Below are 144,179 nucleotides of genomic sequence, written 5' to 3' on the forward strand. Positions count from 1 at the left end.
GCATGTACACTCATGGTCATAGAGTAAGGATAATGCTGATATACGGTGAAACAACGCTCAGGTGGGCGGTTTGCGGGTTTAACGGGGGTAGGACGTCAAATGGGCCGACTTGGAGCAGGAGAGGCACCACAGGACATTTTAATTTCCACTGTCTATACTTTCACAAGTAAATTTATAAAACTGTGTCAGCATGACGAGGATGGATTCAGGATTCACACTTGTAGCAGCGGAAGTTAAAAAACATAACATAATATTTTTTTACATGTGAAATTTCATTATTTTTTCACTTACTATTGGCTGCATTTGTTGCTATAGGTACACTTTTCTTTATAAGTAAGAGACTGTTCTATGAATTTTGCACAGCATACAAACCATACTTGCAGGTGTTTCAAACTCTAGAATCTATTTAATTTATGAAAAAATGAATGAGCTGTTACGTTTTAAACTTTATGTTTAGAAAAAAATCAAATTTGGTAGATAATTATCTCAATTTTTACCACAGTTTTTAATAGATTTGGAAAATTCTAGAGTTTCATACACCTGTAAGTATGGTTTGAATGCTGAGCAAAATTCATCAAGGAATCTCTCTTACTTGTGAAGAAAATGTACCTATAGCAACAAATGCAGCCAACAGTAAGTGAAAAAATGATGAAATTTCATATCTAAAAAAATTATTTTCTTATGTTTTTGCACTTCCACTGGTGTGAGTGTGAATCCTGAATCCTTCCTGGTCATGCTGACAAAGTTGTATGAATTTATTTGTAAAAGTATAGACAGTAGAAAATAAAATGTTCTATGGTGCCTCTCGTGCTCCAGGTCGGCCCTTTTGACGTCCTAGCCCCCCTGAATCACCTCGGGGCATGACCATGCATTGCATTTGACCTGTGGTCCTCGCACGGTGGCGCTGGCAGCAGTCCACATACGCAGAGGTGTGGTGGTGCACGTCAGAGTACGGTGCAGCGAAAAAGTGTGCAGACGTTTTAACATGTGCTAATGGTGACTGTGTGTTGAAAATGGCTCAAAGAACACACATGGATGACGTTATGAGGGGTAGAATACTAGGGCGACTTTAGGTTGGTCAAAAACAACAGCTCGTAGCACGGGACCTCCGTGTGCCACAAAGTGTGATCTCAAAATTATGGCAACGATATCAGCAGATAGGAAACGTGTCCAGGCGCTACAGTACGGGACGTCCACAGTGTACAACACCGATATCTGACCATCAGTGCCCGCAGACCTCCACGTAGTACTGCAGGAAGCCTTGCTCGGAACCTTACCACAGCCACTGCAAGAGCTGTCTCCAGACACACAGTCAACAGACGACTGAACAGACATGGTTTATTCGCCTGGAGACCTGCAAGGTGCATTCCACTGACCCTTGGTCACAGGAGAGCCCGTGCAACCTGGTGTCAAAAACATAGTACGTGGTCATTGGAACAGTCATCCCGGGTTACCAGATTTATTTATTTATTTAGCGTATGGCTATACATGCAACATTAATACATCAAGTGTTAGACATTAAAATCTTATAACAATCATGAATACAATTTATGTTTATATTCGTCAGTTAAAAGGTTATATCGAGGTTTGAGATCCATTCTAGCGCCGATGGGGATGCCTCCAGGAAGTCGGACCAGTTCCCTGCATATGCTCGCTAGGAGCATTCACCATGGATGTGTTGGATCGTCTGTCTAGGGGCACCGCAGTCGCATTCTGGTGACATCGCTCTTCCCCATTTGTGTAGTGAATCCAGACACCTGCCATGTCCAGTACGTATTCGATTTAATGCGGACCATGTTTTTCGTGTTAGTTCCATTCCAGAGATGTTGCAATTATAGCTCTCAAACCAGGTCTGTAGTTGGTCATTAGTCTTTTGGTTCCAATCTAGTCTCCATTGTTTCATGTGGTCATAGTTATTGTTTTGAAGCTGCTCAGCTGTGCGTATGGGTGGATTTCTTGGTTTCCATCGAGTGTGTCGCAGTTGTGAGAATTCTTCTTTAACTACCAATTAAAGAAGAATTCTCACAACTGCGACACACTCGATTTAAATCAAGAAAGCCACCCATACGCACAGCTGAGCAGCTTCAAGATAATAACTATGACCACATGAAACAATGGAGACTAGATTGGAACCAAAAGACTAATGACCAACTACAGACCTGGTTTGAGAGCTATAATTGCAACATCTCTGGAATGGAACTAACACGGAAAACATGGTCCGCATTAAATCGAATACGTACTGGACATGGCAGGTTATGTTCACGGACGACTCCAGGAATAATCTGAACAGTGATTCTTGCCGGGTTTTCATTTGGCGTGAACCAGGAACCAGATACCAACCCCTTAATGTCCTTGAAAGAGACTTGTATGGAGGTCGTGGCTTCATGGTGTGGAGTGGCACTATGATTGGTGCACGTACACCCCTGCATCTCTTTGACAGAGGAAATGTAACAGGTCAGGTGTATCAGGAAATCATTTTGCACCAGTATGTCCGCCTTTTCAGGGGTGCAGTGGGTCCCACCGTCCTCCTGGTGGATGACAACTCACGGGCCCACCGAGTTACCACCGTGGAGCAGTACCTTGAAACAGAAGATATCAGGCGAATGGAGTGGCCTGCCTGTTCTCCAGATGTAAACACCTTCGAGCACGTCTGGGATGCTCTCGTTCGACGTATCGCTGCACGTCTTCAAACCCCTAGAACACTTCAGGAGCTTCGACAGGCACAGGTGCAAGAATGGGAGAATATATCCCAGCAGCTGCTCGACCACCTGATCCAGACTATGCCAAACCGTTGTGCGGCCTGTGTACTCGTGCATGGTGATCATTTCCCATACTTACGTCGGGGTACATGCTGCGGAAACAGTGGCGTTTTGTAGCATATGTGTTTCGGGACGGTTTTCTCAGTTTATCACCAATACCGTGGACTTACTGATCTGCGTCGTGTGAGTTCCCTATGTGCCTATGCACTTAGCGCTAGTTTTGTGCAGCGCCATGTTGTGTGGCACCACATTCTGCAATTATCCTTAATTTATGAGCATGAGTGTGCATGCGCCAAGAGCAAGCGATCAATACTTATCTTCCCTTGGGCAGCAGGTCAGCTGACATAGTTCACTTAGTAGTGCAGTTAGACTGTGCTGAAAACGTCAGGTAGTAAATTGCGTTTGCCGGAAGACAGGCACAGAGAAAAAATAAATAACACACATAGGTGCGTACATATTAAGGGACCAATGATATTACTTGCACTTATACAGCTAACACACTGTTTAGTTGCACAGTTACACGAATGAGAATTTTATGTTCTTTTAGAGAAAATTGAAAATGAATGTCAGACCATCAATGGAATCTGTGTTTTCTTCTAAAACAAAAATGGTTCAAATGGCTCTGAGCACTATGGCACTTAACTTCTGAGGTCATCAGTCCCCTAGAACTTAAACCTAACTAACCTAAGGACATGACACACATCCATGCCCGAGGCAGGATTCGAACCTGCGACCGTAGCGGTCACGCGATTCCAAACTGAAGCGCCTAGAATCGCACGGCCACACTGGCCGGCATTTCTTCTGAATTCCATCAGGTACTTTCACCATTGAGCTAATACGCATGAAGTCCCCTTAGTTGTTTCTGTCCCTATCTTCAGGCTGATCTCAGGAACAACCGTAAAGATTTTGGTACGGTTTTCACCAACAGATAGAATGTTACACAAGGAAGATTTCTGTATATAATTTACTACTTTTACACGGCCGTGTATTGCGTGGCTGAGTCTGATTACATAGGAGTGAAAGGAAAGTGAAAGCACACGTTTGTATCGGAATTGGATATACATCCTACCGTCTTTTCCCCTCATATCTGTCCATCTAAACTTCCCCCACCCTTTCTCCGTCCCCATCAACTCCTCTCCGTCTCTCTGTCCACCTCCTCCTGCTTCCTCTCTCTTTCCATCTCCTTCTGCCCCTACTTTCTGTCCATCTCCTCGTTTCCACTCTGTACATCTATGTCCTCCCACCATCTGTACCATCCCCTTTTCCTATCCCCTGTCTGACCTTGTGCCATGCTTAATGTTACTGCAGATTCAGATTCTGTGGTAGTATTCAAATCATAAGGCGATAGGCCAGAAATATGACTTTCGTGTTTGCTATATAAATCATAGTTGAGGAAGGAATAACAAACAGCACATTTTTGTGTAAACAATTTGAATTCACTTCGCCAGTCAGTTACAACAGAATACCGGTACTTTGTTGTTTAAAGAACAAAAAGTCTATGACCATTTAAATGTTTAGTGAAGTTTCATTAAAATATGAAGTAAATCGGTTCAGAACTATTCGAAATTATTGCTAAGGCTGTCCAAGGTAACCACAGTTCCACTTTATATATTATATTTATATATTATATATTACATTTATTAAAAATATATAGCCTACTCTCCATTTCAGTGTACATTAGAGTATCATGCAAAATTCGTATTTACATATACAGGGAGAATCGTCTAAAACTTGTGCTGCTGATGTGCTGTTTTCACAGAATTGATTAGTAGTCAGGGGTTCGTATTGTTAGCCAATCAACAGATTCTGATAATACTTAGAAAATGTATTTTAGTGCAAACATGCACTATTACACAGAACAATGCCTATTGGCATTAACACATTAAAATTAGGATAAATTAGAACCTATGTGGTGTTGGTTCCAGGAAACTGGTTGCGAGACGTTTACGAGATATCATATTTTGAAATGTTTCCACATTGACACTTGTTGGTGTCCTTCAACCTGCGTAGTTGGTAGGTACGACGTTTTATATTTTCTCACGTGATGCTTATTTGTTACTTGCGTGCACTGCGACTTTCTAGTTAGTTTGTGTGTGGCATTCCAATCAGTATGAGGTGAGTGCACGATGTAACTTTTCAATGCAAAAAAGCAGATAGGCTCATAGTGTATGGAGAGTGTACAATGAATTCTTGTACGGTGTATGCGACAAGTTATCCCAACAGACGTCAACCATCTCGGCAAGTATGTATCAGTCTCTGCAACCAGTTACGTGAAATTGGTAGTGTAACACCTAGAAAACATAACGGAAAGAAACAAGTGACGGCAGAACAGGAGAAATTAATGTTCTTTCTGCTGTTGCAGTTAGTTCGCACGTTCGTTCATGCGTAATCGTACAAGGAAGTAGCACGAGTTAGCCAAGTGCGTTACACATTCTCCATCGACGTAGGTTATACTCGTATCACACCTTTCTCCATCAAGAGCTGCATAGAGACGATTATGAGGAAATGGGCATTAGGATACTCCAGATGTATCGTGTATCTTGTTTAGTGATGAAGCCACTTTACCAATCATGGCCAAGTAAGATGTCGAAACATGCGCTACTGGCCTGTTGACAATCCCCCTTGGCTTTGTAAGGTGCAACGTCAACGTCCATGGGGAGTAAACGCGTGGTGTGGGATAGTGAACCACCAGTTCATAGGCCTGTTTTTCACAGACAGAACGCTGAATGTGCCCACGTATCGCGGCCTCCTAAGACACCATCTTTCACGGATGACAGAAGAAGTTCCTCTGCAGATGGGGAGGAACTTATGGTACCAAGATGATGGCTGTCCAACCCATAGTGCGGGTATTACTGCAGCAATTATTTCTAAATCGATAGACTGGAGGCAGGAGACCTGTACGTTGTCATCCCTTTCCACAGCTTTGATGTCTGTCGGCCATTTTGGGGTGTAAGATGAAAGACGTCATCTACAAGAACATACCAACTACAGCAGGTGATATTGCAACGACGTATTACTGCACCATGTTTGGACATCTCCACTGAACTCTTTGCACGTATGCAGCTGTAGTTCCATTTTGAACACAACCTGTGATGAGAGTCTGTGTATGTACTTGTGTTGTTAAGTGTGAGCTGCAACAGGTATTGTACACATGACTAGTAGAACAATGCAGCATCTCCCCACATTGCAGGTTACCTACTTCAGGTCAAATACACATTTAGGGGCTAACCTATCGTTTTATTTTCATTGACAGCTTCTTAACCTATCGTTCTGCTAAAGGATTATGACCCACTATGGATAATCCGTCCTTTTGCGCGACATGTCCTTAACCTACTGTTCGGATACATGGTTTTCCATGCCACCCCAACCCCTGCCATCTTCGCGGAAACAGCGCACCACTTCTGATATAAAATTAATTTTCTAACTATTTAAATTGATAAAAAAAAATTGGTGATCCACGCACAGCTCGTGTTCATACCATTTATTGTTTGTCATCTTCTATTACCGTAGTGCCGCATCGTTTTCTTATTCCATTTGTTGGCATCCTAACTTCCTGCCTTACTTGCCCGTGAGTGGCAGCAGCAGCACGTATCGATAAGCGCACTGTCGTACCATCTCTGGAGCGACCAATACTATTTCCGGGTCGTCGTGTGTCCTGAGGTCAGTTGGAGACGCACCAGAAGTGCAGTCGCGATGGAGCAGCAGTCGTGGACGGACAATCAGTCCTGTTGGTCGGTTGGTCGGTTGGCGTGGAGCAGCAAGCAAGCCCCCACCGCGTGGAGTTGGGCTGGAGCCGCTGGCGGCCTGCACGCGCGGTTGAAGTGTGAGGTGCTGCTTGCGAGTGCTATCAAGTTCGTCGCCAATTTATCTTGACTCCTCACTTAACTTACCATCGAGCCTCAACTGTTTGCACTTCTTCGCTTGATCCTGGATGTCACTTTTGGGACATTTCCACGAGCAATAACGTGTGTGTATTTAAGTCGGCTAAGTTTTCAGCCGTCTTCCTGTGAAATTTAATTTATTCCCTGTTATTGAAGTTCGCCAGCGGTATCTTCTACCTTGTGGCCGTTGACGTTCCGGTTACCTCCCCTGGTCGTTAACGTAATTTTAGGCAGTGTATTTTCCTCGTCACATTGTTGCTGTCCAACGCGGCGTGTAGTTCGACAGCTGAGGTGTTGTTGGTCGTTGTGGGCGCCAGCAGTCTGCGTGTTGTTGTATTGAAATCTTGTGGTCGTTTTGCTGGTTGCTTGGAGCGGAATTGATTTGGTTGATTGGTCGGTCGGCTGTCTGTCGGTTGGGTTGCCTCCAGGTTAAGAAGTCGTTGGACAGGCTGCCTGCCTCCCCTAAACGGGCGTTAGTGTAACAATCACATGCTGACCCTTGGAAACTTCTGAGTGGCGTTCCTTGTGTGTTATGTAGTAATTTCCCTGATTGGGTTTTAGTTATTTGGATGATATGTGGCTTTTGGCCGAGTATTAATATCTCTTAAATTAATGTCAACGTCTTACCCTTAAGGCTTGAAATTGTTATACCTTACTTTATATGAAATGTTTTAAGATACGGCCTTCTGCCCTTTAAATTGAAACTCTTCTTTCTAGGGCTTAAGCCTTTAAATTATTTGTTGATGAGCGGCCTTCAGCTGAGTTTTAATATCTCTTAAATTAATGTTCTTCTCTTGTCCTTATGAAAAATATCGTTATCCTTTGTATGGGGCCTGCAGCCCAATTTGCATGAAATGTTTCAAGATAAGGCCTTCTGCCTATTGGTTGAAACTCCCCTTATTGCTTCATAAGCGACCTCCGGCCTAGTTGTATTAAAATTAAATTGCTAAGGCCTTCACTCGATTAGATTGAAGATTAACAAAATATTCTTGGGTGAAACCTCCAGAAGAACCTTGTATTTCAATTTTGCTTAAGCCTTGTTTCTTGGATTTTGAATGTGGCCTTCAGCCGATCTAAAGTTAATCAAAGGAGATCGACTAAAGTTTTGAGTGTTTTGCATTTTTGTTGTAATATTGTGTGTTAATAAATAAAGTTTGAGTGCAACTGACAGGAACTCGTTTTGATCCCTTTCCACAACCTGATCCGCTCTGTCCTGCTGCTCCAGGAATTTCAATTGGCTAATAGCTCAATTCTGCCACTTTCAGTATTAAGGGCTGCTTCGAGTTATTTGACCCTAAAGCAGTTGACCCTAAATAACGAAAACTGTGGGGTCATCCACATGAGTGCTAAAAGGAACTCGTTAAACTTGTGTTACACGATAAGGCAATCTAATCTAAAAGCCGTAAATTCAACGAAATACCTGGGTATTACAATTACGAACAACTTAAATGGGAAGGAACACGTAGAAAATGTTCTGCGGAAGGCTAATCAAATACTGCGTTTTATTGGCAGGACACTTAGAAAATGTAATAGACCTACTAAGGAGACTGCCTACACTACGCTTGTCCGTCCTCTTTTAGATCCTTACCAGATATGACTGACGGAGTACATCGAGAAAGTTCAAAGAAAGGCAGCACGTTTTGTTCAAATGGCTCTGAGCACTATGGGACTTAACATCTGTGGTCATCAGTCCCCCTAGAACTCAGAACTACTTAAACCTAACCAACCTAAGGGCATCACATACATCCATGCCCGAGGCAGGATTCGAACCTGCGACCGTAGCAGTCGCGCGATTCCTGACTGAGCGTCTAGAACCGCTGGACCACCGCGGCCGGCTGTTTTGTATTATTGCTAAATATGGGAGAGAGTGTCACAGAAATGGTACAGGATTTGGGCTGGAAATCATAAACGCGTTTATCGTCGAGACAGAATCTTCTCATGAAATTCCAATCATCAACATTCTCCTCCGAATGAGAAAATATTTTGTTGACACCGACCTACATAGGGAGGAACGATCACCGCAATAAAATAAGGGAAATCAGAGCTCGTAAGGAAAGATATATGTGCTCCTTCTTTCCCCCGCAATACGAGATTGGTATAATAGAGGATTGTGAAGGTGGTTCAATGTACCTTCTGCCAGGCACTTGAATGTGATTTGCAGAGTATCCATGTAGATGCATATGCTTTCTCCTTTACAGATGAACCCCACTTTCCTAAAAATTTTCCAGTAAACTTCCCAATTACAATACTTACATGCTCATTCCATTTCAAATCGCTTAGCAGCGTTATGCCTAGATATTTAATCGACATGACTGTGTTAAGCAGCACACTGCTAATGCTGTAGTCTAACATGATGGGTTTATTTATCCTGATCATTTGCATTGACTTACCTGTTTCTACGTTTAGAGGTGGCTGTCATTCATCACACCAACTCTAATTCTTGTCTTAGTCATATTTAATGCTCCAACGACAACACGTTCCTGAACACCACAGTATCATCAGCAAAGAGTCACAGACTGCTGCCCACCCTGTCCGCCAAATGATTTATGCATAAAGAAAATATCAGCGGTCCTATCACATTTCCCTGGGGGACTCCTGACGATACCCTGGTCTCTGATGAACGCCAGACGTCGAGGACAACAACGTACTGGGTTCTGTTACATAAGAAATCTTCGAGCCACTCACATACTAGGTAACTCATTCCGTACGCTTGTACCTTCGTTAACGGTAAACACTGCGGCATCGTGTCAAATGCTTTACGAAATCTTGGGGTATGGAATCCACCTGTTGCCATTCATCCATGGTTCGCAGGATCTTATGTGAGAAAAGGTCAAGCTGAGTTTCATACGAGCGACACTTTCTAAAACCGTGCTGATTTGTGCACAGAAGCCCATTTCTTATCAAGGACATATATTGTATTCAAACTGAGAATATGTTCAAGAATTCTGCAACAAACCGATGTTAAAAATGGGTGTGTAATTTTGCGTGTCCGTTCTTTTATCCTTCTCATATGCAGGACTCACTTGTGCTTTTTCTCGATGGCTTGGGACTTTTCACTGGGCAGGAGTTTCAGATTAACCAAGCTAAGTAAGCGGCCATTGGTGCAGAGTCCTCCTTGTAAAGCCGAATTGTGATTCCATCAGGATCTGGCAACTAATTTAGCTGTTTCTCTCCATCAGCGATGCTTAATACGAGAGTTTGTGTGATGGTCAAACGACAGTATATTTGTACGATTCTTCAGCGTGAACGGTTTCTTAAAGGCGAAGTTTAAAACTTCCGCTTAACCTTTGCTGTTACCTCTGCCACCCCAGATTGGTCAACAAGTGACAGGATACAAGTCTTAGACCCACTCAGCGATTCTACCTAAGAACAGACCACGACAGCACAGGCAGATATAATCCGCTGTCCGTTAGGCAGGAAGATACTCAATAGCACTTCATGAAGAGGCTGAAATAAATTCAGGTGTATGTGTACTACTTTCATCCGGCAGACCAAGTTGAGAGAAGAACTGTGTTGGATAGTATGATGAACTATAGCAACCAGCTGCCTTATTTCTCTTATGAAAACTTGTATTCTGGTAACCTGGTAACATTATTTAATATTGTGTAACTGGAGAAAAATATATGCTCTGTCAGGAGAATTACTGAAAATCAGTCTGATAGTTCATTGCGTTACATTATTTTGCTCCATGAGTATCTTTGTGGTTAGTTATTTACAATTTCTCTTAACTAATGATATCATACTACATATACAGTAATTACGCCACCATTACAATTACAGCATACTTAGAGAATAGAATCAATTACCTGTATTGTGTAGCTGAGTACCACTATGGTGAATGAGGTCATAATTTGATATCTTGCATGTGCGACTTCTAACACAGATGTATAGTTCAAGTGGCGCAAGTTAATATTGACCATCTCTTCATACGTCAACCAATCCATTATACTCCGTACCATTGTAAACGTACAACTAACACAGCCGCAAGCTATCCCAGACGGAAGCCAGCAGTGCTGAATGCAAGCATAAGAGCGAACGGTAATGTCTGCACATCTATTTTAAACGGCATGTGCGGTCGGTGGATGGAACAAAAGCTATTGCAAACAAGACACACAGTGCATATCGTCGACATTTGCACTGTTGCGTACATATTGTCGTTGTAATATGGGTAGAAAGATAAATGTGGGTACAAAACCAAAAGAAATTTTATTTGTCTGTAACAAGCCTACAGTTTCCGAGCGGTTACCACATCCACAAATGACTGCTTGAAACAAGAAGCATTAATAATTCATTGTAAACATTCTTTTGTAATTAAGCACAAGAGTTACGAATATCTTTGAAATATGTCACTACCTATTAAAAGAACTGTTGCTGCTCAGAGTTGTGTAACGAAAAATTATTTATTTTTGTTGACTAATTCCCTTGTTATTATGGTCATATTCTAATGAAACGCGTTAACGTTAGAATCCATGGGACGCAATGATGTGCCTTGGAGAATGCTTCTTGTGACAGCATGGGCTGTCTCGCCATTAGGCTGGTGCTGGGTTATTGCATTAGCCTCGTGGACATTGTAGAAGACAGAATGAAATTTTCACTCTGCAGCGGGGTGTGCGCTGATATGAAACTTCCTGGCAGATTAAAACTGTGTGCCGGACCGAGACTCAAACTCGGGAACTTTGCCTTTCGCGAGCACGTGCTCTACCGACTCAGCTACTCAAGCACAACTCACGACCCGTCCTCACTGTTGTACGTCCACCAGTACCTCGTCTCCAACCTTCCAAACTTTACAGAAGCTCTCCTGCATACCTTGCAGAACTAGCACTCCTGAAAGAAACGATATTGCGGAGACATGGCTTAGCCACAGGCTGGGGGATGTTTCCAGAGTGAAATTTTCACTCTTCTGCGGAGTGTGCGCTGTAAGGTATGCAGGACAGCTTCTGCGAAGTTTGGAAGGTAGAAGACGAGGTACTGGCGAAATTAAAGCTGTGAGGACGGGTCGAGAGTCGTGCTTGGGTAGCTCAGTTGGTAGAGCACTTGCTCGCGAAAGGCAAAGATCCCGAGTTTGAGTCTCGGTCCGGCACACAGTTTTAATCTGCCATGAAGTTTCATATCAGCGCACACCCCGCTGCAGAGTGAAAATTTCATCTTGGAAACATCCCCCCAGGCTGTGGCTAAGCCATGTCTCCGCAATATCCTTTCTTCCAGGAGTGCTAGTTCTGCAAGGCATGCAAGAGAGCTTCTGTAAAGTTTGGAAGGCACGAGACGAGGTACTGGCGGAATTAAAGCTTTGAAGACGGGTCGTGAGTCGTGCTTGGGTAGCTCAGTTGCCCGCTAAAGGCAAAGGTCCTGAGTTCGAGTCTCGGTCCGGCACACAGTTTTAATTTGACAGGAAGTTGCGTTGTCGAAGACATTGTGCGAGTGTACATCTATGATACTGGCGCGGCTATGGGCACCGCATGGAACCTATCATGGGAATCTAGTAATCTGTAACCGATACACCTCTGCCCATTTACCGTAAACCTCGCACCATCACATTGGCGATGCAACACAGAAATTGCACAGCGATTGCATATTACAGGTTCCATGCCGACTTCTCTCCATGAGACTAAGGCCTCCCTCAGCAGTTGTCTCGCCATTAGGCAGGTGCTGGGCTATTGCATACGCTTCTAGGACTATGCCCGAGTCAATCTGGTCGTGTAAATCTGTGATTCTGGCACCGCTATGGTCATCATACATCACTGCCCGCTTACTGTAACCCTCACACCCTCTCACTGACCATGCGACACAGATATTGCTTCGAGATTCCGTACTACAGGCTACACTGCTGGTTTCTCTCCAAGAGACTAACGGCGCCCTCAAGTGTTGTCTCGGCATTATCCTGGTACTGGGCTACTGCATAAGCCTCGAGGACACTGTCAGACCCATTCTGCTAGAGTACATTGTGATGTTACAAAATAAAAGTGATGTTGTTATTCAATGGATAGTTGGAAATTGAGATTTAGCTTACTGTTTTATCAACCACAATTGGCGTAAGAATCGTGGATTGACCATTGTCATAAAATATTGCATTATGAGATGTGAATAGTTTTTACTTGCAGTTTCGCGTGGCTTGAGGCAGTCACAACTAGCGTGCTATTGATTAAGAAATCGCATTATCGTCTTTCTAATTACTTCATGATCGTAGATACGATCATACCCGGTTGTGAAGTTATTGTTATGACAAAACAATTTCCTAAGGGACCAGAAAGTTCTTAAGGGCGCAAAAACAACTGTAACATCACACAAAAGGGAAATTCAATATTAAAGCTGATGCAAGAAGACGATAAAACAGTTTTCTTTTTATCAATGTAACTCGCACATTGGACTGCTGATCTCCGTGTCTGTAATCTTATCAAAATGCATAATTAAAATGAAAATAATACTGAGGAGATGATAGGAATGAGCACTGCTAAATGATTCAGTATTCCCAGAACAAATATTTATTATAAACTAAAACATATATCGTACCTTAAGCTTAGTACTACAACGACGGTAGATTTTTATGTCCGTATCATGTCCACTGAGCGCTCTTTTATATGGCCATTGTCTTCTTTGAGTCGCTCGTGCGTCGTTACGGTAAGTTATAACAGTTCTTTACACTTCACTCAAACTTAGACATCACACGTTTTTATACATTTAGTAAAAAATTAGATCAGACTGCCACAAATCTGCGTCCGTCTTACTTGAGAAAAACAGTACAAGTCTTTTTAGCGCTCAAGGCTTCATTTGTTCTCCAGCGAACAAAATAGTGAAGGATCGCACATCTATCCGTATTTCTGTTTATATTGCCGCCCAAAGACGACGAATTACGTTATTTAGAAAATTCCACCGTCGCCATGAGACGCCTCATTATGCATTAATCATTATTTACAAACAAGTATCAGCCTTCTGGCTGAAAGTATTAACTACTCGTATTTGCTGTTTTAATGTAGTCAAAAATAGCGAATATCACAACATCTGCGACACTGTCGCGGCTACAGTCACGACATGGATCATCCCTTGGGAGTCCAGTAGCTTGTAACCGATGCACCGCTGCCGTTTAGTGTAACCCTCGCACCCTTACTTTGAGGATGCGACACAGAAGTTACTTCCCGACTGCATACTACATGCTGCCTTGCGACTTCCCTCCAAGAGACTAATGCCGAACTCAGGAGCTGTGTCGCCTTTAGGTGCGTGCTGGGCAAATGGGTAAGTGTGCAGGATATTGTGAGAGTCACTCTGCTAGTGTACATCTACGATACCGATGCGGCAATGGTCACCACATGGAGCCTATTCTGGGAGTCCACTAGCTTGTATCCGATGCACCACTGCCAATTCACTGTAACCCTCGCAGCCTCACATTAACGATGCGGCACCGAAATCGCCCCACTGCCCATTTACTGTTCTCCTTGCACCATCAAACTGATGATGCTACCCTGAAATTCCTTTGCGCTTGCATACTACAGGCTCCATGATGACTTCTTTCCATTAGTCGGGTGCAGCGATACTGCATAAGCCTCGAGGCGGTTGCCCGAGTCATTCTTGTAGTGTATTTTCGTTAACTATTCCCCTAGATATTTGGGTCATACTCTAATGAGATGCGTTGAGGTCTACATTGAAATCCATGGGGCGCAATGATGTGCCTTGGAGAATGCTTCTTGTGACAGTGTGTGTTACACTGATACTAAAACTACACTTAAAACTTGCGTATGTATTATCACTTAATATTTGTATTTGTTGTTTTGTAACATTCTATGATTCATGGAAAAGCAGTCAGGTTCCACTCTCTGATATAGCGAGTAGTTCCCAACGGCAATCCAAAACAAAAAAGATATATTTTAAGATCGGTTGGCGACAGTACAAGAGATGCAAAAATATTATTGATGCGTACTGCTGGTGGCATTAACACATGAAAACGTGTAAGTGAAGCCTCAGTTATTTAGTGAATGTTATCTGAAAATGATAGTGGCATTAATTATGGCGCTGATGTTAAAAGTCAAAGACAAGCGAAGCATATTTTTAATCTACAAGCTGCGTCAAGAAGACGAAATCCATGGTAAACTGGGTAAATTTAGTTCTGTATTTCGTTGAACAAACCAAAGTGAAATAGTTAGCATGATCAGAGGAAATTTAAAGTGAAATACAGACGAAAATAAGACATTAAATACTGTATTTGGAAGCTTTTGGAAGACGTGCAATTAATGAACAAATGGATATGTTTTGGTACAGTACACAACGACGTTTATGGAACTGACGGTACAGTGCCAGATTTTTTTCCTTCATTGATATTGGTTACATTTTACTCTATTAGATCTCATTTCGCATTTCCGCACACGGTTTTTATCCTAATGTAGAAATTAAATTTTTCCGTACAGTATCCAATTAATCAGTTACCTATTCGCCACATTTTCAACTGGCTTGAGTTTTTATTCTCTGCCTCTACCCGCGGGAGGGCGCTTCAGTGAAATTTGATTTTGTGAAGTTTTTAAAATCAATGGACCTTTTCCAATCGCTTTCATTCTCTGGCGCTTCTGACGGAAGGTGTTTCAGAGGGAAGGTGTTTCAGAAATACATCTCGGATACAATCGATTTGCACTTTAACCAATGTCCTTAGAAAAACTGGTTGTCTTAACAGTACAAACGTCTCAAAAATGACATCGACAGGAAGTCCAAAATGGCTAAGCAGGGATGGCTAGAGGACAAATGTAAGCATGTAGAGGTTTATCTCATTAGAGGTAAGATAGATACTGCCTACAGGAAAATTAAAGAGACCTTCGGAGAGAAGAGAACCACTTGTATGGATATCAAGAGCTCAGATGGAAACCCAGTTCTAAGCAAAGAAGGGAAATCAGAAAGGTGGAAGGAGTATATAGAGGGTCTATACAAGGGCGATGTTCTTGAGGACAATATTATGGAAATGGAAGAGGATGTAAATGAAGATGAAATGGGAGATATGATACTGTGTGAAGAGTTTGACAGAGCATTGAAAGACCTGAGTCGCAACAAAGCTCCGGGAGTAGACAACATTCCATTAGAACTACTGACAGCATTGGGAGAGCCAGTCCTGACAAAACTCTGCCATCTGGTGAGCAAGATGTATGAGACAGGCGAAATACCCCCAGACTTCAAGAATAATATAATAATTCCATTCCCAAAGAAAGCAGGTGTTGACAGATGTGAAAATTACCGAACAATCAGTTTAATAAATCACGGCTGCAAAATACTAACACGAATTCTTTACAGACGAATGGAAAAACTAGTAGAAGCCGACCTCGGGGAAGACCAGTTTGGATTCCGTAGAAATATTGGAACACATGAGGTAACACTGGCCCTACGACTTATCTTAGAAGCTAGATTAAGGAAAGGCAAACCTACGTTCCTAGCATTTGTAGACTGAGAGAAAGCTTTGACAATGTTGACCGGAATACTATCTTTCAAATTCTGAAGGTGGCAGGGGTAAAATACAGGGAGCGAAAAGCTACTTACAATTTGTACAGAAACCAGATGGCAGTTATAAGAGTCGAGGGACATCAAAGGGAAGCAGTGGTTGGGAAGGGAGTGAGACAGGGTTTTAACCTCTCTCCGATGTTGTGAAATTTGTATAATGAGCAAGCAGTAAAGGAAACAAAAGAAAAATTCGGAGTAGGTATTAAAATCCATGGAGAAGAAATAATAACTTTAAAATTCGCCGATGACATTATAATTCTGCCAGAGACGGCAAAGGACTTGCAAGAGCAGTTGAACGGAATGGATAGTGTCTTGAAAGGAGGATATAAGATGAACATCAACAAAAGGAAAACAAGGATAATGGAATGCAGTCGAATTAAGTTGGGTGATGCTGAGGGAATTAGATTAGGAAATGAGGCACTTAAAGTAGTAAAGGAGCTCTGCTATTTGGGGAGCAAAATAACTGATGATGGTCGAAGTAGAGAGGATATAAAATGTAGACTGGCAATGCCAAGGAAAGCATTTCTGAAGAAGAGAAGTTTGTTAACATCGAGTATAGATTTAAGTGTCAGGAAGTGGTTTCTGTAAGTATTTGTGTGGCGTGTAGCCATGTATGGAAGTGAAACGTGGACGATAAATAGTTTGGACAAGAAGAGAATAGAAGCTTTCGAAATGTGGTGCTACAGAACAATGCTGAAGATTAGATGGTAGACCACATAACTAATGAGGGAGTATTGAATAGGATTGGGGAGAAGAGAAGTTTGTGGCACAAATTGGCTAGAAGAAGGGATCGGTTGGTAGGACACGTTCTGAGGCATCAAGGGATCACCAGTTTAGTATTGGAGGGCAGCGTGGAGGGTAAAAATCGTAGAGGGAGACCAAGAGATGAATACACTAAGCAGATTCAGAAGGATGTAGGTTGCAGTAGGTACTGGGTGATGAAGTTTGCACAGGATAGAGTAGCATGGAGAGCTGCATCAAACCAGTCTCAGGACTGAAGACCACAACAACAACGATAAACATTCTTGTTGAAAGAATTGGATTTTTCTTCCGATTATAAAAACACTTCATAAGAGGAAATGGTATCAAAGCCTTTAGATCATTCTACATAATTTTGTAAGGGAAAGGCTTCACGGCAACCTCTGCGTCTATATTACATAGTTCTCAAAAGACAATGTTGAGTTTAACATAATCACTTGTAGAACGCATCACTGAGTCTCTTTTACACAATTACTGGCTTGGCGAACGTGATATATTATAGAGAGAACTAATTACAAGCTTTACTCCGTCGATACTTATGAAATCAATTTCGGGAACACGAATTTAATTTTCTGTGTGTTCGGACAATGGCTCATAAAAACATATATAATGATTGAAGTTTTTTCGCAGGTGAGAGATAGAATACGCGAAGATGATTAATTTTAATAGGCATCACTGTAATTTTGAAAATAAAGACTATTATTTATGATGTTTATACTAGCAACATACTTTAATGAAATGGAAGAAACAATGAGATAATACGCAAAATTTTCTGTTAACATTAAATAACTTTTATGAAGTGTAATGGTGTACAAATAATTTTATAAATTTGTTTGTTCACAGAACTTATAGTTAATCAAAGTGAGATATAATTAATAAATCTGAGAACGCTTAGTGCTGTTTCTGTTCTATAGTTGTTGATATACATTTAACTAAAGATTATTCTCTTCAAACGTACAATAATCTGGCTTCTGGGACGGTAGTAACTTTATCAATTCATTGATTTTGGTCGAATTCCTGTGGCCGTTTGTTAACAAATCAGTTGTGACAATCTCGTTCGACTTTACACTGGGATGTAAGTACCATGGTAGCGTTATATGAGATGATGGGTATCACAGTACCACTTTCGTCTGTAGTTGATGTTCCCGTTAAACAACGAACATCATTCTGCCCTCTCTGTAACTGCAAACATCAGTAATAGCCACAGCTCGCAACGCTGTTTTCTAGGGCAGTTGCTACTGGGCCATTTTTTTACTCTATCTCCGTGCCACACCAATCACGTCTTGAATCTCACTGTGTTTCCTATCGGAATTCTCCATTTGTTTCGTTATTTAAATTTGCGAATATGGTCGGACTGACGAGGAGTTCTTTATAACTGATACGACAAGAGTTTTCTGAGATATCACCTATGTTGAGTGAGTATCGCTCATTCGGTGTCTTTCACTTAATGTAGGCTGAACTGCTTTAATGGTTGCGGCGGAGATAGGGGAGGCAGTACTCCACTGCTATTCAACAACTGCTGTTCAACAACGACCCTTTAATCAGAATTCACAAATTCCAAATATTTTACCGAATACAAGGTGCGTTCCACAAGAGTATAAACTGAAGTTTGCGACGTAAGTGTGCAGAACTGTTGCAATTATCCTTCGACACCTTTCAAATATCTGAGCGGTTTAGTTGTTTCCAAAGAAATTGGTAGTTCGTTTGTAACAGGGAAGAATTATAAACTGTAGGTAACAGAAGGGCTATTTCTTTCTGAAAAACTGTATGGAATCCAACAGGTCTCCCATTAGTTCTAGTGACTCTCCTTCTATAGAGCGGTAACAGTTGCTATAAAACGACTATAACAGTTACTGTTACTTATGTGTCGTGATTTATAGGAGGAGCTACAACGAAGTAGTCTTATGGACAGCTATGGAATACAGAGTTAAGTATACTATTTCTATCAATAACTCGGTTTTACTGTGACCAACAACCGTCTGAATAAAAGATTTTTATATCGTACGTTTTTATTAAGTTTTAGGTTCTTTTAAAAGTGGCCACATTATTTGTTTTTCATAGGCGTTAGTGCATTCCTCGTAGCAGTCGATGGCAATATTTTCAATTAATTTGCCTAATTCTTGTTCCCTTTATCTCACAGTTGCTCTATGAAAGTAAAAATAAGGACGCAACTCTGAAAGAAAGCTGCCCCTACACCAATTATTTCAAATATTCGTTATCATCCATCGGTACCCCATATTTACAATAAACTGTTAGTCATCAGGCTGCTTTGATCCCACATGTAACACAGATACAGGGTTCATCATAATTAATGGAGTAAACGCATACAGTTGAAAGTAAACGATACTAGAAGCAAAAAAGTCTCAGTAAACATAGGGTCAAAAGTGCGTACCTTAAGAGCTACGACAATTTTTCATCTTCGATACTGTGAAGCAAATCTCTTCTACTACAAGTTCTTTGATTTCCACATTTTAGGAAAAAGTGGTATGGTCCAAAACAAGAAAAAATGTACAGTAAACATGTGCTCTAAAATTCATACCTTAAGAGGTATGAGCACGAGATCATCTTCGCTATTTGGAAACACAACTCTTCGAAGGAACAATTGCTCATAACTTTTAAGGTATGCATTTTAGGGCAAATGCTTACAGGTCATTTTTTCTTGGTTTGGTCTATGCTACTACTTCCCAAAATGTGGAAAGCAAAGAGATTACAGAAGAAGAGATTTGCTTCACAGAATCGAAGATGAAAAATTGTCGTAGCTCTTTAAGTATGCATTTTCGACCCTCTGCTCACTGAGACTATTTTGCTTCTGGTATCGGGTCCTTTCAACTATATGCGTTTACGCCATTAATTATGATACACCTTGTATAAATAATACACTCTAAGATAAAAACAAAGATGCACCACGAAGGAATATTTCGAAAGGGATGAAAAGCGGTAAATGTCATGTACATGTCCTATAGTTTTAAAAAAATTGATTATTGATTCAATAGAAATAGTTTCAAAAGTTAATAACGCGTTCGTCCATCTCTGGCCCTTATGCAAGCAGTTATTCGGCTTAGAGTTTCTGAATGTCCTCCTAAAGGATATTGTTCCAAATTCTGTCCCATTGGCACATTACAGTGCCTAGCCCCGAGCCGGTTGGAGGCCCCTGCCCATAATACTCAAAATGTCCTCAATTGGGGAGCGATTCGGTGACCTTTCTGGGCAAGGTAGGGTTTGGCAAGTACGAAATGAAGAAGTAGAAACTGTCGCCATAGTCGGGTTGGCAACCCACCTCTGTTCGAGACGTCTGCGTACAAGTCTTCACTGGCCATTGGGACTTTGTTCGAAGTGGAACTCGTCATTGAAGACAGTTCTCTTCCAGTCAATGAAATTACAGGCCAAAGACTTGCTTGGATACCCTCAGGATAGCACTCGGATATCAACCTCACTGTCGCCCGCTATATGGCCCAACAACCAGGATTGATGGTCTGGAGTGGCATTCCTTTTCGTAGCAGGACCTGTTTGGTTCCCATCCACGCTACCCTTAAAGCACAACGGTACGTCAACGATGCTCTATGCCCTTCATGGCAAGCCAACCTGTGTCTACATTGCAGCAAGATAATGCCCTGCCGCATGTATTGACCCTGCCTCGGCCAGCAAGCTCGCTGGATCTCTCCCCAATTGAGGAAGTTTGGGGTTTTATGGGCAGCGTCCTCCAACCAGCTCGGGATGACAGAGGCATGGAAAAACATGAGAAAATTTGATGTGTGATACTGCTTACTACCTTATTGTTAAACTCATAGCAAATTAACAGTTATGTTGTTTGTGCTAGGATTGGTCAAATGTATCTGTTTTTATTACAGGAATAGCCGCAGTATAAAAATTGTCTGTTTAAATGGAAGTTACTGCTTTTGTAACAGACATTACTAGATACATTCAGTAGGAATTTTATGTCATTGATAACATATGGTTCAAATGTGAATGAGTCATTCTTTTAGGAGGTAGTTAGCCACTACAAACCTTTAAAGAAAGCTTTGCTTTACATATTCAATGTTCTAACTGCAGTATGTTTTCATAATGAAATATTTACTTCGTTGTATTGTTCCTGGCAGGTATGATTATAACGATTTGTTTTTATTTTGACGTGGTTATCCGTGTAAATAGCACTTACTCGTAACAAATTTGTATGAATTAAGATCTTTTTAATATGATGTTTTGTATATTTCTGTATTTGCACTGTGATAAGTTTTTAAAGGCTATTTACGTTGCAGACATATTTGCTAAAGTGTATTGATAATGAGGTTCTTACTTGTGTGGTTTATGATGTTATCTGTCTTGAAAAATACTTGTTACTTTGGCAGTGCGTGTTTTGTGTACATGATCTACAACCAAGTTGTGGATGGAGAGTTTATAATCTGTAATAAGTCAAAATACTAACACGAATTCCTTACAGACGAATGGAAAAACTGGTAGAAGCCCATGTCGGGGAAGATCAGTTTGGATTCCGTGGAAATGTTGGAACACGTGAGGCGATACTGACCCTACGGCTTATCTTAGAAAATCGATTAAGGAAAGGCAAAATTGCGTTTCTAGCGTTTGTAGACTTAGAGAAAGGTTTTGACAACGTTGACTGGAATACTCTCTTTCAAATTCTGAAGGTGGCAGGGGTAAAATACAGGGAGCGAAAGGCTATTTACAATTTGTACAGAAACCAGATTCCAGTTATAAGAGTCGAAGGGAATGAAAGGGAAGCAGTGGTTGGGAAGGGAGTGAGACAGGTTTGTAGCCTCTCCCCGATGTTATTCAATCTGTATATTGAGCAAGCAGTAAAGGAAACAAAAGAAAAATTCGGAGTAGGAATTAAAATCCATGGAGAAGAAATAATAACTTTCAGGTTCGCCGATGACATTATAAATCTGTCAGAGATAGCAAAGGACCTGGAAGAGCAGCTGAACGGAGTGGATAGTGTCTTGAAATGAGGATATAAGATGAACATGAACAAAAGCAAAACGAGGATAATGGAATGTCGTCGAATTAAGTCGGGTGATGCTGAGGCAATAAGATTAGGAAATGAGACACTTAAAGTAGTAAAGGAGTTCTTCTATTTGGGGAGCAAAAAAACTGATGATAGTCGAAGTAGAGAGGATATAAAATGTAGACTGGCAATGCCAAGGAAAGCATTTCTGAAGAAGAGAAGTTTGTTAACATCGAGTATAGATTTAAGTGTCAGGAAGTGGTTTCTGTAAGTATTTGTGTGGCGTGTAGCCATGTATGGAAGTGAAACGTGGACGATAAATAGTTTAGACAAGAAGAGAATAGAAGCTTTCGAAATGTGGAACTACAGAAGAATGCTGAAGATTAGATAGGTAGATCACATAACTAATGAGGAAGTATTGAATAGAATTGGAGAGAATAGAAATTTGTGGCACAACTTGACTGGAAGAAGGGATCGGTTGATAGGGCATATTCTGAGGCATCAATGGATGACCAATTTAGTATTGGAGGGCAGCGTGGAGGGTAAAAATAATAGAGGGAGACCAAGAGATGAATACACTAAACAGATTCAGAACGATGTAGGTTGCAGTAGGTACCGGGAGATGAAGAAGCTTGCACGGGATAGGGTAGCATAGAGAGCTGCATCAAACCAGTCTCAGGACTGAAGACCACAACAACAACAATAAGTGGATGAATGGATGAAATGGCTGATATAATGAAAAGAATAACTATAACATTCACAGAGTGGATGGATTTGTTCTCACTATGTGTGTAGCAGTTTGATGTGTAATGCAGCCCACAAATTAAGGATGTGTGACTCCCATACAGAGAGTGACAAGAGTGAATGCGCGTGTGAGATTAGATTGTAGTGCAATAATTGCATTTTTATGAGTAGATTTTGTGCACCAGTACTTCATATGACGGATGGAGTGAATGGAAGAATATATACAAGTCACTAATAAATAATAATAATGTAGGACTGCACTCCTTTGTTCCTATTTCAAACTAGGTAAAGTGGCAGATTCCACCCCACTGCAGCTGAAATTGGGAATTTCCAGGATCAGGGAAATATCATGGAAGGACTACGCCCTTTAACTAACATCATTTGTCCTTATACAACAACGTTTATTTTTTATATACATATGTTTTCTTATAGCAACAGGTCCCCTTTGAAAAACAGATAGAAAAATTAAACTAGCCATAACAGGCGTTCAAAATGGTGAATGAGACACCTATTAAATTACAAAATCTCAAAAGACCTCAACATTATTGGCCTCCTTTAAAAATTTTAAATTAAATAAATTTAAATAAAGCAGCCAATTAAAATAATTAAGACAGATGTAAATAAATTTCTTCAAGTGAATTAAGTCCAAGATATTAGTTGAAACCCCACATGATAAATTTTAACAAAGCTAAGATACGGAATACCCGAAAGATTTACACCAACAGAATTTACAATAAGACATAGAACAAGAAGAGAATATGTGTCAATGAGAAAATTTCCTGCGCAGAGCTGTTTAATCAAAGGCTTCTTGTCCGACAGCAGAACTCCTTTTATAGGGAAGTCGGATAACATAAGGTGCTAAACATGAGCACATACAGCCAGAACACGCAACTGCAAACAAATACCAAGCAGCTTGGAAATACTCGAGAGCCGTGCGTATGGCCGCAAGTAAGCTAGGCCGACGCGGCAAGAAGCCATCGGAATGGATCAGTCTCCCAATAATTTAGTAAATGCTGTTAACAAACAAGAAAAATAAGCGTCTAGTGGGATTATATTACAAGTGAAATTATAGTTTGACCATAATTACACTTATAGAGCGTTCCAGGGAACAAAAGAAAGGGTGCTGTAATATATTTCAGGAAGGAATGCAATAAACAACTCGCTGGAGTCTTACCATTAGCCGGAGTTCACAACATTTTTAAAAGGGCTGGATAACAGTATTACCAAAGAGCCCACCAGCGTCAAAAACATCGTAAAAACAAATATTAAAACTTAGAATAGATGGCTGTCTTGCATGAGAATTTCAAAGTAAACACAGTGTCTTAAGCCAGACAAGATTTAACCCTCTGTTACAGCTATGTGCGACAACTGGGCACATTATGTAGCCATAATAGCGCTAACCGTGGCAACTTTTTCGAGAGCGAACGCTGGCTAGCAGGTAAAGACAAGTTACTTCAAAATCACACAGAGCAGACAGGGCAAAACACTAGTCCTAGAATTTCAGGCATAAATAATTAGGCGTGCTTGAAGACTCGATGAACATACACACAAACATCTGCTCAATCAGCTTGCGGAGCAGGCGGTGCACAGAACTGATCAACTAGTTGCGGGCAAGATCAGCGAACCAGAACATTGCCTCCTGCCCAGACCAGGTGAACAAAAGTGAACGACGGCACGGAAAAGATGTCATGCCGATCCGCACCGCGTTTCCGTTGCTCCAAGCACTGCTGCTGTCCCCGGCTGTACCAAACTCTCTAGACGCGACTCTAGCGGCCGCTTTTGAAGGCTAGGGGTGGCAGTGATAAACACGCAATGGAGTAACCTGAGCCCACTGTTGAGACGCCAGCTAGAAGTCATAGATATTGGGAAGGGGAAATGAGCCGCCACGGCTAAACAGCCAAAAGTAAAATAATAGCACAGAAAAGATGCACTATGGCATCTTTCAATGAGACATCTTTTGACATACTTTTTGTCTGGAGGAGGTGATGATGAAAGGGTTCCCTCCACTTCCTGGCTGTGTCTTTTCATTAAAATCAGTGTGTACCTCTGCTTATCATTTAATTATCATCTCCTCTTATAGGCAAGGAGTGAGCAAGGCATTAATATAAAGCAAAAACAGACACAAGAGCTCAATAAACAAGAGCTCACTTTGCCTCGCTTCGAATTTTGATGCAGTTCACTCTTATACTACAGGCAGGGCTGGTTTAGGGCACAAATGACGTAAGCCACTGTTTCGGGGGCCAAGTTGAGAGAGTCGCCAGACTCAATACAATTGTCATATTGCTGTACAGGATGCATCAGTAATAGCAGCGGCCGCTTGGAGCGCCAAACTGGAGAAGGACATTAGGATGCCCCATTGGAAGATTTGGGTATTGTGCATCTCACAATTAGTAGCGAAAACTAAAATGCGGTTGGCAGTTCTGAGACGCATTTTCATCAAACCTACAGCCGGGCAACAGGTGAAATTGTAATGAGAATCGTTATTGATGATATGGAATCACGGCGAAAGGCAGTACAGTGCTCTATGTGATTTAATTCTTTTTATCAATACGGTGATGGACTCACTGTTTTGAGAATGTTTCTCATGCTCATGCAAATATACAGTGCATTGTGTCTGAGACTGGTAAGCAGGGAACGCTATGAAAAATGATATTAGCGGGTGATACTATTACATGATTCACGCTGCACATCGACAGAACACTGGGCGCAATGTGCGTGATCCTCCCATGGATATGAAAGTCCACATACTGAGAACGGTGATATACATAACTCTCCTTTCCAGTTTAATTTCGATGTGTGAGCTACTTTTCATAGACGGCTATAAATGATGTTAAACGAACCACACACGTCGTATACACTCTGTGTTTTTACCTCTTGATATTAAACTATCGTGCATTGATTTACTTCATTGGATGCAGCATAGTTACTGAGACGAATAACGAAGAGAAATTCTTTCCTTTATGAAGAGAAGATATTGTAAGACGTCAAACAATGAAGTTTTTTCGACAAACACGTATTCTGACGTCCCTTCTCACCGGCGTGGCTGAAAATTTTTGAACGAAATCAATAAAATTAGATGGAAAATGTTGTTACTGTGGTTCCCAATGACTGTCGATGTATTAGAGTGATATCGCTGATAGATTCATGAATTCCTTCAGTTATTATAGCTATGAAAATTTGTAGGACGGTATGTTTATGGTAGAACAACTATGAAAGAATACAAAGTTACTGAGATGAATCAAAAGTGATACGACGCCTTCGTCACACGTACTCGTATTTACGAAAAACTCCACGAAAGGTGGAATTCTTAGGCATGAAAGAATATTGACATACCTGTGTGTGTTTGTCTGTGCAGTGTTTCGTTTCTGGAGGAGTTTTAATGCGAAAAACTTAAGTTTTTAGAGTAAATGTATTAATTCTGTATCGGGGAAGGCGAAACTCAGCGCAGCAGACGAAATCGTCAGGAATATTCAGCACAGGGGAGGCGGATTGAGCGGCAAAACCAGTACCCAGGTTGCGGCCGCAACTCGGTCTCCCAGCCCGGGCAGCAGTATGGGGCGACAACAAAACCGCCCTGCTACGATCACGTTTGTGGCAGCCAGAGGTTTAAATTACTGCTAGTGCCCTCTACATTTGCCTCCTCCACCCTCCACACTATGATGCCGGTCAGTATGTGGGTGTAGCTAGTGGCGCTGAGAAACTTCAATTCGGAAGTCGAATTTGGTCGGCGGAACTGTTAAAAGTGCACTTTCTGCAAACGTCATACATCTACGTACGAGTTCTGTTCACAGCTGCTAAGCCCGCCAGACATCTAAGATTGTAAGTTATCCAGCAGGAGAAGAGTTCAGTCCATCGTACATACACTCCTGGAAATTGAAATAAGAACACCGTGAATTCATTGTCCCAGGAAGGGGAAACTTTATTGACACATTCCTGGGGTCAGATACATCACATGATCACACTGACAGAACCACAGGCACATAGACACAGGCAACAGAGCATGCACAATGTCGGCACTAGTACAGTGTATATCCACCTTTCGCAGCAATGCAGGCTGCTATTCTCCCATGGAGACGATCGTAGAGATGCTGGATGTAGTCCTGTGGAACGGCTTGCCATGCCATTTCCACCTGGCGCCTCAGTTGGACCAGCGTTCGTGCTGGACGTGCAGACCGCGTGAGACGACGCTTCATCCAGTCCCAAACATGCTCAATGGGGGACAGATCCGGAGATCTTGCTGGCCAGGGTAGTTGACTTACACCTTCTAGAGCACGTTGGGTGGCACGGGATACATGCGGACGTGCATTGTCCTGTTGGAACAGCAAGTTCCCTTGCCGGTCTAGGAATGGTAGAACGATGGGTTCGATGACGGTTTGGATGTACCGTGCACTATTCAGTGTCCCCTCGACGATCACCAGTGGTGTACGGCCAGTGTAGGAGATCGCTCCCCACACCATGATGGCGGGTGTTGGCCCTGTGTGCCTCGGTCGTATGCAGTCCTGATTGTGGCGCTCACCTGCACGGCGCCAAACACGCATACGACCATCATTGGCACCAAGGCAGAAGCGACTCTCATCGCTGAAGACGACACGTCTCCATTCGTCCCTCTATTCACGCCTGTCGCGACACCACTGGAGGCGGGCTGCACGATGTTGGGGCGTGAGCGGAAGACGGCCTAACGGTGTGCGGGACCGTAGCCCAGCTTCATGGAGACGGTTGCGAATGGTCCTCGCCGATACCCCAGGAGCAACAGTGTCCCTAATTTGCTGGGAAGTGGCGGTGCGGTCCCCTACGGCACTGCGTAGGATCCTACGGTCTTGGCGTGCATCCGTGCGTCGCTGCGGTCCGGTCCCAGGTCGACGGGCACGTGCACCTTTAGCCGACCACTGGCGACAACATCGATGTACTGTGGAGACCTCACGCCCCACGTGTTGAGCAATTCGGCGGTACGTCCACCCGGCCTCCCGCATGCCCACTATACGCCCTCGCTCAAAGTCCGTCAACTGCACATACGGTTCACGTCCACGCTGTCGCGGCATGCTACCAGTGTTAAAGACTGCGATGGAGCTCCGTATGCCACGGCAAACTGGCTGACACTGACGGCGGCGGTGCACAAATGCTGCGCAGCTAGCGCCATTCGACGGCCAACACCGCGGTTCCTGGTGTGTCCGCTGTGCCGTGCGTGTGATCATTGCTTGTACAGCCCTCTCGCAGTGTCCGGAGCAAGTATGGTGGGTCTGACACACCGGTGTCAATGTGTTCTTTTTTCCATTTCCAGGTGTGTACGAGTATGCATCTATTCGCTGATAGAATATACTCGTATCTGATCTGAAGCTCGGTGACTGGACATTGGCCGTTGGATATACAAGCGTACATAAACTCGGTTGGAACGCACATCGCAATGGAAATCAGTTAAATCGGAACGTGATGTATTTAGAATATGAAATAGAGTAATGCGCAAAAAGATGATGGCGCTGGAAATTCACTGTCACATGCAAGACGAGTCTTTGTATAACCACCTGCACAGTGTGGTCCATTGAAAGGCGGTTGACCATGCAGTGCAGCTATCCTAGATGTCAGCCAACTAGTCAAAACGTAACTTAGGTATCTGAATATACGAGTCGGTAAGGTGCATGCAAAGTAAATTCAAAATAACAAGTTTTTTATTTTAGATATAATTAGAAGAAAAAATGACATTACCGGTTACTGTGCAGCTCTGTGGTGAGTTACAGGAAGAGATAATGGAGGAAATTTGTTGGCAGATTCATAACGCTCTAACACAGTGAGCCATGTTATGAGGCCTAGCTCTACAAATTGGCGTATATTGTAATAGGGGTCTGCCCAGGATCGACGATGGTCGGTGGTGGTCAGCGCTGGTCGGGAGTGCACTCCGAATGAAGGATCGCAGAACGGTCGGTGTGATTGCTCCCAATCACTCCTCATAATGATTGAGTTCTCGAAGACTGTGGGCCGGTCTAAGTGCTGCTGAGGTGGGGAACACAGCACGGACTATGAGGGTAAGGCAAAAATTATCCGTAATGTAGCTGCACCTTTTATTGAGATTCAAATAGGATATGCCTCATCAACATAACTTTTCAGTAGAGTCCCCTTGCTTTTCAACGCACTTAGTCCGTCGTTGCACGAGCTCCCTGATGCCCTCAGGGAAGAAGTTTTTCGGCTGAGCAGCGAGCCACGCATGCACCGAGCCCTTCTCTTGTTGGTGCGAGGTGAATCGACGGTCCCTTAATGGCTCTTTGGGTCGGAGACGTATGTGGCAGTCGGAAGAGACAAGATCAGGACTATACGGAGGATCGGCCATTGCTTCAGACTTGAGTTCGCGGAGCGTTTCAGCACTGTGGATAGCGGTATGTGGACAGGCATTGCCGTGCAAGAACACACCTAGCGACAATAGTCGTCGGGGTTTTCTTCGAACTGCAGACTTTAGCCTACCAGTAAGCATCTCAGTGTAAATAACACTGGTTACTGTCTTATAAGTCTCCTTATAACGTTCCAGTACTGGGCGTTGTGCGTCCCAAGGACGGTAAGCATCGGTTTTTCCTGCGGGTGGTTAGGTTTCAAAGTTTTTCCTGCTTGGTGATTGTGGTTGTTTCCATTCCACACTTTGCTGTTTACTCTCCGGCTCGTAATGGTGGATCCATATTTAGTCACCAAGGACGATACTGTCTAAGAAGCCGTCACAGTCGGTCTCTGTGGCAGAGCTGTTCTAGGCGATTCAGTCCGGAACCGCGCTACTGCTATAGTCGCAGGTTCGAATCCTGCGTCGGGCATGGATGTGTGTCATGTCCTTAGGTTAGTTAGATTTAAGTAGAACTACTTAAATCTAACTAAGGGACTGATGACCTCAGATGTTAAGTCCCATAGTGCTTACAAGGGAACCTCCCCATCGCACCCCCTCAGATTTAGTTATAAGTTGGCACAGTGGATAGGCCTTGATAAACTGAACACAGATCAATTGAGAAAACAGGAAGAAGTTGTGTGGAACTGTGAAAAAATAAGCAAAATATACAAACTGAGTAGTCCATGGGCAATATAGGCAACATCATGCACAAGCTGAGCTCAGGAGCTCTGTGGTCCCGTGGTAGCGTGAGCAGCTGCAGAACGAGAGGTCCTTGGTTCAAGTGTCCCCTGGAGTGAAAATTTTACGTTATTTATTTTTGCATAGTTATTATCTGTCCGTTCGTTCATTGACGTCTCTGTTCACTGTAATAAGTTTAGTGGCTGTGTTTTGCGACCGCACCGGAAAACCGTGCGATTAGTAGACGAAAGGAAGTGCCTGTCCAATGGGAACCGAAAACATTTGATCGCAAGGTCATAAGTCAACCGATTCCTCCACAGGAAAACACATCTGATATATTCTATACGACACTGGTGACGCCATGTGCACCACATGACAGGAATATGTTGTCGACCCACCTAACTTGTACACTTGGCGATTCTTCTACCTTACCCAATTTAGGTTCTCTTGTGGATGTGATAATCACTCCCAAAAAAGTGTTGAATACATAAGAGTTTGTCACATAAACTGAAAATAAAAAATAATATTTTTCACTCAATAGAAGATTTGAACCAAGGACCTTTCGTTCCGCACCTGCTAACGTTACCACGAGAGCATGGTGCTTCTGCGAGCCTAATGTCCTTGATGTTGCATATGTTCCCATGAACTACTCAGTTTGTATATTTTCCTTATTTTTTCACAGTTCCACACAACTTCTTCCTGTTTTCTCAATTGATCTGTGTTCAGTTTTTCAAGGCCTATCCACTGTGCCAACTTATAACTAAATCTGAGGGGGTGCGATGGGGAGGTTCCCTTGTTAGAGCCATTTGAACCATTTGAAGCAGTCGCATTCGTGATCATAGCATCCAAATGTTTTTGCTGTATGTCCAAGAGCGTTTATTTATGCAACACTGAGTTCTTTCCGGACCCACACATTTTATGAAACCCAACTCTTTTGTGCATGATTGCGTTTTTCACAACCATCGCTAATTTGCAGTCGACGTGTCACTTCATCAATAATCACTCATGTGCCTACCAAAACCATGTCACCTCCACGCTCAAAGTTATCATTTGTGGCCGTGGGCTGTTGTCCAGTTTCTTCTCATGCGTAATGAATTTAGTAATACATTAGTTGACAATCCGTTGCGGCAAGAGGCTGTTTTCGGAATGTGTGGAAAGTATGTGATGGAGTGCGGCCCCCGTTACACCTTCCGACCACAAAAACTGGGTAACCGTTTATGGTTTTAATGTGCAACCAAAGGAAGGCAAATAGAGGAATTAGGATCAAACTTTCATAGTAGGCCACAACAACGTAGCAATGAAATAAACGAGGACAGAGATAGGTATGAACAATGCAAGAAGAGCTCTGCCAAAATTGACGATAATTTTTGACGTACCCTTGTATGTTTGGCACACGACTTGGAGAGGTAAAAATAATCCCGCCGTGGCTGCGGCTCTCGTCGTTCGTCGTCGGCAGCGACGAGGCGAGAGGAGTACCAGCAGTGGAAGTGTCCTGAATTCATGGCGATAACCAGCCGCGTTGTTATTGTTGTTAGCATTGTGCTGGCTTCCTACTCAGAACTGTTGTGGTCTTAGGTGGATTGCGCTGCTGCTAGTATAGGACACCTCCAGCTAGGCTGCAGTGTGGTAGGTGCGGACACAGCAGTAACATTACCCAGAATCATTGTTTTTATTTTCAGAGTAGTCCGCCGTTGATGGTGTCATCACTGTCACCCTACTACAGCCAGAACCACTGTTGCGTTCAAACAGATCTTCTTACTTAAGATGACTGACAGTGTTTGTGGCGTGAGTGTATCCTCTCACTTTCTATTCAGAAGTTTTCATCGAAAACACCGTACGTCGAATTACTCATATAGTAGAGTAAACAGGGCGTATCTCTTTTGTCATGAGTTTATTTTGTCATTTAATATTCTTCACTCATTAAATTATGTAGGTCTCTTCATCATTTGTACTGTATACGACGTCATTTCTTCTTTCCTGTGATGGTATACAGTGAAGTGAGAAAAGTCATGGGATGCCTCTTAATATAGTGTCGGTCTTTCCTTTTGCCTGGGGTAGTACGGAAAAAAAATAAAAAAATAAAAAAAAATAAAATAAAAAAGTGGCTCTGAGCACTATGGGACTTATTATCCGAGGTCATCAGTCACCTAGAACTTAGAACTACTTAAACCTAACTAACCTAAGGACATCACACACATCCATGCCCGAGGCAAGATTCGAACTTGCGACCATAGCAGCGGCGCGGTTCCCGAATCAAGCGCCTAGAACCGCTCGGACACCTCGGCCGATGGAAGTACAGCATCTCGATATGGCATGGACTCAACAACTCGTTGGAATACTCAGCAGAGCTATTGGGCCAGCCTGCCTGTATAGCCACAGATAATGCCTTCGTAACACCGCTATAGGATTTTGTGCAAGAACTGACGTCTCAGTTATGTTCCATAAATGTTCCACGAGATTCATGTTTGACGATGTGGGTGGCCAAATAATTTACTCTAACTATCCAAAATATTTTTCAAACCAATCTCGAACAGCTGTGACCCGGTGACATGGCTCATTCTCATCCATAAAAATGTCATAGTTTTATGGGAACATGAAACCCATGAAAGGCTCGAAATGGTCTCCAAATACAATAACATAATCATTTGCAGTAATTATTGATTGGTTTAGTTGCACCAGAGGACCAAATCATAGCGCATAAACACAGCACACGCCATTATGGAGCCACCATGATCTTGCGCAGAGACTTGTTGGCAACTTGGTTCCATGTGTCCGTGGGGTCTGCATCATGCTCGAACCCTATCATCAGCTATTACTAACTGAAATCGGCACTCGTCTGACTACGCTATGGTTTTCCTTTCGTCTAGGGTACAACAGATACGGTCAGGAGCACAAAACAGGCCGTTCACGTGATGTCGTACTGTTAGCAAATGCACTTCCGACGGTCTTCTGCTGCCATAGCGCACTGACGACAAATTTCATTGCACTGTCCTAGCGGACACGTTCGTCGTGCGTCCCACATCGATGTCTGCTGTTATTTCACTCAATGCCCATCAACAAAGGAGGCGGCTTACAAAACACTCGTTCGACCTGCACTTGAGTATTGCTCATCAGCGTGGGATCCGTACGAAGTCGGGTTGCAACAGGAGCTAGAGAAGATCCAAAGAAGAGCGTCGCGTTTCGTCACAGGTTTACTGGGTAAGCGTGATAGCGTTACGGAGATATTTAGCAAACTCAAGTGGCAGACTCTGCAAGAGAGGCGCTCTGCATCGCGGTGTAGCTTGCTGTCCAGGTTTCGAGAGGGTGTGTTTCTGGATGAGGTATCGAATACATTGCTTCCCCCTACTTATACCTCCCGAGGAGATCACGAATGTAAAATTAGAGAGATTCGAGCGCGCACGGAGGCTTTCCGGCAGTCGTTCTTCCCGCGAACCATACGTGACTGGAACAGGAAAGGGAGGTAATGCAGTGGCACGGAAAGTGCCCTCCGCCACACACCGTTGCGTGGCTTGCGGAGTATAAATGTAGATGTAGATGTAGAATGTTGCTCATCCACTACTCTCGGTCGTTAAGTGAAGACCGTTGATCACTGCGTCGTCCGTGGTAACCGGTAATGCACGTGATGCAGTATTTTCGGCACATTCTTAACACTGAGGATCTCCGAGTACTGAATTCCGTAACGACTTTCGAAATGGAGCGTCCCACGCGCCTAGCTCCAATTACCATTCCGCATTCAAAGTCTGTTAATTTCCGACGTGTGGCCAGAATCATGTCGGAAACCTTCTCGCATGAATCACCTGTGTACAAAGACAGTTCCGTCAATGCACTGCTCGTTTGTACCTCGTGTACGCGATAATACCGCCATTTGTAAAATAGCATATCGCTATTCCATGACTTACGTCACCTCAGAGTGGTTTTCACTTGTAAGTGTGAGAGTAAGCAGAAGAAAAGGCGAGAGAGAGGGAGAGAGAGAGAGAGAGAGAGAGAGAGAGAGAGAGAGAGAGAGAGAAAGAGGGAGAGACTGCTGTACCTAAGTAGCGAAACGGCCGCGGCCCGTCGCGCCTCGTCGCGATATTTCAGGATCATTTCGGCCACCGAACCTGCGAACACGGAACTTTACTTAGCTGGAAGGCCCGGCGAAGCGGCTAATGCCGGCTGCGATCGCTGGAGGAGTGCCGGAGCGCCACTTGGCGGTAATGCGATACGCATAGCGGCCGTGCAGGAAGCTGTGGAGGGCACTGTTCCAGCAATGGCTGGCACTTACCGGCTAAAGGGGCCGTAGACCTCGATCCAGCTGCCCTGTGTCACACGCTAATCCCCCAGTGTCCCTCAAGCAGCCGTTCCTCAAATAGCTTTACTGTTATGTAATCTCCGGAGGGACCCGTACACATCGACCGTCTAAAGGAAAGTGTTCCGCCAACTAACCAACTATTGCTTCATTGACGCCTTACGCCAATTCTGCACCTTGCCGTTTTTTATAACTGCATGTGGCGCGAGAAACTGTGAGACTTTGGGCGTAAACTCCTAACAAAATTTAAATCAAGATTATTAAGCAGTGTAACAAATCTGTGTGTTATACACGAGAAGGAACATTCAAGTAACAATTGAAAGAAAAACAGCCCTCGGTCACTATTTTTAACAAATTAACCTGGTTTCGGCACTGCTAGGAGTGTCTTCCTCAGAATTTAAAACAAAGACTGGTCTATATTCTATAACTTGGTCACAGATTGCCCGTTTTGCAACCTGTACCACGCAAGTCTCGAGCAGCCCTTAGTGGCTCGCCATCACAGTTTTCTTTATCTTAAACATCTTTGTGACTAATGCCCCTTTGGCATATTTATTATTTTATAAATGACATATAAGTACTGCCAGTCTTTCACGACGATTCCGTACTTTCTCATACGTTTTTAGTCATAATTCTGTGACCATGTTGTAGAATATAGACCATTCTTTGTTTTAAATTCTGAAGAAGACACTCCTAGCAGTGTCGAAACCAGGTTAATTTGTTAAAAATAGTGACCGAGGGCTGTTTTTCTTTCAGTTGTAGCTATTCACGGTCTCTGAACGTGCACCCATGTACAAGATTTTGACATTCAAGTAAACAGTGCTCAGATTGCAAAATAATATTAGAGACCTCTTAAAAATGCTTGATACGCCATGAAATAATTGCCCCACTGGAGTTAAACCTTCATCAAAATAACAAAGCCCTAACCTAAGACAATAGTACAAAATATAAATCACCTAGCCTCTCTGAGATAAAGAACCTTACCGAAACAACAAGATGTACATCAACAGGAGAACACTAGCATACCCAAAAATGTATCCAAACAATGGAGACACCTTAACTTACACTTGGCACATAAGACAAAGAGACAGACAGAATCAACAGTAAGATATTTACCATATGTGGAAACTGCAATATGTAAGACAAAGACAACCAAGAGCAAAAACTGACAAAATTCATCCTAACTGCAGTTCAATCAATTGGGACTCTCCTCCACGATTTCTGTGCCCAACAGCAACCTCGCTGTTTTCCACAAACGCAATGTCTTGGTGACATAAGTAGGACAGAAGCGGGTCAACCCTTCAATTGAGAATATAGCACCGGTTGCCATAAACACTCTATTTTATATGTCGTAGCAGTAAACACTCTACAGCAAACAATACCACGTTCCCAGCTCTGCCATGAGTCCTGGATGAGTGAAGACAAACAGCGTTCACTGCTGAGGGCTGAACGGTGCTCTGCGTCGACAGCAACAGTCATTTACGAATGTCAACCCTCAAAACTGTCTTATTGGTCCGCCAGTTTCTGCTTCGTCTCCAGGCCGCTGCTCCCGCGCTACTGCTTGTTGGAAGAGTTAGCTTTCCCTGGCCAATACCAACTGCTATCCTCGCTCCAGTAACGACTGACCATCGTGTCGTCCATTCCCACACAACTGCTATCACCTGCTATGCCCTGGACAAACAATGCCAGAAATATCAAGAAAAGCTATCAATGAACGATATTAGAACAGGCGCTGAACCAGAAATCTTGCCTATAACGGCACACAGAGGACCGACGCTGGCACCAAGTAGATCGATTCCATTCCGTTTGTCAGACTACCAGCCGCTCTGACCGTTTCTCTCATCGTGGTTGCGATATGATCCCTATGGTCACGAAAGCGTGTAAACTCAGAAGCGACAAGACGGTGCTGTCGAGCTATCTGGGCGTGGCGGCAATTTAACTGTGCCGTGAACTGCTAATCGACAGAATGCGTACTACGCACTGAGGTGACAAAAGTCATCGGATAGCACTCTGACGTCATACAAATGGCGGTAGTATCACGTACACAAGACATAAAGGGATAATGTACTAGCGGAGTTGTAATTTGTTCTCAGATGTTTCATGTGAACAGCTTTCCGACGTGATTATGGTCGCATAACGGGCATTAACAGGCTTTGAATGTCGAATGGTAGTTGGAGCTAGACGCTTGGGACATCCCATTTCGGAAATCGTTCGGGAATTCAATATTACTAGATCCACAGTGTCAAGAATACCACATTTCACACATTACCTCTAACCAAGGACAAATCATTGGCCGACGGCCTTCATTTAACGACCCAGAATAGTGGCCTTTGCGTAGAGTTACCAGTGCTGATAGACAAGCAACACTATGGAAATAACCGCAGAAACCGGTGTGGGACGTCCGACGAACATTTTGAACTTTCCCCTTTGAAAATTAAGAATGACTGTGCTGGTAAACTTCTACGTTATTTGATACTGAAACAGGTGAGTAAAACTCAGTGTACTCAGACAGTTTTCGCCTTACTTATTCTGATCATCACTAAACAGACACACAATATTTTTAGCGCAACGCAATCTGACTTTCAATAATCCCTACAAAGGAACGGCCCTGACTAACAATAACCTATACCTTTCATGAATCACTTACGTCACAAATATCTACGTTAGTCGAAATGCCAGCTAAATAAACGATTCTAAATACTGAAGGCACTAACTACTGATAGGCATATAGTTACCAAATGAAAGATTTTGGATTTTGATAGAGAACAAACAATGTATTTAACTTAATAACGGTCAATATATATATATATATATATATATATATATATATATATATAGTCAGTTCATGACATCCAGTCTTACAAATTTCCTTTTTCTGACGGACACACGTCCAGATCGTCCGCTCTCAAAACTCTGGAATCTCTCTTCCCCACATCCACGACTGCTGACGGCTCACCTCGAAAGCGCTGTTCACATCCGACTGTCCAGCACTAAACTAGCGAATATTCCAACAATGAGTCAAACCAGCCACAGTGCAGACAGCGATTTTCATACAGAGCACTACGTGGCGTTATCAACATAAAAACCTAAACAGCCTACTTACATAGCCTCCATGCTTCCCAGAAAAATTTTATAAATTGTTTTGGGCAGTGGCCAATACTTATTTGCTAATTTTTTCGCCAATAAATATATCAGATGCACACAATTATTGATATACCGTTGGACAATGCAAAAATTGTTCCCACAGTCCAGAAAGACAGTCCTGATCATTCATCATAGTAAGTATGATAGTTTTATGCACAAATCTTTGCAGTAAAAGAAAATGCACGCATAAGTAGTGGATTTCCACGCAGTCTTGCAGAAGTAGTGTTGTCCTTCCAACGGAAAGACACTGCTGACTCTTGACATGCAGACATGTAAGGGGCCACAACAGAGCAAACCCACAGCAGAGTCAGTCGAAGTTTTGAAGAATTTTGGTACGTAGGTCATCACAGAGCAGACCCACAGTATATCTTGTGGAGATGATGGTATTAGTGGGCCACCACAGGTCCAGACCAACTGTAGTCGTGGTAGAGATTATGGTATTGGTTGATCACCACAGGTGCAGGCCCACGGTAGTCCTTGTAGAGATAATGGTATTTGTGGGGCACCAAAGGTGCAGACCCACTGTAGTCCTTGTAGAGATGGCCAGCGGCCATCCATTGCGACTGTGCGGGTGCACCATCACCATCGAAGAGTCTTGTGGATAATATAGCAAGTCCATGAACAACCATTTGTGCACTCACAAAAATTTTTCTTATATGTCCTTATAACCAGCAATGCTGTAAACCAGTCCCTTGCTGAAATATCAACACACATGCGAGCACTGACAGTCCCTTGTTTTTAACTTCTCTCATATTGTGCATATACTATGACCAACAAAAGTGTGTGCAATGAAATGAAACCCTACTGTATACTTAATTTGAAAAATTGGTGTCTATACAATTACAAATTTGTAGCATAAGAATACAATTATAAAGGTACAGAAAACATCATTAAAGAACATAATAATACAGACAACATTTGTAGTAATAGAGGCTTTACGAAAGAATAGAAATAAACAGATACATCAGTGTTACAGGAATTATGACATAAGTAAATAAATAAAAGATGAGAATATCTTTCGAAACATTGACTTCACATATCAGCATTAAAAACAGAACAGAATAAATAATGCCTAAACATCTTTACAAAGTAAAGACCATATTATTTTTGCAAATTATGTTTGAGGATAATAGTATTCCTCATCAGAGTGAATGTTGCTTAGTGTTAGAAAATTCTACAACGTAACTCTTATCAGCTAAACACATAAAGACAGGAAGAACATAGACACACAAGGATACACATAAACATATAGCGGAATAACACGAAACGAAAGGACAGGGTTTGTTTTCAGTGTGACATTTGGTACGCAGTCCAATCCAAAACTTCATTCCACAGATCTTGCCTCTTATTTCAACATTTTTTTCCGCAAAAAGGTCCTATCTAAGCATGATTTCTTTATTTTCCATTCTCTTACCTCACCATTCATTTTTCTTTATCTTACCTCATAATTTGTTTCCAAGAAAATCCTACCTCAACCTGTTGTCCCTAAGCCCTATTTTTTGTTCATCTCCTCTTTCAAAATATTTATTCCTCATTGTACAATTCTCTTTGCCCAAACCTTTTTTTATAGCTTCCCAATGCATTTCTTTCCAGTTCCTCATTTTCTTATATAGCATACCCCCTCTTAAGCTAACTTAAATCTACTTAGCTCAGATACACATAGTAAGGGACGAGGCAATGCAGCAGCACAAACATTAACACAAACAAGAATGAGAAAAAATGCGAAGTGGAAAAGTAAGCAGCAATAAATATAAATTAGCAAAGCAAATGCAACATTACAACTCATATATGGCAATGTGCAGCAACAGGAAGAACAAATCAGTAGTAAAACTGGCTTAGCAGAGTAATACAAAGTGAAATTCAGTAGAACTATGCCTAGTAAACAGCAGCAGCAAATGCAATAATTTATACCCAAACACGACAAAGCTCAAGCAGAAAAAATATTACAGTAAAGATAGGAAATGTCTAATACCTATGTCACATTTTAACACTCGAGTGATGCATCACAATAACTTAGTCTACCAAATCTTTAAAACAATTATGTATGCAATTCCTGTGAAAGGAAATGTCTATTTACATCCTAAGGTCTATATCAGTTCTCCTGCCTGTACTTCTTTCTGTTTCTTAGTGCTCCCATTTTTTTTAAGAAAGTAGATCATAAAATTGTTGTTTAATAGATCTGTAGACAGAAAATATTTACGTTAGTACATCTATTAAATTTTATTTTAACCAATGCTGCAGTGCAGCTAGAAACTAGATATTAAACAAAATAGGCAAATATATGTAAAAACAAAGGATGAAACTTCATTAACTAGCCATATGGCATTTCATAAGGCAGTAAAAAGTCTCTCAACTAGAATGACAGTAGTCATAATCAGGTGTGTAGACATAAATATTTCTCATGATTTCATCAGGCATTCATCAGTAAATATCAGAAGGTACGAGCTCCAAACAGTAATCATATGTTTTCAAGTATGGGCATGTCGTATTTACGATGCCTCATACAAAGAAATGTCTATAGCGAGGTTAATGGCCTCTTTTTTCTACACCTGTGCCTCTGAAAGGCACACACTAGTAGTTTCTTTTTTCCAGGTGACTGTCCTGCAGCTGGGCGCCCACAGTGCACTACGTCAAGGTCACCTACCTTCTATACTGAAATATTTACGACAGCAGTTCCCACTACAGTGACAGTCTCATATAAAATTAAGAAAAATCACAGGTTGGAAATTTACGTTAGAAGTGTGTAGAAACAGAATCTCATAATTATATAATATTGTCCAAAATTTCTGTTAGCATAGTGGTACTCACACTCATGCATGCACACGCACTTCATAACTCTTGAAGTACGATTCTTGGTTTCCAACATCCTTTTTACAAACCAGAGACTCTAATGTCTACTCATTATTCATATACATATAAACACATAATCACATTTATTGATCATAAACATACCTCAACAGCATAATACACATCGTTGTCGTAATAATATCGTCATTCCACATCAATCAGATCTCAAAATACACTCCTGGAAATTGAAATAAGAACACCGTGAGTTCATTGTCCCAGGAGGGGGAAACTTTATTGACACATTCCTGGGGTCAGATACATCACATGATCACAATGACAGAACCACAGGCACATAGACACAGGCAACAGAGCATGCACAATGTCGGCACTAGTACAGTGTATATCCACCTTTTGCAGCAATGCAGGCTGCTATTCTCCCATGGAGACGATCGTAGAGATGCTGGATGTAGTCCTGTGGAATGGCTTGCCATGCCATTTCCACCTGGCGCCTCAGTTGGACCAGCGTTCGTGCTGGACGTGCAGACAGCGTTAGACGACGCTTCATCCAGTCCCAAACATGCTCAATGGGGGACAGATCCGGAGATCTTGCTGGCCATGGTAGTTGACTTACGCCTTCTAGAGCACGTTGGGTGGCACGGGATACATGCGGACGTGCATTGTCCTGTTGGAACAGCAAGTTCCCTTGCCGGTCTAGGAATGGTAGAACGATGGGTTCGATGACGGTTTGGATGTACCCTGCACTCTTCAGTGTCCCCTCGACGATCACCAGTGGTGTACGGCCAGTGTAGGAGATCGCTCTCAACACCATGATGCCGGGTGTTGGCCCTGTGTGCCTCGGTCGTATGCAGTCCTGATTGTGGCGCTCACCTGCACGGCGCCAAACACGCATACGACCATTATTGGCACCAAGGCAGAAGCGACTCTCATCGCTGAAGACGACACGTCTCCATTCGTCCCTCCATTCACGCGTGTCGCGACACCACTGGAGGCGGGCTGCACGATGTTGGGGCGTGAGCGGAAGACGGCCTAACGGTGTGCGGGACCGTAGCCCAGCTTCATGGAGACGGTTGCGAATGGTCCTCGCCGATACCCCAGGAGCAACAGTGTCCCTAATTTGCTGGGAAGTGGCGGTGCGGTCCCCTACGGCACTGCGTAGGATCCTACGGTCTTGGCGTGCATCCGTGCGTCGCTGCGGTCCGGTCCCAGGTCGACGGGCACGTGCACCTTCCGCCGACCACTGGCGACAACATCGATGTACTGTGGAGACCTCACGCCCCACGTGTTGAGCAATTCGGCGGTACGTCCACCCGGCTTCCCGCATGCCCACTATACGCCCTCGCTCAAAGTCCGTCAACTGCACATACGGTTCACGTCCACGCTGTCGCGGCATGCTACCAGTGTTAAAGACTGCGATGGAGCTCCGTATGCCACGGCAAACTGGCTGACACTGACGGCGGCGGTGCACAAATGCTGCGCAGCTAGCGCCATTCGACGGCCAACACCGCGGTTCCTGGTGTGTCCGCTGTGCCGTGCGTGTGATCATTGCTTGTACAGCCCTCTCGCAGTGTCCGGAGCAAGTATGGTGGGTCTGACACACCGGTGTCAATGTGTTCTTTTTTCCATTTCCAGGAGTGTAGTTGCAGCTTCTTTCAACAATTTCTAAACCGAAAAAAAACTTCTCTGCTCATTTTAATAGTGTCATGTACCTCAAATGTACTTCATAAATCATGATCCAATACCAAGTACATCATTCAAAGTTCTCATAGTATCTCAATGGTACTGAAATAATGTGAACAGTTCACAAAGTACAGAAAAAAAAATTCGTAAGTGTGAATTCAGTAACATAGTAAACAAAAAACTTTGTCTCTCTTAAACGATCAGATAGCTGTGTAATTCTGTGTTAGAGAAATATGGTATCGATGTGTAAAGTTGTATAAGCAAATACCATATTAGCTAGGGCTCCTTGCGCTTGCCACACTGTTAGTACACAAAGTAGGCGTGTACCCCCTGAGGATTAATGTAAATATACACTCAGGTGTTACAGATTACAGCAATGGAATGAAATGTCGACTGAAAACCTTTTTATCTTTTTAAGTCAAGAATCTTTCTAAAAATGTTCCAAGTACAAAAATTAATCACTAATGCGCTTTCTGTAGCGTTAAGCTGTGCATCTTGCTGTAATAATTTTTGTCATCACTTAACGGTAAAAATTTACCAAATTTCGTAATTATCGTTGTCCATAAACAACGTTCTGCAGAAGTCAATGTGCTTACCTCGTAATAAACAAAAGTGAAATGCTGTGCGTGAAAATATCGTAGTTATTACACTCATTGCCATGATCAAGAAAGTACTGTACTGTAATGTATTGTTGTGCTACAGAAAAGGCTGTCTCATTGTAGCTACACCGCGAAAGTCACTACCAAAACATGTTTTACTTTTACAAGAATGTAGAAGAACTATGCAGATGTAAAACAGATCCAGTGCAAAAGTAAATTGTGTCACTCATTAGTAGCGTCGTCATATAACCGTGTAGCTGTCAAATAAACTAACCAATGTGTCATCTGTTCCCTCTCAGAAAGTACTTTAAATCCGGAATTTATTTTCTAGCAGACCAAAATGTTGCATTAAAGTCTCATTAGCAGTATACGTTCCAAATACTCGTATGTAAGCCATATAATCGTTACGTAATCGTGCAACTAACAAGCAAGAATGTACACACAATAACACTGTGTCGTCTGTTCACTATAATAACCCACTCGTAATTACAGTCTAAATAAGTTCCCTAGGTTCTTGACTGGATAGTTAACTTCGAAACATTGTTGAATGTTAACAGTTTCTAAGTGTGACAAAGCGTACTGTTAACGTGAAGTGAAATCTTACGGCAACGACTAATTCAGAAAGAAAATTATCTCTCAATAAATGTTTTTACATTTGAAACGTGGTGTAATTCTTTACTCTTCCTAGTACACAGAATTTCTAATTCGACAAATTATCATGTGGTATATGTCGGATTCTGTGAGGTCCATTATAAATCAGAAGGAATTTATGACTCAAGTGTTTCTTCTTACGTGACAATGAATGAGCTTTAATGAGAACTTTGTGACCAATATATACACTCCTGGAAATGGAAAAAAGAACACATTGACACCGGTGTGTCAGACCCACACCCAGTGGTGGCCACTGCGAGAGGGCTGTACAAGCAATGATCACACGCACGGCACAGCGGACACACCAGGAACCGGTGTTGGCCGTCGAATGGCGCTAGCTGCGCAGCATTTGTGCACTGCCGCAGTCAGTGTCAGCCAGTTTGCCGTGGCATACGGAGCTCCATCGCAGTCTTTAACACTGGTAGCACGCCGCGACAGCGTTGACGTGAACCGTATGTGCAGTTGACGGACTTTGAGCAAGGGCGTATAGTGGGCATGCGGGAGGCCGGGTGGGCGTACCGCCGAATTGCTCAACACGTGGGGCGTGAGGTCTCCACAGTACATCGATGTTGTCGCCAGTGGTCGGCGGAAGCTGCACGTGCCCGTCGACCTGGGACCGGACCGCAGCGACGCACGGATGCACGCCAAGACCGTGGGATACTACGCAGTGCCGTAGGGGACCGCACAGCCACTTCCCAGCAAATTAGGGACACTGTTGCTCCTGGGGTATCGGCGAGGACCATTCGCAACCGTCTCCATGAAGCTGGGCTACGGTCCCGCACACCGTTAGGCCGTCTTCCGCTCACGCCCCAACATCGTGCAGCCCGCCTCCAGTGGTGTCGCGACACGCGTGAATGGTGGGACGAATGGAGACGTGTCGTCTTCAGCGATGAGAGTCGCTTCTGCCTTGGTGCCAATGATGGTCGTATGCGTGTTTGGCGCCGTGCAGGTGAGCGCCACAATCAGGACTGCATACGACCGAGGCACACAGGGCCAACACCCGGCATCATGGTGTGGGGAGCGATCTCCTACACTGGCCGTACACCGCTGGTGATCGTCGAGGGGACACTGAATAGTGCACGGTACATCCAAACCGTCGTCGAACCCATCATTCTACCATTCCTAGACCGGCAAGGGAACTTGCTGTTCCAACAGGACAATGCACGTCCGCATGTATCCCGTGCCACCCAACGTGCTCTAGAAGGTGTAAGTCAACTACCCTGGCCAGCAAGATCTCCCGATCTGTCCCCCATTGAGCATGTTTGGGACTGGATGAAGCGTCGTCTCACGCGGTCTGCACGTCCAGCACGAACGCTGGTCCAACTGAGGCGCCAGTTGGAAATGGCATGGCAAGCCGATCCACAGGACTACATCCAGCATCTCTACGATCGTCTCCATGGGAGAATAGCAGCCTGCATTGCTGCAAAAGGTGGATATACACTGTACTAGTGCCGACATTGTGCATGCTCTGTTGCCTGTGTCTATGTGCCTGTGGTTCTGTCAGTGTGATCATGTGATGTATCTGACCCCAGGAATGTGTCAATAAAGTTTCCCCTTCGTGGGACAATGAATTCACGGTGTTCTTATTTCAATTTCCAGGAGTGTAGTATCATTGCATTTGCTTTACCGCGTAATCTTCTCCTTTTGTCTGCAGCAGACTAATTCTTTAATAGCCAAATCAATTATGTCTTTGTGTCGAAGTTGACGTGTATTCGGAAAAGGTACAAGCTCTCTGATTCTGTTTGGTGGTTCATTCTCCAGTACAAGTATAGGTGGTAAAGCAATGGAGTCATGAGGCATATCATTCAGCTCGTTTTGGAATAAGTATAAATATCTGTCCCGATATTGATGCTTTCTGTGACAATAAAGTCGGCAAAGCTTATTGATTTCTTTCATTCATTTCTCCGTTCAGACGGGTTACAATGTGGTGAGTACAATTAAATAAAAACAAGTTCGATTTTACTATTCTGAAGCATGAGTGACCAAACAGCAGATCTGAATTACAGTCCGTTATCTGAAATGAATATAGCAGCGTGTCCAACTTCACGTAAGAAATATTTGACAAAGGCGTTGGATACAGACCGTAAAGTGGCTTTACGTAACGGTGTGAAAGAAACAAATTTTGAAGTAAGTTCAACCGTGACTAAAATGTACGAAAATCAATTCGATGTTCTGACAAGGGGTCCCAAGAGATCAACAGCAGCAAATTCTTTTAATATAGAAGGAATGATAGGAAACAACGGAGCTCGATGTGAGATAGTAGATGGTTTAGCGTTTAGACAAAGTTTACAAATAGACAAGACTCTCCAAATTCTCATTTCCATACTGTTAAAATAACAAATCATTCGAAAGTATGCTAACATTTTTGTGGACAAAATGTGCGTAGCTGAATTGAATGTACCAAATGAGCTTATTGACAAAATCGTCAGGAATGAAAAGTACCCTTGGATTGTCATTAACAGTGCAACGTTTGAGGAGTATGTTGTTTCCAACCAGATAATAATGCTGAATCTGTGTGTGTGTCTTTTCATGCCATTTACTTTTGATGTCTTTACAAATCGGATCCTTATCTTGTTCATAAGCAATGTCTTTTAAAGGTGTAGTGATGAAGTTTTCAAAGGCTGATTTCTGAATGTAAAGAATACTGAAATTTTTTTCGAGGTTAGCTTCTGCATTCCTTTCCTCAAGCCCAGTCAGTGCGCGTGACAGTGCGTCTGCAACAATGTTCTCCTTCCGGGAATATAGACTACAGTGAAGTGGAATTCTTGCAGAAACAATGCCCAACGTTTTAACCTGTCATAATTTAATTCTGAAGACATAAGAAATTGTAATGTACGATGATCACTATATACTTTTACGTGTTTACCAGAAAGAAAGAAATGGAATTTGTTAAATGCCCAAACGATAGCTAATGCTTCTAATTCAGTGACGGAGTTATTCTTCTCAGATTTTGTTAGCACGAAGTTAGCAAAAGCAATGTTTTATGAACAGTAGTGTAATTTTCTATGGTTTCTTGAAATAAGTGGGCACCTAGAGCGACTTTAGAGGAATCCGTGGTAAGGCAGAATTCTTGTGACAGATTTGGGTGAGCTAGGATTGGTGCATTAAGTAGCACTTCTTTCGGAGAATTGAATTCCAATTGTGCCTGTTCGTCCCAGTTCCTAATAGCATTTTTTACAGTGAGAGAATAAAGTCTTGGTGTAAATATGGTGTGACTAGACTTTGCATATTCAGACAACGACGGTAAACATTTACGAGACCCAGAAAACTGCGGAATTTTTTTTTGTGGATGCAACTGGAATGGCTCTGATTGCTTCTAGCTTTTCAGGATCCGGATGAATGCCTTCAGAAGAAATAATGCGTCCCAAAAACTTCACCTTTGTCCTACCGAATTCAAACTTTTCCAATTTAACTGTAATTCCAGATTCTTTAAAAATACGTAACACACTGTTGAGGATGCGATTATGTTGTTCTCATGAGGCTTTTGCTATTAGAATATCGTTCACATATAAGGTGATATGATGTGTCAAGAACTCCGGTAATATGGAATTTAGCCCAGGAATGAATGCTGCGAAGAAATGTTCAAACCAAAAGGAAGTTTCCCAAATTGCTAACAAACGCCGAAACAATGAAAAGCTGTGTATTTTCTACATGCTCGATGAAGTTCGATCTGATAAAAGCTGGATTTGAGATCGATAGGACAACGCTTTTACAGTATTAAAATTTTGATGAAGTTCTTCCAACATTTTCGGTCTGTCTGTTTCAGGAATGATGATAGTATTGATTTGTCTCTACATCTACATCTACATACATACTCCGCAATCCACCATACAGTGCGTGGCGGAAGGTACCTCGTACCACAACTGTCATCTTCTCTCCCTGTTCCACTCCCAAAATGAACGAGGGAAAAATGACTGCCTATATGCCTCTGTACGAGCCCTAATCTCTCTTATCTTTGTGGTCTTTCCGCGAAATATAAGTTGGCGGCAGTAAAATTATACTGCAGTCATCCTCAAATGCTGGTTCTCTAAATTTCCTCAGTAGCGATTCACGAAAAGAACGCCTCCTTTCCTCCAGAGATTCCCGCCCGAGTACCTGAAGCATTTCAGTAACACTCGCGTGATGATCAAACCTATCAGTAACAAATCTAGCAGCCCGGTTCTGAATTGTGTCTAAGTCCTCCCTTAATCCGACCTGATAGGGATCCCAAACGCTCTAGCAGTACTCAAGAATAGGTCGTATTAGTGTCTTATAGGCGGTCTCCTTTACAGATGAACCACATCTTCCCAAAATTCTACCAATAAACCGGAGACGACTATCCGCCTTCCCCACAACTGCCATTTCATGCTTGTCCCACTTCACATCGCTCTGCAATGTTACGAGCAAATATTTAATCGACGTGTCTGTGTCAAGCGCTACACTACTAATGGAGTATTCAAACATTACGGGATTCTTTTTCCTATTCATCTGCATTTATTTACATTTATCTATATTTAGAGTTAGCTGCCATTCTTTACACCAATCACAAATCCTGTCCAAGTCATCTTGTATCCTCCTACAGCCACTCAACGACGATACCTCCCGGACACCACAGCATCATCGGCAAACAGCCGCACATTGCTATCCACCCTATCCAAAAGATCATTTCTGTAGATAGAAAACAACTGCGGACCTACCACACTTCCCTGGGGCACTCCAGATGATACCCTCAGCTCCGATGAACACTCAGCGTCGAGGAAAACGTACTGGGTTCTATTAAGAAGTCTTCGAGCCACTCACATATTTGGGAACCAATCCCATATGCTCTTACCTTAGTTAGAAGTCTGCAGTGGGGCGCCGAGTCAAATGCTTTCCGGAAGCCAAGGAATATGGCATCCATCTGATACCCTTCACCCATGGTTCGCAAGATATCATGTGAAAAAAGGGTGAGTTGCGTATTGCAGGAGCGATGCTTTCTAAAGCCGTGCTGATGCATGGACAGCAACTTCTCTGTCTCAAGGAAATTCATTATATTCGAACTGAGAAAATGTTCGAGTACCCTGCAACAAACTGATGTTATGGATATTGGTGTGTAATTTTGAGGATCCGTCCTTCTAGCGTTCTTATATACAGGCGTCATCTGCGCTTTTTTCCAGTCGCTCGGGACTTTACGTTGGGCAAGAGCTTCGCGATAAATGCAAGCTTAGCAAGGAGCCAATGCAGAAGAGTACTCTCTTAAAACCGAATTGGAATCCCATCAGGACCTGGCGATTTATTTATTTGCAACCCATTCAGCTGCTTCACAATCCCAGGGGTGTCTATTACTATGTCCTCCATACGGGAATCTGTACGAGACTCAAATGGCGGTATGTTTATACGATCCTCCTGCCTGAAATATTTCTCAAATACTAAATTTAAAATTTCAACTTTCGTTTTGCTGTCTTCCATTGCCAGCTCAGACTGATCAGTGAGTGACTGAATGGAAGCCTTCGACCCGCTTACTGATTTTACGTAAGACCAGAATATTCTTGGGTTTTCAACAAGATCTCTTGCTAGGGTATGACGGTGGTAGTGGTTGTATGTTTCGCGCACCGCTCTTTTTACAGCAGCACGAATCTCTCTCCCCCCTCCCCCCCCATGAACTATGGACCTTGCTGTTGGTGGGGAGGCTCGCGTGCCTCAACGATACAGATAGCCGTACCGTAGGTGCAACCACAACGGAGGGGTATCTGTTGAGAGGCCAGACAAACGTGTGGTTCCTGAAGAGGGGCAGCAGTCTTTTCAGTAGTTGCAGGGGCAACAGTCTGGATGATTGACTGATCTGGCATTGTAACACTAACCAAAACGGCCTTGTTGTGCTGGTACTGCGAACGGCTGAAATCAAGGGGAAACTAAAGCCGTAATTTTTCCCGAGGGAATGCAGCTTTACTGTATGGTTAAATGATGATGGCGTCCTCTTGGGTAAAATATTCCGGAGGTAATATAGTCCCCCATTCGGATCTCCGGGCGGGGACTACTCAGGAGGACGTCGTTATCAGGAGAAAGAAAACTGGCATTCTACGGATCGGAGCGTGGAATGTCAGATCCCTTAATCGGGCAGGTAGGTTAGAAAATTTAAAAAGGGAAATGGATAGGTTAAAGTTAGATATAGTGGGAATTAGGGAAGTTTGGTGGCAGGAGGAACAAGACTTTTGCTCAGGTGAAACAGGGCTATAAATACAAAAGCAAATAGGGGTAATGCAGGAGTAGGTTTAATAATGAATAAAAAAAATAAGATTGCGGGTAAGCTACTACCAACAGCATAGCGAACGCATTATTGTGGCCAAGATAGACACGAAGTCCATGCCTACTACAGTAGTACAAATTTATATGCCAACTAGCTCTGCAGATGATGAAGAAATTGATGAAATGTATGATGAGATAAAAGAAATTATTCAGGTAGTGAAGGGAGACGAAAATTTAATAGTCATGGGTGACTGGAATTCGAGAGTAGGAAAAGGGAGAGAAGGAAACATAGTGGGTGAATATGGATTGGGGGAGAGAAATGAAAGAGGAAGCCGCCTGGTAGAATTTTGCACAGAGCATAACTTAATCATAGCTAACACTTGGTTCAAGAAGCATAAAAGAAGGTTGTATACATGGAAGAATCCTGGAGATACTAAAAGGTATCAGATAGATTATATAATGGTAAGACAGAGATTTAGGAACCAGGTTTTAAATTGTAGGACATTTCCAAGGACGGATGTGGACTCTGACCACAATCTATTGGTTACGAACTGTAGATTAAAGCTGAAGAAACTGCAAAAAGATGGGAACTTAAGGAGATTGGACCTGGATAAACTGAAAGAACCAGAGGTTGTACAGAGTTTCAGGGAGAGCATAAAGGAACAATCGACAGGAATGGGGGAAAGAAATACAGCACAAGACGAATGGGTAGATCTGAGGGATGAAATAGTGAAGGCAGCAGAGGATCAAGTAGGTAAAAAGACGAGGGCTAGTAGAAATCCTGGGGTAACAGAAGAAATATTGAATTTAATTGATGAAAGGAGAAAATATAAAAATGCAGTATATGAAGCAGGCAAATAGGAATACAAACGTCTCAAAAATGAGATCGACAGGAAGTGCAAAATGGCTAAGCAGGGATGGCTAGAGGACAAATGTAAGGATGTAGAGGCTTATCTCACTAGGGGTAAGATAGATACAGCCTACAGGAAAATTAAAGAGACCCTTGGAGAAAAGAGAGCCACTTGTATGAATATCAAGAGCTCAGATGAAAACCCAGTTCAAAGCAAAGAGGGGAAAGCAGAAACGTGGAAGGAGTATATAGAGGGTCTATACAAGGGCGATGTAATTGAGGACAATATTATGGAAATGGAAGAGGATGTAGATGAAGATGAAATGGGAGATACGATACTGCGTGAGGAGTTCGACAGAGCATTGAAAAACCTGAGTCGAAACTAGGCCCCGGGAGTAGACAACATTCCATTAGAACTACTGACGGCCTTGAGAGAGCCAGTCCTGACAAAACTCTACCATCTGGTGAGCAAGATGTACGAAGAAGGAAGATGAAGGAAAGGCAAACCTACGTTTCTAGCATTTGTAGACTTAGAAAAAGCTTTTGAGAACGTTGACTGGAATACTCTCTTTCAAATTCTGAAGCTGGCAGGGATAAAATACAGGGAGCGAAAGGCTATTTACAATTTGTACAGAAACAAGATGGCAGTTATAAGAGTCGAGGGGTATGAAAGGGAAGCAGTGGTTGGGAAGGGAGTAAGACGGGGTTGTAGCTTCTCCACGATGTTATTCAATCTGTGTGTTGAACAAGCAGTAATGGAGACAAAAGAAAAATTTTGAGTAGGTATTAAAATCCAGGGAGAAGAAATAAAAAAGTTGAGGTTCGCCGATGACATTGTAATTCTGTCAGAGACAGCAAAGGACTTGGAAGAGCAGTTGAACGGAATGGACAGTGTCTTGAAAGGAGCATATAAGATGAACATCAACAAATGCAAAACGAGGATAATGGAATGTAGTCGAATTAAGTCGGGCGATGGTGAGGGAATTAGACTAGGAAATGAGACACTTAAAGTAGTAAATGAGTTTTGCTATTTGGGGAGCAAAATTGCTGATGATGGTCGAAGTAGAGAGGATATAAAATGTAGACTGGCAATGCCAAGGAAAGCGTTTCTGAAGAAGAGAAATTTGTTAACATCGAGTACAGATTTAAGTGTCAGAAAGTCGTTTCTGAAAGTATTTGGATGGAATGTAGCTATGTATGGAAGTGAAACAAGGACAATAAATAGTTTGGACAAAAAGAGAATAGAACCTTTTGAAATGTGGTGCTACAGAAGAATGTTGAAGATTAGGTGGGTAGATCACGTAACTAATGAGGAGGTATTGAATAGGATTGGGGAGAAGAGAAGTTTGTGGCACAACTTGACTAGAAGAAGGGATCGGTTGGTAGGATATGTCCTGAGGCATCAAGGGATCACAAACTTAGCATTGGAGGGCAGTGTGGAGGGTAAAAATTGTAGAGGGATGCCAAGAGATGAATACACTAAGCAGATTCAGAAGGATGCAGGTTGTAGTAGGTACTGGGAGATGAAGGAGCTTGCACAGGATAGATTAGCCTGGAGAGCTGCAGGACTGAAGACCACAACAACAACACGAATCTGTACTAACTTTTGCCTGTCCTCATTCTCCCGATGTTTCTTGTACCGCGAGAGCAACTGTCTTTGCTTCCTGAGCATTCTCCGAATTGCGTTGTTAGACCACGGTGGGTCTTTTCCGTCCGTAACCCACTTTTTCGGCATATACTAGTCCAATGCGTGATCGAATCTAAGACAAGCCTGATCGATCCATTTTTCTTCTCAACAACATGTAATGGATTGTTGTATGAGTAACTGCAGGCCCAATAATTCACTCGTCAAGCATAGAGTGTATTTCTGTTCTAACACGGTCCTCATAATGTGCCGGAATTACGTATGGTCTAACACAAAATGTAGTATGCTGAAGAACGCGAAACTGGTATTGAAATCCCTTGATTGTTCCTGTTTTGTAAGTGAAAACTGTGGAATGTGCTTGTAAAATGTCAAAAAAGTCCTGCTATTAGTGTCATTGCAGTTCTCAATTGTTTGAATTTTATTCTGAAATAAGTCATTATTATCAAATACGTCGTCGATATCATCCCTATCAATACTTGCAGAGTGATTATAAGTGTCAAGTACCGTCAAAAGTTCCGAACTATTGTCTAACAAGAGGTAAAGCCGACTAATTTCCTCGTCATAGTTTGAGAGCTAACCTTCAAATTTCAAAGCTATTGACTTACCTTCTTTCTCTAAACTCATTTCAGCATAGTGAAAGCTTAAGATTGCTTTGTATTGATTCAGAAGGTCTACTCCCAATATAATTTCTGTCGACAATAATGGAACACTAAGAAAGTTCATAGAGCATCTGTGGCTTTGACAAGAGAATTCTAACTTAGTTTGCTGGATTACATCTACACTTTTTCCAAAAATTGCACCTTGAAATGTAATAATACGTAAAGGAAGGGTGGTGCAATTGTTCAATTTGTGACATTTGCTGAAAGCTGTTTCACTAATTACTGAAATGAGACTGCCAGACTCGAGTACTGCCGTAAATTTTACCTCATTTACTGTAATATGAATTACAGGATATGCAATATTGTTCTGTTTTACGTTGTGTTCCTTGAGTAAGGTGTCCCTAATATCCTCCATTTTTACGTAATTAATATCCATGACAGCTACATCGCCAGCTTCATAAGTACGTGTTGTGGTTGCCAACAGTGTCACTGTCTACTGTATCTTTGTTGTCATGCATCGTTATTGGGATTTGGAGATTACAATTTCAACTTCTCAAGAGGGCCCTGTCCTGTTTGAATCACGCCAATTTTGGTTAAATTCTGGTCTATTGTTAAGAGTTTATCGTCTGTCGTCATGTCGGTGATTTCTGTAATGTCTTTCTTGTCGGTCACGTGGTGGAGAATTTCTCCCTGAATCGTACCTGCGTTGTGGGCTGTTGCGTCTGAAGTTATTCTGTCTCCTTTGATAATAATTGTTCTGGTTCCCATATTGTCTATTTCTATGATTGTCTCTGTTATAGTCATTACCACAGAGAGGTGATCTTTCCCTGTAATTATTATTACTCTGCCAACGGTTGTCATACAAGTGGTGTCTGTTTGATCACGATTTGCGTTGTAAGAATAGCCTTGTCGTGTCGAGTTATTATTTCTTTCGTCACGGAATTGTGTCGGATGTGGCCTGTAATTACTGTGTTCCTGTTTTCGCATTCCGCGACTGTCAGTGTCAATTTCTAATTCTTGTAATAGTCCCTGAAAACCTACGATGTCGTCTTTGCAACGACCTACCAAAATAATATGACTGAAATGTTCAGGCAATTTGATTAAGCAAATGCGGACTCGTTCTGAGGGACTGTATGGATTTGACAGTTACTGATTCGTGTGCAACATGTCTTCAAAATATTCGACGAGACTGGAAAATTCAGATTGTACAAAGTGTTTCATCATTACAATGCTATGGTTTACTCGATCTTGAGTAGCTTGAGACCAATATGCTGAGAGGAAGGCATGATAAAATTCTCCTTCACTGTGGCAATTGCGAGTGATCGAACGCATTCTTAAAGCAGGTTTATTTTCCAAATAGCCACACATAAATTCCAATCTGTTCTCTAATGACCAGTTGGGAGGAAAACAATGAGAGAATTGATGAAGCTATGCTTTTGTGGATGAATGTCGTTGCCAGAATTCGTTTTGAATTTACGTGTGATAATGAACAGCTTACACTCAAAGTCATTATGACGGCAAATCGCATATCGGTTACGTCGTGTCGGTGGTTCCATCTCACAATTCGGTGCACCTTGCCAATTTATTTCAAAATTTCCAAAATGCCCTGTATTATTATTTTCTGACTTTTCCTTATTTCTGAATCCCTCTTCCCGTGTCGGAGCGCAAGCCTCCTCTGAAACACATAATACTTCTTGTGTTACTTGTGCCAACTGATCTTGTACTTCCCGGATATCTTTTTTGTGTTGCGTATTAATTTGATTCTGATTTTGTTCCAATTTTTTAATTTGTTCGTACTCTTCTGTGTCAGTAAAGACTACTGGTCGTGTGTCATTCAGATCATCATCTACCTTTGTGAACTGATTCGAAAGTTCGGAAGCTTTCTCCGATAATGATCTAATTTCCTCAGTGTGTTTTTCTGAACCAAGTTTCAGAGTGTCCATTTGTGTTGAAAGCGTATCTACCATGTCCTTTAAGTTTCCTTGAGTTTTTGCAAGTTACATAACCCAGTCGGTAGATGCAACTGAGTCAGTTTTAGCTTGCAAGGTGTAGTGATTTTCATGAACATTCCTTTGCAGTTGTTTTATGGCTGCTTCGTGATTCTGTAATTCATTTTCAGGCCTCGAAAAAATAGGTTGAAAATGCTCACAAATTTTGATTTTACGTCATTACAAACTTCTTGACATTTAAATTCGATTTTAAGTATCTCTGCAATTAAATCTTCACGTTTTTGTTTAAGCGTTTGTTCCATTGAGATTAACTTTTGAAGTTGTTGCTTGTTTGTCTCTGAATTTGTTCTATTGTGTCTAACTTTCGAAGGTGTAGTCCCATTTGTTGTATTAAGTGTAATAACAATGCACTGGTGTCTGAAACATGTTCCTGTATGGTTTTCGGCAGTGCATTTACACCGGCAACATTCGCATTTTCAAAAGCAGAAAATGTGCCTCGACTTTATTGAGTAAGGGGTTATGACGCAAAACCGGAATCTACAGTATTTACAAGATTGTGTCCTGTCATTTCGGATTCATGAGGAGAGCTATCGCCAACCGGTCGATCGACAATACTACCCAGTTCTCTAGCTGTTTCACTGTCTACACCATTATTTGTTGCCTGGTCCACTTCCCTGTGCACAGTTACCAAATTACTATTCTGAATATTTGTTAATTCATTACTCAGTGGCAGTAACACATAACTCTCGTCTTCACTGTCATTTCTCAATTTACTTTTCAGCCTAGTGTTACGTTTTTCACTCGCCATAATTGTAAAAATATTTCACACGATAATACAGAAAAGCACAATCTGCAGAGCAAAATGAAAACAAATGAAAATATCACTGCAAATAATAAACATTTAATTGCAAGTGCGGCTGCGAAATGCTAGGTGAAAATCTACATGCATGCCCCAAATGTTTTACGGTACAACAATGAAAAATTGCAACTACAAAGAAGATTCTCTCTACAATTACGCGCTAGCAATAAACAATAACTACACCCATTACACAAACTACAAGAAAAAATCAGAAGATTCAAGTGATGTATCCTCGGCTAAGGGTCGACATATGAAACCTCCCCTTTGAAAATTAAGAATGACTGTGCTGGTAAGATTCTACGTTATTTGATATTGAAACAGCTGAGTAAAAGTGAACGTAGTCAGACAGTTTTCTCCTTACTTATTCTGATCATCACTAAACTGGCTCACAATATTTTGGCGTAACGCAATCTGACTTTCAATAAGCCCTACAAAAGAATGGCCCTAACCATACCCTACACCTTTCATGTATCACTTACGTCAGAAAAATCTTCGTTACTCGAACTACTGGAATACAGCGAGCGCCAATACTGCCAGCTAAATAAAAGATTCTGACTACTGAATGCACTAACTACTGATCGGCATGTAGTTAGCAAATGAAAGATTTTGATAGAGAACAAACAATGCATTTGCCTTAATAAAGTTCAAAAGTCGTATCAGTTCAGGTCATCCAGTCTTACAAATTTCCTTTTTGTGACGGACACACACATCTATATCGTCCGCTCCCAAAACTCTGGCATCTCTCTCCCAACATCCACCACTGCTGGCGGCTCACCTCCAACGGCACCACACTACGAGCTGTTCACATCCAACTGCCCAACACTAAACCAGCGAATATTCCAACAATGAGTCCAATCAGCCACATACTGCACGTAGTGCAGTCAGCGATTTTCATACAGAGCACTACGTGACATCACCAACATAAAAACCTAAACAGCCAACTTCCAATATCCGTCAGGACAGTCCAGCGAAATTTGGTGATAATGGGTTCGGCAGCAGACGACCGATGTGAGGGCCTTTGCTGACAGCACGGCATCACTTGCAGCTCCTCTGCTGGGCACGTGACCACATAGTTTGGGCCCTAGACGACTGAAAAACTGAGGCCTTGGCAGATGAGTCCCGATTTCACTTGGTAAGGTCTGATGGTAGGGTTCGAGCGTGGTGCAGACACCAGAAAGCCATGGAACCAAGTTGTCAACAAGGCACTGTCGAAGCTTACAGTGATTCCATAATGGTGTGTACTGTGTTACATGGAATGGACTGGATACTTCGTCCTATTGAGCAGATCACTGACAGGAGATGCTTATATTCGGTTACTTGGTGACCATTTGTAAATATTCATGGAATTCATCTCATGGATGCAAGGGAGTAATGTTGCCGGGCCAAAATCTTCGCGATTGTTTTGAAAAACTTCCTGAACAGTCCGAGCGAATGATTTGGACCCGCAGATCGCCCGACACGAATACCGCCGAATTATGGGACATAATCGAAATGTCAGTTGGTGCAGAAAGTCCTTCACCGGTAGATCTTCGCAATTATGGACGGCTATAGTTTCAGCACGGTTCAGTATTTCTGCAGGAGGCTTCCAGCGACCTGTATCGTTCATACCACGCCGAGTTGCTGCAGTACTCCGGGCGATAGGAGGTCCGACACGATATTAGGGGGTATCTCATGGCTGTAAGGTGTACGTGACGTGCTGGATAACCCGTGATTCACAATGTGATTCCTGCCAGGCTTCTTTACATCCACTTCTATATTATAAAACAATCCCATAGATGATATCTTGGCTATTTAACGACAATATACCATGTCCTGGCTAGGCCAGCTAGGTATGCAGGAGAGCTTCTGTGAAGTTTGACAAACATGACGGATTTCACAAATCTTTTTTGCAATCACTTCGTTAGACTTACCACATTTTCCCAATAACCTACCAATGAATAAAAGTCCTTACTTGTGACTCAGGCTATGTGATCGTTACACTTTATACTGGCAAATCGTCACAGTCACTTTCCGTTTCCGACTTTCGTAAAGTGAGTAATGTTATAGCTCTGAGTATTTAAAGCAAGGACAGAGATAGAAAAAGAAGTGTCGGTTGTGATGGCATAGAGTTACTCACTTCTCGGTTGCTTAGCTAGCAAGAGCTTCATGGAAACAAGGGAATACACTACTTATGTGGATTCTGGCCAGTAACGAGGCAGCTGAACATTACAGGTTGTTTTCAAAATGACCAACGGCGAGTGCAGTACACGCTTCTAGTCTGGTATGAAAAGGCTGCTGCGCACGTGCTAGCAGTCCAGCAGAGCCGTCCAGGCAGGCTGCTGTAATACGTCGTTGCAAATCATCGGTGTGGCTGATATGTCCTTGTAGACAGCGTCTTTCAGCTTTCCCCACAGAAAAAAGTCTAGAGGCGTCTTACCTGAGGAACGGACCAGCGAAGGTACAGGTCCTCTGGGTCCAATCCAAGGATTTGGAAACAATTCGTGTAGACATGCTGTAGTACTTCGTGCACTATGGTCTGGACAGCCAGCATGTTGGTACCACCGGTACCACCTAGTTTTCGGATGAGCGGTTTGTAGCATCCGTGGAAGATGGTCTGATAGGTGGCTGTGATACCCGTACGCGTTGAATGTTCCATCTGTGAAAAACGATCCTATAAACTCATAGTTCACTGTCCCCTATCACATGTTGGACGCTGATGTTCCACCTGACGAAGCCATCGGTGACTATCAACATGTGGGGCGGCGGGTGGAATTATTGTTAATGTTGTATAATGTAGACTTGTAATGTAATGTAGAAACATTGCAGAAAAAATGCATTTCCTGGCCGATGCACCATTTGTGGGGCGGCTGGTGCAATTATATGTTGTTATATAAATGTTACTATTATTTATGCTGTCTTTTGCCGTTCTCAACACTGGCTCTCTAACTACAATATTGGCAACCAGAAAGTAATTAGCAACACGTGAAGCCTGTAATTAGAAATCCTAGTGCCCACTTTATCTGAGAAATACACTTATAGCTACAGCTTAAAGCTCTGAGGAATTAGGAGATTGTCTGCGATTCATAATCAAAACGTTCCTGTAAAAACGTTCGCTATACTCTGAAAGTCACAGATTAAAAAAAAAAAGAATCCACACAATCCAACTACCAGAGCAGTTCAGAGTTTAATGCGCTGATGCAACTATAACTGTCCAAATTAAATGTTGAAGTGAATGCTCGCCGTAATTCGATAATAATGTTCATCAAACGCCACGCTAAATAATGGTAGAATGTCTGTCCCGCGGCGGCACGCGAAAATACGACATACGCAAACTGAAGATAGATCATTAAAGTCATCCCAGCATTATCACTTCACTCGAAAATGATATCCCTACACAGGTGGTGTGCTATTCAGCGTCTGGAGAGAACTGGGGCCTTCTTCTCTCGCAGACGCAGACGCACATGACCGAGGACTGAATCCTCAGCTGGGGGCGAAGTTCTAGCGCTTTGTGCGCTTCACCTTCTTAGATGATGTGGTGAAAATGTGGGATGTCATGGTGGGTATTTTTGTTACTTGATTGATTTTTGTGCTGGTTCTTTTTTTATTTTTTTAATAATAAAAGAAAGATTAAAGGATAGTCAGAGGAACAGTAAGAGACGCTGAAAACTCTGTCTCTCGCGCAGCGTTCTTATATACACTCCTGGAAATTGAAATAAGAACACCGTGAAATCATTGTCCCAGGAAGGGGAAGCTTTATTGACACATTCCTGGGGTTAGATACATCACATGATCACACTGACAGAACCACAGGCACATAGACACAGGCAACAGAGCATGCACAATGTCGGCACTAGTACAGTGTATATCCACCTTTCGCAGCAATGCAGGCTGCTATTCTCCCATGGAGACGATCGTAGAGATGCTGGATGTAGTCCTGTGGAACGGCTTGCCATGCCATTTCCACCTGGCGCCTCAATTGGACCAGCGTTCGTGCTGGACGTGCAGACCGCGTGAGACGACGCTTCATCCAGTTCCAAACATGCTCAATGGGGGACAGATCCGGAGATCTTGCTGGCCAGGGTAGTTGACTTACACCTTCTAGAGCACGTTGGGTGGCACGGGATACATGCGGACGTGCATTGTCCTGTTGGAACAGCAAGTTCCCTTGCCGGTCTAAGATTGGTAGAACGATGGGTTCGATGACGGTTTGGATGTACCGTGCACTATTCAGTGTCCCCTCGACCATCACCAGTGGTGTACGGCCAGTGTAGGAGATCGCTCCCCACACCATGATGCCGGGTGTTGGCCCTGTGTGCCTCGGTCGTATGCAGTCCTGATTGTGGCGCTCACCTGCACGGCGCCAAACACTCATACGACCATCATTGGCACCAAGGCAGAAGCGACTCTCATCGCTGAAGACGACACGTCTCCATTCGTCCCTCCATTCACGCGTGTCGCGACACCACTGGAGGCGGGCTGCACGATGTTGGGGCGTGAGCGGAAGACGGCCTAACGGTGTGCAGGACCGTAGCCCAGCTTCATGGAGACGGTTGCGAATGGTCCTCGCCGATACCCCAGGAGCAACAGTGTCCCTAATTTGCTGGGAAGTGGCTGTGCGGTCCCCTACGGCACTGCGTAGGATCCTACGGTCTTGGCGTGCATCCGTGCGTCGCTGCGGTCCGGTCCCTGGTCGACGGGCACGTGCACCTTCCGCCGACCACTGGCGACAACATCGATGTACTGTGGAGACCTCACGCCCCACGTGATGAGCAATTCGGCGGTACGTCCACCCGGCCTCCCGCATGCCCACTAGACGCCCTCGCTCAAAGTCCGTCAACTGCACATACGGTTCACGTCCACGCTGTCGCGGCATGCTACCAGTGTTAAAGACTGCGATGGAGCTCCGTATGCCACGGCAAACTGGCTGACACTGACGGCGGCGGTGCACAAATGCTGCGCAGCTAGCGCCATTCGACGGCCAACACCGCAGTTCCTGGTGTGTCCGCTGTGCCGTGCGTGTGATCATTGCTTGTACAGCCCTCTCGCAGTGTCCGGAGCAAGTATGGTGGGTCTGACACACCGGTGTCAATGTGTTCTTTTTTCCATTTCCAGGAGTGTATAATGCCGCGGTGCAGACGGCTAAGGGAACGCCTGATCAATTCCGCTCTCCCGACTAGCCGCTTGACTAGTAATGCACCACTTTAACTTATTGAATAAATCATCGCTTCCTTTGCTGATGGCCGATAAAGCTCTCAATTTAAATGTGCAATCAGCACACAGGTAAGTAATCATAATAAAAGTCTGACGTGGCTAAGTTCAATATTTTGGGCGAGAGAATTAATTTAATTACACTACACGCAGTAGACGAGCTCTGAACTTGCCCTTTGGAGATACGCTGTCGCTACAGTTTTATAGTTATTCAATTGAAACTTCTCACATCTTTATGATTATAGCGGATCTCCCTTCTACTTAAATTTAAACATCCTAGCCTTATTTATTCGCCTACTTAACTATCTTGCTTCCTTAATTTTTAAGATAAAAACCAGAAAATCATGAATTTCCACTAAAATTTTAATTTGTGAGATCCAGAATACTGTTTCTACTAAATTATTATGAAAAAGGAATCCAAATATAAATTTTTAAGTCTCTAGTTCTTTTCTGTTACGCCAATGATTTTTACAGAAAAACGTCCAAATTTCGAAAATGGTTAAAGTTATTGAACTGACGTTCAACACATATTGATTTAGTATTACTCCTGACATGCTAGAAACGTTTCAGGTTATTTATTTGATTTTTAAAGTATTGCGCAACATTTATGACGTCAGAGCTAGTTACAGCGGACTAGGCTGGCACACAATGGAAAGACTGATGAGAATTTTACACGGCGTGAGTAGGCTGCTTCCCTACAAACAGACTGATAATCATGTTTCGACGATTTACCTAGCCATGACCGCTAAATGTGGCTTCATCACTAAAGAAGCTACAAGCTACATAACGAGCATCCTGTCTTAATTGCCATGTACAGAGATCAATATAATTTTTCCACACAGCTCTTGATGGAGAGTGATCTGATAGGGATGGAAACTATGTAGACGGAGAATGCCTGGGACACTTGCCTGCCTCACAACTTCTTTTTAACATTCCGCAGGAGCTAACGTGCGGAACAACTGCAGCAGCAACAAGAATATTACTCTCCAGGTGTTACACTACCGATTCCATGTAGTTTCTTGTTCTTTGTTTTCTGCCTTACGGCTGGTCTAGTCATGAGGAAAGCCTCGTCAGAGAGGTCCACCGCATGAGCGTCTAGGGAAGTGATTCCAGTGGTGGTTTCCCGTTGCCGTCCACTGATGATGATGAAATGATAATGAGAACAACACAGCACCCAGTCCCAGATTGGAGAAAATCTCCGTCCAGCCGGGAATCGAACCCGGGCCCCTTGGCGTGACAGACCATAGCGCTGACCACTCACTCATTTATCCATCGGGGCGGACCCATGTAGTTGGTTGAAGAGTTTGATAAATAATTTCTGGGATGGTTGACTTCTATCGCCAAGTATTGCCACATACACTGTACAAGAATGAACTGCATTGCCGCGTGGGATTAGCCGAGCGGTCTAGGGCGCTGCAGTTATGGACTGTGCGGCTGGTCCCGGTAGAGGTTCGAGTCCTCCCGCGGGCATGGGTGTGTGTGTTTGTCCTTAGGATAATTTAGGTTAAGTAATGTGTAAGCTTAGGGACTGATGGCCTTAGCAGGTAAGTCCCATAAGATTTCACACACACAGTAAATACACTGCATTCTTTCTACACTCTCCATACAACATCAGCATACCGCCTTTTCCTGCATTGGTAAACCCCATCGTCCAGTCACGACTAACTACTTAAACTGTCACATGCTAACTGACTAGAAAGTAGCAATACACTCAAGAAACACGCAAGGACACTGCGAGCAAAGATAAGAACATCGTACCTAGGTTCGACAGCAGCAAGTATCCACCGCACTGCAGTTCATTTCTTTCATTTCGAGATAGGGGCATCTATGACTCACTGAACAGCTTTTAGCCACCATCTCATAGCTGTGTCGAACAGAACCAAAATTGCAACACAAGGTTACCTCAGACTGAGATTGGTAACTGATATCAAACATGATATTAATGTACTAGCAGATAGGAACTTAGGTGGAGTCTGTTATGAAGTAATAACACTACACTAGATTGAGATGACACATCCTTGAAACTGAGACTTTATATGTTGTGGTTGGCAAGAGAGCCAACACCGTTTTACTAAAGGAGGCCGAAATGCACGCGTTATCTCACGCAGGCTGGTGTGAGGTCTGGAACATGACAAGGAAATTAGAATTTAGAAAAACGGACGTAGCTGGTGGAATACTTAACTTTAATCCATTAATGATGAACGTCGGTTTTGACGGTACATGTTTCACAATATCAATAGTAACTGGTAATGGCGCCTTGCTAGGTCGTAGCAAATGACGTAGCTGAAGGCTACGCTAAACTATCATCTCGGCAAATGAGAACGTAAGTAGGCAGTGAACTATCGCTAGCAAAGTCGGCTGTACAACTGGGGCGAGTGCTAGGAAGTCTCTCTAGACCTGCCGTGTGGCGGCGCTCGGTCTGCAATCATAGTGCCGACACGCAGGTCCGACGTATACTAACGGACCGCTGCCGATTTAAAGGCTACCACCTAGCAAGTGTGGTGTCTAGAGGTGACACCACATTATACATAATAGATATTACAAATTTTTTCTGTTCTTGGACTAATCAAAATTACAAACTATGTAACTCAAGCTATAGTTGGAATTGTTGCATGCGTCTAGTACACACATTACTTAACATTTTTATTACGATCAATCTAAATTTGTACTACACCGAACTATCAACGCACATCAGTAAAGCTATTCTGTTCGTTTACTCTGTGCATCACATTTAGATAAAGGTTTTTAGTTATCTGCCCGCATCTCTACGTACTGAGCTAACAGTTTACTGAGGATTATCTTCAGTACAGAACTGTCAATAGTATTTGTATCTTTTTCTATATATGTGCTTCATTGTGTGTATTGTCTTATCAGAATGATTGTGGATGTGTTTGTGCAGTGCATTGGCCACTTGCATCAGAGGATTTCATAGGTGTGATCATTCAGTTTTGTAAACTGCATATAGCTTCAATTTTATTTACTCGGCTAATGGTTCTTGGGGCATGTTTGGATACTGAGATATTACGTAGTCAAGGGAGTATGTACGTATATAGCGCAATCTGGCAGTCAGAAAAAAAATGGTTCAAATGGCTCTGAGCACTATGCGACTTAACTTCTGAGGTCATCAGTCGCCTAGAGCTTAGAACTAATTAAACCTAACTAACATAAGGACATCACACACATCCATGCCCGAGGCAGGATTCGAACCTGCGACCGTAGCGGTCGCTCGATTCCAGACTGTAGCGCCTAGAACCGCACGGCCACTCCGGCCGGACGGCACTCAGAAGTTTAACTACAGGTTAACTGCAATCGGATCTACTGTGCAGCATATCAACTATTTACCGGCTCCGCAAACCGTCTTAAAACTACCTTAACTCATATGTATATGCTGTCGTGGAACTGGAGTCAGCAGGTCAAGCAGATCGGACAGTGTCAACACATATAAAAAAGTCGGCTTGTTGAGCTTGTTTAAGAGTGATACTGCAATCTAAATTTCCATGGCCTCTGAAGTTGTTCGCATAAAAGGAGACGAAACGCTAGGCATGCTTTGGACCGCGATCTGTCGCCATAAGAAAATGAAGCACCAACGACGCAAATACCATGACGCAAATCCCATGAACGCCTGCACTGTGCAGTGTAATGATGCTAACTCCACGGTGAATCAGAATTTGCACAGGCCGAATTTGCACAGGCCTCTCTATCTTTCAGGTAATGAATACAACGTAAAAGAACGTTAAGATATAACTAGAAACGAGGTGCACACTGAAAGGTGGCTACACTGAGCCACTGCGCCAGAGATTGCGCCAAAGAGTATTATTAAGCCGCCTCCACAGTGCTTGTTAAGAGCTCGTAGTAGTCAGTGCTTGTTGAGAGCTCGTAGAAGTCAGTGCGTGGGCAGAGCTCGTAGAAGTCAGTGCTTGTTGAGAGCTCGTAGAAGTCAGTGCGTGGGCAGAGCTCGTAGAAGTCAGTACTTGTTGAGAGCTCGTAGAAGTCAGTGCTTGTTGAGAGCTCGTAGAAGTCAGTGCGTGGGCAGAGCTCGTAGAAGTCAGTGCCTGTTAAGAGCTCGTAGTAGTCAGTGCTTGTTAAGAGCTCGTAGAAGTCAGTGCGTGGGCAGAGCTCTTAGAAGTCAGTACTTGTTGAGAGCTCGTAGAAGTCAGTGCTTGTTGAGATCTCGTAGAAGTCAGTGCGTGGGCAGAGCTCGTAGAAGTCAGTACTTGTTGAGAGCTCGTAGGAGTCAGTGCTTGTTGAGATCTCGTAGAAGTCAGTGCGTGGGCAGAGCTCGTAGAAGTCAGTGCCTGTTATGAGCTCGTAGTAGTCAGTGCTTGTTGCGAGCTCGTAGAAGTCAGTGCGTGGGCAGAGCTCGTAGAAGTCAGTGCTTGTTGAGAGCTCGTAGAAGTCAGTGCGAGGGCAGAGCTCGTAGAAGTCAGTACTTGTTGAGAGCTCGTAGAAGTCAGTTCTTGTTGAGAGCTCGTAGAAGTCAGTGCGAGGGCAGAGCTCGTAGAAGTCAGTACTTGTGGAGAGCTCGTAGAAGTCAGTGCTTGTTGAGAGCTCGTAGAAGTCAGTGCGTGGGCAGAGCTCGTAGAAGTCAGTGCCTGTTAAGAGCTCGTAGTAGTCAGTGCTTGTTGAAAGCTCGTAGAAGTCAGTGGGTGGGCAGAGCTCGTAGAAGTCAGTGCTTGTTGAGTGCTCGTAGAAGTCAGTGCGAGGGCAGAGCTCGTAGAAGTCAGTGCTTGTTGAGAGCTCGTAGTAGTCAGTGCTTGTTGTGAGCTCGTAGAAGTCAGTGCGAGGGCAGAGCTCGTAGAAGTCAGTACTTGTGGAGAGCTCGTAGAAGTCAGTGCTTGTTGAGAGCTCGTAGAAGTCAGTGCGTGGGCAGAGCTCGTAGAAGTCAGTGCCTGTTAAGAGCTCGTAGTAGTCAGTGCTTGTTGAAAGCTCGTAGAAGTCAGTGGGTGGGCAGAGCTCGTAGAAGTCAGTGCTTGTTGAGTGCTCGTAGAAGTCAGTGCGAGGGCAGAGCTCGTAGAAGTCAGTGCTTGTTGAGAGCTCGTAGTAGTCAGTGCTTGTTGTGAGCTCGTAGAAGTCAGTGCGTGGGCAGAGCTCGTAGAAGTCAGTACTTGTTGAGAGCTCGTAGAAGTCAGTGCTTGTTGAGAGCTCGTAGAAGTCAGTGCGCGGGCAGAGCTCGTAGAAGTCAGTACTTGTTGAGAGCTCGTAGAAGTCAGTGCTTGTTGACAGCTCGTAGAAGTCAGTGCGTGGGCAGAGCTCGTAGAAGTCAGTACTTGTTGAGAGCTCGTAGAAGTCAGTGCTTGTTAAGAGCTCGTAGAAGTCAGTGCGTGGGCAGGGCTCGTAGAAGTCAGTGCCTGTTAAGAGCTCGTAGAAGTCAGTGCTTGTTGAGAGCTCGTAGAAGTCAGTGCGTGGGCAGAGCTCGTAGAAGTCAGTACTTGTTGAGAGCTCGTAGAAGTCAGTGCTTGTTGAGAGCTCGTAGAAGTCAGTGCGTGGGCAGAGCTCGTAGAAGTCAGTGCCTGTTAAGAGCTCGAAGTAGTCAGTGCTTGTTAAGAGCTCGTAGAAGTCAGCGCGTGGGCAGAGCTCGTAGAAGTCAGTGCTTGTTGAGAGCTCGTAGAAGTCAGTGCGTGGGCAGAGCTCGTAGAAGTCAGTGCCTGTTGTGAGCTCGTAGTAGTCAGTGCTTGTTGAGAGCTCGTAGAAGTCAGTGCGTGGGCAGAGCTCGTAGAAGTCAGTACTTGTTGAGAGCTCGTAGAAGCCAGTGCTTGTTGAGAGCACGTAGAAGTCAGTGCGTGGGCAGAGCTCGTAGAAGTCAGTACTTGTTGAGAGCTCGTAGAAGTCAGTACTTGTTGAGAGATCGTAGAAGTCAGTGCGTGGGCAGAGCTCGTAGAAGTCAGTGCCTGTTAAGAGCTCGTAGTAGTCAGTGCTTGTTGAGAGCTCGTAGAAGTCAGTGCGTGGGCAGAGCTCTTAGAAGTCAGTACTTGTTGAGAGCTCGTAGAAGTCAGTGCTTGTTGAGAGCTCGTAGAAGTCAGTGCGTGGGCAGAGCTCGTAGAAGTCAGTGCCTGTTAAGAGCTCGTAGTAGTCAGTGCTTGTTGAGAGCTCGTAGAAGTCAGTGCGTGGGCAGAGCTCGTAGAAGTCAGTGCTTGTTGAGAGCTCGTAGAAGTCAGTGCGTGGGCAGAGCTCGTAGAAGACAGTGCCTGTTAAGAGCTCGTAGCAGTCAGTGCTTGGAGAGAGCTAGTAGTAGTCAGTGCTAGGAGAGAACTCGTAGTAGTCAGTGCTAGGAGAGAACTTGTAGTAGTCAGTGCTTGTTGAGAGCTCGTAGTAGTCAGTGCCTGTTAAGAACTCGTAGCAGTCAGTGCTTGGAAGGAACTCGTGGCAGTCAGTGCGTGGGCAGAGCTCGTAGAAGACAGTTCGTGTTGAGATGTGTGAGTGGGCAAGGCTTGTCGAGATGTCGTAGTAAGGAGTGCTTGTTCCACGTTTTATCCAGATATTTGATGGGAGAGATAGCAGATGTTATTCTAATGAAGATATTGTAACGATCAGAGTGCTTTTCGTCAATATATGTGAAGGTAAAATATTGCGTGTTTCTTCAGTATTTCCATGTTTTAAATAATGCATCATGACAGGTTCAGTCAACAAAGCATCTGGCTTGTGTTCTTGTATTAGAGTGTAATTCTGGTTTTCTTGAGAAATTATGGTATTTTTATTTCCTTTAGTTACTTCTGTATAAATGGTATTTAAAATTTCTTGTCTTGTTAAAGAAGAACCGTGCCAGATGTGTACGTTGAGTCACACTCCCACACACAGAACAGTTACATTTGTGCTTGGGTTTTGTAGGTTTTATAGATGCTGGGGACTTAATTAATTAATTGTGTCAACGAAATATTTCATTTCATTCTTGTTGTTGTTTTTTGCAGTCAGATAGCGTAACAATACTAGTCAGGGCCAACCGTTTACGAAACAGCGTAATCGGACATTCAGCTACTAAAAGCAAACAAAATATTTTCAATCATATATTTAATTAAGCCTCCATGCACGTGGCGACCCTGCCAGGATCGTCCCTTGGAATCTTCTGATGTAAAAGTAGTAGATGGTAGTATTGTTGTAGTAATTTGTAGTTAGTAATTGTAGTCTATTTTGCATGTGTAGATTTGGTAATTGGCATTCTTGTAATGGTATTTTTCAAAATTTAATTTTTATTGCCTTGTATACGCGTTTGACAATGTAGTGCAATTATTTCAATTGTTCAATTGATCGTGTTTTTGGGAGACATTGCATGTAAATGGTATTGTTGGAGATAAAGAGTCATTGTGTGTAATTTTCGTACAGTGACGACTTTTTTTTATGTTTTGTAAATGATTACACGGTCGATGAAAAAGGCGAAAATGATGAATAGTGAGAATGATGAAATTGTTGACATGGCGAACTCGCCAACACAGGAGAACAGTGTGATGGATAATGAAGTGGAAAACAATGTAATAAGTCGGGAAAATAGTCCGGAACCATTTCAAAATTTTTCTCAATCAGAAAATTCACAGAATACGAGATTAACGATAGCAGATTCTGAAATGGTATCGAACACAGATAGCCTTACAGCTATGACGAAGGAAGCTGGTTTTGTGGGAAATGTTAGGGGTGAAAAGAATTTTGAAACAGTTACTATGGAGCAGTTGATGAGTGCTATAGTAAATATGGGAACAATGGAAACACGGTTAGACTCACTGGGATCACAAATGGGAACAATGGAAAAACGGTTAGACGCACTGGGATCACAAATGGGAACTTTGGAAACACGGTTAGATTCACGAATAGGGACATGTTTCAAAAATATGAAAGATGAATTAAAGAAAGAAATCAGAGAAGAAGTACAACCGATTTTGAATTCTCACAATAATAGATTAATTGCAGTAGAGATTAGACAAAGGGAACAGGATAGAGAACAGGAAGAAAGAGATCGCGTGATAGCACAGAAATTTTCAGAGTTAAATTTACAACGTGTAAAGGATAAGGAAGAAATATTTGAGAGAATCGAGGAATCCGTACCAAATGACAGATTAAATAACCTAACAAAACAATATGAACAGCTAGCTACCAAATGTGTCAATACTGAAACCCGAGTCACGACACTTACGGAAGACGTAAATAAACAGAAAGAACAATTAGGTGACTTATCGGAAAGAGTTGAGGAAATTTCAGATAAATTGACAAATCTTAGTTTACATGGGGACAGAGATTCGGATGATACAGCTCCATTACCATTTGCAGAAACCGAAGAGTATCAGAACATAAATAAACATGTTGAAAATCAGGGAAAATTTAATGAACGCGTGAAAAGGGAATTTGAGGCTTTAAAAAAGCAAGTCAAACAAATAGAAGGCGAAATTGTAGGAAAAGACAGTAGAAGAAACTTAGAATCACAGATAGCAGAGGGGTATGAAGAAAGTAATTTATTTCATTTACGAGAAGCAACAAGAGAGCGCCAGGCGCGCGAACTTGACAATAATCGACATTCGGACTGGGACAGACGCGGTAGGTCTTTGTCGCCAAAAGGCGAAAACTTTGACTATAAACACTTTTTGATTGTTCGGAAATTTAAGATCTTCCGCAATTCTAAGAATGACATACATCCATGTTCATGGTTAGATCAATTTATGTACGCACTTCCAACAAATTGGCCATTAAGTCACAAACTGGAAATTATGTGCGGCTATTAAAGTCCTCAGGGGATTCACTACTCTAAGTGAATATGTGCCGTAGCGAGCATAGGGCCCCGAGCTGTAGTGGTGCTATTTCTCTTTTAGTTTTCTATACCGCTGCCTACTCTTTTACTATTCTTTGCATCTGTCAAACCAACTCTTCGACTATCAATCTATCTAGTGAGTAAGTAGACAATAACTGGATATGACGATTTTACCCAAAAGAGATTTCGAAAATTACTGTTTGGACTTACTGTACCTTCAGAAGCATTCATTCGTAGCTTAAATGAAATTTTACCTGTTTATCTTCATGACAATATTACTTCATATGTTGACGATATTCTTATTGCTAAACGTTCTTGGAGTGAGCACAACAAAATTTTGGATTCATTATTACGTATTTTTGCAAGAGTTGGCATTACAGTGAACTTAGAAAAATCTGAATTTGGTCGTTCTCAGGTGAAATTTCTCGGTCACATTATTTCTACAGAAGGTATCCTCCTGATCCAGAAAAACTAGACGCTATTCGTAATTATGCTGTTCCTACTACAAAACGTGATGTTCGTAGTTTCCTTGGTGTCTGTAATTTTCTTTGACGCTTTGTTAAATTGGACGATTTGGCCACACCTCGTTTACGTGAACTATCTGGAAAGAAATCTAATTGGTGTTGGGATGAGGAAGCTCAGTCAGAATTTGAACAGCTTCGTGATGCTTTAGTTGCTGCTCCACTTCTTTCACATCCGGATTTATCTAAAGAATTTTGTTTGGCGACGGACTCATCATACAAAGGCCTAGGTGCACATTTATTTCAAGAGATAGAAGAAAACGGCGTTGTAGTACAGAAAACTATTGCATTTGGAAGTCGTGTCCTCTCTAAATCAGAAAAGAATTATTCGATTAAGGAACTTGAAGCTTTGGCTGTTGTTTGGGCTTTCACAAAATTTCGCACATTTTTGTTTGGCAGACATACTAAGGTTTATACCGATCATCGCGCTCTGGAATTTCTTATGTCAACAAAATTAACTCACGGCAGATTGTCACGATGGGCGTTGTATCTACAGGAATTTGATTTTAGTATTGTTTACATACAGGGTTCTTCAAATATTGTTGCTGATGCTTTATCACGTGCACCTATGGGTTTGAAACAAAGTGCTGAAGAGGACTGCATAGAAAACAATTATTGTTTGATGTATATTCAAGGTGTTGCGTTTGAGAACTTTATTTCGTCTTCGCTCCAGGACATCGCTAAGGAGCAAAATAAGGATCCAATCTGGAAGGACATTAAGGAGAAGTGGAGGAGAAAGGAAAGCGTAGCGATTAGACAGCATTATTTAGTTCGCAATGACATTCTTTTTAAACGAAAATCGGTCGACAACTCCGTTTGGTTAGTTTGTATTCCTGATGAGTGGGTCAATAAATTGATTTGGTATACGCATTTCAGTTATGTACACTTTGGTCCCAGAAAATGCTTTCATAAATTACGAGAAAATTGTTATTTCAGTAATATGGAAAAACGTATTCGATCTGTTCTGGCCAAATGCAAATTATGTCAAAAGGCTAAGCCGCCAACAGTTTCTCACAGAGCACCGTTGTTTCCTATCATTCCAGCGAAATTAAAGGAGATGGCTGCAGTCGATTTGTTCGGTCCAGTGGTTCGATCTACTAATGGTTTTGCGTACATTTTCGTAGCAGTGGAGTTGGCGTCAAAATATGTGTGTTTTACACCTTTACGCAAAGCAACAGCTCGTTCAGTATCGAATGCTTTCATCAAAAATTTTCTTAAAGAAGTTGGTCATGTTGATAAGGTTATATCAGATAATGGATCACAGTTTCGTTCTAAAATTTGGCTTCGTACTCTACAGCGTCGTAAAATTAAACCAATTTTCATTTCACTTTTTCACCCTCAATCTAACGCTTCAGAGAGATGGATGAAGGAAATCAATAAATTGTGTCGTCTTTATTGTCATCAAAATCACAGAACGTGGGATCAGTATCTTCATATTTTTCAAAACATTCTGAATGAACTCCCTAATGATTCAACTTCTTTACCGCCTATATTGATATTAAAAAACAAAGCACCGACAAATCGCATTTCTGAAATAGTTCCTTTTCCGCCTTCACGGAAACTGCGGCATTCTGAAGTTGTCAACCTGGCTCTACGAAATATTGCATCTGCGGCTGCTAGAAGAGAGAAATCAGCTAAGCGTCCTGGTCGTTCAAAAATCTTGTCAGTTGGTCAGAAGGTGTTAATTAAGTCCCACCGTTTGTCTCACAAAGAAAAAGGCTTGTGTCGCAAATTTTTTCTGCTTTATAACGGTCCATATAGAATTCGCAAAATTATTCATGGTAACACTGTCGAAGTAGAAACTCTTAAATCTCGACGCTCTAAAGGAATACATCATATATCCAACGTAAAAATTTTTGTGGAATGACATATTTTAGAGAAACTAACAGCTAGATGTAAACACACGGAGAATGCTAGGATACCGGGCTGTGTTTTGGCGGCGGCATATATACAAAGCAACAGTCAAGTCTGCGCGCCGCACAAGGCAGTCGTTGACCGCAAACAATTGCTTCCTACGTCACGCGCCCACAGCTGATCGAGCGCTCAGTGCGAATGCACTGACAGCCGTAAACAAATACACAGTCTAATTTCTCCGACTAAATTCAGTATAAAGCTATAGTGACTTGATGAATTATGTTATTAACATTCAGTATTTTTCAGGATACGGTTGTATAAAATATTTAAGAACTTCAGGTAAATTCTGTGTGTCTCCGACGTTGAGAGGACTTGCTATCGAGAAATTTTCGGGAAGAATGTAATTTTGAAGAAGAAACTAATAAACTAAAAAGGGTAACTATTAATTGAGTTCATTTTTTCAGGTAACATACCACTTAGGTACGTACTTTAGACGTAATTTGCTGCTCGCGATTACGTGATTCATACTTTGTGCTAATTTCATGTTCTATGAATTTACGTGTGAAGCGACGTGCTTGCGTACATTTTCTGATTTTTGTCAATGTTTTATTAATGAATAGGATTGTTATTTGTGTATATTATGCATCGCTTGGCTGCTATGCTTTTTCATTGATGTCATATTCTTTTTTTTAATTACGTGCCTGCTGTGCTTATTTATTTAAATTACAATTGTCACCTGATTAGTTGTGCTGATATGTATGTAAGTTATACTTTGTGATTTATCTGCTTGCGCCTTAATGTTTACTTATTAAGATGACATATGAACATTTATTTGCTTATGCTGATATGATGCTAATGACATGTTTACTGCTTTGCGTATGGATTGCATATTTATACATATCTGTTGTTGTCATAACTACTCTTTAATTTGGTGTATAGAAATGCTGATGTACAGTGTACTAATATAGAGTTTAGGTTACACTATGGTATAGGTTACAGATTGTTCGCTTGGCAGAGCCTCGTTGTAAGGATTGTGCTGCATCCACTTTTGACATTCTGTTCTGTACTGGTATATTTACTCGCTATTGCTTGTTTTGCTTACGCTAAGTGCCTTATATTTTTAAGATAAGAAAATGAACTGCTATAATTCGACGAACGACATTGGTACAAAGAACTTCGTTGAAGTCACATGAGCTGGAGGTTTTATGGAAGATGTATAAATTTATGCTAATAGGAAGGAAACTAACGACATGACATACCAATACTAGGTTTAGACCATTAACAATTATTACACTGCATTTTTCGCGAGCAATTGAAATAGGAAGTGACACTTGACACAAGAAATACTCCACATGTTTGCTTCTGCCATAATTCTTGAAGTGGTGTACACACTGTGAAATATTATGATTATTCACACTCCGTAATCGTACTTAATTACTGAGAATTATTCGAACTAAGTCTGTTAGAGGTCATGTATGCATTTCTTTGTTTATAATTCATAATGAGCAGAAGATTTGGGTCAGATGGATTACACAGAGGTTGTGTGTTGGCAATGTGTCTTCAGATTGTATGGGATGATGAACTGAAGTTTGCATTAGGATTTTATCTGTACTTGTTCGAGGAGACTGACTAGAGGAAAGAGTTGTTACGGAAGTGAAATGATATTGGTAATAAGGTTTATATGTATCGACGCATTGAAGAGGTATTATTGAGGTATTATTGAGATTGTGTGAAGTTGATGATTATTGGAGTTTTGGTGGATAAGAGGTAAAGTAAGTGAGGAGCATATATTGGCAATAAGGTTTATATGTATCGAAGTATTGAAGAGGTATTATTGAGGTATTATTGAGATTGTGTGAAGTTGATGATTATTGGAATTTTGGTGGATAAGAGGTAAAGTAAGTGAGGAGCATATTTTTTTTTGTTGGTCTTATGGAACAAGGAGGATGAAGATAGCAGACTAGAACACTAAAGTAGAAGGAAGATAGTCTATACACGCACTTTGTTAAATCACTAAGCAGTATATACTTTTTTTTGAAGAGAGGAAGTATTTGGATATCTTGGCTCACTGACAGTTGTTCAACAACAGTACATTTGATCTGGCTTGGTAAACATTGGTCTTGACATGATGACTATGACGTTGACCTAACTATTATTGACTGTTATACATTGGTGCCACTACTATTTGATACACATGATGAACATCAAATTTTGATAGAATTGCATTTACACAGTTAACACTATTCAGTTACACAGTAGTACTTAATGTGGATGAAAGATGAGTGAGTGTGTTTTGTGTGTTTTCCTTTCCTAATCGTACCCACCTATCTCCTGAATATTATTGTATTTGTTTGTAGTGGCTTGCACTGACAGCCATAAATATTATAGGTTTACTGATATTTGAGTATTTGTAATAGTTAATATGACAATTATCTGAAATCATTTGTGTGTTTATTAGAATTTATATGTTTAGTGTAAAAGCATTTGTATGTGTATTCAAACTATTGTTCATGCCTGAACTGTCTGATTAGTGATGGTAAATATTATGAACTGTTACCTGCACTTTTCAACGTAGTGTGTGACACTTAGGAATGATTAATTTCTGCTGATGAACTGAGTGATCAGTGATAGTGAATATTATGGACTGTTACTTGTACTTTATCTACATGATTGGTGTCACTAGGACACGTTTAGTTTCTGCTGATGAACAGTGTGATTAGTGATAGTGATAATCATGGACTGCTCTCTGCACCTGCTCAACATTGCTGGGTGCACAGATGAAGCTACTTCTATGGAAATGATGTCACTTGCCGGTGTCTGCACCTACTCAACATTGCTGGGTGCCACAGATGGAACTGCTTCCACTGAAATGATGTCACTTGTTGGTGTATGCACCTGCTCACACATTGCGGGGTGCAACTGATGGACTGCTTCTACTGAAATGATGTCACTTGTTGGTGTCTGCACCTGCTCTCAACATTGCTGGGTGCAACTGATGGACTGTTTCTGCTGAAATGATGTCACTTGTTGGTGTCTGCACCTGCTCAACTTTACTGGGTGCCACAGATGGAACTGCTTCTACTGAAATGATGTCACTTGTTGGTGTCTGCACCTGCTCAACATTGCTGGGTGCAACTGATAGACTGCTTCTACTGAAAAGATGTCACCTGTTGGTGTCTTTTTTTTTGTATAAACTAATCATTGAAAGCATTTTATGTGAACATTTGTATAAACTGATTTTTTGTGTATTGTGTGAACTCTTATGTAAAGCCACATGTATGAAAAGAATTTGTATTGCCTACTGTATTTTATATATTAGGTTATTGAAAGGTCAGTGCAAAGCCAAAATTTTAATTAATTATGTGATATTTAGGTTTTAATATTATCTTTTATTTTTGTCTCTATTTTTGCGGACGAATTTGGTGGTATTTTCACCACCAATGCTGGCAAAAATACCATCAAATTCTGGCCTGTGGAGGAGGGGCATATGAAAGGTGGCTACACTGAGTCACTGCGCCAGAGATTGAGCCAAAGAGTATTATTGAGCCGCCTCCACAGTGCTTGTTAAGAGCTCGTAGTAGTCAGTGCTTGTTGAGAGCTCGTAGAAGTCAGTGCGTGGGCAGAGCTCGTAGAAGTCAGTGCTTGTTGAGAGCTCGTAGAAGTCAGTGCGTGGGCAGAGCTCGTAGAAGACAGTGCCTGTTAAGAGCTCGTAGTAGTCAGTGCTTGTTGAGAGCTCGTAGAAGTCAGTGCGTGGGCAGAGCTCGTAGAAGTCAGTGCGTGGGCAGAGCTCGTAGAAGTCAGTACTTGTTGAGAGCTCGTAGTAGTCAGTGCTTGTTGAGAGCTCGTAGAAGTCAGTGCGTGGGCAGAGCTCGTAGAAGACAGTGCCTGTTAAGAGCTCGTAGTAGTCAGTGCTTGTTGAGAGCTCGTAGAAGTCAGTGCGTGGGCAGAGCTCGTAGAAGTCAGTACTTATTGAGAGCTCGTAGTAGTCAGTGCTTGTTGAGAGCTCGTAGAAGTCAGTGCGTGGGCCGAGCTCGTAGAAGACAGTGCCTGTTAAGAGCTCGTAGTAGTCAGTGCTTGTTGAGAGCTCGTAGAAGTCAGTGCGTGGGCAGAGCTCGTAGAAGTCAGTGCGTGGGCAGAGCTCGTAGAAGTCGGTACTTGATGAGAGCTCGTAGTAGTCAGTGCTTGTTGAGAGCTCGTAGAAGTCAGTGCGTGGGCAGAGCTCGTAGAAGACAGTGCCTGTTAAGAGCTCGTAGTAGTCAGTGCTTGTTGAGAGCTCGTAGAAGTCAGTGCATGGGCAGAGCTCGTAGAAGTCAGTACTTGTTGAGAGCTCGTAGAAGTCAGTGCGTGGGCAGAGCTCGTAGAAGTCAGTGCTTGATGAGAGCTCGTAGAAGTCAGTGCGTGGGCAGAGCTCGTAGAAGACAGTGCCTGTTAAGAGCTCGTAGAAGTCAGTGCTTGTTGAGAGCTCGTAGAAGTCAGTGCGTGGGCAGAGCTCGTAGAAGACAGTGCTTGATGAGAGCTCGTAGAAGTCAGTGCGTGGGCAGAGCTCGTAGAAGACAGTGCCTGTTAAGAGCTCCTAGAAGTCAGTGCTTGTTGAGAGCTCGTAGAAGTCAGTGCGTGGGCAGAGCTCGTACAAGACAGTGACTGTTAAGAGCTCGTAGTAGTCAGTGCTTGTTGAGAGCTCGTAGAAGTCAGTGCGTGGGCAGAGCTCGTAGAAGTCAGTACTTGTTGAGAGCTCGTAGAAGTCAGTGCGTGGGCAGAGCTCGTAGAAGTCAGTACTTGTTGAGAGCTCGTAGAAGTCAGTGCGTGGGCAGAGCTCGTAGAAGACAGTGCCTGTTAAGAGCTCGTAGAAGTCAGTGCTTGTTGAGAGCTCGTAGAAGTCAGTGCGTGGGCAGAGCTCGTAGAAGTCAGTACTTGTTGAGAGCTCGTAGAAGTCAGTGCGTGGGCAGAGCTCGTAGAAGTCAGTACATGTTGAGAGCTCGTAGTAGTCAGTGCTTGTTGAGAGCTCGTAGAAGTCAGTGCGTGGGCAGAGCTCGTAGAAGACAGTGCCTGTTAAGAGCTCGTAGTAGTCAGTGCTTGATGAGAGCTCGTAGAAGTCAGGGCGAGGGCAGTGCTCGTAGAAGTCAGTGCGTGGGCAGAGCTCGTAGAAGTCAGTACGTGGGCAGAGCTCGTAGAAGTCAGTACTTGTTGAGAGCTCGTAGTAGTCAGTGCTTGTTGAGAGCTCGTAGAAGTCAGTGCGTGGGCAGAGCTCGTAGAAGACAGTGCCTGTTAAGAGCTCGTAGTAGTCAGTGGTTGTTGAGAGCTCGTAGAAGTCAGTGCGTGGGCAGAGCTCGTAGAAGTCAGTGCGTGGGCAGAGCTCGTAGAAGACAGTACTTGTTGAGAGCTCGTAGTAGTCAGTGCTTGTTGAGAGCTCGTAGAAGTCAGTGCGTGGGCAGAGCTCGTAGAAGACTGTGCCTGTTAAGAGCTCGTAGTAGTCAGTGCTTGTTGAGAGCTCGTAGAAGTCAGTGCGTGGGCAGAGCTCGTAGAAGTCAGTACTTGTTGAGAGCTCGTAGTAGTCAGTGCTTGTTGAGAGCTCGTAGAAGTCAGTGCGTGGGCAGAGCTCGTAGAAGACAGTGCCTGTTAAGAGCTCGTAGTAGTCAGTGCTTGTTGAGAGCTCGTAGAAGTCAGTGCGTGGGCAGAGCTCGTAGAAGTCAGTGCGTGGGCATAGCTCGTAGAAGTCAGTACTTGTTGAGAGCTCGTAGTAGTCAGTGCTTGTTGAGAGCTCGTAGAAGTCAGTGCGTGGGCAGAGCTCGTAGAAGACAGTGCCTGTTAAGAGCTCGTAGTAGTCAGTGCTTGTTGAGAGCTCGTAGAAGTCAGTGCGTGGGCAGAGCTCGTAGAAGTCAGTACTTGATGAGAGCTCGTAGAAGTCAGTGCGTGGGCAGAGCTCGTAGAAGTCAGTGCTTGTTGAGGGCTCGTAGAAGTCAGTGCGTGGGCAGAGCTCGTAGAAGACAGTGCCTGTTAAGAGCTCGTAGAAGTCAGTGCTTGTTGAGAGCACGTAGAAGTCAGTGCGTGGGCAGAGCTCGTAGAAGACAGTGCCTGTTAAGAGATCGTAGTAGTCAGTGCTTGTTGAGAGCTCGTAGAAGTCAGTGCGTGGGCAGAGCTCGTAGAAGTCAGTACTTGTTGAGAGCTCGTAGAAGTCAGTGCGTGGGCAGAGCTCGTAGAAGACAGTGCCTGTTAAGAGCTCGTAGTAGTCAGTGCTTGTTGAGAGCTCGTAGAAGTCAGTGCGTGGGCAGAGCTCGTAGAAGTCAGTACTTGTTGAGAGCTCGTAGAAGTCAGTGCGTGGGCAGAGCTCGTAGAAGTCAGTTCTTGTTGAGAGCTCGTAGAAGTCAGTGCGTGGGCAGAGCTCGTAGAAGACAGTGCCAGTAAGAGCTCGTAGAAGTCAGTGCTTGTTGAGAGCTCGTAGAAGTCAGTGCGTGGGCAGAGCTCGTAGAAGTCAGTACTTGTTGAGAGCTCGTAGAAGTCAGTGCGTGGGCAGAGCTCGTAGAAGACAGTGCCTGTTAAGAGCTCGTAGTAGTCAGTGCTTGTTGAGAGCTCGTAGAAGTCAGTGCGTGGGCAGAGCTCGTAGAAGTCAGTACTTGTTGAGAGCTCGTAGAAGTCAGAGCGTGGGCAGAGCTCGTAGAAGTCAGTACTTGTTGAGAGCTCGTAGAAGTCAGTGCGTGGGCAGAGCTCGTAGAAGACAGTGCCTGTTAAGAGCTCGTAGAAGTCAGTGCTTGTTGAGAGCTCGTAGAAGTCAGTGCGTGGGCAGAGCTCGTCGAAAACAGTGCCTGTTAAGAGCTCGCAGAAGTCAGTGCTTGTTGAGAGCTCGTAGAAGTCAGTGCATGGGCAGAGCTCGTAGAAGTCAGTACTTGTTGAGAGCTCGTAGAAGTCAGTGCGTGGGCAGAGCTCGTAGAAGTCAGTACTTGTTGAGAGCTCGTAGAAGTCAGTGCGTGGGCAGAACTCGTAGAAGTCAGTACTTGTTGAGAGGTCGTAGAAGGTAGTGCGTGGGCAGAGCTCGTAGAAGTCAGTGCTTGTTGAGAGCTCGTAGTAGTCAGTGCGTGGGCAGAGCTCGTAGAAGACAGTGAATGTTAAGAGCTCGTAGTAGTCAGTGCTTGTTGAGAGCTCGTAGAAGTCAGTGCGTGGGCTGAGCTCGTAGAAGACAGTGCCTGTTAAGAGCTCGTAGAAGTCAGTGCTTGTTGAGAGCTCGTAGAAGTCAGTGCATGGGCAGAGCTCGTAGAAGTCAGTACTTGTTGAGAGCTCGTAGAAGTCAGAGCGTGGGCAGAGCTCGTAGAAGACAGTGCCTGTTAAGAGCTCGTAGTAGTCAGTGCTTGTTGAGAGCTCATAGAAGTCAGTGCGTGGGCAGAGCTCGTAGAAGTCAGTACTTGTTGACAGCTCGTAGGAGTCAGTGCGTGGGCAGAGCTCGTAGAAGTCAGTGCTTGTTGAGTGATCGTAGAAGTCAGTGCGTGGGCAGAGCTCGTAGAAGACAGTGCCTGTTAAGAGCTCGTTGAAGTCAGTGCTTGTTGAGAGCTCGTAGAAGTCAGTGCGTGGGCAGAGATCGTGGAAGTCAGTACTTGTTGAGAGCTCGTAGAAGTCAGTGCGTGGGCAGAGCTCGTAGAAGTCAGTACTTGTTGAGAGCTCGTAGTAGTCAGTGCTTGTTGAGAGCTCGTAGAAGTCAGTGCGTGGGCAGAGCTCGTAGAAGACAGTGCCTGTTAAGAGCTCGTAGTAGTCAGTGCTTGTTGAGAGCTCGTAGAAGTCAGTGCGTGGGCAGAGCTCGTAGAAGACAGTGCCTGTTAAGAGCTCGTAGAAGTCAGTGCTTGTTGAGAGCTCGTAGAAGTCAGTGCGTGGACAGAGCTCGTAGAAGACAGTGCCTGTTAAGAGCTCGTAGTAGTCAGTGTTTGTTGAGAGCTCGTAGAAGTCAGTGCGTGGGCAGAGCTCGTAGAAGTCAGTACTTGTTTAAAGCTCGTAGAAGTCAGTGCGTGGGCAGAGCTCGTAGAAGTCAGTACTTGTTGAGAGCTCGTAAAAGACAGTGCGTGGGCAGAGCTCGTAGAAGACAGTGCCTGTTAAGAGCTCGTAGTAGTCACTGCTTGTTGAGATCTCGTAGAAGTCAGTGTGTGGGCAGAGCTCGTAGAAGACAGTGCCTGTTATGAGCTCGTAGTAGTCAGTGCTTGTTGAGAGCTCGTAGAAGTCAGTGCGTGGGCAGAGCTCGTAGAAGGCAGTGCCTGTTAAGAGCTCGTAGTAGTCAGTGCTTGTTGAGAGCTCGTAGAAGTCAGTGCGTGGGCAGAGCTCGTAGAAGTCAGTACTTGTTGAGAGCTCGTAGAAGTCAGTGCTTGGGCAGAGCTCGTAGGAGACAGTGCCTGTTAAGAGCTCGTAGTAGTCAGTGCTTGTTGAGAGCTCGTAGAAGTCAGTGCGTGGGCAGAGCTCGTAGAAGTCAGTACTTGTTGAGAGCTCGTAGAAGTCAGTGCGTTGGCAGAGCTCGTAGAAGTCAGTACTTGTCGAGAGCTCGTAGAAGTCAGTGCGTGTGCAGAGCTCGTAGAAGACAGTGCCTGTTAAGAGCTCGTAGAAGTCAGTGCATGTTGAAAGCTCGTAGAAGTCAGTGCGTGGGCAGAGCTCGTAGAAGTCAGTACTTGTTGAGAGCTCGTAGAAGTCAGTGCGTGGGCAGAGGTCGTAGAAGACAGTGCCTGTTAAGAGCTCGTAGTAGTCAGTGCTTGTTGAGAGCTCGTAGAAGTCAGTGCGTGGGCAGAGCTCGTAGAAGTCAGTACTTGTTGAGAGCTCGTAGAAGTCAGTGCGTGGGCAGAGCTCGTAGAAGACAGTGCCTGTTAAGAGCTCGTAATAGTCAGTGCTTGTTGAGAGCTCGTAGAAGTCAGTGCGTGGGCAGAGCTCATAGAAGTCAGTACTTGTTGAGAGCTCGTAGATGTCAGTGCGTGGGCAGAGCTCGTAGAAGTCAGTACTTGTTGAGAGCTCGTAGAAGTCAGTGCGTGGGCAGAGCTCGTAGAAGACAGTGCCTGTTAAGAGCTCTTAGAAGTCAGTGCTTGTTGAGAGCTCGTAGAAGTCAGTGCGTGGGCAGAGCTCGTAGAAGTCAGTGCTTGTTGAGAGCTCGTAGAAGTCAGTGCATGGCCAGAGCTCGTAGAAGTCAGTACTTGTTGAGAGCTCGTAGAAGTCAGTGCGTGGGAAGAGCTCGTAGAAGTCAGTGCCTGTTAAGAGCTCGTAGAAGTCAGTGCGTGTGCAGAGCTCGTAGAAGTCAGTGCTTGTTGAGAGCTCGTAGAAGTCAGTGCGTGGGCAGAGCTCGTAGAAGACAGTGCCTGTTAAGAGCTCTTAGAAGTCAGTGCTTGTTGAGAGCTCGTAGAAGTCAGTGCGTGGGCAGAGCTCGTAGAAGACAGTGCCTGTTAAGAGCTCGTAGTAGTCAGTGATTGTTGAGAGCTCGTAGAAGTCAGTGCGTGGGCAGAGCTCGTAGAAGACAGTGCCTGTTAAGAGCTCGTAGTAGTCAGTGCTTGTTGAGAGCTCGTAGAAGTCAGTGCGTGGGCAGAGCTCGTAGAAGTCAGTACTTGTTGAGAGCTCGTAGATGTCAGTGCGTGGGCAGAGCTCGTAGAAGTCAGTAGTTGTTGAGAGCTCGTAGTAGTCAGTGCTTGTTGAGAGCTCGTAGAAGTCGGTGCGTGGGCAGAGCTCGTAGAAGACAGTGCCTGTTAAGAGCTCGTAGTAGTCAGTGCTTGTTGAGAGCTCGTAGAAGTCAGGGCGTGGGCAGAGCTCGTAGAAGTCAGTACTTGTTGAGAGCTCGTAGAAGGTAGTGCGTGGGCAGAGCTCGTAGAAGTCAGTGCTTGTTGAGAGATCGTAGTAGTCAGTGCGTGGGCAGAGCTCGTAGAAGACAGTGCCTGTTAAGAGCTCTAGTAGTCAGTGCTTGTTGAGAGTTCGTAGAAGTCAGTGCGTGGGCAGAGCTCGTAGAAGACAGTGCCTGTTAAGAGCTCGTAGAAGTCAGTGCTTGTTGAGAGCTCGTAGAAGTCAGTGCGTGGGCAGAGCTCGTAGAAGTCAGTACTTGTTGAGAGCTCGTAGAAATCAGTGCGTGGGCAGAGCTCGTAGAAGACAGTGCCTGTTAAGAGCTCGTAGTAGTCAGTGCTTGTTGAGAGCTCGTAGAAGTCAGTGCGTGGGCAGAGCTCGTAGAAGTCAGTACTTGTTGAGAGCTCGTAGAAGTCAGTGCGTGGGCAGAGGTCGTAGAAGTCAGTACTTGTTGAGAGCTTGTAGAAGTCAGTGCGTGGGCAGAGCTCGTAGAAGTCAGTGCTTGTTGAGAGCTCGTAGAAGTCAGTGCGTGGGCAGAGCTCGTAGAAGACAGTGCTATTAAGAGCTCGTAGAAGACAGTGCTCGTTGAGAGCTCGTAGAAGTCAGTGCGTGGGCAGAGATCGTGGAAGTCAGTACTTGTTGAGAGCTCGTAGAAGTCAGTGCGTGGGCAGAGCTCGTAGAAGTCAGTACTTGTTGAGAGCTCGTAGTAGTCAGTGCTTGTTGAGAGCTCGTAGAAGTCAGTGCGTGGGCAGAGCTCGTAGAAGACAGTGCCTGTTAAGAGCTCGTAGTAGTCAGTGCTTGTTGAGAGCTCGTAGAAGTCAGTGCGTGGGCAGAGCTCGTGGAAGTCAGTACTTGTTGAGAGCTCGTAGAAATCAGTGCGTGGGCAGAGCTCGTAGAAGTCAGTGCTTGTTGAGAGCTCGTAGTAGTCAGTGCATGGGCAGAGCTCGTAGAAGACAGTGCCTGTTAAGAGCTCGTAGAAGTCAGTGCTTGTTGAGAGCTCGTAGAAGTCAGTGCGTGGGCAGAGATCGTGGAAGTCAGTACTTGTTGAGAGCTCGTAGAAGTCAGTGCGTGGGCAGAGCTCGTAGAAGTCAGTACTTGTTGAGAGCTCGTAGTAGTCAGTGCTTGTTGAGAGCTCGTAGAAGTCAGTGCGTGGTCAGAGCTCGTAGAAGACCATGCCTGTTAAGAGCTCGTAGTAGTCAGTGCTTGTTGAGAGCTCGTAGAAGTCAGTGCGTGGGCAGAGCTCGTGGAAGTCAGTACTTGTTGAGAGCTCGTAGAAGTCAGTGCGTGGGCAGAGCTCGTAGAAGACAGTGCCTGTTAAGAGCTCGTAGTAGTCAGTGCTTGTTGAGAGCTCGTAGAAGTCAGTGCGTGGGCAGAGATCGTGGAAGTCAGTACTTTTTGAGAGCTCGTAGAAGTCAGTGCGTGGGCAGAGCTCGTAGAAGTCAGTACTTGTTGAGAGCTCGTAGTAGTCAGTGCTTGTTGAGAGCTCGTAGAAGTCAGTGCGTGGGCAGAGCTCGTAGAAGACAGTGCCTGTTAAGAGCTCGTAGTAGTCAGTGCTTGTTGAGAGCTCGTAGAAGGCAGTGCGTGGGCAGAGCTCGTAGAAGTCAGTGCTTGTTGAGAGCTCGTAGTAGTCAGTGCGTGGGCAGAGCTCGTAGAAGACAGTGCCTGTTAAGAGCTCGAAGTAGTCAGTGCTAGTTGAGAGCTCGTAGAAGTCAGTGCGTGGGCAGAGCTCGTAGAAGTCAGTGCTTGTTGAGAGCTCGTAGAAGTCAGTGCGTGGGCAGAGCTCGTAGAAGACAGTGCCTGTTAATAGCTCGAAGTAGTCAGTGCTTGGAAAGAACTCGTGGCAGTCAGTGCCTGTTAAGAGCTCGTAGTAGTCAGTGCTTGTTGAGAGCTCGTAGAAGTCAGTGCGTGGGCAGAGCTCGTAGAAGTCAGTGCTTGTTGAAAGCTCGTAGTAGTCAGTGCGTGGGCAGAGCTCGTAGAAGACAGTGCCTGTTAAGAGCTCAAAGTAGTCAGTGCTTGTTGAGAGCTCGTAGAAGTCAGTGCGTGGGCAGAGCTCGTAGAAGTCAGTGCCTGTTAAGAGCTCGTAGTAGTCTTTGCTTGTTGAGAGCTCGTAGAAGTCAGTGCGTGGGCAGAGCTCGTAGAAGTCAGTACTTGTTGAGAGCTCGTAGAAGTCAGTGCGTGGGCAGAGCTCGTAGAAGTCAGTGCTTGTTGAGAGCTCGTAGAAGTCAGTGCGTGGGCAGAGCTCGTAGAAGACAGTGCTATTAAGAGCTCGTAGAAGTCAGTGCTTGTTGAGAGCTCGTAGAAGTCAGTGCGTGGGCAGAGATCGTGGAAGTCAGTACTTGTTGAGAGCTCGTAGAAGTCAGTGCGTGGGCAGAGCTCGTCGAAGTCAGTACTTGTTGAGAGCTCGTAGTAGTCAGTGCTTGTTGAGAGCTCGTAGAAGTCAGTGCGTATGCAGAGCTCGTAGAAGACAGTGCCTGTTAAGAGCTCGTAGTAGTCAGTGCTTGTTGAGAGCTCGTAGAAGTCAGTGCGTGGGCAGAGCTCGTGGAAGTCAGTACTTGTTGAGAGCTCGTAGAAGTCAGTGCGTGGTGCAGAGCTCGTAGAAGTCAGTGCTTGTTGAGAGCTCGTAGAAGTCAGTGCGTGGGCAGAGCTCGTAGAAGACAGTGCCTGTTAAGAGCTCGTAGAAGTCAGTGCTTGTTGAGAGCTCGTAGAAGTCAGTGCGTGGGCAGAGATCGTGGAAGTCAGTACTTGTTGAGAGCTCGTAGAAGTCAGTGCGTGGGCAGAGCTCGTAGAAGTCAGTACTTGTTGAGAGCTCGTAGTAGTCAGTGCTTGTTGAGAGCTCGTAGAAGTCAGTGCGTGGGCAGAGCTCGTAGAAGACAGTGCCTGTTAGGAGCTCGTAGTAGTCAGTGCTTGTTGAGAGCTCGTAGTAGTCAGTGCGTGGGCAGAGCTCGTAGAAGTCAGTGCTTGTTGAGAGCTCGTAGTAGTCAGTGCGTGGGCAGAGCTCGTAGAAGACAGTGCCTGTTAAGAGCTCGAAGTAGTCAGTGCTTGTTGAGAGCTCGTAGAAGTCAGTGCGTGGGCAGAGCTCGTAGAAGTCAGTGCTTGTTGAGAGCTCTTAGAAGTCAGTGCGTGGGCAGAGCTCGTAGAAGACAGTGCCTGTTAATAGCTCGAAGTAGTCAGTGCTTGGAAAGAACTCGTGGCAGTCAGTGCGTGGGCAGAGCTCGTAATAGTCAGAGCTTGTTGAGAGCTCGTAGAAGTCAGTGCGTGGGCAGAGCTCGTAGAAGTCAGTGCCTGTTAAGAACTCGTAGAAGTCAGTGCTTGGAGAGGGCTAGTAGTAGTCAGTGCTAGGAGAGAACTCGTAGTAGTCAGTGCTAGGAGAGAACTTGAAGTAGTCAGTGCTTGTTGAGAGCTCGTAGTAGTCAGTGCCTGTTAAGAACTCGTAGCAGTCAGTGCTTGGAAAGAACTCGTGGCAGTCAGTGCGTGGGCAGAGCTCGTAGAAGACAGTTCGTGTTGAGATGTGCGAGTGGGCAAGGCTTGTCGAGATGTTGTAGTAAGGAGTGCTTGTTCCATGTTTTATCCAGTTATTTGATGGGAGAGGTAGCAGATGTTATTCTAATGAAGATATTGTAACGATCAGAGTGCTTTTCGTCAATATATGTGAAGGTAAAATATTGCGTGTTTCTTCAGTATTTCCATGTTTTAAATAATGCGTCATGACAGGTTCAGTCAACAAAGCATCTGGCTTGTGTTCTTGTATTAGAGTGTAATTCTGGTTTTCTTGAGAAATTATGGTATTTTTATTTCCTTTAGTTACTTCTGTATAAATGGTATTTAAAATTTCTTGTCTTGTTGAAGAAGAACCGTGCCAGATGTGTACGTTGAGTCACACTCCCACACACAGAACAGTTACATTTGTGCTTGGGTTTTGTAGGTTTTATAGTTGCTGGGGACTTAATTAATTAATTGTGTCAACGAAAAATTTCATTTCATTCTTGTTGTTGTTTTTTGCAGTCAGATAGCGTAACAATACTAGTCAGGGCCAACCGTTTACGAAACAGCGTAATCGGACATTCAGCTACTAAAAACAAGAAAAATATTTTCAATCATATATTGAATTAAGCCCCCATGCAACACATTGTAGAGACTGTTGTGACAAGTGATCAGCTAAAAAGAAACTTCATTACATCCAGTAAACGATAGAAAATACATAGACAGTAAAACCGACAACGTGGTTTACCAATGAGAAGCATATGGATATAATAATGTAGACGAAGGATTTGGGAATAACAAGCCTATCTTCATTAGACTGCTATTTAGGAAGTAAATTCTAATATTCTAATATTCTTTTCTAACACAGAAAATACCGGCCAAGAGTAGACATAGACATATGGTATCTCAGGTTTTATCAGCTTTATTGATTGATGATTTGCTTGTGAGCCTTCTGCTGAGTTGGTGTTTCCATTCTATGCATAACATTTCGACGTCCGACCCTGCCGCTTGTTTCAGTTCCTGTGAGATTTGCTGTTACGCGTACTCGCTGCCTGGACTCCAAGCAGGCACTCAGTTTATTATAATCTCGTTCGCCGTTACATCCGTCAGAGCTGGAAAACGCTAAAAGAATTTCCTTTTCGCGGAATATCAGCGCAAGCTTTAAAAGTCGTAAGAGCATCAAAAGATGTCAGTAGGATCAAGTGTAAAGATAGGTGATCCACTCCTGAAGTGATTCAAAGCGCCAGGTAATTCTAAGGAGTGAGCGATCGGAGACTCGCAAAAAAGGAGCGTTAGCTCTTGTCATCTGAAATGTCTCTCGGGTGACATTAGTGGGCGGAATGAAGATTTTGCTGACGGCTGCTGCAACAAGACCCCATGTCACATACTACAGGAAACGTTACCAAAGTTAGGGAAAAGAGCGCTATGCACCAAGCGCATATAGAAAATGAAGAAAGATAAGTTCTTCAGTAGACTGAATTAATGTAGAAAACACTTGCCATCTTATACTGTTTACAACGCACCAGGGTGGTGTAGAGGAAGTCGCGAAGAGACAATTTGTTATTGTATGCTTGTGGTATATCAAGTCGGCGAACGACCTCAAATTTTCCTGTAAAAACTACCTAAGCTACAGCGATTGCGTGGAGCACGACTATTTCAGTCTCCATCTGTTCGTGCAAACTTCGTGCTGTGTCGTCCGAACAAGACACAGCAAGAGCAATAGCACCACAGACGAAAAGATGCGAGATGGTGTCGGCATACTCGGAAGATAGAAAAGCAGCTCTCGCCCACTTGGTCCAGAGCTGACTTATAGACAGGGAACGTCGTTTAATGAACTCCTAGAAGTGAGCAGGCAGTTGTTGTAAATTTAATTTGCTATCTACTGCGAAGTTTACCTATGATTATTTGCGCTTAGCCATTGACGGCCTTTCCTGTGTTATAGTACAAGCAGTGTTGCAGACTTTATAATTCAACTAGTCACAAAGATAGGTAAACATTTTTAACTCATTTATGTGACTCTGTTACTAATTGGTTGAAGTGTTGTAGAACCTACGTTATCCTATCCTGTTGCCTGACTCTGGGGCGTAGCTGTGTAATAGTGGCAGGGACAAATTGACTCAGCGGTTTACTGCAACAGAAGCCGTTTCACAAACTCAGCCTACCATAGCAACAGAGGCAATTCGGCCTCCACAGGAGTAGCGACGAGGCCTTTACAAAACTAGTGACGAGGGTTTACAAAACTTTGAGTGCTAAAGAAATTAATAGAATCTTCTTTGCAGGAAATTTAAAGTAGCATATTTTGTAAAAATATATTGCTTGAAGCTGTATGATTATCTTGAATGGGACAGGACCAGTATCGTGGCCTATAGCCACATCCTCAGGTGTACATTTATTCATATGGTCTAGTGGACCAATGTCATTACATTACAGACACAAAACGCCAATAATGACAATCACTAAACATACAATACTTTAACTACTTTAACATCTAAGAAAGCATGGTGATCCAATTCCAATCTGTAACGGAATAACGACACTGCCGATGAAATGCAGATAGTCACATATTAAAGGAGCTAAATAGTGCGTGCAGCACTGCAAGTAACATTCTCCAAAAAGACAAGGAAAATAGCAGCAAATATGGAATAGATGTATGCTGGAGAAGAGCCCATACTTGCAAAGTATGCACTGCATCCTTGTGACAGACCCTGCGAACAGTAACGACGCACCACGACGCACCAGACACACTGAGCGCACAGCACAGCATTGGTGCTCTGAGCATAGCCATTCCACCGCGTCCGGCGAGGAGAGTGCAACTGGATGTGGGATGAGCACTAGGTAAACCTCATCCAACGTACGTATTCGATACCGGGATAGGTTGCACCTCACCCCCCACCTTTCTTCCGCTACAATCAACCAATAAACATTAACAAGAACGGCATAAAACATTACACATCGCGCACTAAAACATATATGGTCCCAGATGCAAGAGCATCAAACGAAGCCACATGTGTTAGAAGTGAACATTTTGTGCTGGACGATAATCTAGCCACAGCACACACTTAATATCCAGACTGAGTTTCGGCAACGCAGTACTTTATCTAATTTTCCTTGTCCTGCAAGGGCTTCTTTACACTAATCTTGTGCTTCAAGTATCTTACTATTGTGTTCTGCCTATTGTATGCACGCGTATATTAGGCTCTTGCTTGTGACGTCATTCTACTCACAGTGATAATGGAGCTATAGGGGGGAGAGTGTGCTGTATAAATTTTTTTGGGCTTATATCTGTGCTCTTGCGTCTGGGACAAAGCATGTTTTAGCACGGGCTATGCAATGTTTTATGTTGTGGTTGTTAATGCTTCGTGGAAATGAGTGGGGACGCGATAGAGAATTTGCAATTCTTCAGACTGCTGATTTGGTAAGGTCTATTTCCAGGGTCTTACTATTCCATATGTCAATATTTTTTTTTTTGGTTATATATACTTCCTCGCTTTATGGAGAATGATGCGCAAACCATTCAGGCCCTTTTATAACTGACTGACGTTTTAACAGCGAACTGTAGGCCTTCTTTCCTTCCTCACTGATGCCTTTAATGACTTACGCGGAGATGACAGAATTCATGGAATACCTCCTAATATTGTTTCGGACCTCGTTTTGCGTGGCGAAGCGTATCAACTCAACGTGGCAGAGTTACGAAGCTATGCTCCTCTGCGGTCATCCATTATTGTGAAAGTGTTGACGGTATGGTATTTTGTGCACTAACTGACCTTTCCATTATGTCACACAAATGTTCGATGGAAAACATGTCAGGCGTCCGGAATGTTCTTCAAACCAGTCGCGAGCGATTGTGGTCCACTGACATGCCATTACTGTTTGGGAAAATGAAGTCCAGCAATGGTTTCAAATAGTGTCTAAGTAGTATAACATAATAATTTCCAGTCAATGATCGACGCAACTGACCACAGGACGCAGTCCATTTCATGCACAGGCACCCCACACCACTATGAAACCACCACCAGCTTGCCAAATTCCTTGTTGACAAGTTGGGTGAAGGGCTTTGTGTGATATTCGCCGCACTGGAACCGTACCATCAGCTCTTACTAACTGAAATCGGGACTTATCTGGCAAGGCCACGGTTTTCCAGTCGTCTAGGGTCCAATCCATGCGGTCATGAGACCAGGATATGCACTACAGGTCACGTCGTGCTGTTAGCAAATGTACATGCGTAGGTTGTCTGCTGCCATACCCCTTTAACGCCAGACTTCGCTGAACTGTCTCAGCGGTGGCCAGCTCGCGTTGATCCCGTTTGTTCTTTGGCTTTTTGTCACAATCGAGTGGCGTCTTATTTCTCCCTGAGCTACTACCGTAACGAGTTGCTGACTTGCCTCCGTCAGTGGTAGCAGAGGCGCATATCGATACTAGTACTGCCGGCCGGAGTGGCCGAGCGGTTCTAGGCGCTACAGTCTGGAACCGCGCGACCGCTATGGTCGCAGGTTCGAATCCTGCCTCGGGCATGGATGTGTTTGATGTCCTTAGTTAGGTTTAAGTGGTTCTAAGTTCTAGGGGACTGATGACCTCAGAAGTTAAGTCCCATAGTGCTCAGAGCCATTTGAACCATTTGATACTAGTACTGCTGTACCATCTTTGGTATGACTGCTATACCGCCTTGTGGTGGTGTGTAAGGGATTTGGTCAGTTGGGACGGAGCAGTGAGGAAGTCTCTATGGCGCAAGGTCAGGCTGTGACCGCTGAGGGCGTGCACGTGCGGTTGGATTGTGAGGCGCTAGCTGCGAGAGCTACAAAGTTCGTTGCCCACAGAACCTGGACACTGAAGTTCAGTAATCAGTTAACCTGTTATGAAAATTCAACTGCTGTGACATCTCTTCGTTCATTGCCGGTTGTTGCTTCCTGGGCCTTTCCGGCTAGCAGCAACATGTGGTGTCTTGGCGAAATTTTGCAGCTGTCTTCCTGTATGGTCTTTAACTATTAAATTGGTTGTTACTTGTCAGTGAAGTGCTCCGAGCAGTATTTTCTGCCTTGTGGCCATTAACGCCCCAGTTACCTACTCTGGTCGTTAGCGTAGTTTTCCGGCAGTATGTTTTTCTTCGCCATGTTGATGCTAACCGGCATGGCCTGTAGTTCGACAGCCTTTTAGTTGTTTGTTCATATTTTCTCTTAAGCGTGGTTATTGTGCTTTGGCTGTTGTCAGATGGCAATTTGGAAGTCGTAATGCTGCTGGTATCTTCGTCCTCAGCTCATATTTTCCATTGTCTTACCGTTGGTCGGGTGGAAGGGAATTGATTAGGTTGTTGGCCGGTCCTTTAGCCGTCCCTGGGTCGGGTTGCCATCCGATTATTTAACCTTACTATTGGCTGCCTGTCTCCTCTCGCCTTACGCTTGAGCTACCTCCTCAGGCCGATCCTCGCAACACTTCTGAGCACCATTGTTCTGTTGATTTTAGATTGTGATTTTCATTTTAGTCTGATGTACTGTGCGAGGTCTTCAGCCGTCTATTAATGTAGTTTGTTTTAATTTTAAATAAGGCCTTCAGGCACCTTAAATTAAAAATTTGAGGGCTGATTTGGTTAAAAGCTAAAATGTTGAAAGTTTGTTCTATCTGAAATTCTTGTTATCCAGGCCCTACGTCCTGAGTTGTTCAATGTCCAGTGTGTGGCCTCCAGCCGATCTTTTACGTGAAATGTTTTTGAGATAAGGCATTCACATGTCTTAAATTAAAATTTTGAAAATTAATTTGTTCAAAACCATTTTTTTTAAATTTGCTCTATATGAAATTCCTGTTATCCAGGCCCTAAGCCCTGAGTTCTTCAATGTCTTATGTGTGGCCTTCATCTGAGTATTTACATGAAATATTTTTTTAAAATATGGCCTTCAGCCACGTGTATTCTCTCAATCAAATTTTTATAGCTTGTCTTCGGGTCTTCAGCCATTCTTGTTTTTGGTGTGATTTTGAGCCTTAAGCCCATGAGGTATCGCAAGTTTTCTTAATTAGACCTTCAGCCGTATAGTTTTACACTACTGGCCATTAAAATTGCTACACCAAGAAGAACTGTAGGTGATAAACGGGTATTCATTGGACAAATATATTATACTAGAACTGACATGTGATTACATTTTCACGCAATTTGGGTGCATACATCCTGAGAAATCAGTACCCAGAACAACGACATCTGGCCGTAATAACGGCCTTGATACGCCTGGGCATTGAGTCAAACACAGCTTGGATGGCGTGTACAGGTGCAGCTGCCCATGCAGCTTCAACACGATACCACAGTTTATCAAGAGTAGTGACTGGCGTATTGTGACGAGCCAGTTGCTTGGCCACCATTGACCAGACGTTTTCAGTTGGTGAAAGATCTGGAGAATGTGCTGCCCAGGGCAGCAGTCGAACATTTTCTGTATCCAGAAAGGCCCGTACAGGACCTGCAGCATGCGGTCGTGCATTATCCTGCTGAAATGTAGGTTTTTGCAGGGATCGAATGAAGGGTAGAGCCACGGGTCGGAACACATCTGAAATGTAACGTCCACTGTTCAAAGTGCCGTCAATGCGAACAAGAGGTGACCGAGACGTGTAACCAACGGTAGCCCATACCATCGCGCCGGGTGATACGCCAGTATGGCGATGACGAATACACGCTTCCAATGTGCGTTCTCCACGATGTGGCCAAACACGGATGCGACCATCGTGATGCTGTAAACACAACCTGGATTCATCTGAAAATATGTTTTGCCGTTCGTGCACCCAGGTTCGTCGTTGAGTACACCATCGCAAGCGCTCCTGCCTGTGATGCAGCGTCAAGGGTAACCGCAGACACGGTCTCCGAGCTGATACTCCATGCTGCTGCAAACGTCGTCGAACTGTTCGTGCAGATGGTTGTAGTCTTGCAAACGTCTCCATCTGTTGGCTCAGGGATCGAGACGTGGCTGCACGATCCGTTACAGCCATGCGGATACGATGCCTGTCATCTCGACTGCTAGTGATACGTGGCCGTTGGGATCCAGCATGGCGTTCCGTATTACCCTCCTGAACCGAGCGATTCCATATTTTGCTAACAGTCATTGGATCTCGACCAACGCTAGCAGCAGTGTCGCCATACGATAAACCGCAATCGCGATAGGCTACAATCCGTCATTTATCAAAGTCGAAAACGTGATGGTACGCGTTTCTCCTCCTTACACGAGGCATCACAACAACGTTCCACCAGGCAACGCCGGTCAACTGCTGTTTGTGTATGAGAATTCGGTTGGAAACTTTCGCATGTCAGCACATTGTAGGTGTCGCCACCGGCGCCAACCTTGTGTGAACGCTCTGAAAATCTAATCATTTGTATATCACAGCATCTTCTTCTTGTCGGGTAAATTTCGCGTCTGTAGCACGTCACCTTCGTGGTGTAGCAATTTTAATGGCCAGTAGTGTAATTTGATCCTTTTAAGGGAATGTGTAATTAAGTGGTTCGTAGGAAAATTAAAGTTTGTGCGTTTTGTGCAGGTAACATTAACTGATTACGGCCCTCTCCACAACCATAACCTGATCCGCTCTATCCTGCGAAACCAGATTTCATTCTCCTTACGGATACTTTCGTCATAGGTGTCATATTGATGTCTGCGGCTATATCACGCAGTGTTGCTTACCTGTTGTAACTGATAACTCTATGCAAGTGCTGCTGCTCTCGGTCGTTACGTGAAGGCCGTCGGCCACAGTATTGTCAACGGTGACAGACAATTCCTGAAATCTGGCATTCATGGCACGCTATTGATTTTGGAATACTGAATTTCCTAGCGATTTCGGAAACTGAATGTCCCATGCGTCTAGCTCTAACTACCAATCCACGTTCAGAGTTGGTTAATTCCCGTCTTGCGGCCACAATCACGTCGGAAATCTTTTCACATGAATCACCTCAGTACACACGACAGCTCAACCAATGCACTCCCCTCTTAAATCGCGATCCCATGACTTTTGCCACCTGAGCGTAAAGTATTGTCAGTACGTTTAGTGATAGACATTTTTAGTGTGTCGAGACTGTAATCTTATGACGTGGTTCCGGGGGACCCTCTGGATAGCCATTAAGACTTTACCTGCTTAGATGTACCGCTGAGGATGTAGCTATACGCCACAAAACTTGTCATGTCTCATTGAAGATACGGATTTACGCGGTATTATTTTGCGCAGGTTACAGTACCACAACTGCGAATGCATCGGGATGCTCGGAGTATAGAGCTGTTAGTTAAAATACTTTAATTTTGTAGTGGGATACGTGTTTGCTAGAAGCCGTGTTTTCGAGTTATTCAATGAAAACGCACAATACTGTCCTTTAAGCACACCTCTACGTTCACTCTCGCACTCGTCTCTCAGCAATAACTATCTTCTTTGTGATGTTGTTATCTCCCCATCCAATCACTGCACAAAAATGTGTCACGACACCAATTATTCCTAATCCGACCTCTTATCTTCACTGACTGCACAGTTACGCCACCAGCACAGTCGTGCACTTTCGGATCGTAAAACTGACGTTTGAGTAAGTTTTCTCTCACAGTTTTGTGAATTTTGGCAACATGATATTGTAAGAGCTAGATTATACGATAAACCTAATTCGTTACTACGTAACGTCTACGAAAGTGTTCTTTGTTTCATTATTTTCATGAGAATGTTTAAATTAATGTTAACAGAAAACTGTCTCTAAGCACTATGGGACTTGAAATCTGAATCATCAGTCCCCGAGACATACAACTACTTAAACCTAACTAACCTAAGGGCATTACGCACGCCGGCCGGTGTGGCCGTGCGGTTCTAGGCGTTTCAGTCTGGAACCGCGTGACCGCTCCGGCCGCAGGTTCGAATCCTGCCTCGGGCATGGATGTGTGTGATGTTCTTATATTATTTAGGTTTAAGTAGTTCTAAGATCTAGGGGTCTAGCGAGTCTAGGCGCTCAGTCCGGAACCGCGCGACTGCTACGGTCGCAGGTTCGAATCCTGCCTCGGGCATGGATGTGAGTAATGTCCTTAGGTTAGTTAGGTTTAAGTAGTTCTAAGTTCTAGGGGACTCATGACCACAGATGTTAAGTCCCATAGTGCTCAGAGCCATTTGAACCATTTTTAAGATCTAGGGGACTGATGACCACAGATCTTAAGTCCCATAGTGCTCAGAGCCATTAGAACCATTACAATTATGATATTTTTTCATATCTGAATCCAACATAGGTATGAAAACCTAATGCAGACCAGACATAGCTTTAAAACATGTTCATAATTTTGTTCTAGAATTTTTAAATTTCTCAGCAGAAAAAATGTAAAATGTTTAAATCTCAACTCTACTTGGTGCATAACATAAACTTACTTTCTGAAATTTCAGAACAAAAATATATCAGATTACACAAAATCAGATACACTAACCTCTAATTTTATAATTAATATCTACATCTACATCTACATTGATACTCCGCAAGCCACCCAACGGTGTGTGGCGGAGGGCACTTTACGTGCCACTGTCCATAATAAATAATATTTAATTTATACAATAATATAATATTATTTTAATAATATATTATTACATACAATATTATATATATTATATTTATATTTTATAATAATAATATAAATATAGCAATAATTAATATTTATAATTCAAAGAATTAAAAGGCAAGGTGACTTCATTTTATTCGTTTTTATGAATCAATGGTAAGTGGTGAGTCATGAAAAAGTGCTAGTTCATTCCACTCAGTGAACAATTCTGATGCGATCTCTGAAAAGATCGGTATTTGCTACCTCTAACCAGGAGACACGAGAATGATGTACGATAGGAAAATGAAGAATACTGTTTCGTGTATTAAAGGTAACCATGGCATACAATGTAATGAGACAATTGAAGCTCTTGTCACAAAGACTGTAAGAAATGGAGAAATATAATATTTAAACACTGAAAAATCTAGTACATCTCTTGCCATCAATAAAAACTGTATTACTTCAAACTAGGAATAGTAGGCGTGGAATATTTTAATGATTTCTCATCTGCATGAAGCAAACTATAAAAAAATAAACATTTATTTTTTTAGAAAAGGGTTTCATGCAACTTATAGTATCGTTTTCTCCAAAGCCATTGTCATCATACTGCCCTCATAACATATGTTTATTAAAATACTGATTTATAAAATACTATTAATGTATCAGTTTTGCATGCCTGAGTTCTCTTTGTATATGTGACATCTGACATTCATTTCTCAAATGATAATTTGTAAATGTCGCTGCCTTTGCTATAAAAATTATTACGTATGTCAGGATCAAGATTAGTTGACCAGTGTCGTATTTTGAATCTATTAGCTGACATTAAAATGGTTCAAATGGCTCTGAGCACTATGCGACTTAACTTCTGAGGTCATCAGTTGCCTAGAACTTAGAACTAATTAAACCTAACTAACCTAAGGACATCACACACATCCATGTCCGAGGCAGGATTCGAACCTGCGACCGTAGCGGTCTTGCGGTTCCAGACTGCAGCGCCTTTAACCGCACGGCCACTTCGGCCAGCTAGCTGACAACAAATATACCAGTAAGAAGAGGGAGAAAAGGATAAAACCCTAAAAGTGATACTGTATTTGCCATTCTGCAGTAACTCTATAGTGTTGCTTAGACAAAACCATGAGTCTCACTTCAACTCATCCATTTTTATCATAAAGACTAACATTTGCACGCTTCAGAAGCGAGTGCTCATACAATACAATGAATTTCCAAATATTATGAAGTCCATATGCTATGTAATGTACAAGTTGTTTATAATTAAACTTTCGGTATTTGAGAGTGTCCGTATGACAAACGAGTGATCATAGGACAATGAAACATAGCGACTGGTGATACAGTATAACGAATTTTAAAAAATTATGAAGAGCCATACAGTATAACGAATTTAAAAAAAAATTATGAAGCGCCATACAATATGTAATGTATAGGGTGAGTGTAATTTGACTTTCTGTTCTTGAGAGGGCCTATATGACAAACAAGTGATCGTAGGTCAATGAAACACTGTGACATTTTTCAGAAGAGAAATGAGGAATAAACAAGAGATAGAAACACATTCAAAATTCGATTTGAGGCGGTAACATATGTTAGTTGCGTACCACTTTAGCTTTGCGTGCCATCTTCACTTTGCTTACCACCTGCACCCACGACAGCCTAGAACCGCACTAAAGACTGGTCTACTGCTGCTCGAAACTACGGTTAACCATTGGATGTTCAGCTGCTGTGACTCAGCTTGTGAATTGCTTTAAGACCGCCCATAGCGTCCAGCATTCTCAGCCATGGCAACAGTAACTTTTTCAATAATATGTGTCGCAATTGGTCGTCGGCCTCTCCCAGAAGCGATTCCCAATCGCTAGTTAATTCTAACTTCCGAATCACGTTACTCAACAAGGCTGCGGAAAGAGGATATCCTTCTCCTGCTCATGTAATGAGTCGACACTCGCGAAGAGCAAACGCACTACTGCTGTCGTTTCGACAGAACAGCTCACATTGTACAGATCGACGTTAACTATCTGCAACTGTAATGCACACTGAAGCTTGTGTTTCAGACCCAGGCGTACGTCGCCGAACCAGTACTGGCGCTTAATGCCGAGCCTTGACACTAACGCTACTAGCAACTATACGAATGTGTGATGTCTGCTTTTTGGATATCTACGAAAGAAAACACACCTCTTGAAACTCCCAGCTGCGATACATATTATGTAAACTGAAGCAGGAGGCGGAAGGGATGGAACTAATTACATCAGCTACATCAGGACTTTAAAGAGAAATCAGCGGCGACGAGTGAAAATGTATATCGGACCAGGGCTCGAACCCGCTATCTCCTGTTTGCTAATTAGTTACGTTAACAACTACGACACCCACACACATGGTTTATCGTATATGCGTAGACTATCACGGTACCCTCCTTTGCAGACCCATAGTCCCACCTAGCGCCACATACAGGGGGGTCCACTGATCTTGACCGGGCCATACATCTCACAAAATAAGCATCAAACGAAAAAACTACAAAGAACGAAACTCGTCTAGTTTGAAGGGGGAAACCAGATGGCTCTATGGTTGGCCCGCTAGATGGCGCTGCCGTAGGTCAAACGTATAACAACTGCGTTTTTTAAAATAGGAACCCCCATTTTTTATTACATATTCGTGTAGTACGTAAAGAAATAAGAATGTTTTTAGTAAGACCACTTTTTGCGCTTTGTGACAGATGGCGCTGTAATATTCACAAACGTATAAGTACGTGGTATTAAGTAACCTTCCGCCAGTGCGGACGCAGTTTGCTTCGTGATACATTGCCCGTGTTAAAATGGACCGTTTACCAATTGCGGAAAAGTTCGATATCGCGTTGATGTATGGCTATTGTGATCAAAACGCGCAACGGGTGTGTACTATGTATGATCCTCGGTATCCTGGACGACATCATCCAAGTGTCCGGACCCTTCGCCAGATAGTTACGTTATTTAAGGAAACAGGAAGTGTTTAGCCACATGTGAAACGTCAACCTCGACCTGCAACAAATTATGATGCCCAAGTAGGTGTTTTAGCTGCTGTCGCGGCTGATCCGCACATCAGTAGCAGACAAATTGCGCGAGAGTAGGGAATCTGAAAAACGTCGATGTTGAGAATGCTACATCAACATCGATAGCACCCGTACCATATTTCTATGCACCAGGAATTGCATGGCGACGACTTTGAATGTCGGGTACAGTTCTGCCACTGAGCAAAAGAGAAATTACGGGACGATGACAGATTTTCTGCACGCTTTCTATTTAGCGACGAAGCGTCATTCACCAACAGCGGTAACATAAACCGGCATAATATGCACTATTGGGCAACGGAAAATCCACGATGGCAGCGACAAGTGGAACATCAGCGACGTTGGCGGGTTAATGAATGGTGCGGCATTATGGGAGGAAGGATAATTGGCCCCCATTTTATAGACAGCAATGTAAATGGTGCAATGTATGCTGATTTCCTACGTAATTTTCTACCGATGTTACTACAAGATGTTTCACTGCATGACAGAATGGCGATGTACTTCCAAGCTCGCGTGCGGTTGAAGCGGTATTGAATAGCATATTTCATGACAGGTGCATTGGTCGTCGAAGCACCATACCATGACCCGCACGTTCACCGAAATCTGAGGTCCCCGGATTTCTTTCTGTGGGGAAAGTTGAAGGACATTTGCCACCGTGATCCACCGACAACGCCTGACAACATGCGTCAGCGCATTGTCAATGCATGTGCGAAAATTACGGAAGGCGAACTACTCGCTGTTGAGAGGTATGTCGCTACACGTATTGCCACAGGCATTGAGGTTGACGGACATCATTTTGAGCATTTATTGCATTAATGTGGTATTTACAGGTAATCACGCTGTAGAAGCATGTGTTCTCAGAAATGATAGGTTCACAAAGGTACATGTATCACATTGGAAGAACCGAAATAAAATGTTCAAACGTACGTACGTTCTGTATTTTAATTTAAAAAACCTACCTGTTACCAATCGTTCGTCTAAAATTGTGAGCCATATGTTTGGGACCATTACAGTGCTATCTATCACAAAGCGTAAAAAGTGGGCCAACTAAAACATTCATATTTCTTTGCGTACTACACGAATATGTAATAAAACATGGGGGTTCCTATTTAAAAAAACGCAGTTGATATCCGTTTGACCTATGGCAGCACCATCTAGCGGGCCAACCATAGTGACATCTGGTTTCCCTCTTCAAGCTAGACGAGTTTCATTCTTTGTAGTTTATTCGTTTGACGCTTATTTCGTGAGATATTTGGCCCGATCACGATCACGATCAGTGGACCACCCTGTATATACAGTCACCATCCATGTCCTCCATGTTCGCTAATTTTTGATTCACTCCAGAGGTCGAACGTAAATGTGCATTTACACTGTAGGTCGCGGATTAATTGCACGTAGGGCAATTCAGTTCGGTGCGGATGCAATGTACGTCTGACCTTCAACAGGAACCTAAAATTAGCGAGCATAGAGTAAGCAGCAGTTCCCGCGTTCGAGCCCCGGTCCGGCACACATTTTTACTCATCGCTGCGTAAGGTGCCGATGCAGCTGATATCATTAATTCCTTCCCTCTCCTTTCTCCCGTAAATTGTGACAGTTTTACTTCTGGTGCAAGGACAATTTCCTATACGACCTAGTGATGGCTAGTGACGCATCCAAGGTTTGAAACTCTCGCCATCCAGTAGCTACCCACGACAGTTGTTTGGGTTACTCCTCATCACGACATAAAGATTCCTCGGTAGCCACTGAGCAGTTCTTCTACCGACAGCTGTGCTTCCAAGTGGCGTCGCCTGGACAGCAGCCTCGCTACAACCTGCAACTGGCCTGTCATAAATCCCCCTCCCCAACTTAAAAAAAAAGGTCCTTCAGCAATCTCCAGCTCACCAGTTATACATATAATGAACGATGGATATTGTCACTAGGAGAACATCCGCAGTGATTTATACCCTCGAATGGTCATAATCGGCTTGCAATCACTATGCCCGTACCCTACGCAGTCTTCCAACGTTTCGTATTTCCTCTGCGACTGGAGTTTCCAGTGTTCACCCTAATCATCCACCATAAGTTCTAAGCCATTTTCTCTTTTTCTTGTAATGATATGAGTACATATAAAGACGTCTCCAGAGAAATGCCACGAATACGGTCCCCTTTTTACAAAAAAATCTACATCGGAGAAACAATTTATAAGGCAATCTAACAGCTTTCATGTACTTTTTTTTGAGTAGAGGGTGCTTCCTTTACTCAAGGGAGAGAAATGGAGCACAAACGAATGGTGGAATGAAATTTAAGATAACAGTTACGTGCAGAAGATTTGTAATCTGACTCGGAGAACGTATAAGTTATCTTCCTCTCAGGTAGATCACGTGCGGTGAACATGCCTGAATCCGCCGCGACAGGTTAACACCATACCACAAGAAACGCGAAATGCACGGTCCAGTCACATCAACGTTTTTAACTCCTCTCTTTGTCTTCGTGTTCTGCAGTTTTGACACGGGCGCGTATGACCATAGCTGGTTTTTTTTTCGCCCTAAAACAAAACAAAACAAATAAAGGAACATTAACGTGTCCACCGCCTACGTTCGATCTCAACGCGCCATAGCCACTCACAAACGGCTGATGGCAGCAGTAGCAGTTGGTGCATGGGGACCCAGAATGAGTGTGGTCGTTGTAATGCAAAAACGGAACGATATATCTGATGTCGAAACAGGCATGATTATTTGCTTTAGGGCTATGGATGCAAGCGTTTCGGAAACGGCTGGATCTGTAAACTCTTAGCATGCCGCTATGCTCGAAGTAAGCTGTGTATGGCAAAATGGCGCTAACCTTAATCGGCACCGAAGCTATTGTGATGCATCACAGTTGCAGGGGTCAATGACGGTTGCGGAGATGTGTACTGGTGAATAGACGTGCAACTGTTGAGAAACGTAGCGTCCAGATGAACCAAGCGGCTACCAACAGTGTCTCCTCCATCAATATTCAGCGAATGGTGCACCATATGGCGTTCCTTAGCATACACTCATGCCGAATGCTGTTGATTGGCGATGAAGAATGGAATTTTCCAGCTCCAGTATCTCAACTGGACGCCCACTGATTGGCCTTTACAGATGAATAACGTCTTATGCGTCTTATGCCCCCCCCCCCCCCCAGGATGATCTCATCTTAGACGCCACAGTGGTTCAGTAGACGTAAGCATCTGTTCTTGTGGGGCATGTCCAACCCTACAAGCAGTTTGCTTTTCCTTGGTATGATTGCATCTACCAGAAGGACAATGCACCGTTTCGAACAGTTCTTAGCGTACGTATGAGGTTCGAAGAGCACCTTGATGAGTGTACCGTGCTCCCCTGTCCAAACAAACTTCTCGGATTTAAAACCAATGGAGAAGCTGTTGAACCACCTCGAAAGGGCTGTAGGTGCCATGGATCCTGGACAGGGAAATCTAGTGGAGCTGTTAACAGCGCAGGAGTCCACATAGCTCCATGTCCCTGTTGATGCCTTCCAGAACCCCACTGACTCTCTTCAGAAACGTTTCGAAGCCGTTCACGCTGCAAAAAGTGGTTACTCAGGCTTTCGACAGCTGGTCACATTAAAGTGACTAGAAAGAGTATAAAGGCATACGATTACAAAAAACACGCCGAAAACAATGCGAAAAACTGGAAGAATCCGCAATGTTTCCGCACTTCTATTTGCTTTATAACCTGTAGAGCATGCAAAGAATAGAAGAGTTTTGAAAACATTCTGCTAGTTGTACTTTGGAAAAGGTTACGCTGATGGCAATTTTGCTTCGCATCGACCAACAGTCCTGCTTGAAATTAAGTGCAAACTGGAAAAGGAATACAAAGCACGTAATCAGACGAATCTTGGGAAATGAATTTTAGAATTGACTGGCGAATGAAAATAAATCTTAAAAGAATTAGTTACGACTACTGAGATTCAATCAATAACCATCAATAAATGGAACAGTATCCAATGTCCACACAAGAACCATGTGGTATACAGGGCGATGACACAAGAAAGAGTCGAACAAAGTAAAAATTCTACGTATATCGAATCTCCTTAACTCAGTTAAGCAAACGAGATGGTCAAGTAGTTATAACAATTATCGTACGGACGAACTAGTGAAAACGAGTACAGTATCCGTACATCAGTAACTCGCTACGTCTCTGAACAACGGATATCAAGGAACAATAGAAGTGAAAAAGTGAAGACCTGTTAAAGTAAAGTCCTGGAAATATTGCAAAAACATATTATGCCAACCTGAAAAATGTATGCTGCGACCACACCATACTCTTTGTAGCTGGTTGCGTGGGACTGAGCATCAAAAAATATCCCCAAAGCAATCTACACACCAGTCGTCCTTGGCAAAAACTTGAAAGCAGCAGGCAAGAACACGATCAGAACCAGAATGGCTCACGGAACCCTGGCCGGAGACACAGTGCTTTGACCCTCGTTAAACGGGAGCCTCCAACAAGCCACATGCCAAGAGCAGGCCGGCGATTGGCTCGTACCCACTGCTTTCAAAGAATTGCCTTGCCGACATGACCTTACACGACTAGTCAATTAACGCCTTACGTACTCTATCGACTCGTACAGAACGTTGTGGCAATCTGACTGCATCAGAACTCTTGGAAGAATGAATAATTTCGGAAATTTACATTTTAATAAGAAACTTTCACGCTTACTCCATTTGTATCTACGTATCCTGCAGCGTTTAGGCAACCCTGTGTCGCGTCTTCAGCTAAATGTAATCACTTAACCAGTACCGTCCAACCGGAGCACCCACCTGGGCTCTCGAAAGTTATCTCCGAGGTTTCGTCAGCCACCAGGAACGTTTACACAGCATATAGTCGCAATTGGCTCCTGTTCGCCTAGATCAGCGGCTACGTGTTTCAACATCCAGAATAACCTCCGACCAGACTCCCTGGTACAGGGGAAAGAATCTCCACTGACTAATTAACACCTTCAAATACCTATTCAAAAAGCTCCTCATGAAGAAAAATTAACCAGAAACTGATAACAGTGAAACAATTGTTTCCGTCTGGACCAAGCTCAGAACTGTTACTTCAGCCCATTTCTCCATTAATTTATATTGAAATAAATAAAACTTCTTTACTCCTAGGGTCGCACCTCTTGAAATGAAACTTTTATCTTCCTAACCTCAACATTAGCCATTGTATCACTACGCTAAGATTCAGTAAACATCAAAATACCAAAATTCATTTCCTATCCCAACATAATACGTTTAACCTACTTTTCTATAACCTCTCCAGTAAAAGAAAGGCAAACTTCACTCTTATGTAATATGGAATCCTCCTTGTAACGAAACACTACGTCCCAGCTCGTCTGCCAAAGTACGTTTTGTTTCGTTCTTTAAATTCTGTTCTAATACAACCCGTTTCACGAATTAGGGTAACTAAAAATTTCTGTCGTCATCTCTACATCTACATGCACAGCAAACCTCACAAGCCACCTAATGGTGCATGGTGGAGGGTACTTTTGATACCACTAACTGATTCCTCCAACTCTGTTCCATTCTCGAACAGCGCTTGGGAAAAATAAGCATATGTATTAGCTCTAATTTCTCGAATTTTCTCCTCATGGTCATTAAACGAGAAATATGTGGGGAGAAGTAATATGTTGTCCGACCCTTCCCGGAAAATGATCCCTCGAAATTTCAATAGCAAATCTCTCCGTGAAGCACAACGCCTCTCTTGCAACGTCTGCAAATGGACTTTGTTCAGGATCTCCGTTACGCTCTCGTGCCGACTAAACGATCCCGTGATGAAACGTTCCGTTATTTGTTGGATCTCCTCTATCTCTTCTCTCAGCCCCATCTGACAAGGATCCCAGACAGATGAATAACACTCAAGAATCGGTCGATCAACCGCCTGTTAAGACACTTCCTTCGCGGTTGAGCTACATTTCCTTAACATTCTTCCTATGAATCTTGGTCTGGCATCTGTATCTCCTGCGATTTGTTTATGTGGTCCTTCCACTTAAGGTCCCTCTGGATAGTTACTCCTAGATGTTTTACGGCAGACACTGTTTACAACGGTATGTCATTAACAGTGTAACTGTACAGTAGTGCATTTCTTTTCCTGTGTATGTACAATATGTTACAATTTATTTACGTTCTGGATTAACTTCCAGAGCTTGCAGCATTCATCAGTTCTCTGGAGGTCATTCACTACCTTTTAATATATAATTTACTTTTACATCTGTCGATGTTTTTCCGTTACGAATGACGAGTTCTGCCTACAAGGAAGTCTAAAATCCAGTCGCAATTCTGCTCCAATAAAGACGAAGTAGAAACTCGAAATGCGGGAAGAGTAAAAATGATGGACTTTTCGTAGGAAACATACGTTATTATCCTTTGGCGATTTGGGGAAAACACGGGAAACCAATACGTGGTTATTCGGAAGGTACTTCCTTAAATATTTATCATAGTTCGTTTTTGTAGATACTGTAGATTACTTGTCTGCCTCTGCGTCATACCGCTTGCTTGTATCTTTTTGTAGATTTCTTTCACCTAAGTCTGAGTAATTTCGTCGTTAAATGATATAATGTGGATGATTCAATATTCAAGTTGATTAAATTAACTTTAACACAGAACTGGTAATAAATTAATTGCTTAGAGGAAATTGTATTTCTGACTGTTTTTTACGTAGGCGTATCCCAGGTTCCGCTGGCAATGCAAACTGTATTTTGACAGCATCCGCTGTACAATTTGATTTTCAGGATGCACATTTACACGCCCGAGTGTGTTGACAGAGGCCGTTATATAACGGGAATCAAATTTATGTCGTAGTAATCATGTCACGTCTATATTAAATCATTGTCTTGCTCTGACAATATTTAATAACGGAAATTAAAATATCTCGTGCATATGATGACGTCACAGGAAAACAATTTAACCGCTCCGGACTGAGGATTCGCGGTCCTTAACGCCCAAAGCAAATTATGCACTTTTTTTTTGACAACCTGAGAGTGCGTGGGCTTGCGTTGTGCTTGTCCTGGCTGTGGATCTGAATGAGATGATCAAATGAACGAACTCACACGTTACTGAGATGTCTTGCTGTGCTTCAGATGACATAAACAGAAATAAGTCAATGGCTAATGGAATGTACCGTTTGCGCTGATGTGCCGTCTCTGGTGACTCGCATGAACAGCTTGAGCAGCACCTGAAATAATCTTTTAAAGGAGAGAAGAAACCCAAAACAGACGTTTCTGTTGACGGGATATCCGCAATTTTTATTCAGCGTCAGTGATAAAATCCGCTACAGCTGTAATTATTATGTATTTCTACAAAGAAAAGCAGTATCAGGTTTCAGGACATAAGTGCCATCTTCAGGTGCATATTAAAATGTGAGTACACAGAGGTTAAAATGTGGTTGTTGTTGTCTTTAGTCCTGAGGCTGGTTTGATACAGCTCTCCATGCTACTCTATCCTGTGCAAGCTTCTTGATTTCCCAGTACTTACTGCAACCTACATCCTTCTGAATCTGCTTAGTGAACTCATCTCTTGGTCTCCCTCTACGATTTTTACCCTCCACTCTGTCATCCCTTGATGTCCTACCAACCGGTCTCTTCTTCTAGTCAAGTTGTGCCACAAACTCCTCTTCTCCCCAATTCTATTCAGTACCTCCTCATTAGTTATGTGATCGACCCATCTAATCTTCAGCATTCTTCTGTAGCACCACATTTCGAAAGCTTCTATTCTCTTCTTGTCCAAACTATTTATCGTCCATGTTTCACTTTCATACATGGCTACACTGTAACCATACAGTAAAGCTGCATGCCCTCGGGAAAAATTACGGCTGTAGTTTCCCCTTGCTTTCAGCCGTTCGCAGTACCAGCACAGCAAGGCCGTTTTGGTTAGTGTTTCAAGACCAGATCAGTCAATCATCCAGACTGGTACCCCTGCAACTACTGAAAAGGCTGCTGCCCCTCTTCAGGAACCACACACACGTTTGTCTGGCCTCTCAACAGATACTCCTCCGTTGTGGTTGCACCTACGGTACGGCCATCTGAATCGCTGAGGCACGCAAGCCTCCCCACCAACGGCAAGGTCCATGGTTCACGGAAGGAAGGTTAAAATATGTAGTTTAAATATGTTAAAATAGTACATCCATGCTAAATGGGATCCAAGGGAGTACCCGCTTCAATCCTAGCTCTGCAAGAAAGGTTCTCGCAGAGTAAGACAATGATCCAGGTTTAGGAACACGCCACGTATCTTTCAGTATGAAGACTGAATGTTGCATAGACACACATCACACCAGTACGAAGCACAACCTAAAGTTGATTGCGCTTGTAAGCAGACAGTATCTTACTACAACATTTGCGATAGTTACATTTCTAAGCAACTAATTAAATTGTTAAAAGTGACTCATTATCACCGTTGTTGTAGCTGTGTTGTCGGGTATGGAACATCAGTGGAACAAGACACCCGGTACAAACTGGCACACTTCACTACTGTTCATGTTACGCCGGGTGGACATTAATAAAACCGACAAACCACAGGGACGGACTCTTGAGTGGAAATGGAGGAATAAAATGGTAACTTCACGGACATTAATATAATCGACAAACCGCAGGGACGGACTCTTGAGTGGAAATGGAGGAATAAAATGGTAACTTCACGGATTTAGATCAACCTACAGAGATGATGTCTATTCGACCGTCAGTAGGTACATTCAGTGAGTGTAATGGGAGTTTGGAAAATACAACTTTTTTCTATGCACTTGTCGTTTCGTGCCCTATATTACCTGTACAGCTAAATCAGACCTTCCATTAACACCTACAAATTCATCCAGTGCTTTTCATTCAAAGTGGAACAGGTTGGATATATCTTGGTTTTGATATCCAGGTGTGAGGGAGTTTCTAAAAAAAAAACATAGAAACCTATCAGTTGGTTTATGGTGCTAATGTACTGTAAGTCTCAGTAATTTATATTGAGTTATAAGTGTTTTCGATGTGAATACTATCTATACTTTATTCTAAAACGCTGTCAATTTATGAACCTGTTTCACAAAATATTTTGGTTTGATGATAGTTGCTTGCCGGCTATGATCCGGTGTGACAACAGGTGCTCCTGTAATTTGAATACAACAGATCTGTTATTTCAGTACAACAGATGTGTTTCTTTTTTAAATTTTGTATGGGAAGGAGTTACTTCATTTTGGAAAGTACTGGCAGAGGTCGCTTGAGTAGCAGTCACATACTTATATTTGAATCATTTGAAAACAATTTCGATTCCTTTTCTTGGGCAAGGCTTTTCTCTGTAGATTACATCAAAAAATTATTACCAAATGCTTCCGAACCTATTCAAGTGTGGTAAGTGCCAATTGACACCTAATAATAAACAGTTTGAGGTCATCGACGTAAGTGTTAAAGGAATCCATTAATTTTATGTTACACTACAATAGACTTATCTAAAGGCCGTCAGTTCTACTAAGTATCTAGGTGTTAGGAGTACGAACAACATTAGCTGGAACTATCACTTGGATAATGATGAGACGAAGGCAAACAAAAGACTTCGTATATTGGCAGAACATTCCCAAGGCCCAACAGACCTACTACAGAGACTGACTACACTGCGCTTGTCCGTCTTCTTTGTGAGTATTGCTGCGCACTATCCTATCCTTACCAGACATGACTGGTTATCGAAAAAGTTTAAAGAAGGGCAGCTCGTCTTATGCTATCGAGGAGTAGGGAAAACGGTGTCGCGGATATGATACGCTAACTGGATGACAATCATTAAAACAAAGACTTTTTCGTAGCATGGAGATCAATAAGTAATTTTCATTACCAGCTTTCTCCTTCTAACGCGAAAATATTTTGTTCACGCCCTCCTACGTGTGGAGCAATGATCGCAGTGATAAAATAAGAAACATCAGAACTCTCGCGGAATAATTTATGTGTTTATTTTCTCACGTGCTGTACTAAATTGAAACGGTAGAGACAATCAAACTCTGGTTTGGTAAACCCTCTGCCAAGCACTTAAAAAGTATAGAGTAGTCATGTAGATGTAGATGTACAGGTAAATGTAGATGTAGGACTGCGGTTACTATAACAATTAGTCCCCCAGATCAGCAATGGAATAAAAACGCAGAAAGAACTAAAGTAAGTTTACAGCCCTATGCAAAAACCAAAGTGCAGCACATAGCTCTAGTAGAAGCTGTTGCTAACGGCATCTTATTCTTCTTCATATCCGTGAGGCCTAACCCAACGCCCGCATCTCGTGGTCGTGCGGTAGCGTTCTCGCTTCCCACGCCCGGGTTCCCGGGTTCGATTCCTGGCGGGGTCAGGGATTTTCCCTGCTTTGTGATGACTGGGTGTTGTGTGCTGTCATTAGGTTAGTTAGGTTTAAGTAGTTCTAAGTTCTAGGGGACTGATGACCATAGATGTTAAGTCCCATAGTGCTCAGAGCCATTTGAACCATTTGAACCTAACCTAACAATTAAGTGGAAAACATGGTTACCTTAAACTTTTCCTACACGCCTGACTTTCAAAACACGCCCGACGTTCTCTGTCACGGCCAGGCCACAATCTTCCAATATATGATTTCTTTCTGCCCTTCATGGAAGTAAGATTGATCCTCTCAAATTCTTGTAAATTTCTGTGGCCACTTCTCAAGTTTACCTCGAAAATAATTCCTCAGTCACATCTTATTCGCTTGTTCTAATATACTGTACAGAGAAAGGGCTCCAATACATTCGAATGATCGAAAAAAGATATGTTAAAATGTCACAAACTGTCTTCTTCGTTATAAAAATTATTTTCGACTATTTCTGATCCGAAAACAGCATCAGGTCGACATATATCACCAACATCGCATGGCAGGGCGGCTAGTTGAAAGGAAGAAAGTACAGGCAGAACACAAGAGTCCACTGTACCAAGCACTATGGCTTCACAGTGTTTGTAAAACCATCATGATTGATACAGTGGTGTTCCGCCAGTAATGTTTTATGTGAACGAACCGCCATCCCATGCAATTTAGCTAATATTTGTCCAGGTGATAGCGATTCTGGATCGAATATAGCCGAAAACAAACGAAATTGTTAATAAGTTTTGGGGTTTTTAAGTTTTCCTTTCCTGAGAAGGTATTTTATTCTGTTAGCAGAGGTTCGGTGATAATGTCTTACTTGTTTTGCTTTTTTCGTGCCATGTTGCTAAGTAAAAGTGTCGTTTATCTCTTAAGCAGCTAAAAAACTCGGAGTTACCCGAGTGTTTAATTATAGCTGCGCCCAAGACTTTGTATGCGTGAATTTTGACTCATAAAAATTGTTTGTATACAACGTCTGAAGTAGTGTGATTGTGAAGATAAGCGAATAACGTGCTTGCTTCACTAACATGGGAGAGAGCCAGAGCCACGTAAAACTGGCCATGCAAAAAGCCACTAACAAAAAAGTCCACGCCCACAGAACGCAATGTCTGGCCTTGTGCTTCGTTTATGGTCATGGTTTATGGTTGTGGCATAATACGAGCTCATCAGGAACTACAGACGTTTACAGCGAAATGATAAACAGTCAGGAATGAGCGGGATTCAGAGTATGAAAATTCACTCGCATGTGCCACTTCCCGCCAAAATTTCCTTTTTACGATGTCACGTTGTGATAAGTAACTTTAAGTCTCCATGAGTGAAGCGTCCTGTGTGGCGAGATAATGCAAGTTGCTCTGGATCAGAGTTACGTCGCACCTCTCTTTCGGAAGGACTCTTCTAAATGACGAGTTCAAGCTAGATGTTTTACAGCCGCAGCATGCCTCGTATCACCATCACCATTGGCTTCTTGAAACTGCGTAGTCGTCAGCCTTCTAGTTGTGCTGACGTGTTGAGAAAGACTTGATCGTTTTCTGGGCATCGTAATCACAACGAAATCAAAATGTGTTGTGTAGGCACGCAAATCACAAAGCAAACTTAACAAATCCGATTTTTCTATCGAATAATCAAACCAGTGGTGTTAAGTTTTTAATACAGAAATCCAAATCAAGAAATCTGTGTATCCTAACCAAGTAAATTCAGTGTTAGTCCCCACTCGTAAAGATAAGATTGCTGCGCTTGATTTTGCTATTGACCTAAATTTCCGAAAACACTTGTGTCACTTAGAAGTTCGCTAAAATCCTGTACTAGGAAATAAGTCAAATCTAAATGAAGCGTATCGAAAGAAGCGAGGTGGTCTCGTTAAGTTTTTGATACACAAACCAAGGCCAGTCAGTTCATATATTCCAGCCAAGTAAATTCGCTGTTCGTTTGTATTCGTGAAGTTAAGACTGCGGCGCTTGATAGTATCAGTGACGTAAACTTCCGAAAATACATCTGCCACTGGGTTAAAAATAAATAAATAAATGCCGCCATCTATTGTTTCTTCGGTGTACTAAGACATTAACACCGCGATCTATTGGTTCGTTGGTATGCTGCACCGTGATGATTAAACATCCGGTCTGTTAAGATGAGCAGACGATTTTAGGTAAGTACGAATGGATGTTCTGCTGGCGGTATCCATTAATAAAATATTCTCGGGTTTCAAGCCGCGACAATTGGTTAACTGCACACGACCTGCCGATAGAGGTATCTCTTCTGATACTGTCAAGTGGTCAACTATTGTGTGAACGCCGCTGCCGCTCTTATATTGTCGCTCCGCCGCTATGAAGACTGTGGATAGCAAAAAAAAAAAAAAAAAAAAAAAAAAAAAAAAAAAAAAAAAAAAAAAAAAAAAAAGGCTCTGAGCACTATGGGACTTAACATCTGAGGTCATCAGTCCCCTATAACTTAGAACTACTTAAACCTAACTATCCTTTGGACATCACACACAGCCATGGCCGAGGCAGGATTCGAACCTGCGACCGTAGCGGTCGCGCGGATCCAGACTGAAGCCCCTAGAACCGCTCGGCCACACCGGCCGGCACTGTTGATTGCAGCTGACTGTGAAGTTGAAGCAGGAGCATCAGTCACTCAATCCAAACATTGCCATATTTGGCGCTAGACTGGGTACCAGTGACGTCACTGGCGGCGGCGAGCCTATAGAAGCACGGCATCAACATTCACACGACAGTCAGTAACCTGACAATGGCAGAGGAGATCTCTCCGAAAGCTCGTAAGCAGTTAACCACTTGAAGCGCCTTGAAACAGGAAAATATTTTAATAATGATCTTACGAAAGTCTCCAAATTACTCTTTGTTTTTCCTTGTTCCAATTTAAATGAAATAATGTCAGTATGTTACTCCAAGCTAAGCTCAAGTTAACTTTGAAAACCCCGTGAAAATTCATCTAGTCGTTTAGGAGATCAGCATGTTCAAACAGACGAACTGAGAGATGTTACTATTTTATTGCTAGTACACAAATTAATAGAAGTAGGTGGACGGATAGAGAAGATTTGTGCCTTACAGATATTTATAGTAAGTGCGCAGTACCCACTCTATAAAACTTCATCTTTATGTCAGATTACTTTGGTTATCCTGAAAACAAATTATGTTCTGCATAGTGTGGTTCGACTGATAACTTATAATGTTCTTAACGGTCTATCTTCGTTTGTATTAAGTAGCTTTAGGAATGTGTGAAGTCACAGTTAATACCTCTTATAACTGGACACACCTCAATCTTACTAATGTTTTGGGTGAATGGATCATGCAGTAATGTCGCATGTAGTTGGACTTTTATTGAAATTCCTTAAATACACTGACGGAAAAAAATTGGAACTCCAAAAAGTAATTCACGTAGAATAATAAAATTACGGGAATATATTCGTCTGGGTAATATATTTCAGTGATTAACATTGCAAGATCGCAAGTTAATGTAAGCGCGGGATAAGCCAGTGTAAATGTGAAATGCTGGAAAATTAACAAATGGTCTAACGGCCGGAATGCTAAATGAAAGCATGCAAATGTCAATACATTTTGTTATACAGTTGCCGGATGTCAGTTTGTGGGATAGAGTTCCACGCCTGTTGCACTTGGTCAGTCAATACAGGGACGGTCAGTAATGGTTGTGGATGACGATCGAGCTGTCGTCCAACGATGCCCCACATGTGCTCGATTGGAGATAGGTCTGTTGATCGACAGACCAAGGCAACTGGTCGACACCCTACAGAGCACGTTGGGTTACAACGGCTCCATGTGGATGAGCGTTATCCTGTTGTAATACACCCCCCCTGGAATGCTGTTCACAAATGGCAACACAACTGATCGAATCATCAGGATGACCTACCACTTTGCATTCGGGGTGCTTCGGATAACCACTAGAGTGTTCCTGCTGTCATATAAAATAGCGCCCCAGGTTTGCGTCGAGCGCACAGACAATTGGTTGCTGGCCGTTAGCTGACCTTCTCCCAACCAACACACGGCCATCACAGGCACCGACACAGAACCAGCTTTCATCAGAAATCACAACAGACATCCAGCATACTCTCAAATGAGCTCTCGCTTGACCTTTCATCAGAAATCACAACAGACATCCAGCATACTCTCAAATGAGCTCTCGCTTGACACCACTGATGACGCAGATGGCAGTGGTCTGGGGTAAGTAGAATGCACCCTTTGGGGCGCCTCGCTCAGAGCTGAACTTAAGTTAACTGATCTGTAACAGTTCGTTGTGACACCGTGGTGCCAACCGCTGCTCAAATCGCAGCTGCAGATTCGGTACGATGCGTCAGAGCCATACGCCAGCCACGATGGTCTTCCCTCTCGGTAGTGCCACGTGGCCGTCCGAAGCCTGGTCTTCTTGCGACCGTACGTTCTCGTGACCACTGCTGCCAGCAATGACGTACAATGCCTACATTCCCTCCAAGGTATTTTGCAATATCGTGGAAGGAACATCCAGCGTCTTGTAGCCCTATTACATGGCCTCCTTCAAACTCAACGAGGTGCTTCTAAGCGTAGGCTTCCGCGGCCGTTATCACAGTCAATAAAATTCTTCTGGGTTTGAGGCCGCATTGTCATTTGTAAAATACCGACGTTTCGGCGACTGTTGCAAGGCGCCTTCCTCAGACTGTGTTGCTAACACACCTTAAGGAAGGCGCCTTGCAGCCTTATAGGCGTTCTAGACTCCAGCATCAAAGCTAACTGACATTCGCGACCTTTACAATGTTTACTTAAAACAAATCCGGTTTGAGTCCTCATAGTGGCGCTACACTCTTATGCGAATGGCGCGCAATTCGATAGCACATCGCCCTTCAGATGTAGAAACGCGCCTACCAACTGTCCTATACGTCACACAACTCCTTCTTGGTGTTACGACTTTTTTCCGTCAGTATGTTTCTCATGCTTTATTTTCGTACATACTGCGGATTTCACACGTGTCTGATGATGATGATGTTTGGTTTGTGAGGCGCTCAAGTGCGCGGTTATCAGCGCTCATACAAATTCCCAACCTTTGCTCATCCCTGTCTCGCCACTTTCACGAATGATCATAAAATGATGAGGACAACACTAACACCCAGTCATCTCGAGGCAGGTGAAAATCCCTGACCCCGCCGGGAATCGAACCCGGGAAGAGAGAACGCGACCGCGAGACCACGAGCTGCGGACTACACGTGCCTGAACGGTTCATCTCGGGCGTAGAAACTCTGTCTCACGTCAGAACTGTACTTCAGAGCAACGCTCGAACCTGGAACCGTCCCTTTCGTGGACGATGTTTTTACCGATTCATCAGTCCACACAGGGCCCATGACCCACTGTCAAGGCTACATTCCTCTATTACTCCTCGAACTTGCCACAACTCATCCTGAATACCTTGTGGCACTAACTACTTGGTGAATCGATACACAGAAGATAATTTGCAAAATAAATATTATCCTATACATCTGTGCTGTGGGTCACGAGTGGTGCCTGGCTAGCTCATTCGGTAGAAGTATTACCCGCTATCGGTAAGGCTGTGGGTTCCATTCCTGATCTTTATAAACTTGCAGAAGGATTTAAAAAAGTGCACTCTCCGGTGTAGAGTTTGAGATGCAATCTGCGTATATATAGCTTAATTAAGTTTGTGCCTACACACAGTGGTTCATCCACTATCAAACATGGAGAAAAAATTATGCTCTTCTCGCTCGGTATTCCCACCAATAGGTTTAACAGAAATGCGATTTAAAAAAGGAGACTCTGGTAATGTGTGACTGCGCGAATTATGGCCAAGAAGAGGCCGCATGAACTGTGCACTGTGCCGGAGCTGCCCCGTAAACTCAGAGACATAGGACAACGCCACTGGGAACGTGCATGCAGACTCGTCGATGTTCGAATTGCGTTTATCTACACATCTACATGTTGATTCTGCAATTTACGATTAAATGCCTCGCAGAGAGTTCATCGAACCATTTTCATTCTACTTCCCTACCATTCCACTCTCGAAATGCGCGTGGGAAAATGGAATACCTAAATCTTACCGTTCGAGCTCTGATTTCTCTTATTTTATTATAATTATCATTTCTCCCTACGTAGGTGGGTGTCGACAAAATGTTTTCGCATTGGGAAGAGAAAGTTGGTGATTGAAATTTCGTAAACAGATCTCGTCGCAAAGAAGACCACCTTCGTTTCAATGACTGCCACCCCAACTCACGTATCATACCAGTGACACTCTCACTCCCATTGCGCGATAACACGTAACTAACTGCCCTTCTTCGCACTTTTTCGATGTCCTCCGTCAATCCCACCTGGTAAGGATTCCACAGCGCGCAGCAGTATTCCAGCAGAGGACGGATGCAATGTAGGCTGTCTCTTTAGTGGGTTTGTCGCATCTTCTAAGTGTTCTGCCAACAAAGCGCAGTCTTTATTTCGCCTTCTCCACAATATTATCTATGTGGTCTTTCCAATTTAAGTTGCTCGTAATTGTAATTCCTAGGTATTTAGTCAAACTGACAGCCCTTTGACTTGTGCGATTTATCGTATACCCAAAATTTATCGGATTTCATGTGGACGACCAATTGTCACTTTTTGCACCATACAGAAATTCTCTCTAGATAATTTTGTAATTGGAATTGATCGTCTGATTATTTTACTAGAAGGTAAATTACAGCATCATCTGCAAACAATCTAAGGGGGCTGCTCAGATTATCACCCAGATCATTTATGTAAATCAGGAACATCAGAGGGCCTATGACACTACCTTGCGGAACGCCACATATCACTTCTGTTCTACATGATGAATTACCGTCTATCACTACCAACTGTGACGTCTCTGATAGTAAATCACGAATGCAGTCACACAACTGAGACGATACTCCATGTGTACGCAATTTGATTAATAGTCGCTTCTGAGTAACGGTATCAAAAGCCTTCTGGAACTGTAGGAATATGGAATCGATGTGAGATCCCTTGACCGGCCGGAGTGGCCGAGCGTTTCTAGGCGTTACAGTCTGGAGCCGCGAGACCGCTACGGTCGCAGGTTCGAATCCTGCCTCGGGCATGGATGTGTGTGATGTCCTTAGGTTACTTAGGTTTAAGTAGTTCTTCGTTCTAGGGGACTGATGACCTCAGAAGTTGAGCCCTATAATGCTCAGAGACATTTGAACAATTTTTGAGATCCCTTGTCAACAGCACTCATTACTTCATGGGAATAAAGAACTAGCTGCGTTGCACAAGAACGATATTTTCTGAATCCGTGTTGGTTATGTATCAATAAGTCATTTTCATCAAGGTGATTCATAATGTTCGAGTACAGTATATGCTCCAGAATTCTACTGCAAACTGAGGTCAGTGATATGGGTCTGTAATTCAATGGGTTACTCCTATTTCCTTTCTTGAATATTGGTGTGACCTGTGCTACTTTCCAGTCCTTAGGAACAATTTTTTGTTAAAGCTTCAAATTTTATCCAATTTACACCTCCAAAGTGCGGTAACTTTCGGTCACTGTTATCTTTTTTAAACATTAAGACGTAATATGAACGTCTTACAGATGTAAACGACCATTTTGTTCGTCCATGACACAAATAAAGCCCATAGAAAATAATTGTGGATACCATAACATCGTCTTTAATAACATCGTCTATATCCAATGAGCTACAAAAAACATAGTAGGTAGGCTACAGTGTATTCCACATTATGCTACGCACAGTAGTTCTATTCTGTAAGTTTGGCGTCTAGGCTTATTCTCACAGAGCCCGAATGTACACGTACGGGCAACGTTCACTTTAGAGAAAATGTTCAAAGCTATCACCTTGCATCTGCTAACACTTCGCTACTCACTGCATCACACTTAGCTGGACCCCATGCAAGAGACTTGCATCTACAATTTCCGAAGCGGTATGAGCATGAACTATTAGGTCGTGTACACCCATGGGTGGAGTAATACAAACTTGTTCCTTTAAGTGTCCCCAAAAATAAAAATGTAGCGCATCAAGGTCCAGGAAAGTGGAGTTCGTAACATTGGACATCCATGACCAATCCACTTTCCTGGAAACGCTTACTTTAAATAGTTGCCCACATTCATTCCGAAGTGTGGCACTGCACCCTCACGTTGAAACCCATAACAGTCGTCGAACCGCAAGTGGAACGTTTTCTATTGCGTCAGGCGAAGTATTGCAAAGAAACGTACGATACAGAGGCGCATTCAACTTAACGTAAGGGCACAAAGCACTCCTCCCACGATTCTAGCCTATATGGTAACGTAGAAGCGTGCCTGAAAGCAGTGTTCACAGGTGACATGTGGGTTGTGTTGCAACCAATAATGGCTGTTGCTGAGGCTGAAAATTCCTCCGCGAGTCGAAGTTAGATTTGCTAGTCTGTATCAAGTTATTTACAATATGTTCTTTACCTTCAACATCCAGGAAAAGCTATTTACAAAACTGCACTCGTCCAATGCCGTCTTCTGACCTCTGGTGTTGAATTAACGTGTAATGATATGGTTGCAGTTCTTCATTGTGCGACACTTCAACCAGTCTTTGAGAAACCTGGAACTGCCTTGTAATTGTACGTGTACTTCGCCAAGGTGATTAGTGAATGGTTTCAAGAGTCGCGTCCTCTGTTTACGGAGTATGTCTAGTCTTCGGACAACATCCGTCCAGTACTTGTGGACGAAGATTATTCGTTTTCCGAAGGCGACGAAATACATTCCTATTTGTATGACACGTTTGAGGGTACCTTGCAGCTCACGTACGATCGGCAGCAGCACCTTGATTATCGGATGCACCCAGCAGCAAAAGCACATCGAGATATTCATCGTCTGTGTACTCCATCAGTAAGCTTCAGTCTGGAACCTCGCGGCCGCTATGGTCGCAGGTTCGAATCCTGCCTCGGGCATGGATGTGTGTGATGTCCTTAGGTTAGTTAGGTTCAAGTATTTCTAAGTCTATGGAACTGATAACCTCAGATGATAAGTCCCATAGTGCTCAGGGACATTTGAACCATTTCTACTGCCGTCTATTTCCTTCTCTATTACAAAAGGAGATGTATGTAGTACTGTATGAGAAATTTCATCATCAAATGACAAATGTTGTTCTCAAATGCGTATTTTTATTTTTTATAAGGTTCTCAGTGGCAATAAAACTGTAAACACATTTTGTCTTTCGACGTAGTAGGTAGTTGTAAGTAGCCAGACATGACAATAAAATTTTTCAGCTTGCAGTTTCAACTATGATAACGTCAATTGATGCATTAAATGGTGAAAAATATTAACTGCCTATGGTTTTTCTCTGTTAAAATCTAATGGTTCGCACTTCACGTGTATTTTTCCCTCTCACCACTCATCTTAGCGGCAAGCTGATGAAGTGAAGATGGTGGATGCAGCCAAAAGCAATTCACATGCACTTCAAACCCATCTATGATGGGTTTCAAGACATGAATGGGTTTCAAGACATGAATCTCAACTGCTATTTCGGCAAGTATCTGAACCAATACTGTAGATATACAACAGTATGATGCAAATGGCAAAGAGTGATACTGTGTTGAACTAGAAAATTTTTGTAAACAGTATTCTACAGTCTGGACGACAAGATGCTCAACGTTCACGAATATAGTTAGCATAAAGAAGTAGTAAATTAAAACGTCCTGCTTCATGCGGAAGTTTAACTGCATAAAGAGCGAAAATGCAGTAATCGATAAACTCTATTTCTTTCATTATTTTTCAGGGGGTTGTGAGCGAGAAAAAGGTTCGTAAAGGTTTTAAATTATGTTTAAAGTTTCTTCAAGTAACTAAGTGTTTTCGTTTTCAAATAGTGGATGAATGAAGTATGGGTATTTGCACGAGTTGAGCTACACTGCTTTTTCACCCTCACCCATTTGATTGACAGTTGATCGTTACTCCCACAGCGCTGATTTTCGGATAGTATACCAAGTTTGGTTGAAACGGGTCCATTGGGTTAAAAGATGTAAAACATATCCACGTACAGTACATGCACACCCACTTTTGTGATATGTATGGATTATTATAAAACTATGACTGCAATAACATACAAAATTTAATCCTCTCTAGTCGGTAGTCCAAGCCGGAAAAAGTCTTCGTCCAGTCACTATATGCAATAGGCGTACTTTCTGTACTGTCGCGAATCAAGCACATTGTCAACAGATATATTTGAAGTGACATTAGGAAAGACCGTGATTTTTCCCCTGATGTAGATAGTCAAAAAATATTAGGTCTGCCAGAAACGTACATTCGAAGCTAGAGGCTCATCGTATTATTATTGCTGGCCAATTCCCTAATGTTCCAGCCTCAAGACATCCGCTGTAGTCTCTACTAGGTAGGCATCCACACTGTGTAAGTGTTTCCCAAAATTTTTGGAATAATTATAGCTATCTTGAATTTTAATTAAACCTGTGTCCATTTTGAATTATAGTTGACACTTAAAACTACAAGAATTAAACCGTATTTACGGAAATCAGATACGGACGAAAATTTTGTAACACATTTTAAGGTGTTAATGAATTGACCCCTGGAAGCACAGAGTATTCGAAGTAATCAAGCTACTCCAGAGACTAGACGCGAAAATACAGGTCCATTGGAAACTGTAATGGCAGCAGAAACAACAGAAGTCAGCGATTAGCATAGTTTCTGCTCCAGTCAGTGAATATAACACAACCAGCCTGATACAATAATGTTAAGGTGTCCTGGTGAGCTTATCTCAATTTATTTTCGGTAGTTTTCAAAGACTGTGCTCTCTAATTGAAGATCTGCAGCGTGTGGAGATATTTTTCAATGAGTTCCAATGAAACTGGTACTTAAAGTGTAGGAAGGAAGGGAGAACTAAACAGCAAAACTATAGGGCCAAGAATCACATACTATACAAGACTAAGTGACGACAAAACATTGAGCTTAGCAGTTTCCATTAATTCGTTTGACCGAATGGTTAGTAAGATATTTTTGGAAGCAGATCATTGTAAAACATGAGTAGGTGTGGTTTATGCCGATCCACCATTTCACTCTACCGCTTGAGAATTTGATATTTTGATTCATGGTAAAACAAACAAATATAGTTAGAGCAGCATCTACATAACTGAAGGTATAACAGAAAACACGATACAAGAGCCGACATAGCTACTGCTGAAAGGATTTACTCCACAATCAACAGAAAATTCTAAAAAAATGTGATAATGCCAGAAATTTGATGATGGGTGAATGGTTAGAGTAAATCGATTCCAATTGAATCAGTTGTTTTGAAAACGGCCCGAGTCACATTTTTTGCCATATTGAGCTATGCTTGGATTCGATATGAAAACGACATCCGTCCAATGCATAACATAGGCAGGGGAAGGCGATGGGTTTGTTGAATGTTTTGGAAAGGGCGTTAGTCGTGGACTCATGCCCCTTTTAAAACAACTTCGCAGCTGCTATCTGGTGATCATTTTAGTAATCTCTTCAAGCAGCTGGTTGAGTGTAGTTTTATAGTTGATTTGTGTGCAAACATGGACAGTGATACTAATGAGTCACCTCTAAAACTCAAAAATGGCCAACGAAACCCAGAAGAATATAAACAGAATAAGATTAAAAGGTGTAAAGTAAATGGATATGAACACGTCAGATGTTCTGGGAAAGCCATTTTTAATGTCCATGAATTTGAAAGTAAAAGGGAGCAAGGTATTTTCCTACAAGGCCAGCTGACTCTATCTGATGTTCATCGCCTTAGACCACGAAAGGATACTCCAAAGGCCAGACTCCACAATGTTTTGTTCAGCATTACTCCTGCAGGTAACAGACACTCTATTTTCAAAAAAGCGTTCATCAGTTTGTATGGAGTATCCGGAAAGAGAGTGAGAAGAGTTCCTGACTTACTGGTTGCAGGGGAATCTCCAAAAACAGAAAAACATCGAGAAAAATCAGGCAACTTTAGAAAGAAAGCTGTAGCATCAGCAGTTTGTGAAAAAATAAATGATAATATTTCATCTTTCCCAGTAAAGGAAACACATTATGCAAATCGAAATATCAAGCATTGGAATGCCGAGCTAACAGAAAAATCATGCATCCACTCTTTTGCGAAAAGTATCCAGACATTTAAGTTAGTTATTCATTTTATTTGAAGTATAACAAGGAGAACTTCGGCTATGCATTTAGAAGGCCAGAAAAAGATGTGTATGATACTTGTGATGAACTCGGTCAAAAACTTAAAAGTAATTTTCTAAATGATAACGCTAAGCGTGTTGTACCCACAGAGCTGTTGGTACATAAGGGTATATCACAAACGTTCTGCAACAAAATAAGGGAAGTAACAGCAAATTGTGTTGAACGAGATGACATCGCATATATTTGTTTTGATTACATGCAGAATTTGCCCTTGCCGCACATTCAAAATCAAGAGGTATTTTACGTGAGGCAACTATGGGTGTACTTGTTTTGCATCCATGACATGAAAAAGGGAACATCAGTACATCATTTATATCATGAGGGCTTGGACAGAAAAAGACCCAGTGTGGTGTGCCCACTTTTAATCACTACATATTTAATAACATACCTGACAGCACCAAGAGGCTTCATTTATTTTCAGATTCCTGTGGTGGTCAAAACCGAAACCACACAGTCACACGCTTTATCATGAGTCTGGTTGCAACAGGAAGATTCGACAAAATTGTACAATATTATCCTACACGGGGTACACTTTCCTCCCCTGTGACCGTGACTTTGGGGTAATTATAAGATATATAAAGAGGAGTGATTGTGTGTACTCGCCGATGCAATGGAAGTAGTTGAATCAAGTTCAAAATGTAAATTTACTAGCGTATAGCATCAAAAATTTCTTAGTATTGATTATAAATGTTGGTGGGCAAAATTTTACAAAACGACAACCAAGTCGACTGAATCTTTGGAAAACAGGGTGCCATAAAAGGACAAAATTGATTTAAATATATCGAAGTATTTCATGTTGCATTGTGAAAAATATAATCGTGGTGTGTTAAAAGCTTATGAACATATTGATGGGTTAAAAGTATACCACTTTACTTTGGTTAAGGCAGGAAACATTTACTTACCAACAGAGGAGGCTTACCATATCAAGTACCCAATCAGGCATAAGAAATCTGAAGATCGGTGATGAACTTTAAAAAGAATTTATATACTTTTACAAACAAAAAAAATATTTAGAGACTTCATTGCAAAATAAAGTAACAAGACTTGTCTTGTTTCATAATTATGGCAATGATATAATTCTCACTAACGATTCGTTCAGCTGTTAAAATAAACTCCAATAATATCTCATATTCCCGGATTTGTAATTTTTGTCTAATTGCAGTAACGCATATCGTTCCTCTTCTTTTTGTGTCGTACGCCGGTGTTGTTCTATGTATTAAAGTTGTTTCGGTGGTTATGATGAAAACAGCTAAACCGAAAGTTCTTGATGTAAATATTGTGAGGCAATGTATATCCATCGATAAAGTCAAGGGCTTACAGTTCATAATTCCACTAGCTACTTAACGTATTTGATCTGTTTCTTCATCAATTCTCCACCTCAATATTTTCAACTGATATGCAATTAAGTGTAATTATCTTCAAAATAAATAATTGGTTAATGAGAGCTGTCTTATTGAACTTGTGATATTTTTTTCATTAAAATATTCAGATGCGCTGGGGAGTTAGAAAAGTTTTCCAATGTTTCGAAGTTTCGCTGACGTGTAACATATTTTATCAAATTTTGTTTTCCTTCGTCTGTTTATGAGGAGAAGAAGGGTATATTGAACACTGTCTCCACTGTTCAGATGTCCAAACTTTCCAGTCACTCGCTTTATTTTCGGTTTTTTCCGTTGACATACAGTTAATAGCATACCATTATTCAGATATCATAATTTACAAGGAGGAAAGTGTTTTCCACAGTCACACATGCAAAGATGATTTCTCCTCGAAGGAACTGTGAATGAGGTCTTGCGAAATCAAACGCGCCGTGCTTGCTCGTCGTCAGGGAAACGTGTGGCAGCCTGGGTGAAAAAGAAGAAAAAAATAATGGGAGAAATCTGCTGCACAATTACGAGCAGCCGATGCCGCAATTAGAGTGGTGCCTTTGTTCCCAAAGCGACGCCATTAGCGCCCAGGCAAATTATGGGCTCGGCCAGGTGTGTGCGTCTCGCGGCGACCGCTGCGAAACGCCGCATCGCTTCTGCTGCTCTCTGGTGGGTGGTTCTGCCGGGTGCCGAGCGCAGACCGAGCTCACGGCATTCAAATTGCAAAAACCTCTGCACGGTCTCTCGTTCAAGAGAGCGTCATCATCATAATAGGAAGAAAGCGACTTCACACAGTTAGTAGACCTATACAGGATGGTCCATTGATAGTGACCGGGCAAAATATCTCACGAAATAAGCATCAAACGAAAAAATTACAAAGAACCAAACTCGTCTAGCTTTAAGAGGGAAACCAGATGGCGCTATGGTTGGCCCGCTAGATGGCGCTGCCATAGGTCAAACGGATATCAACTGCGTTTTTTTTTAATAGGGACCCCTATTTTTTATTACATGTTCGTGTAGTACGTAAAGAAATCTGAATATTTTACTTGGACCACTTTTTTCGATTTGTGATAGATGGCGCTGTAATAGTTACAAATGTATAAGTACATGGTATCACGTAACATTCCGCCAGTGCGACGGGATTTGCTTCGTGATACATTACCCGAGTTAAAATGGACCGTTTACCAATTGCGGAAAAGGTCGATATCATGTTGATGTATGACTATTGTGATCAAAATGTCCAATGGGTGGGTCTATGTATGCTGCTCGGTATCCTGGACGACATCATCCAAGTGTCCGGACAGTACGCCGGATAGTTATGTTATTTAAGAAAACAGGAAGCGTTCAGCCACATGTGAAACGTCAACCACGAATTGCAATAAATGATGATGCCCAGGTAGGTGTTTTAGCTGCTGTCGCTACTAATCCGCACATCAGTAGCAGACAAATTGCGCGAGAATAGCGAATCTCAAAAACGTCGGTGTTGAGAATTCTACATCAACATCGATTCCACCCGTATCATATTTCTTTGCACCAGGAATTGAATGGTGACGACTTAGAACGTCGTGTACAGTTCTGCCACTGGGCACAAGAGAAATTACGGGACGATGACAAATTCTTTACACGCGTTCTATTTAGCGACGAATTGTCATTCATCAACAGCGGTAACGTAAACCGGCGTAATGTGCACTATTGGGCAACGGAAAATCCACGATGGCTGCGACAACAGGAGCATCACCGACCTTGACGGGTTTATTGTAAGGTGCGGCATTGTGGGAGGAAGGATAATTGGCCCCCATTTTATCGATGGCTATCTAAATGGTGCAATGTTTGCTGATTTCCTAGGTAATGTTCTACCGATGTTACTACAAGATGTTTCATTGCATGACAGAAAGGCGATGTACTTCCAACATGATGGGTGTCCGGCACATAGCTCGTGTGCGGTTGAAGCGGTATTCAATAGCATATTTCATGACAGGTGGATAGGTCGTCACCGGATCTGACGTCCCCGGATTTCTTTCTGAGGGGAAAGTTGAAGGATATTTTCCATAGTGATCCATCGACAACGCATGACAACATGCATCAGGGCATTGTCAATGTATGTGCGAACATTACGGAAGGCAAACTACTCGCTGTTGAGAGGAATGTCGCATTGATGTTGACGGACATCATTTTGAGCATTTATTGCATTAATGTGGTGTTTACAGGTAATCACGCTGTAACAGCATGCGTTTTCACAAATGATAAGTTCAGAAAGGTACGTGTATCACATTGGAACAACCGAAATAAAATGTTCAAACGTACGTACGTTCTGTATTTTACTTTAAAAAACCTACCTGTTACCAACTGTTCGTCTAAAATTGGGAGACATATGTTTTTGCTATTATAGCACCATCTATCACAAAGCGAAAAAAGTGGTCCAACTAAAACATTCATATTTGTTTACGTACTACACGAATATGTAATAAAAATTGGGGTTCCCATTTTAAAAAAAGCAGTTGATATCCGTTTGACATATGGCAGCGCCATCTAACGGGCCAACCATAGCGCCATTTGGTTTCCGTCTTCAAGCTAGACAAGTTTCGTTCTTTGTAGTTTTTTCGTTTGATGCATATTTCGTGAGATATTTGGCCCGGTCACTATCAGTGGACCACCCTGTATATTGGCCTACTAACAGCACATTTCCCTATTGCAGTCGCGACGCTGTCTTAGGCGCCTTGTAACGGTAAGACCCATCCCCCCCCATCAGAGGTTCGAGTACTCACTCGGGCATGGGTGTGTGTGTTGTCCATACCGTAAGTTAGATTAAGTAGTGTGTAAATTTCCAGAATTTTCGCGTTCTAATGTGAAACCTGTCGAAGTTCACACAGTGAGTAGGTTATTAGTCACCTTCATATGCTGTACAACTTTTCATCTCAAATCTTAGATCCCGCCAACTGTGTGTAACCATTAGAACCGAAACTTCGCAATCGATTGATGTAGTATCTGGGACCCCACAATGATCAGCACAGGGCCCATTAATTTTCTCACTATGCGAGTGGTGTTCAATAAGTAATATAACACATTTGTTCCTGGAAGAAGACTGATTTCAATTTGCATTCCAATACACGATATCATTCACGACTCTTTTTATCTAAAAATTCCCTTTTTTGCCAACGTAATCTGCATTTATTACGACAGCTTTATGCCACTTTACTAGGAGGGCCTGTATATCGCCATGGTAACTCTACTGGTCAGAGCCGACGTCTTGCTGAATCTATAACATTGTGCTAAAAGAGAGTAGCAGGAAAACAATAAGGTGGAACAGTGGCAGAGAAGGAGAATGGAGGAAGTGATGGTGGGTGAGAGACGGTAGTAGTGAAGAGCAAGAGAGACGAATGAAGGCAGGAACAATTGTAACCAAAGAACGCAGTTAGTGTTGGTAAGATAGATTGTGGCAGTAAAAGAGAAAGAGAGATGGATGGAGATGGCAGCACTGGAATTAAAAGAGAGAGAAGAGAGTGGAGATGAAAAAGAGCTTTTAGTAGATTCTATACATGAGGTTGGTGGGATTTGCCCGACCCAACCCCGTCATCTGGGGAAAAGATCTGCTCACTTTTGTCGATCACCTATACTCACAAGTTAAACTTTCCCAGACTAGTAGTCAAAGCCCAGAGCAAACAACCCGCAATGACATCAGTGGAGAGGAAACAGTGGTCGCTGAAGAGGAAGGCAGAAGACTGTAATCGAGAAAGAAAGAGACAGTGGCAATGGCAGTGAAAAAGAAAAAGACAAAGACAACGGCGGTGGGCCAGAGAGACAGTGAAAGCGGCAGAGAAGAAGACAGTGCTAACAATGAGCGAGAGGAAGAGTTGAAGACAGTGACAGTGGGAGAGACAAACAGGAGAAAGTAACAATGAGGGAAATAGGAGATAATGCTAATGGTTGAAAAAGGAGACAGTGTAAGAGAGACAGTGGCAGTGACATGGAGATGCTGAGTATGAACGCTTAGTTACAAACAGAAACTGAGTAAAATGATTTAGATTGTTCTGAGTTAATAGAGTGCAGATCTGTCTGCACGCCAAAATTTTTGGCGACGTAGGCGGAATGAGAATTGAGGCAGATTGTTCACAGAGAGTTAAGAGGAGTATACTCGCATTTTTTGTACCCCGACATTGGAGTTTTTCAGCTGGTCTAGTTCTACCTGACTACTCAGCAAACCACGCTTAAGTGCCTGGCAGAGAGTTCATCGAACCAACTTCACGTTATTTTTCTACTGTTCACTCTCGAAAAGCATGCCGGAACAACGGACACTTAAATATTTCCCCGATGGTTCTGTGCTCTCTTATTCTATTACGGTTATAATTTCTCTCTATGTAGGTGCGCGTCACCAAAATATTTTTGCATTCGGAGGAGACAGCTGGTGATTGAAACTTCGTGACATTTCTCGTCGCAACGAGTATCGCCTTTTTTATTCGCGATTGCCACACCATCTCGCATATCATATCGATGAAACACTGCCCCTTATTCCGCGATAAATCAAAACGAGCTGCCATTCTTTAAACTTTTGTGATGTCCCTCGTCAGTCATATCTGGTAAGCATTCCACAACACACGGTAATACCCCAGCAGAGGAAGGCCATGCGTAGCCACTCTTCGGTAGTGTTGTGCCATCTTCTAACTGTTCTTGCCACTAAAATGCCTTCCCCACAACATTAATTGCATGATCGCACCATTTGAAGCTGTTCATTTAAAGTTTTTCATATCAAAGGAGCGATCTGTAGACTTATTGTGAAAAAATTTTTATAGCCAAGATCGCATTCATTAAAGTTTATTATTGACGACCTGGTTCCATAGTTTTACCTCATCTACTGATCATCAAAAACGTTTTGGTCATAAATCGCGTTCCATTAAGTATTTATCATTATAATGACGGCATGGCACGAGTGGAAAATTCATAATGGAGCATGATTTGCAACAAAAAATTTTTGAGGACCAGAAGATAGTTTCAGCTGTCAAAACTGGTCGTAAATAATAAATGTTAATGAATGCAATCTTAGTTATAAAATAGTTTTTAATTTCTTCATAACAGCAATCCATAGATTTTTAGTTGAACTGACAGCTTTATAAGATTTATCGTGTAAACGAAATTTAACGGATTCCTTTTAGAAGACATGTAGACAATCTCACACATTTTAATGATTTAAGGTCAATTGCCACTTTTGGGACCATAATGATATCTTGTCCAAATAATTTTGCAAATTGGTTTTGATCTCCTGGTGACTTAACTAGACAGTAAATGACAGCATCATCTGGAACAATCTGAGAGGGCTGTTCGTCTCCTAAATCTTTTATACAGGTAGGGAACTGCAGAGGGTCTGTAATATTTTGTTGAGAGATGTCAAACGTGACTTCTGCTTTATTCGAATTACTGCGAGCTGTGGCGTTTTTGATAGGAAATGACGAGTCCAGTCTTAGAACTGAGACGATACACCACAGGCACGCAATTTGATTCGGAGCCTCTTGTGAGAAACGCTATGAAACTTCTTCTGGAAATGTAGAAATATGAAATCACTTTGGAATTTCCTGTGCGTCAGCACTCATGAGAATGAAGAGCTAGTTGTGTCGCACAGGATCGGTGTTTATGAATCAAATGGTTCAAATGGCTCTGAGCACTATGCGACTTAACTTCTGAGGTCATCAGTCGCCTAGAACTTAGAACTAATTAAACCTAACTAACCTAAGGACATCACACACATCCATGCCCGAGGCAGGATTCGAACCTGCGACCGTAGCGGTCGCTCGGCGCCAGACTGTAGCGCCCAGAACCGCACGGCAACTCCGGCCGGCCGTTTATGAATCCGTTCTGTCTATGCATCAATAGCTCTTTCTGTTCGAAGTGATTCATAATGTTCAGACCAGCACATGTAATTTTATGAGATGTAGCTGTGTACCCGTAGTTAGTCTACGAAAACAGACTGTTACTCGGTGTTTGGTTGCGCATCAATGTTAACGCAAAATAGGCTGGGCAAGTTAGGAGCACGCATAGAGAGACGTATAGTGAAATAGTTTTATCGTTTAACACCCCACACTGTTGAATCAGCAGCGTCTTCTCACAGAACTGAGCACAAACAACGGAGTTTACCAAGCTACAGCAGTACATCGACTGAGCAATTCTGATACTATTCTTCGACGTTATGACATCAACTTGTTAATGCTGTCTGTTCACAACTTTGTAACAGGAAGGTGGATGTAAGGTATGGAACGAATGATTGAGTATGAGATGGGATACAATTTTGAAATACATTTATTATGATATACCAAGTAGAGAAAATCTTAAAAAAAACAGCAATAAAATACTATATTTTCTAAATATAGACTAGACTCGAACAGACTGGTGCCTCAGAATGAATACCCAGGCCATTATAGAAACTTGTAAACTAATAACCATTGATACAGCAGATCGAAATCATCTGTCAATGTATAAAAAATAAGCTTTCTTAGAGACGTAAAAATAATTGAAAAAAACTTGCAAGCAGCAGAAAATTAATCATTCACTGACATTAACAAAAAAGTTGCCTACAGGGCATAAAATTATTCACTCATTATATCAACATTAATCTCAAAGCATGATATTGCATGTCACGAAAGTGTCAAAATGTAGCAATACTGAAAGTGGAAAGCTAGTAACTAAATCAGTGCATTAGAAACACTGTGAGGAAAATCATCATGTCAAACATTCAGCGAATCAATCTTAGTCAAATAATTGTACATTACAACAAAAATTTTAAAATGCATTGTGTTCAAGAATCCATGAAAACGACATCGTTAAATACATCGTCACCTTGAGTACTTCATGACATAGACATTGCAGAATAAGTACACACTAAAATAATACCCTAATTAAAATACCGAACATATCTTCCCTCTGCAATCACATGCCCAAGCTGCCTATCAGTCCTGTTGGTTTAGTGGAATAGGTGCGAGTAGTGTGTGTGATGGTTGTACATGGAAGAGTGCATTATCCCTGGCTGAATTGATATCGTGTATCCGGTGGAGCGCTGTACCGCTTTTCAGGCTTATAAGTGGTGGACGCACGTCATATTGGGAAAGTAAAAAGTAAGTTACGTCGAAACATGTGTAACTTTCGTGAGACATGACTGCTGCGGATATGTTGTGATGGTGGGAGGACCTTGGCCTCTCGATACCACTGCTCCAAGTACAACTGTGAAACATAGTTCTCGCGCAGTTCCGCCAAACCGCCACGACTGATAGACAGCTCGGACACGTGATTCCACAAACCAGCAGTACTGGCACACCGCACAATGCACAGTCTGCGCAAGGTCGCTGTCACATCGTAACTGTTCACCTTCGTCCCGGCCGTCACTCCTCGCTGCACCTGCAACCGGGTCCTCTGGAGAGCGCCGGCGCCACACGTCGTGCCATCGGCCGGTGCAGACCACGAAACTCCATCCCTACAGAAGGCGGAAGATAGAAAATAAGTGGCACCACTGTCGACATGGCTCAACTGAGAAGTTTCTCCTAAAATGTTCTTCCTTCCTATGAAGCACGGCTGCATCTATCGGGTTATGTGAGCTCGCAGAAGGATCGACGTTGGAGCCCTCGAAATCCTCATCACTTCCATCAGAAGCATCTGCCTCACGTTGCGAGAAGTGCGGCGTGCAATTAATGCAACACGAATTACGGGACGCCCCTTTTTGCACCAAACTATAACTTCCTATACGTATGTGGGACCAACACTGCCTACCCTCTCTTTGGCTTCCACTGCTGTTGTCTTCATCCATCTATCATTGTCTTTCACCGCAACCTTCCTGCAGGTAAGTAACAACTAAGGAAAAGTCCTACGGTTATTTAATGCAGGACAATGCAAGATCACACTCTGCTACTGCAATACTACGGTTGGTGGTTGGTGGTTGTTAGTGTTTAACGTCCCGTCGACAACGGGGTCATTAGAGACGGAGCGCAAGCTCGGGTTAGGGAAGAATTGGGAAGGAAATCGGCCGTGCCCTTTCAAAGGAACCATCCCGGCATTTGCCTGAAACGATTTAGGGAAATCACGGAAAACCTAAATCAGGATGGCCGGAGACGGGATTGAACCGCCGTCCTCCCGAATGCGAGTCCAGTGGGCTAACCACTGCGCCACCTCGCTCGGTGCAATACTACGGGCTGGTTTCGACGAGACTATCTGCTGGACAACAACTTCGATCGTGGTCTGCAAATAAATGTCGTAATTTTGCAACTTACAACCTGTACTGCCGTTACCCTGAATGTCATCCCTATCTTCATGCTGCTCCAGATTGTCGGATTCTAGCTAATGACCCGTTTTTCCTCATTCAGCTGTTTACTCGTGACACTGTTCAAATGTGTGTGAATTCGTAAGGAACCATACTGCAGAGGTCATCGGTCCCAAGACTTATACACTACTTAAACTAACTTATGCTATGAACAACAAACACACCTACGCCCGAGGGAGGACTCGAACGTCCGGCGGGAAGCTCTGCGCAGTCCGTGACATAGCTCCCCAAACCGCATGGTTACGCCGCGTGGCTTTGACACTGTTACTGGAAGCGACGGGATGATGTTTGGTGGGAAATAGCTACACCGGATATCCAACAAGGTATTAGGGCAACCAAAAATTAATGTCATTTCTGCGTAAGTCGATATTCGTTTCTCTCGCTTCTGTGTAAGTCCATATTCGTTTGTCTCGTTTTTGCGTAAGTCGATATTCGTTTGCATTTCATCAGCTTATTCTGTACTTCAAAGTCGTACCGAAGACGTTTCAAGGTTAGAGTGACTCGCTTACTCGTAAATAACTGAATCTTTTTTTTGAAATTTATGGTGAAGTGGACAATCCAACACCCGTAGAGGAAGGCTTACATAACGGCATCGATGATTTTTGAGTCTTGCGAGAGCAACGCATGGTACCAATAACATTTGCGATGTTTATCCAAGTGTATTAGACTCTTGTAAAAGCCAAAGTTGTTTTCTAATTTTAAAACCTGTAATTGTGACCTGACCAGCTTCGATCAGGATGCCCAACGACTTGAGACAATGATACGTTAGGGGCGGAGGCGGAAAGAAATCCGTGTCAGACAATCCAAGAACTGTCAAACACTTTTATCCAACGTTGGTCGACCATCCAAGAAGATTTGGAACAGACTGGTAAGGTCAACCGATGCACCATATACACCTTATTGCTTCAGCGCACAATACAGACGCATTTTTTGATCGTTTGATCTCTGGAGGTACGAAATTGCTCCCCCATATTAATACAAAACGCAAAAGGGAATGGATCTCTCCGAATGAATAGCCACGTAGTACAACTAAACCAAATTTACACTCCAAAAAGACGTTTTTTCGTATATGGTGTGGTATTCGTTGGGTCGTTCATTTCGAAGAGATGAAACCTAGACAAACTCTCAGTACATAATTTTACTCTTAACAACTACATTGAGTAGGCCAGTCATCAATTGAAAAGTGTCCAGGGACTGTCAACAGAAAAGACTTGATTCTGCAACACGTAAATGCCAGACCGCACTGCAGAAGACGAACGTTGTGAGAACTTAATGAATTATGATGGAAGGTCTTGCCTCATCCAACATACTCGCCTGATAATGCACCTAAGAATATCTATTTGTCCCGATCATTACAGCATTTTCTAAGTGACGAAGAATGTGCAAATATGGATGATGTACAAAATACCATATACAGATAGTTTGCTCAAAAACTGATTCATTTTTATCGATGCGGCATTGCAAATTTCCACACTAAATGCAAAGTAACTGTAGATAATGAAAGTCATTGCATCATCGATTGAAAATAAAATCTTTTTAACAATATATCTGTTTCTATTTAATGGTAAAATGCTGTTAGCATCACAAAATCTATTAAACGAGAATAAGAATTCAGAGTATTCATAATACGATGTGATGCGCACTATATATGTCCTACCAGTCACGGTCCATTAACAGTCTAAGGTAGATCACGCTGCAAAATTATTTCTAACATATACACTGAAGAGCCACAGAAACTGATACATCTGCATAATGTCGCGTAGGGCCCCCTCGAGAACGCAGGAGTGCTGCAGCATGACGTGGCATGGATTCGATTAATGCCTGAAGTAGTGCTGGAGCTAAATGACACTATGAATCCTGCAGGGCTGTCGATAAATCCGTAAGAGTACGAGGGGGTGAAGATCTCTTCTAAACAGCATGTTGCAAGGCATCCCAAATATGTTTAATAATGTTCATGTCTGGGGAGCTTGGTGGAAGACGAAAGTGTTTAAATTCAGAAGAGTGTTCTTGGAGCTACTCTGCAGCAAATCTGGACATATGGGATGTCGCATTGTCCTGGATGAGTTGTCCAAGGCCGATATAGGTGATCGTACGGGATGCTTACGTAAGTGTTACCTGTCAGAGTCGTATCTATACTTATGAGGTGTCCCATATCACTCCAACTCCACACGCCTCTCACCATCACAGAGCCTTCAACAGCAAACAGTCCCCTGCTGACATGCAGGGTCCATGGATTCATGTGGTTGACTATATCTCTACACGTCCATCAGCTCAATACAATTTGAAACGAGATTGATGTTTCAAATGGCTCTGAACACTATGGGACTTAACATCTGAGGTTATCAGTCCCCTAGAACTTCGAACTACTTAAAACTAACTAATCTAAGGACATCCCACACATCCATGCCCGAGGCAGGATTCGAACCTGCGACCGTAGCGGTCGCGCGGTTCCAGACTGTAGCGCCTAGAACCGCTCGGCCACCCCCGCCGGCTTGAAACGAGATTCGTCCGACCAGGCAATATGTTTCCAGTAGTCAACAGTCTAATGTCGGTGTTGTCGGGCCCAGGCGAGGCGTAAAGCTACGTGTCGTGCAGTCTTCAAGGGTACACGAGTGGGCCTTCGAAGGCCCATGTCGATGATGTTTCGGTGAGTTTTACGCGTCTGTTATGTATTTGTGCGCACATGGCGTACGTCAGATGTAATGATATAAAAATAGTTTCGTACATACACTCCTGGAAATGGAAAAAGAACACATTGACACCGGTGTGTCAGACCCACCATACTTGCTCCGGACACTGCGAGAGGGCTGTACAAGCAATGATCACACGCACGGCACAGCGGACACACCAGGAACCGCGGTGTTGGCCGTCGAATGGCGCTAGCTGCGCAGCATCTGTGCACCGCCGCCGTCAGTGTCAGCCAGTTTGCCGTGGCATACGGAGCTCCATCGCAGTCTTTAAGGCTAGGCGCAAATTGAGACGAGTATAGCGCGTGTGGCGCGACGCAGCGCAGCGCGCGTTTTTGTAACATCACAGTTTCAAATGAGACCGCACAAATTGCAACGCGACGCGACTGGGACGTGACACGCGCCTGCGCCAGGTCGCGCGGCGTTGTGGCTGAGGCACAGTTTCTCGCGCCGCACGTCGCACGTGCCTCGCTAGCACCGTGGGAAATTTGAGGCGGGGAGCGAGAAAGTAGCCCGACCATATGCTCACTTCGGCACGGCGCATATGAGCAGTGAAAACACTGCACATACGATAAACATTGCCTTATACTCTGTACTGAATTTTAATGCCATTGGGTAGTGTTTCGTTTTTCGCCATTTAAACGCTCCAGCTTTCGTCGTTAGTGCATTATATTTTCCTGTTATGTATATCTGTATAGTTTTGTTCTGTTTTGATTTTCTTCTCTCAAGAAAAATGCATAGTTCAGTAACTTGTGAGCCATTGGCCGCTAGAATTGTATCATACACCTTCAGGATGTTTTCAGATCACAAGAACGGACATAGGTTAGTGAATAAGGAAGCAAGGAATATTATAAAATCATGTGATATAGAAGCAAGGCAGGAAAGTAAATCAACGTTATCCTCTCGCTTCGTAGTATGCGGACATATCCGTACGATCTGTTACAAAAATTCGGAAAGGGATAATCTCCACAGGTGTGACCCCTTTGTGCTCCTGGTAAAAAGCGTCCAAGGTCTGAAGTATAGAAGGCCCACAGTCATTACTTCGATATGGATGTAATAATGTAATAACAATACACTGTACTACTTGCATGTGAACATCACATTTCCACTGCAAGCTAGAAACAGTCGAGAAACCTTCACGAATGACAATGTTTTACTTGGCTCGTCATGACGAGAAAAACATCTCAGTGGTAGCATACACAGTATCAGCATTAATAAGCTAATTATGTAACAGGATACACAAATGACCCCCCATGAACCATGTACCTTGCCGTTGGTGGGGAGGCTTGCGTGCCTCAGCGATACAGATAGCCGTACAGTAGGTACAACCACAACGGAGGGGTATCTGTTGAGAGGCCAGACAAACGTGTGGTTCCTGAAGAGGGGCAGCAGCCTTTTCAGTAGTTGCAAGGGCAACAGTCTGGATGATTGACTGATCTGGGCTTGTAACAATAACCAAAACGGCCTTGCTGTGCTGGTACTGCGAACGGCTGAAAGCAAGGGGAAACTACGGCCGTAATTTTTCCCGAGGGCATGCAGCTTTACTGTATGATTAAATGATGATGGCGTCCTCTTGGGTAAAATATTCCGGAGGTAAAATAGTCCCCCATTCGGATCTCCGGGCGGGGACTACTCAAGAGGATGTCGTTATCAGGAGAAAGAAAACTGGCGTTCTACGGATCGGAGCGTGGAATGTCAGATCCCTTAATCGGGCAGGTAGGTTAGAAAATTTAAAAAGGGAAATGGATAGGTTGAAGTTAGATATTGTGGGAATTAGTGAAGTTCGGTGGCCGGAGGAACAAGACTTTTGGTCAGGTGAGTACAGGGTTATAAACACAAAGTCAAATAGGGGTAATGCAGGAGTAGGTTTAATAATGAATAGGAAAATAGGAATGCGGGTAAGCTACTACAAACAGCATAGTGAACGCATTATTGTGGCCAAGATAGATACGAAGCCCAAACCTACTACAGTAGTACAAGTTTATATGCCAACTAGCTCTGCAGATGACGAAGAAATTGAAGAAATGTATGATGAAATAAAAGAAATTATTCAGATAGTGAAGGGAGACGAAAATTTAATAGTCATGGGTGACTGGAATTCGTCAGTAGGAAAAGGAAGAGAAGGAAACATAGTAGGTGAATATGGATTGGGGGGAAGGAATGAAAAAGGAAGCCGCCTTATAGAATTTTGCACAGAGCATAACTTAATCATAGCTAACACTTGGTTCTAGAATCATAAAAGAAGGTTGTATACCTGGAAGAATCCTGGAGATACTAAAAGGTATCAGATAGATTATATAATGGTAAGACAGAGATTTAGGAACCAGGTTTTAAAGTGTAAGACATTTCCTGGGGCAGATGTCGATTCTGACCACAATCTATTGGTTATGACCTGCAGATTGAAACTGAAGAAACTGCAAAAAGGTGGGATTTTAAGGATATGGAACCTGGATAAACTGAAAGAACCAGAGGTTGTAGAGAGTTTCAGGGAGAGCATAAGGGAACAATTGACAGGAATGGGGGAAAGAAATACAGTAGAAGAAGAATGGGTAGCTCTGAGGGATGAAGTAGTGAAGGCAGCAGACGATCAAGGAGGTAAAAAGACGAGGGCTAATAGAAATCCTTGGGTAACAGAAGAAGTATTGAATTTAATTGATGAAAGGAGAAAATATAAAAATGCAGTAAATGAAGCAGGCAAAAAGGAATACAAACGTCTCAAAAATGACATCGAGAGGAAGTGCAAAATGGCTAAGCATGGTTGGCTAAAGGACAAATGTAAGGATGTAGAGGCTTGTCTCACTAGGGGTAAGATAGATACTGCCTACAGGAAAATTAAAGAGACCTTTGGAGAGAAGAGAACCACTTGTATGAATATCAAGAGCTCAGATGGCAACCCAGTTCTAAGCAAAGAAGGGAAGGCAGAAAGGTGGAAGGAGTATATAGAGGGTTTATACAAGGGCGATGTACTTGAGGACAATATTATGGAAATGGGAGAGGATGTAGATGAAGACCAAATGGGAGATAAGATACTTCATGAAGAGTTTGACAGAGCACTGAAAGACCTGAGTCGAAACAAGGCCCCGGAAGTAGACAACATTCCAATAGAACTACTGATCGCCTCGGGAGAGCCAGTCCTGACAAAACTCTACCATCTGGTGAGCACGATGTATGAGACAGGCGAAATACCCTCAGACTTCAAGAAGAATATAATAATTCCAATCCCAAAGAAAGCAGGTGTTGACAGATGTGAAAATTACCGAACAATCAGTTTAATAAGCCACAGCTGCAAAGTACTAACACGAATTCTTTACAGACGAATGGAAAAACTAGTAGAAGCCGACCTCGGGGAAGATCAGTTTGGATTCCGTAGAAATACTGGAACACGTGAGGCAATACTGACCTTACGACTTATCTTAGAAGAAAGTTTAAGGAAAGGCAAAGCTACGTTTCTAGCATTTGTAGACTTAGAGAAAGCTTTTGACAATGTTGACTGGAATACTCTCTTTCAAATTCTAAAAGTGGCAGGGGTAAAATACAGGGAGCGAAAGGCTATTTACAACTTGTACAGAAACCAGACGGCAGTTATAAGAGTTGAGGGACATGAAAGAGAAGCAGTGGTTGGGAAGGGAGTGAGACAGGGTTGTAGCCTCTCCCCGATGTTATTCAATCTCTATATTGAGCAAGCAGTAAAGGAAACAAAAGAAAAATTTGGAGTAGGTATTAAAATCCGTGGAGAAGAAATAAAAACTTTGAGGTTCGCCGATGACATTGTAATTCTGTCAGAGACAGCAAAGGACTTGGAAGAGCAGTTGAACGGAATGGATGGTGTCTTGAAGGGAGGATATAAGATGAACATCAACAAAAGCAAAACGAGGATAATGGAGTGTAGTCGAGTTAAGTCGGGTGATGCTGAGGGTATTAGATTAGGAAGTGAGACACTTAAAGTAGTAAAGGAGTTTTGCTATTTGGGGAGCAAAATAACTGATGATGGTCGAAGTAGAGAGGATATAAAATGTAGACTGGCAATGGCAAGGAAAGCGTTTCTGAAGAAGAGAAATTTGTTAACATCGAGTATAGATTTAAGTGTCAGGAAGTCATTTTTGAAAGTATTTGTATGGAGTGTAGCCATGTATGGAAGTGAATCATGGACGATAAATAGTTTGGACAAGAAGAGAATAGAAGCTTTTGAAATGTGGTGCTACAGGAGAATGCTGAAGATTAGATGGGTAGATCACATAACTAATGAGGAAGTATTGAATAGGATTGGGGAGAAGAGAAGTTTGTGGCACAACTTGACCAGAAGAAGGGATCGGTTGGTAGGACATGTTCTGAGGCATCAAGGGATCACCAATTTAGTATTGGAGGGCAGCGTGGAGGGTAAAAATCATAGGGGGAGACCAAGAGATGAATACACTAAGCAGATTCAGAAGGATGTATGTTGCAGTAGGTACTGGGAGATGAAGAAGCTTGCACAGGATAGAGTAGCATGGAGAGGTGCATCAAACCAGTCTCAGGACTGAAGACCACAACAACAGCAACAACAACAACACAAATGAATTAGTGGTCGGTATTATTCCGAAAGTATGAGTATCTTTGAAAATGTGCGGCAATTTGATGTATTTAATTTATTGAAAAGTATTTCAGACAACGACAGGCAACAATCATGACAATGTTTTTCGAACGACGTGAACTCTTCCACAAAGCACACCTGGCTAACTTCTGCGTTCTTGTCGCGTTTATTATTCACGGCTACTGACAGTACACAGGTTATTCTGCTGTGCAGCGGGCGTTGTGCAGTAAACGTTGTGCAGTGGATGAATAGTTTACTTCTCACCGTGGCAGAATAAAAATTAATAGAGGCAGTGAGGGAACACAGAGAGCTGTATGACACAAAACACGCAGACTACATGAAGGTCAAACTCAAGAACCGGATTTGGAGTGATATAGCAAAGGATCTGAATTTGAAAGACGGTAAGTACTGCAATATTTATTTCACAATTTTTTGGTTAGTACATATCACTGTGTACTTCGCTTGAGCACATAACCTGTGGAGCACAATAATGGTACAATAATTGGAAGTTGCTATATTGTCAATAATTACCAAGCAGAACTGACTAATGTTGCCATGTAACTGCTCCGCAAGTGTTGAAATATTGAGTGAAATTTTTCCTCACTTTGAAGGCAGTTGATGAAGTCCTCCTCCTGTTCCCTTGCACACGAAGTAACTGAGTTGCTGGCAACGGTTCGATGTCATTTAAATCATGTGCAACTACTTCTGAAGATCGTAAATAGTTGTGCAGAACGCAGGCTGCTTTCACAACATCTTTCACTGTGTCGACTTTGGTTTCAAATGGTTTCCAGAACACACGGAAACGTGATGATAGTATACCGAAAGCACATTCCACAGTTTGTCGTGCTCGAGAAAGTCTGGCATTGAAGACCTGATGTTCGTAATTGTCGGTAACCTGTCACTTGGGATATGGTCTCATAATGTTTTCCGACAATGGGAAAGCTTCATCTCCCACAAACCCATACGGCATTGGATCAGAAATTGTAGGTATTAGTTCAGGAATGGGAAGCAATAACGTGTTTTTTCTCATTTTCTTGGCCAACACAGTGCTAGCAAATACATGTCCATCGCTGAATCGTCCCATTGCGCCAACATCAACGGTGATAAATTTGTAATCTGCGTCAACCGTCGCCATCAAAACGATGGAGCATGTATGTTTATAATTAAAGTACAATGATCCCCTTTTGCCAGGTTTTTTAATAAGAACATGTTTTCCATCGACTGCACCAACGCAGTGTGGAAATTGCCATCTATGTTCAAACAGTGACGCGACTGATTTTCATGTCTGCGTTGTAGGTTCTGCTAAATACTTTGGTTCCATTTCTTTCCATACAGCGGTAGCTACTTCTTCTACAATATTAGATACACTTCGATCTCCCAAGAGATAGTTATACGCAATGCTTTTGTAGCTGTCACCGGAGGCTAAATATCTGAAACAAAACGAAAGTATATTGTTAATGTGGAACGATAAAAGTAGATTGCAAATATGTCTTTATCCAAACACTATAAGTTAATATTGCTTATCTTTAGTTTGTCTATCTATATGGGACAACATTAATGCCTTATTAGTTATACGTTGTTAATTATTGCAGGGGAAGAGACAAAAAACTCGTGGCTGAAGCTGAGAGGCAGCTATCGAGATGCACGACGACGACAGGTGAAATATATGAAAAGCGGAGCTGCTGCTGAGAATATCAAGCCGTGGAGATATTAAAACCAGGTGTCATTTCTTGAACTTTTATGACAGTTGGTCCACGTGATAGTAATCTAGGTGATGACAGTGATCACAGCTCACAAGCTACAACTAAAACATCAGCAAGAAGTGATACACTGGAAACCGAGGAATTAGAAGATAACAACTCACTCGACAATGAGGCGAATGAGCAAAGTCATGATATTAATAACTACGACAGCAACGAAGTATCTAGTAGGAGCATAGGAACGGAGTGCATAGCACGTCACACCGCTACTTCAACTCCAGTTATTCAAATAAATCAATCAAGGAAAAGAAAACAGGAAGACGTTGTAATTCTGCTAAAACAATCAATGCAACAGCGTGAGGACAGAGCAAGACAAAGAGCAGAAGAAAGAAGAGCGTTGGAGTCACACTGTATCAAAGATGACCCTCTTTACAATTTTTTTATCTCTATGTATCAGCTGAGTAAAAACATGCCTCAAAGTTACCAACACAGAATCAGAGGTCAACTTTTCCAGGCTGTGTCACTTGCAGAAGAAGAAATAATGAACGTAAGGAGCCAGACACCTTCGATGTCATCTTCTTCAAATAATTCAGCGCCATACAGTACAGCACCTGTTTCTCACTCTTCATCGCCATATATATCGACTGATTCAGACTAACAGACAGCGTCTCACTATTCAGAACAGCAGCAGATGGAAGATTTGAAGGTCGACACAACTGAATCCGGTTTGTCTAATATCACCGATTTTGTTCACCGTTTTCAAGAAATCTGAAGGGACCATCACAATTATGTTTGCTTAAGACTTTAATTCTTTTTTGTATCAGCATTTTGTGTATTTTTCGTTTTCTTTTCTGAGTAGTTTTCGCTGCACCGATCCAGATTTTCATTAATTATAAATTAACATTCTTTGTTTATGAACATGTATTATTGCAATAAAACACTAACAAGAGAAATTTGGTAAAATTTTTTTAAAAACCCACTCCAGCTAGCAGAACGGTTTTTTTGTCAAGGTGAAATTCGCTTAAGACCTAGCTTGTATTGCACTAAGTTGCGTGAAAAGTGTACAGGGTGTTGCAATTCGTTGACAAAATTAAGTTATTTCCTGGTGCCCTCGACGAATCTGCTTTGGCAGAATTGCAAAGAAAAACAAAAGGATTTTTAATGCTTCAGTATTTAAGAACCACTTATTAGGTTTACATTTTTCTTATTCTGATCCGTAGATATATTCTATGGCTAAGTTCTAGTACATAGTTTGTTAATTTAGATATCACAGTGAGTAAGCAGTTGCGAGGAAAGTACAAGTCCGAAAACATTCTCCCATCAATGCGCTCTTTTGCAGTACGCCGACTAAACCATAAGAGCAACAGAACTTGATTCAGTACTGGTTTGTAGACCTCAAAAAGACTGCTAAATAGTATACAAAAGCATATGTTTACCTTTTACAACAGTCACACTCGACATTTTTGTGTTATATAATATTGTGCGAGGCACCTTCCTAATACAAAAATGTCCATTGCATTTCAACCGTGAAAGATAAACGTATGCTCTCGACGACTTTTATTTAGACTGTTTGAGTTCTGGTACTATGTACCTTGATGTAGATCATATGCTTTAGGCATAGTATAACTAGAGAGCCTAATGATAGCATACATTTTTAGTTTATGTGGCCGCTTAAAAGACGGCTGAGCGTAAGCATAGCTACGATAACTACCGATTAAACCAGATTTCAAACAAAAAACACCATTAAAATCAATCCGTTAGTTTCGGCGCTACGATGCCCTCCCTCCTCGCCGCTCACACACACACACACACACACACACACACACACACACACACACACGCGCGCGCGCGTAGGAGTCAAACTTATATAACACCCATCGATTCTGTGTAAGGGAGCTGAAAATAAAATGCCTAGCCACAAGGGTGCAACATTTTATAATTCCTTAGATAAAAAATTAATGTCAGTGTTCATCACTTACCTCAAAAATACTGCCACTTTTTGTTCAGTAGCAATCGGCTCCTGTGCATTACACCCATTTGAATCAATAGCGTGCTTTACTATTCCATGTACTTCAGAAAACTGCTTTCTGGTCATTCTGAAGTAATTCGTGAAATCAGTGTCACGCATCTTGGTCGTAGTTTGAAATTGTCCACATGTTTTTCTTTCATACAAAATATATTTATTTGTGGATTTGAATTTTTTATTTATTAATGAATAAAGCAACACTTCCTCTTCAGCGTTAGTATCCGAATCTGATTCGGAACTCAAGTCTAACAATAACATCTCTCTTACTCGCGAAACACACATCGTCAGTCTGACAAGCAGTAGGCCGGTATTCGGAGTCTGGCACGCGCGTGTCACTCCGACTAGGGCACACTCGTCACATACGCGTCTCAATATGCGCAGGACCACGCGACACGTGTCGAACGCGTGCGCCGCGCGGCAAAATCGTGACACGTCACACGTGCTATACTCGTCTCAATTTGCGTCTAGCCAACACTGGTAGCATGCCGCGACAGCGTGGACGTGAATGGACGTACCGCCGAATTGCTCAACACGTGGGGCGTGAGGTCTCCACAGTACATCGATGTTGTCGCCAGTGGTCGGCGGAAGGTGCACGTGCCCGTCGACCTGGGACCGGACCGCAGCGACGCACGGATGCACGCCAAGACAGTAGGATCCTACGCAGTGCCGTAGGGGACCGCACCGCCACTTCCCAGCAAATTAGGGACACTGTTGCTCCTGGGGTATCGGCGAGGACCATTCGCAACCGTCTCCATGAAGCTGGGCTACGGTCCCGCACACCGTTAGGCCGTCTTACGCTCACGCCCCAACATCGTGCAGCCCGCCTCCAGTGGTGTCGCGACAGGCGTGAATGGAGGGACGAATGGAGACGTGTCGTCTTCAGCGATGAGAGTCGCTTCTGCCTTGGTGCCAATGATGGTCGTATGCGTGTTTCGCGCCGTGCAGGTGAGCGCCACAATCAGGACTGCATACGACCGAGGCACACAGGGCCAACACCCGGCATCATGGTGTGGGGAGCGATCTCCTACACTGGCCGTACACCACTGGTGATCGTCGAGGGGACACTGAATAGCGCACGGTACATCCAAACCGTCATCGAACCCATCGTTCTACCATTCCTAGACCGGCAAGGGAACTTGCTGTTCCAACAGGACAATGCACGTCCGCATGTATCCCGTGCCACCCAACGTGCTCTAGAAGGTGTAAGTCAACTACCGTGGCCAGCAAGATCTCCGGATCTGTCCCCCATTGAGCATGTTTGGGACTGGATGAAGCGTCTTCTCACGCGGTCTGCACGTCCAGCACGAACGCTGGTCCAACTGAGGCGCCAGGTGGAAATGGCATGGCAAGCCGTTCCACAGGACTACATCCAGCATCTCTACGATCGTCTCCGTGGGCGAATAGCAGCCTGCATTGCTGCGAAAGGTGGATATACACTGTACTAGTGCCGACATTGTGCATGCTCTGTTGCCTGTGTCTATGTGCCTGTGGTTCTGTCAGTGTGATCATGTGATGTATCTGACGCCAGGAATGTGTCAATAAAGTTTCCCCTTCCTGGGACAATGAGTTCACGGTGTTCTTATTTCATTTTCCAGGAGTGTATTATGAGAGCATGGTAGTGCTTTGTCGGCTATGTCCTCGGTTTTTGTTTTCCTTTCTATACTTACTTATTATTTTGTTATCACAATTAATTTTTTCTCCAATTTTCAGCTTATATTACATAATGATTTGACTATGGTCTACTGAAGTTTCATGATAGTAGCAAGTCACTCTGATAATAAAACAAGCGTTTGAGCTACGTAACACCAACGCGTATGAGGTGACGGTTCGACTCCCGCTCAAACCTTCATTTTTTTAGTGTATGTGTTAACTATGTTAAAAATTTGCACCTACTCTATTCGTTCTTGCTACATTAGCAACGACTTCCCGCTGAGAAGGTAACTGCCAAATGGGATTTTGTCTTTGCAGCTCGAAGTGTCTAGGTGCAAAGCAGTTCCGGGTACCTTACCAGACAGCATGAACAAGGGATTTCGCAAATCACGGCAGGCATACATTTTCAGGAAAACTCAATGCGTTTCTTCATTTACTTGTCGGTAGCCATAAACATGTCTGTTCTGATAATTGATTTTCATTAAAATTAGTAAGTTGTCAAATAACATGAAACTCACTGAAACTTCATGCAAATACACGTGGTTTTTTTAAAAACTTCGCGGTTGCCGTCAGTCGTGGAGTGAGTTGGAACATGACAGGAGGACAGATCGGCCCAACCAGTGGACGAGTTGTAAAGCGGCATTAGTGCAGTCGGATTGGAGCAGCAGTGAGGCCTGCATCGACATGGGTCGCCTGACCGCTTCCACCACACATCACTTGAGCCGGGGACGGCCTTCGTGGATCGTCGGTCGATAGTGCTACTGGACAACGTGAATTGGCTCGCCGATCGCTTATGGGTTGGCTGTGTGTGAGTGTGTATCGACTCCCCATCTGTCTTTGTGATTGCACAGCCACTGCTGAGGGTCGTTCAAGTGTTCGTGCAAGTGTCTTTCAGATTGTGTGTGTAGTTGGTGTCATTTCCACGGACAACTTGTTTTAAATGTTGTCGGCGTACTGGCAGTGAGTCGATCGGTTGGAGCGGATCAGCAAGCAAGTCTCCATGCGGTGCAGTCGGCCGGACCCGCTGGCAGTCTCTATGCAGTGTCGGAGCGTGTCGGGGTTGGTCCGAGTGCTACGAGGTTCGTGGCTCACCGACCCAGGACATGAAAGTTGAGTCGTGATTTAATTACCGAAGCCATGTCTATTCAAGTAGTCCCCTTTGTTGGTGGTTCGCTGTTGGCAATATTCCTGGGAGCAACACCGAGTGTTCGAGGTGGTGAAGATTTAGCCACCGTGTGGTGGAACTAACTATATTGGTCGGTTTGGAATTCAAGTGCACTAGCGGAATTTTCTACCTTGTGGCCGTTAGTGTTCCGGTTACCTGCCCTGGTCGCTGACGTAAATTCAGGCAGTGTCCTTTCCTCACCTGTTGTCGTTGTTCAACATGGTGTGTAGTTTGTGACAGCTATGTTTTGGCATTGGAATTCTCGTATACTGGTCGGTGATTAGCCTGTCGTCTTGTCGGTGGGTCCCTGACTGTCTGTCGGTTGTGTTGCTGGCGGATCGAGTATAGTTGCACCGACTTCTTGTCTGACCTAAGCGAACGTTAAGACTTAAAGGGCAGACCGAGCCCCCTTGAAACTTCTGAGCGCCGTTGCCTATAATGCCCTCTTATTAGCATTTAATTGTGTATTTTTAATGGCTCGTTTCCGATGGTTGGAATTTGTATGCATGTAATTGTGTTTTTAAAAACAAAGGCCTTCAGTCGTTTTAAAAGTAAGATAAAGCTTGGGCCTTCTGCCTGCTGAAAATTTATTGTATTGTTTTTAAAAGCATCGGCCTTCAGCCACTTTAAGTTTAAGTATCTTACTTATCTGGTATTACCTTCTGAAAGATAAAGCTATGGGCTTTCTGCCTGTTGAAAATTTATTGTATTGTATTTAAAATCATCGGCCTTCAGCCGCTTTAAGCTTTAAGGATCTTACTTATCAAGTATTACACATTTGAGCATAAAGCTGTGGGCTTTCTGCTTAGTGGGGACGAGCATTATCGTCCACCACAAGGTACCCATCTCCTATGGCAGCAACGTGGCGCACAACAAAAGGTCGAAGGAACTCATCTCTATTCCTCTGTGCAGTCAAAGCGCCATTCTGAACGGCGTAGAGGTCTGTAAGTCCGCCAATACTGACTCCTGCCCACACCATACGTCAACCACCATATGTTTCCTGCACGTAAGCAAGATTGTTCCGAGTTTCACGTTCTCTCCGGATGAGGGAACGACGATTGTCCGGCTGAACAAATGGGTTCAAATGGTTCTGAGCACTATGGGACTTAACTTCTGAGGTCATCAGTCCCCTAGAACTTAGAACTACTTAAACCTAACTAACCTAAGGACATCACACACATCCATGTCCGAGGCAGGATTCGAACCTGCGACCGTAGCGGTCCCGCGGTTCCAGACCGTAGCGCCCAGAACCGCTCGGTCACACCGGCCGG

The sequence above is a fragment of the Schistocerca piceifrons genome, chromosome 4 (assembly GCF_021461385.2).
Source record: "Schistocerca piceifrons isolate TAMUIC-IGC-003096 chromosome 4, iqSchPice1.1, whole genome shotgun sequence".
NCBI classification, from domain to species: Eukaryota; Metazoa; Arthropoda; class Insecta; order Orthoptera; family Acrididae; genus Schistocerca; species Schistocerca piceifrons.